This window comes from Molossus molossus, unplaced genomic scaffold (assembly GCF_014108415.1).
Source record: "Molossus molossus isolate mMolMol1 unplaced genomic scaffold, mMolMol1.p scaffold_m16_p_1, whole genome shotgun sequence".
Classification (NCBI taxonomy): domain Eukaryota; kingdom Metazoa; phylum Chordata; class Mammalia; order Chiroptera; family Molossidae; genus Molossus; species Molossus molossus.
Genome location: NW_023425344.1, coordinates 219,144,812 through 219,288,990, shown reverse-complemented (window position 1 = coordinate 219,288,990; position 144,179 = coordinate 219,144,812). Strand labels below are relative to the sequence as shown.

Sequence of the window (144,179 nt, the reverse complement as noted above, 5' to 3'; positions counted from 1 at the left end):
CTCCTTGGAAGTCCTCCAGAAGATTTTTAATATATGTTGGTGCTCCTATATTGGGTGCATATATGTTTACCAAGGTTATATCTTCTGGTTGCATAGATCCTTTCAATATTATGTAGTGGCCTTCTTTGTCTCTAGTTATGGCCTTCATTTTGAAATCTATTTTATTAGATATGAGTATTGCTACCCCAGCTTTTTTTTTTTTTTTTTGCTTTCCATTTGCTTGGAAAATTTTTTTCCATCCCTTCACTTTCAACCTATGTGAGTCTTTTGTTGAGAGGTGGGTCTCTTGTAAACAACATATAGAGGAGTCATGCTTTCTTATCCAATCAGCTACTCTGTGTCTTTTTATGGGAGCATTCAGTCCATTTACGTTTAAGGTGATTATTGATATGTACTTATTTATTGCCATTTTTGTTTAGTGTGGTTCTATTTTTCTTCCCATTTCTACTGCTAATTACAGCAGTCCTTTTAACATTTCTTGCAGTGCTGGTTTGGTGCTAATGTATTCCCTTAGCCTTTTTTTTTGTCTGGGAAGCTCTTTATTTGATCTTCTATTTTGAATGATAGCCTTGCTGGGTAGAGTAGTCTTGGATTCAGATTCTTGTTTTTCATGACTTTGATTACTTCATGCCATTCTTTCTGGCCTGTAGTGTTTCTTGTGAGAAGTCAGCTGAGAGCCTTATGGGGTTCCCTTTGTAGGTAACCTGTTGCTTATCTCTTGCTGCTTTTATTTTTTTTTATTTATTTTTTTTTTTTTATCCTCACCCGAGGATATTTTTCCACTTTTTGTACAGATAGAGTGGGAGGGAGAGAGAGGAAGGGAGAGAGAGAGAGAAACATCGATGTGAAGGGACACATCGAGTGGCCGCCACCCGCACGACCAACCAGGGCCGGGGACAAACTGCAACCGAAGTACATGCCCTTAGCGGGAACCGAACCCGGGTCTCTCCGGACCACAGGCCGACGCTCTAACCGCTGAGCCAAACTGGCCAGGGCTCTCTTGCTGCTTTTAGGATTCTCTCTTTGTCTTTAATTTGTGGCATTTTAATTACTATGTGTCTTGGTGTGGACCTGTTTGGGTTCTTCTTACTTGGGACTCACTGTGCTTCTTGATCTTGAATGCCTTCTTCCTTCACCAAATTAGGGAAGTTTTCTCTCACTATTTTTTTGAATATATTCTCTATCCCTTGCTCATTTTCTTCTTCTTCGGGGACTCCTATGATACGAATATTATGACATTTCCAGTTGTCCCATAGTTCTCTTAAGCTGTCTTCCTGTTTTTTAATAGTTTTTTCATTTTGTTTTTCTGATTGGTTGATTTTTTCTACCCTGTCTTCTAATTCACTGATCTGGTCCTCAGCTTCCTCTACTCTGCCTTTTAAACCTTCCAATGTGCTTTTCATTTCTGATATGTCATTTTTTATCTCTTCTGATGGTTTTTAATTTCCAATTGGCTTATTTTCAGTGTCTCTATGTCCTTACTCATGCTGTTCAGCTTCCTCAAGATCATGGCTCTGAATTCTAGCTCTGTTAACATGCCTAATTGCTCCACATGGATCTCATCTTTGGTGGAGGTCTCTTGCTTTTTCATTTGCCTCTGTTTCTGTGTTTCACCATTTTGGCTATCACTGTGGGCTTTGGAGCCTGTCAAGTGTTCCCTGTGGGTGTTGGTGTTCTGCTGTTTGTGGCTCCCTCTACTGGGTTTGGATGAGCGAGGGAGGACCCACATTAAACACCACTGTCAAGTCTTACTTTCCTGGTTAAAGTTGCCAGCCCAGGAAAGGTACTGTTATCCTCTAGCTTTTTGCCTGGAGGCTAGCAGTCGAGGTTACTTGATGAGTTTTGGGTTGTCAGTTGATTGAAAAGCTCCCTCAGGTGCTTAGCACAAGGGGATTTCCCGAGGGTGGGGCAGATGCTGGTTGTTAGTGAGCCTCAATTAGCACTTCAATGGCCCCAGGGTGGGGTTGTATCTCCGAGGGAGGGGCTGCTGCCTCTCCCCAGAGCCCTGGGAAGGAGCAAGATGGCCACTGTCCTGCGTGGCTGCCACTCAGCAATAGCTCTGAGCGCCCTCCAAATCCCGAGTGTCCCGACACAGTTCCAGTCCAGTCTGCCCTCCCTCTGCCGGAGCCCAAGGTGAGTGGCTGTGGCTGTTTCAGCCTCTGTCCGGCTCTGCGCTGTGGAGCTGCCTGGGAGTGTAACCCGAGGGCGCTGCTCCCAGCTAAGGCCGCTGCTGAGCTGCCGACCGTGGGCTCCCAGCCCCCGTCTCGCGCCTACGCAAGCCTACCGGGATCAAATCAGTGTCCCTGGTTATATGGGCCTCACAAGCTGCTTTTCTGTTGGTTTTTCCCGTCGATTTGTCTGTGTTATAGTTGTAATTCCAGTTTGGTTCTGGGAGACGGTCTGTGTAGCTCCGTTCACTCCGCCGCCATTTTTCCTTCTCCGGTTTGATTTTATTTAAAATGACATTTCCCAATTTATATGTCAACAAAACCCGGTTTTCAGGGGACAGCTACCAACTACCCGGTTACTAACTACTACCTGGCTGCTCTAAGAACGGCCTTAGAGGCGGCGGACTTCAGTGAAGGGCCGAGTGCACATTTTACTGCGAGGGGCACACGGTCTCCGTGCCACTGCTCAGCTCCGCCCCGTGGCTCGGCAGCAACGTGGGCAACACGCAGGTGAGTGACCCTGGCTGTGCGCCAATAAAACCTTATTTATGGACACTGACACTTGAACTTCTTATCATTTTCCCGTTATAAGATTCTCTTCTTTGGATTTTTTTAACCATTTATAAACCATTCTTAGAGGGCATGGCTCAGCCTTGACTTTCTGTCGCAGTGAAGAGAGCATGGCCTCTCCCCTCTCAGTGGAAGCTCATCCATCCAGTGAATGGTTGAACATCCATTCTTACAACAACCTGCTTATCTCTTAGTTCAAGTTATAAAACAAAATAACTTAAGTTGTGTTTTTTTAAAATATATGTATATATATATATATATATATATTTTTTTTTTTCTTAGAAAAAGGAATCATAGCCCTGGCCAGTTTGGTTCAGCGGTTAGCGCACCGGCCCACAGACCAGAGTCGTGGGTTTGATTCCAATCAAGGGCATGTACCTCAGTTGCGGTTCGTCCCCAGCCCTGGTCAGGGTCATGAGAGAGGCAACCAGTCGACGTGTCTCTCTCACATTGATGTTTCTCTTTCTCTCTCTGTCTCTTCCTCCCACTCTATCTGAACATAAATGGAAAAATATCCTTGGGTGAGGATTAAAAAAAAGAAAGAAAAGAAAAAGAAATCACATGCACCAGGTGAAGAAGGTGATGTTTAATGTGGGCAGTCTCCCACTTGAACATGAATATGAATAACAGACATAGGATGGGCCTAAGAGTCTGTGTTTTTAAGAAGCGCTAAGGTGATGTTGCTGTTGGTATTCTGGGGTCACAGTTTGAGTGGCAAAACCCTAGGTGGGGCCATATGTTCTTTTGTCCTCAAATCACAACTAATGATTGGCTTTGTCTGGTTATTATGTTTATCTTAATTTCTTTTCCAGTTTCCAGATGTTATAAAAATTTCAGACATTGCAGAAAATGTAGGAGGCAAAAATAAAATTAAAACCAATGTTAGTTCAAGGGCCAAACAAACACGGGCAATGGGGCGGCTCTTGTCCAGCAGGCAGTGGGTTGCCTTTCCCTGACTTAGATGACCAAGAAAACAAGTTACTGGTAACAAGACACACATTGGATATTGTTTCTCTACCTCAATGGTTATCGGTTCTGAATTTGTTTCTAATTGATCATTTCCTATTTGGTTATTTTTAAAAAGACATTATTACCTCTCATGGTTCAGATGGTTTCAGGTCCTGATACTTCAGCTCTTGGTGGTAAATAATTATCTCATGTCTACTCTTATTCTCAGCACAAACCCTCATGGTTCGAGCAAGTTGACTATCTAGGATGCCTGCCTTCTGCCTTGTATACTCCCTCTTCATTCTCCATATTGGAGTCATTCTGTTATTTGTAAGGAATAGAATCTGGACACAGCAGCACTAAGTCTTTGATCTCTTCCCACTTGTACATTTTAAGATAGATACACTCCCCTAGAGCCCAACACCAGAGCCCAGGAACCGAACCACAAAGCAGACACCCACATGCTTTACAGAGTAACTCACTCATTTCCAGTCTTTTCATAATTACACCCCCAGACACATGTCCTTGACGTTATAACACATCTCATTCTCCTCTTAGAAACACATGGGTGCATCTATTTTTTTTTAACTAAAATGAATTAAAAATAATTTTCTGAGATGTTCATAATTAAGATTATCCCTAAGAGAGCTGGACATATCCTCAGAGTTACAAAAATTCATTTTGAAATTTAATTGCATTACATACAATTTAAAATCTTAAGTATGTTTATGTTTTGTCTCTTTTTTTTGGCACGTGCCCTTAGCGGAAACCGAACCCAGAACTCTCCAGTCTGCAGGCCAATGCTCCAACCACTGAGCCAAACCGGCCAGGGCTGTTTTGTCACTTTTTTAAAATTCCCTTAGGGTATGTGATAGGAATAGAATCAAACAAAGGGGAAATTATAAGGCAGCATCTGCAGACAGTGATGAAAAGGGAAGACACATGTGATCACGTTAGTGTTCGTGTGACCACTATCTCTATCAGTTTTAGAAACAAACAAATTGAATGACGGAAAGTCACCTCTGAGTTGAAGATACTCCATCAATTCCTGGAGGACAAGGAACAAAGCCTTCTGTTCCAAATGAGGGACATTGATGAAACCATTTTAAGAAACCAACATGAAAAAGTAAATATAGTCTTAAATAAGAGTGAGATCTTTCCTCAACCAACCACACTCACTCAATAAAGCCTTAAAGGTGGATGTTTTGGGGGACTGAGAATCAGGATGGTAGCAGTGGGTGGGTGGTGGGTACTGGGTGGCTGGTGACACTCGTCTTTCGGCAACTCTTAAGTATGCGGTTTTGCTGATCTGTGGGAAGCCATCAAAGCAATACTCCAGGAGGGAAACCAATAGTGTTGTTCACGTCTGAAAGCTTCTTAAAGACCTCAGACCTCATTCTGAGGAAAGGGAGGTGATTACCTGGCTTCTAGATTACTTTTGACGTAACACTCTTAGCAATAATCACACTGCAGCATGGCCAGCGCCAGGGCCTGGGTGGCAAGTCAGAAGACTCAGATTGTTGCCTTGGTGGTGACACTGACTTGCTGGGTAGCTTACATTTCCCTCTCCAAGCTCTACCTCAGCCATCACCATTACCAGATGCTTATTAGCATACCAAGGCCTTGTGGTTTAGTGGTTGAGAACATGGGCCCTGATGCCAGGCTGCATACAAATGCTGTCTTTCACCTGCGAGCTGGGGGACCTTCCTCCTGATACTTAACACCTCTCTGTGTGTTCGGTTTCCTCTTCTGTAAGTGCTTGACAAATGTTTGTTATTATTGTGAAGATTAAGAAATGCCCAAATCTGGGGACTTCCGGTCAAGATGGCGGCGTAGGTAAATGCGATATTGCGTCCTCCCACAACCACATCAAAGTTACAACTACAAAGTTACAACTAAACAAAGTTAGATCATTCAAAACCGCCTGAAATCAAGCTGAATGGAAGTCCTACAGCTACGGAATTAAAGCAGCAGCCACATCCAGACTGGTAGGAGGGGCGGAGGCGCGAGGGGCGGAGGCGCGAGGGGCGGAGGCGCGAGGGGCGGAGGCGCGAGGGGCGGAGGCGCGAGGGGCGGAGGCGCGAGGGGCGGAGGCGCGAGGGGCGGAGGCGCGAGGGGCGGAGGCGCGAGGGGCGGAGGCGCGAGGGGCGGAGGCGCGAGGGGCTGGTCCCACACCCACGTGTGGCGGATAAAAATCAGGAGGATACCTCGGCCAGGAAGGTCTTTCCTGAGGACTGAGGGGTCCCCGTCCCACACTAGGTGCCTCGCTCGGGTTCCAGTTCCAGGAAGAGAATCCCATAACTTCTGGCTGGGAAAACCAGTGGGAACTGAGGCTCAGGGAAGCTGATGCGCCTGGAGCCCCAGGCAGCTCCTTAAAGGGCCCGCGCACGGACTTATCAGACTTGCTCCCTCTGAGCTTGGAGGGGAGGCAGCTTGAGAGGCACCAGAGACATACAGGGAAGAACTGAGCTGTTTGGCACTGGAGCGAGGGCTGGAGAGGAGGCTTTCTCAGGGACAAACATGCTGTCACAGGCCTTTGTTCCTTTGGTGAGCCCTTCCCTGGTGCAGCAGACAGTTGCCATATCTGGGACTCCAGCAACCTGGCTCACACTGGTAGCCCCACCCTGGTGATTCCCTGAGGCCCCGCCCCACCCAACTTTCAGGCCCACCCAAGCTGTTGCCAGTTGCTTAACCATAGGATTGGCCTGTCTTGGATCCTGCTTCAGGTTTTTCCTAAATTCTTTCAAACGAGCAGCATCTGGTCTCAGCTAGCCCCATACCTCTCGTTAAGTAATACACTGAAACAAACACAGGGAGGCAGCCAAAATGAGGAGACAAAGAAACAGGTCCCAAATGAAACAACAGAACAAAACCCCAAGAAAAGAACTAAGCGAAATGGAGATAAGCAACCTAACAGATGCTGAGTTCAAAATACTGCTTATAAGGATACTCAATGAACTTAGTGAGAACCTCAGTGAACTTAGTGAGGGCCTCAAGAGCATAAAAAAGGACCAGTCACAAATCATAGATGCACAGTTAGAATTGAAGGAGGCATTAACTGAAATAAAGAATAATTTACACAGCTTCAATAATAGAGTACATAAATCCAAGGAGCAAACCATCGATTTGGAATATAAGAAAGCAAAAAATGCTCAATCAGAACAGCAAAAAGAAAAAAGAATAAAAAAAATGAGGATAGTGTAAGGAGCCTCTGGGACAACTTCAAGCATGCCAACATTCGCATCTTGGGGGTGCCAGGAGAAGAGCGAGAACAAGAAATTGAAAACCTGTTTGAAACAATATTGGCAGAAAACTTTCCTAACTTGGTGAAGGAAAGAGACATACAAGTCCAGGAAGCACAGAGAGTCCCAAACAAGATGAACCCCAAGAGGCCCACACCAAGACACATCATCATCAAAATGCAAAAGGTTCAAGACAAAGAGAGAATCTTAAAAGCAGCAAGAGAAAGGCAGCTAGTTACCTACCAGGGAGTTCCCATAAGGCTGTCAGCTGATTTCTCAAAAGAAACTTTGCAGGCCAGAAGGGAGTGGCAAGAAATATTCAGAGTGATGAAAAGCAAGAACCTACAACCAAGATTACTCTATCCTGCAAAGCTGTCATTTAGAATCGGTGGCCATGTAAAGACTTTCCCAGACAAGAAAAAGTTAAAGGAGTTCATCACCACCAAACCATTATTATATGAAATGATGAAGGGTCTTTTTGAAGAAAAAGATAAAATAGCCCTGGCCAGTTTGGCTCAGCGGTTAGAGCGTCGGCCTGCGGTCCGGAGAGACCCGGGTTCGGTTCCCGCTAAGGGCACGTACTTCGGTTGCAGTTTGTCCCCGGCCCTGGTTGGTCGTGCAGGTGGCAGCCACTTGATGTGTCCCTTCACGTCGATGTTTCTCTCTCTCTCTCCCTTCCTCTCTCTCCCTCCCACTCTATCTGTACAAAAAAAATGGAAAAATATCCTTGGGTGAGGATAAAGAAAAAAAAAAGAAAAAGATAAAATATATGAACAAACAAAATGGCAATGAATACATATCTATCGACAATGGAATCTACAAACAAAATGAACAGGCAGAACAGAAACATTCTCATAGATACAGAGAACATTTTGTTGGTTGCCAGTTGGGAGGGGGGTTGGGGGAATGGGTGAAAAAGGTGAAGAGATTAAGAAGTACAAATTCATTGCTAGACTGACTAACCTCAAAGGTAAAGGGGCTAGGGGGGTGGGAAGAAATAAACCAAAGAACTTATATGCATAACCAATGGACACAGACAATAGTGTGGGAAAAGGCGGGAGGGGGGCGGGAGTAGGGAGGAGGGGGTCAATGGGAGAAAAATGTGGAATATCTGTAATACATTTTACATTCAACAATAAAGATTTAAAAAAAAGAAAAACAAAAAGAAAGAAAGAAAGAAAGAAAGAAAGAAAGAAAGAAAGAAAGAAAGAAAAGAAAGAAAGAAAGAAAGAAAGAAAGAAAGAAAGAAAGAAAGAAAGAAAGAAAAGAAAGAAAGAAAGGCCCAAATCTGCCCAGCTGGTGTGGCTGAGTGGATTGAGCATCGTCCCATGGACTGAGAGGTCCTGGTTCGATTCCTAATCAGGACACATGCCTGGGTTTCAGGTTTGATCCCCAGTAGGGGGCATGCAGGAGGCAGCCCATAGATGTTTCTCTCTCACATGGATGTTTCTATCTCTCCTTTCTTCTCTCTCTGAAAGAATCAGTAAAACATATTTAAAAAGAAATGCCCAGCCCTGGCTGGTTTGGCTCAGCGGTTAGAGCGTTGACCTGTGGTCCCGAGAAACCCGGGTTCGGTTCCTGCTAAGGGCGTGTACCTCAGTTTCAGTTTGTCCCCGGCCCTGGTTGGTCGTGCAGGTGGCAGCCACTCGATGTGTCCCTTTCACGTCGATGTTTCTCTCTCTCTCTCTCTCTCTCTGTTCCTCTCTCTCCCTCCCACTCTACCTGAACAAAAAAAAAAAAATGGAAAAATGTCCTCGAGTGAGGATAATTTAAAAATAAATAAATAAATTAATTAATTAATTAATTTAAAAAAAGAAATGCCCAAATCCCCTTCAGGCCCAGCTAAAGGGCTGGAGAGGGAACCAGTTCTAGCCCAGGTGACAGTGAAGATCTAGGGATTTGGGGGATGAGAGCAGAGAACCCTGATGCAATGAGACACTGACACCAAGAAGAGACAGAGTTCCTTTGCGTGAGGTGTTATATGCACTAACTCTATGAAAGCTGTTATTCTGATTCTTATTAGCTCCATTTTGCAGATGAGTAAACCAAGACTTAAAGAGATCAGGCAGTTTTCAATGTCCCAGAGCTAGGAAAAGGTAGAGCCAATGCTGCAACTCAGGTTCCCTGGCTCTGAAGTTCATTCACTGAAACACCGCACAAGCTAAGGATCAAAATGCCTGGAGATGGGAAATTGTTGCCTAATGGGGACTGGGTTTCTGATGCGGTGATAAAAAAAACGCTGGAAATAGTGATGATGGTTACACGACACTGTGAAGGTATTTAGGGCCACTGGATTGTACTTAAAAATGCTTAATTGTACTTAAAATTGTGCCCTGGCTGGATGGCTTGATTGGTGGGAGTGTCGTCATGTACACCGAAAGGTTTCAGGTTTGATTCCCGGTCAGGGCACATACCTAGGTTTCAGATTCAGTCCCTGATCAGGGCATGTACAGCGGGCAACCAACTGATGTTTCTCTCTCATATGAATGTTTCTCTGTCTCTAAAAATCAAGAAAACATATCCTAGGAGGAAGATTTTTTTTTTAAATGCTTAAAATGGTAAGTTATATGTTGTGTATATTTTACACTCACAAATTACAACAAGTGCCAAGAGAAAGGTTGAAAGGGTCCTTCCACTCCTGGGATCAAAGGCAGATGTGAAAGTTAGAGACCAACCTAAGAGGTAGCGACTGAGAACAATTAGAATGTACTTTTGTCCCTCCCTTGCACAGAAGATAATTTGTAAAACTCTGGAGCAATTAAAGTCAGATTATTGTTTGAAAAAAGCATTTTGCACCCTTGGAAGCCCACAGGCTCAAACACACTCCTCTTATGAAGCAATTCCAGGACTTCATAGAGAAAGCATATTTTAAAAGCCAAAGATCTACCAAGGGGAAGAAACCCTACCTTTTTTTTTTTTTTTTTTTAATATGTTTTTATAAAATTTTTTAGAGAGAAAGGAAGGGGGAGAGAGAGAGAAAAACATCCATGTGAGAGAGAAACATCGATTAGCTGCCTCCTGCATGCCCCTCACTGGGGATCAAGCCCACAACCTGGACATGTGCCCTGACTGGGAATCAAACCAGGACCTCTCAGACCATGGGACAACGCTCAATCCACTGAGCCACACCAGCTGGGCAAGAAACCCCACCATTTATGTATTGATTGATTGACTGACTGACTGATTGATTGATTGATTGATTGATTGAAAGAGTGGAAGGGAGGGAGGAAGAGAGAGAGAAGCATCGATGTGAGAGAGACACATCAATTGGTTGGCTCCCGCACGACCCCGACCAGGCTGGGCATCGAACCTACAATCCAGGTATGTGCCCTTAACCGAAAAAAACCCACCTTTTAAATTAAGTAAACCTTAATCAGCACAGTAAGGGCTGCGTCTGTGGGGCAATATTTCTTTCTTGCTACATAATTACAACTTAGAATTCAAAATGTTCTTACTGAGTGACGAATAAAGTTAAATAAATGTGAAAGAGCCAGGAAAATAGAACAGACAACACCTCTGTAAATCCCACAGGAGAGATTTACGATAAGCAAGTTATTTCCAGTCATAAAACAGCCTATAAAACAAAGGCGCTGGATGAATGCTGGTCTGCTTTGTGCAGGAGGCTGAAGATTATCTAGGAAAAGTCAGGAAGTCTCATGTAGGACAGGCTGGAGTTGGCATTCAGAAAGTACCTGAACATTCTTTGTTTTCTTTACAGACTGTCAGGAGCATCTCAAACAGGTAGCTGAGGGAGATGGGCCAAGGGGAAAGGACGGTGATATCATCGAGATGTCTTGCTTTTGCCCTGGCTGCTTTGGCTCAACAGTTAGAGCGTCAGCCTGCAGACCTAAAGGTTGTGGGTTCAATTCTCAATCAAGGGCATGTACCTGGGTTGCAGGTTCAATCCCAGCCTTGGTCGAGGTTGTTCAGGAAGCTATCAATCAATGTGTCTCTCTTATGTCGATGTTTCTCTCTCTCTCCCCAATTCCTTCCTCTCTATCTAAAAAGTAATGGGAAAATATCCTTGGGAGAGGACTAACAAAAATAAAAATAAAATAAAAAACGGAAATGTCTTGCTTTTGCCTCCCTATCGAGAGAGTGAAATGGTCTGAAGATGAACAATTAGCATAGCAGGTCCAGACATGATTGACAACATTCCCTCTGCCTTCGTTCCATACAAGACATCTGGCTGGGTCCCACAGAAGCTGGGAATGGCCATGTTTCCAGTGGGCTACTGGCTCCAACCCAATGCACTGGTAACTAGCAATTACTGGAGACCTGGGAGCTGATATGAAGTTGGGTTACTGAATTCCTTGTGGACTTGTGTCCATGTGGTACTGAACTCGGTGCTAGTGCCTCCCTGCTGGCCTCTTCCCTGGTGGACGGAGCACATGTGAGGACAAGGACTTGGAGAAGACTGTGTCTTCGTAGGAGAAGAAGGTCCTGGAAGGGGAGCTCTTTATTTCTAGCACTACTGACCTTAAACCTGGGCAAGAGGCACTCCTGCCCTGTACCCCATGCACTAAAAGTCCTTCCCTGGCCCTCCACTGGCTGCTGACCCCTCTCAGGGCCAGAGCGATATGCTCACCACACTCCCAAGTCCCAGCCCCCTCTTCTAGATAATACTCCCAGAATTTCCTGTTCAAACAGCCCTAAGCCCACTTCCAGGGCCTGCAGCGTCCCCTTCTCTGGGTCTGTCCTCCTAAGCAAAGACCTCTGCATAAGCAGATGTTCCCAAAACCCAAGGGGTGGCCAAGGGGTGACATATGGCTAGAGCCTGGACATGTGGGCTGGGGTGTCTGCACTCCTGTGCACAGGCCCCTCACGACACACAGGAGAGCTGGGAGCCGGGAGAAGGGGTGGTTAGGGCTGGGCAAGTGTTCCCTAGGCTGCTGTGCCTGTGCAGGACCCTAAGAAGTCCAAGAGCCCTTCATCTGAACCTGACCTCCTAAGCAGTTATGAAAGAACATGTGTCGCCCTGGCCAGTTTGGCCCAGCAGTTAGAGCGTCGGCTTGCAGACCAGAGAGTCCTGGGTTCTATTCCCGCTGGGGGCATGTACCTTGGTTGCAGTTTGTCCCGGCCCAGTCGGGGTCATGTGGGTGGCAGCCAGTTGATGTGTCTCTCTCACATCGATGTTTCTCTCTCTCTCTTCCCCCCTCTCTCCCGCCTGCTCTATCTGAAGATAAATGTAAAAAATGTCCTCTGGTGAGGATAAAAAAAAAATATGTGTCACGGTAGGAGGATACAACTTATTTTATTAAGCAGTTAGCTGGCTTGATGTGTAACTTTTATTTTTATTTTTTTCTTAATATGTTGAACATCTTTTATTTTTTTTATTTTTTTTCCTTTATTGATTTTAGAGAGAGAGGAAGTGAGAGGGAAAGAGAGATAGAAACATCAATGAGAGAGAAAATCGACTGCCTCCTGCATACTCCCCACTGGGGATCGGGCCCACAACCTGGGTATGCGCCCTGACTGGGAATCAAACCGGCGACCCCTTGGTGTATGGGTTGACGCTCAACAACTGAGCCACACCAGCCGGACTTGATGTGTAACTTTTAAAGATGTAGACGCATGGTGTTCAGGCCTCCGTTTGTTCTCTTGCCCGGGGCCCTGCCAGTGTGAGAGCCGGGCTAGTTCCTAGGCCGCATCCCTCTCCTCCACGGGCTGCCTCTGGCGGCAGCGTTCAGTTCGCCCCTCTCTCTTATACCAGAGAAGTAAACCAACTCATCTTTGATGTGCAAAAACATGTGTCTACTCCTAGGGGTGAAAACATAACGCTAAACCATTAGTCCCCACGCTGACTGAACCGGTCAAGAGAACCCACGTTTCCTCCAGGAGTAAACAACTCCGTCATCTCCTGTGCGCGCTGAAAGGGAGGGAAAGGCCTGCTCGCTCTCGGGAGGTCGCTGTTGCTCTAGAAACAGGTGGGAGGCCAGGCTTCTCCCTGCAGTTGGGAACCAGCCCTGATGTTGTTTGTGGTGGTGGTGGTGGTCGGGTGTTTGTTTGTTTGTTTGTTTTAGCTCGAGAGGAAGATACATTTGGAAAGCGCCTGTTGGCTGGGAGCTCAAAGCATTTTCCTTTTTCTGTCCCTGGAGAACCTGCTGACCGCCCTGGAGGAAACAGGAGGTAAACTGCTCAGAACAACAAGCCTGATGCAATTTACCTGGGCACCAGCCATGTTACCTCTGGAAGGGAGAGGCTACGAAGGTCTGACAAGCCCCGGAGACCTGGGGACAGCTTGACAGCCACCTGCTGCCATGAGTGCACAGAGAGGACGCCAGGCAGGGCTCCCTCTCGCAGTCCTTGTCGCCCTAAAGCTGTCTCAGAGTCTTCCGGAAAACACCTATGGAAAACACCTCCGAAGGTTGTTGACATTCATGGTGGAGGGAGGATGGAAGGGAACCTGGCCAGGGGGGAGGGAGGAGGCAGCACCAGCTGGCAGGCTGAGTTTGGCCAGTGGCCTCAGGATGGCAGTAAAGCTTAAACCTGAGAAAGGTTCTCCTTCCTGCTCAGCCCAGTGTTGGGAGAGGTACGGAGCTCTGGGAATGGGGGCCTCGCCTGACCCTGAGAGGGAACGCCTCCTTACACTCAGTGCCTGAGGCACCTCGCTCGGCCGCCCTCGTCCTGGCCCTACTGGTCCAGCAGGTAGTTCTGAGGGGCCTATGTTGGCTGCATCCTTGCTGGCGACGAGCCACCCCTGCATGTCCCGGGATTTCCCTCTTGAGAGAGGAAAAGGCCAGTTACAAGTGTTTCTCTAACAGCCGATGGTGCGCCCTGACCCTGGAGCGGGCCTGGCTCCCTTTCTCTGGGAGAACTGGGGAGGGTCACCCAGCCAGCCACAGCCTTGCCAGGACTCAAGGCCACTTTCCCACACTGACCCCTCCCTCTCCTCAGCGATGAGATTCTGGACTCAGAAACTGCCAGTGCCCCAATGCAGAGGCTCTCCTGCGCCTGTGCGCCAGGCCCCGCGTCCCGTCAGGCAGATGCGGGGATGTGGAGGGGGCTGCTGGGGCCTCCGCAGGGTCAGAGAGTCTGTGCATACGAAAGACATCTAGGCTGTAGGGCTCCACCAAAGTTGCTGTCAGACTCTAACCTACCTCTGCACTGACATCTTGACAGACAGACCCAGGAAGATCTGAATGTCTCAACTACAAAGGGGGCAAGTGTCATTCTTCAACATGGAAAATTGGACCCCCCCATCTTCACCTTCTCAGCCACAGTTACTGAGTAAATCTTTCCTTTTTTCCAGTTGTCCTCAAAATAGGTCCCAAAAACCCTCTGCCCCTAATAGGAAGCCCCTTCTGAGCACATCCCTCATAAGAAACTCAGGGTGTGGTCACAAGCACCCAGGAGCTGTGTCTCCAGCCACCGCTGCTGATGCCCAGGCAACGCCGGGCTTCTGTTACTTATGGGACGATCGGTGTGGCTGACTGCACAGCGGAAATAAAACGAACCAGTCTCCCTAAGCACGCACCTGATCCTAGTAGTGGTCAAGCAACACTTCTCAAAGCTCATTCTTTTCTTCTATTTTCATCTTCATCAAAGGCCATTTAAAACTCATTCAAGCCCAAGCTGGTTTGGCTCAGCAGTTAAAGCATTGGCCCGTGGACCAGAGAGTCCCGGGTTCAGTTCCCACTAAGGGCATGTACCTCAGTTGCAGTTTGTCCCCGGCCCTGGTTGGGGTCGTGTGGGTAGCAGCCAGTTAATGTGTCTCTCTCACATTGTTGTTTCTCTCTCTCTTCCTCCCTCTCTTCCTCTCCCTTTATCTGAAGATGAATGCAAAAATGTCCTCGAGTGAAGATAAAAAAATTAATTAATTAATTAAAAACTCATTCAATCTCTCAAATAAAATCCAATCCATCTGCTCTAAAACCTGTCCTTCAAACAGTGACAAGGACAACAGACGAAGATAATTGTGTATCCACAGAGAAACCTTTATAACAAAGGCTTTATCAATAACCATATTTAATATATGTATGTTCTTTCTTAGCAAGATTTGATAGGAGGGCAAAAATGATGACTCTCTATGCTCAAAACAGTATCTCAGATATATTCCAGACAGACCTTGTTACATGAGTATACTATCACATAATCAAGAAATTTTTTTCTAGCCCTGGCTGGTTTGGTTCAGCAGTTAGAGTGTTGGCCTGCGATCCAGAGAGACCCAGGTTTAGTTCCCGCTAAGGGCATGTACCTCGGTTGCAGTTTGTCCCTGGCCCTGGTTGGTTGTGCAGGTGGCAGCCACTCGATGTGTCCCTTTCACATCAATGTGTCTCTCTTTCTCTCTTCCTCTCTCTCCCTCCCACTCTATCTGAACAAAAAATGAAAAAATGTCCTCAGGTCAGGATAAAAAAAAAAGAATTTTTTTTCTAAATTTCAAAACATGTATGTTAAGCTGAGGGAGGCTTTTTGAAGGATTGGAAAAATGCTGGACACTCTCCCTCTGCCTAGATGGCACTCCATTCCCATTTATAGTGACGCGAGAGACATTATCGAGTCTAAGACAAAGACTGACCGGAGGAATTCTACTTTGCCTGTGTTTCCTATACGTGCAGCACCAAGCAATGGTCACACTTCTATCCTTGGCCCACGGGTGAGATGCTTCCATTCTCTGAATGGTCCCTGGCCCCAACACTGGGTGGCTCACTGGGACTGGGTTGAGGACAGGGACAACCCATGCCTATAGTAGGGTCTCTGTCAAGGAGGGGAGGTGGTCTGCTTTCCTTTACTGATTTCCTCAGAGCAGAAATTATCTTCTCATGGTGACACCACATCACAACTCTCATACCACATGGACCTGAGACTCTGTTCTAAAATGTTAAGAGAGCAGGTATGATTTCTACACAAAGTGCTACTTTAACAGGAAATTTGTAGACACTGTTCTCTTCCTTTACTGCAACTATCAGCCTATCTGCGGGGAAGGACATCCAGGTCTCAGAGTTCCATGGATTATGATTACAACAGAGAAGCACCATGACGTGATGTGGAAAGAATACAGTCTCTGAAGCCTGATTGGACTGACTGGATTCAGATCCTGCCTCTGCCACTTATTACCTGTGAGATTTCAGGTACGTCCCTCAAGCTCTCTGTGCTCAGCTACAGGGGACTAATTACTGTCCCACCTCAGGGCTGTTAGAAGGCCTACGTGAGTTACTGCTCACACAATACCAAACACATAGCACTATAAAATAGTTTGTAAAATAAATATATAATTATGAGTCTATCCATCTTATATGCCTCCCACAAGAAGTCATTTCTTGGTTGTGTTGAAGGGTCTCAGGCCCCATAGGGGATTTCCTAAGTGTCTCCCCTAACAGAAGCTCATACAATGTCAAAATCTCAGAGCTGAACAGAGTCACAGAGCCGAGACTACACATGATGTAGACCCTTAGCTTAGAGAAATCTACACAAAAATTACCCTCGAGCCCAGTACAAATTGAGTTACCCCCAGAAACTATTATAAACAGTAATTATTTTAACCAAAGGAGTTTAAATTACTTACTCTTTGAGTCGGGCTTTACAGATATCCCTATGTTGAATTGGACACAGGCCAATTGTGGTGTTTCTTTGTTTTGTTTTGTTTATTTTAAATAATTTGTTAAAGTGATAGCCACATGATTGGTTTTTTTAAGTCTTTAAACCACCTAGTTGAGAGAAGAACTTGAAAGAGCATCTCAAGCCCAGCCGGTGTGGCTCAGTGGTTGAGCGTCAACCCATTCACCAGGAGGTTGCTGGTTCGATTCCCCATCAAGGCACATGCCCAGGTTGTGGGCCTGATTCCCAGTAGGGGGCATGCAGGAGGCGGCCAACTCATGTGCTCTCCCATCAGTGTTTCTATCTCTCTCTCTCCCTTCTTTTCCCTCTAACATCAGTAAATAAAAAAAGAGAGCATCTCAAACTTTCACCTGCTTGCAGACAAAGCTGTTCCCAAGTGTACTCAGCATGTACCCTGCAGGCAAGATTTACCACCTCACAGTCAATGGGATGATCTTCCTCAAAACTATAAAGTACTAATTCACCTATATGAATGGAATGCTTACTATGTGGTTATTATCATGCAATGAAACTATAATAGACAAATTTTTACAAGACCCTTCCTTGTGTGTAGGAACTCATTTCAGTGAATTATCACAGAATCCTTCTAAAGTGAATAGTGCCCAAAACCTAAGTAGGAAGTACTTAAGGATGTCCACCACCGTTACCCAGTGTGGCCTTATACTAACTTCTACTAGAAGAAATTGAGAAGCTTCTAGAGGGTCTAGAAGGTTGAGTTTTAATGGAGCTGCAGTTTGTCCTTACATGAAGCAAGATATATTTGTTGGGCCAGGTTCCCTGGACCAGTAAAGAAGGCAGCACCCAGAGACCTAGCTAAGAGGCAGGCAGAGGAACTGAGAGGTTAACAAGCCACACCTGATGCCTGCAAAGTTATGCTAGGTCTTCAGAAGAGCAAGGAAACTTAGGACTATGTACAGATCTTATTTTCTTTATTTATTTTTGGAGAGAGAGGAAGGAAGAGGGAGAGAGAGATAGAAACATCAATGAGAGAGAACATCGATTGGCAGCCTCCTACATGCTCCTACCTGGGCATGTGCCCTGACCGGGAATTGAACCAGCGACCTCTTGTTGCATGGGTAGACGCTCAACCACTGAGCCACACTGGCCGGGCTTAGATAGTTGCACAGATTTTTAAAAAATAAGAAATCTAGACATGGGTAGCTTCATTTTTATGGTGACTATCTGGCATTATTCTCTTTATATATACCCTTGGTTTTTTTATAAAATAGCTTTTGTTCATGTTAACTCTTTCAGCTCTATTAGTTTTACCCATGCTTTCCCTCGAGTGAATAGGGGTACATTTTACACCCTAGGCTCCTGGACAGTGGGGAAAGAGGAATCAAAATTGAAAGAGGTGTAAGGAAGGACAAAGAGTCAGGGGGGAAATGATCTATTCTGCCAGCTAAGCATCAACCTGGCTCAAATCTCTGAACCAGGGGTTCAATCTGAATCAACTCCCAGAAAATAGCCTTCTCTCTGCCTCCCATGACTCTCCCTTCTTCAAAACCCATCTCATAGGCAGGACCTTCCCAGTTGTGCCCTGTTTGTTCGGTCTCTCCAACGCACCAAGTATTGGTCTTTCTTCCTCCTCGTGTCCTCGTTGTCTTTTTTATAGCTACAGTTTATTCATAAATTTGTGTTTCTTTTATGTTGTTTTTATAAATATTCTATAACATACAAATAATGCTTACATTGTCCTATTAGATTGGAAGTTCTTTGAAAGTGAATAGCCCTGTCCTGGCCGTTTTGGCTCAGTGGTTAGTGTCAGCCTGCAGACCGGAGAGTCCTGGGTTTGGTTCCTGCTAAGGGCATGTACCTCAGTTGCAGTTTGTCCCTGGCCCCAGTTGGGATCGTGTGGGTGGCAGCTACTCAATGTGTCTCTCTCACATCGATGTTTTTCTCTCTCTCTTCCTCCCTCTCTCCTTCCCGCTCTATCTGAAGATAAATGCAAAAGTGTCCTCGGGTGAGGATTAAAAAAAAAAAAAGAAAGTGAATAGCCCTGGCTGGTGTGGTTCAGTTGGTTGGAATGTCATCCCGTACACCAAAAGGTGGCAGTTTCAATTCCTGGTCATGTCACATACCCGTGTTTCAGGTTCAGTCTCCAATCAGGGCATGTGCGGGAGGCAATTAATTAATTTCTCTCTCTCAAATCAATTTTTTTAAATGTTTTATTGATTTTTTAGAGAGAGAGGAAGAGAGAGATAAAAACATTAATCTGCTGCCTTCTGCATGCCCCCTACTGGGGATCAAGTTGGCAACCCCAGCATGTGCCCTGACCCGGAATTGAACCAGGAGCTCTCAGTTTATAAGACGACACTCAGTCCACTGAGCCACACTGGCCAGGCTCTTTAAAATCACTTTAAAAAGTGAATAGCTTTGCCCTGGCCAGTGTGGCTCAGCAGTTAGTGTTAGCCAGCAGACCAAAGAGTTGTGGGTTCAATTCCAGTCAAGGGCACATACCTCGGTTGTGGTTAGGTCCCCGGCCCTGGTCGGGGTCATGCGGGAGGCAGCCAATAATGTGTCTCTCTCACATTGATGTTGCTCTCTCTCACTCTCTCTCTCTCTCCCTCCCTCCCTCCCTCCCACTCTATCTGAAGATAAATGGAAACATGTTCTTGGTGAGGATTAAAAACAAAAGTAAATAGCTTCTATCTCCTCTGTAAAGTCTCTGATGCATCCTCTATATTAAAAGGTTCATCAAAAGTAAAATATCTTTATCATGTTTTTTCAAGTGTATCACTTTTTAAAAGTCCAAACAGTACAGAAAAGAAGAAAGTTTGTAATTCCATCCCAAAGAGATAACATCCATTAACAGTTTGGAATATATCCTTCACCGCACCTTGGTCTACACATGTACAAAAATGAACAAGAAAGGGATCTCACTTCATATTACATTTCACAACTTTCTTTTTTTTATGTTGCTACACAGACCTGCTTTATTTCTGTGGATATCAATATAGTATTCCAAGGCACAGATATTTCATGAAGTTGTTGGTTTATGAATAGATATTTAGCAGGTCTTGGGTGGATAAATTGTTTCTTTTCCCTGATTATTTTCTCTTCCAATAATATAACCATTAAAATCAAGAACCAACATTGATACATTACTGCTATCTAATCAGCATACTCCTTTCCACTTTCACTAATTGTCCCAATATAACTCTTGATAGCAAAAGGGTTCGATCCAGAATCATGCGGAGCATTTGGTGGTCATGTCTCTTCAACTTGCTTCCATCTGAAATAATTCCTTGGTCATTTCTGATCTTGAATGGCCTTGAAACTTTTGAAGATTCCAGTCCAGTTGTTTTTTAGAAAGTTACTCATTTGGGGGTTTGTCATGTTTTCTCGCAATTAGATTTCGTTTATGGGTTTTTGTCAGAATTATCACGGAAGAGATGCTGTGTGCTCCTCACTGCATTCTACCAAGAGGCAGGTGCCCCATTACTTGTAATGTTAACCTTGATCACTTGCTTAGGTGGTGTCCACCAGGCTTCTGCACTGTAAAGTTACCCTTTTTCCCTTTTGTAATCATCAGGTATTTGTTGGGAGGTACTTTGAAGCTATGCAAATATTTATTCCTCATTCAACTTTCACCCATTATGTCTAGTATCCCTTGAGGGTCCTTGGCTAAATTATTATTATTGTTATTTTGGTTGCCATAGAAATTTTGTAATTCCATCATCATTTTATATTCATTAGTTGACATTCTATGGGAAGGAAAGGCCTTCTCCTCTCTCATTTATTATTCATTTATTTCAGCATAGGCTCATTGATTCCCATTCTATCATGTGGGTTATAATCTGTAACTATTCTTATTTATTCGATGCTCAAATTGTCCCAGATTTGGCCGCTGGGAGGCCCCTCAGAGTGGTTTCTGTATTCTCTTGACACGTCTCCAGTACTCTTCTAGCACTTCGTTAATTTCTGACACAGCAGGGTCGTCCAGGCTCATCTGTATTGCCCTGCCCTAGCTCTGCACTCAGCCACTTCTCGCGAAGCCTAGTTTTCCTTCAGTGCAGAATGGTACATAGAAGTGAAAACCTGGCCCTGGCCCAGTGGCTCCATTGGTCGGAGCATCATCCCATATATCAAAAAGGTTGCAGGTTCCGTTCCCAGTCAGGGCACATACCTATGTCTTGGGTTCAATCCCTGGACAGGGTACATGCAAGAGGCAACTGATCAATGTTTCTCTCTCAGATCGATGTTTCTTTCTCTCTCTCTCTCTCTTTTTCCTTTCCGCTCTCTAAAATCAATAAACATATCCTCAGGTGAGGATTAAAAAAAAAACAACCCAAGACCTGGGTACTAAGTGTGCTTATTGTTACTGGGGTGTTGTTCCTGCCAGAGCCTCAGAGGGTAGAGCTGGGAAGATCTATATTCCTAGATCTATATATGTGAAAACCATACATTTACACAGTTACCTTCCACTTTATTTCAAAACCATGGGATTCATTAATTCTAGTAATCTTCTTCTCTATATCTTTAACTTCTGTCTCTGATGAGGAGACACCTGTCTTTTATTATTCTCCAAGTATTTATTCAATCATGGGCCATCACACCCCTGCCCAGATGCCCTCATAATCTGACCTGCTCTGAGCCCACCCTCACCCCCACACTGTCAGCTCAGACCCTGACAGCCCAGTGGGGCCATCGCCACCCTCCATTCATAGGTGCTGCCTCACCCCACTCGGGTTCCTGTATCTGTGACAGGCGACTGAAGCTCCACTCTCCAATCCTTACTGATGGATGCGTCCTTGGTGTGGCCCATGCCAATGGTTTTACACTAACTTTTTCAGAAGGAAGGAAAGAAGGAAATTTTCCATGATTAATTTTTAATTTAAAAAAATTAATGTAGCCCTGGCCCGAGTGGCTCAGTTGGTTGAGCATCGTCCTGTGCACTGAAGGATTGCCAGTTCCATTCCCGGTCAGGGCACATGCCTAGGTTGCAGGTTCGATCCCTGGTCAGAGACTGTCGGGGCACATGCAGAGAGCAGCAGATTGATGTTTCTCTTTCACATCTATGTTGCTCTTTCTGTCCCTTCTTCTAGCTAAGCATGTCCTCAGGTGAGGATTTAAAAAAGAATAGAGAAAAAATAATAATAAGTTAATGTAAATATCATTAAAGATGAAGGAAGACTGAGTAACTTGTTTCTATAATAAAGGAGACTAAGGAAACATGACAGCGAAATGCAGTGTGGAACCCTAGACCAGAAAAAGGTCATTACCGGGAAAGTGGTACAATTTGAGTAAAATCTATGAATTAATTAATAACATCATATCAGTATTAATTTCCTGTTTTTTATGATTGTATTATGATTGTGTAAAATGTTAACATTAGGAAAATGTGGGTGAAAGGTGTATAGAAACTATGTTACCCTATGATACTTCGTTATGCATTGTTTTAGAACCTGCTTCACCGTGTCACTTTTCATTATGGACATCTTCCCATTGTTTATCGGTACGTAAAAGTCTCTCCCGCCTCCCTGTCAGTACATCTTGCTGTAAAGGATAGAGTGGGCTTTCTGTGAATGTTGTTGACCTTATCTGCTTGCCACGAGTCAATTGGCTGGAGAGGGTCGGCCTGACCGACAAGAGGAACAGACTTATTCCAGCAGCTGTCAGCGTCCAGAGGACACTGTGTTCTTTGGACCTGTTACCAAACCAGCCAGGTCAGTTTCGCCTCCTATTTCAAAGCAAATTTCCTCTCATTCTCCTTGAATTGCCACAGCATTTGGCCTGTAATTGTACTACAGAGGTGGGGGGAGAAGGGGTGTCACCTAGAAGAAAACCTTCCTATAAATACAGAACTATTGTTTGTACTTTATCATTCCTACTTATTTATTTTCATTAATATACTTAGAGCTTAAACAGTTCAACTGATCCCTGAGAGACATGCTCAAGGTCTCACACGTCACTGCAGTGACAGGAAGGAAGAGGGTGAGATGGCTGCATTGCCCTTGGCCAGCAGACAGGCTGTCAGGTCTGCCGTCCCTGCCACACCCAGAGGGGAATGCCAGAAGTTCAGGGTTCAGCACTGGCAACTGAAGGGATGGCTGGATCTGGGAAAGTTATATGACCTTCAGCAGTGTTTTCCACCCTTGCCCTTCGAAAGAGCATCTGAGTGCTCTAGACACCTAATGGTCTCCTTTGCAGCCTCAGGGAGCCTGCGCCTCGGACTGCTGCCCTTCCTCACCCTGGTAACCCTTGAACTCCTGTCTCCCTCAAGTACATCCCCAGACCGTGCTGACTACATAAGGGTCTCAATTCACATAAGGAATTCACAAGCCAGGGTTCCCCAATTCACTATTCTACCAATGGAGTAGGCAGGGAGTTTATATAATTTGATAGAGAAAGCAGCAACTATGCTGAGGTTGATTAAAAGGAGTAGTTTGGTGTCATGTGACTAGGTCATGTCCAAGGTTCCTTTCCATTCTAAAGTTCTCTATTATGTTCCTAATCAAGGCAGCAGTGCCATGGTGAAAGGCACCCATTTCGGCATCAGAGAGAGTTGGGCTCAGGTTCTGGTTCTGCCACTCACCAGCTAAGTGATGTGGGGCAAGTTACTTGACCTTGCTCTACTTCTGTTTCTCGATCTTTGTTGGGCTATCGGGAGGTTTCTGTAACATGATGCAGGGCTTAGCACAGCACCTGGCACAGCAAAAATGCTCAGTACCATGGCTATCATTATTACTATTAAGAAATTTACCTTTCTGGCCCAGCTGAGCAATGGTTAGAGCATCGGCATGTAGATCAAAGAGCCATGGGTTTGATTCTAGTCCAGGGCACATACCTCGGTCAGGCTTTGGTCCCCGGCCCCGGTCCGGGCTCTGCAGGAGGCAACCAGTCGATGTGTCTCTCTCACATCACTGTTTCTCTCTCTGTCTCTGTTTCTCTCTCTCTCTCCTTCCCACTCTATCCTTGGGTGAAGATTTTAAAAATAAATAAAATAAAATAAATATTTAAAAAAAAATTTACCTCTGGAAAAACAGAAAGTTTTCCTAACGACAAGGATCCTTCCTTTTAAAACAGTTACTGACTAGAATAAAGGAGAATGTGACACTCTGAAGGGGAGGACTAGTCAGACAGTTCTCTTTATTTTATTAAAAAAAATTTTTTCCCCTTTATAGACTTTAGAGAGAGAGAAAGGGAGAGGGAGAGAGAGATAGAAACATTGATGAGAGAGAACATTGATTGGCTGCCTCCTGCATGCCTCCCACTGGGAATTGGTCCCACAACCTGGGCATGTGCCCTGACCGTGAATTGAACTGGTGACCTCTTGGTGCATGAGTCAATGCTCAACTACTGACTCACACTGGCTGGGCTATTTTATTTCATTTTTTACTTTAAAAAATTGGAGTGGTAACCATAAGAAACAGTTCTCAGAGGCAGTTACTGAAGAAAAGAGAGAGGGGAGGTTGAGTGATTGCTGCAAATCACAGAGCTGATTCATTTGTCAGTCTGTCCTGAACCTCACACTTCTCCTGTGTCCAATCCAGCATCCCATCTGAGGCACCACACTGCCTGACTCTAACTCTGCTCTGAAAAGCACTGGTGTTAGAAGTGTCACTTAACAAATCTGGGTTGTATTCATGTTAAGTTGTCATATATTGAGCACTCACGATTTGCCTGGCACTGTGCTCTGATCCTTGTTCATTCAGTCCTTAAAACACCCTGTGTGTAAGTATCATGTCCCTATTTTATGGGCAGAGAAACTTAATCACAGAGAGGTTAATCAGCTTGCCCAAGGCTGCACAGCAAGTGAGTGCCAGAGTCAGAATTCCAGCAGCGATTCATTTCCGTGGGCCCTAGGGGTCAGATTGTGTGGGCTCCGGGGTCTCTGTAAGCTCTAAATCACTGTTCTATGGATCTTAGGATTCCAAGGCACTCTGAGGAACCCCACATTTGAAGCAGAAGATGATCCCCCTAAAACCTCGCCTCTTTGTGCTTCCATGTGACGGTGGGAGTGGACTCACATCAAAGCAGGAGCTGGAGAGGGAGAACCAGATCCACTCTCGGCAGCAGACTCTCAGCCTGACCTTCTCAAACTGGAAGAGAGTGGTCATTCCATCGGGCTTTCCCACATTCAGTTAGATCAGCAAGAGGACCTCTTCCCAGCAAATTCTCCAAAGACACAATATGTGACTTACAGCATTATTTGGAGGAAGCCAGTAAGCCTGAGTCCAGAGCTGAGCCCTGTGGGTTTGGACTGAACGAGCAGCAGCAGAAAGGCTCAGGGCTACCTGGCAGAAAGCTTGATTTCTGCCCAGTGTTCTTGGCCTGGTGTTTGTGTGCAAGGGAAGGCAGCGAGGACAGTCTGAAGAGTGTTAATAACTAGTAATATTTGTAGCTACAAGGTCAGCATAGGAGAGCAGTTGTGAGGGTACAGTGTCCAGAGTCCAATACACCTGGATTTTATTCCCTGACGGGCCTCTTATGAGCCGGGTTGCCTTTGGCATGTGATTTACCCTCTCTGGGCCTCATGTCCTGACCTGGGTAATAAGAAGGGTCATTGTGAACATCCATGTAAAGCATGAAGCCTAGAGCATGGTAAATGCTCAATAAATGTCTGCCAGTATTAACTGTGATTCTAAATAAAAAATATTTTTGCAGCATTGCTTCCAAGATTCAGTAAACATTCTCAACGGATTCTGTGGCCTCTGTTGGCTAGTTGGACAAACTAAATTGTCTCTAAGTTGATCTTCCCAATGCTGGGAAAACTGCATTCTACCTACCTGTATAAGTGATGTGTGGACATTTTATTTTCTGAAATATTGTCACATCACTCATACATTGCTGGTGGAGATGCAAAAATGGCACAGCTACTTTGGAAAACAGTCTGGCAGTTTCTAATAAAGTTGAATACACACCTACCATATGACCCAGCAATCCCACTCTGAGGTACTTATTCCAAGAGAAAGAAAAACTTACATTCACACAAAAACCTATATGCAAAAACCCATATACCTGCATGCTGTATGTTTACAGCAGCTCTATTCATAATGGTCAACAACTGGAAATAACCCAAATGTCCTTCAGATGATGAATGAATAAACAATTAGTAAGTCTATTAATGCAATACTACCCAGCAATAAAAATAAAATGGACTGGTGACATACATGTGCAGCAGCTCGGCCAAACCCCAAATGCAAAGAAAAGGAAGCCAGACCCAAAGGCTACCTGCTGTATGCTGCCACCTTCGTGATGTTCTGGAACAGGTATGATTACAAACAGAAAACAGATCAGGGCCCTGGCCTGTGGCTCAGGTGGTTGCAGCATTGTCCTATACAGCAAAAGGTTGCGGGTTCGATTCCCAGTCAGGGCACACACCTAGGTTACAGGTTCAAAAACATATCCTTGGGTGAAGATTAAAAAACATAGGTCAGGGGTCATTTTCAGGGGCTGGGAATGGCGCAAGAGGTTTAGTGGAAAAAGACACAGGTAACTTGAGTGGGGGATGAAACTGTTTTGTAACTTGATTGTGTCGCTGGGTTGCATGACTGTGTGTGTTTATCAAAAACTGGCAGAAATGTACGCTTCAATATAAAGGGTGAGTTTTCCTTTATGTAAATTATACCTCAATTAAAAGAAAACCAAAACAAAATATAGGCACATACATAATCATATTATATCTCCGTATCTCCATCACCTGGGGCAAGTTCTCTCAATTTTGGGGAGTTGAGGCTTTAGGGGAAGTTGCACTCCAGGGGAATCAGAAGCACCCCACCCCCACCCCTACCTTGGAGCTACCCTTCACTGATGGCAGACCCTCCCGTCAGTCCTCTCCCGTCTTCCCTTCCCCATGAATGCCTAAGGTATGAGGCCATCAGTTTAAATAACACCAATAGTTATTCCATAAATTTATTAATTAAAAGTTTGGTGGTGGCCCAGTCGGTGTGGCTCAGTGGTAGAGCATCAACCCACGTACCAAGAGGTCACCAGTTTGATTCCTAGTCAGGGCACATGCCCAGGTTGCGGGTTCAGTCTGATCAATGTTGATGTTTCTCTCTCATCAGTGTTTCTATCTCCCTCTCCCTTTCTCTCTCTCAAATAAATAAGAACAAAAAAAAAAAAAACGTTTGGTGATGGCTATCCAAATTTCACAAGTTTCGAAGAGTTATATTCCTTCCAAGGTCCTTAGTTTTGTCCTGGGGAGGAGACAAAGGACACCTCTTTGGATGAACCATGTGCCCTGGTACATGTTCCTCAAATATAAAAGGAACTTGGGGTCTGTAGGCAAAATATTCTTGCTACGGTGAGCAAGCAAGAAGCCAGATCAAACGTGTGGAATCGGTCATGCTTCCCAGCAGTGACTTCAAAACTGCCCTTGGAGTATGCTTTGCCTTTGGAGAGCGTCACAGTGAAAACTGGTTGAATTATTATTGCTTTAAATAAAAGTGATTGTCTCATTCAACCTCAAACATCTCCATTAAAGATCTGTGATTTTTGTTTGTTTGCTCTCTGTAAATTGGACCTTGACTATATGATGGAACATAGAATACGTGCAATCTCATTCCATTATATTGAAATTTCTCCTACATAATATAAAATCCATTGTATAGTAGTCAAAGTGGTCAGTAAAACAACTTCCATCAGCAAACTTCCAATGTCTTTAAGGAAACTAACCCTGGCGCTAACGAACAAAACATCCTCTGCTGGCTCTTTCTTATAAAAACTATTAACAAATGCCTTTGGTTTTCTGACAAAGGAGTCAAATTAGTTCAAGAACTACAAGTAAAGTATAGGCTAAACACAGATTGGCCCTTCACATAATCTCCTCCTCTCCACCCTGACCCCTAAGTCCTCAGAATTGTTAAAACGCATTTTGAGAAGAATTCAGAGCTGAGCATTATTAGAAGGGACGGTCCTGCCAAGCACACTCTGCGGAGCTGGACCAAACAGTCTCTTTGTTTTCCATTGACCCTGGGATGTATATGTAAGGTAAGGAAGGTCTACTCAGCCCCCTGGCAAAGGTAAAACCATCTTTATGACTTTTTCCCCTGGTATTTCTGGAAGTGAATTAACATTTATCAATGCGGGCCCTGGCAGTGTGGTTCAGTTGATTGGGCATCATCCCATGCACTGAGAGGCTGCTGGTTTGATTCCCAGTCAGGGCATCTGCCGAGGTTGCAGGCTCGATCCCCGGCAGAGGGTGTGCAGGAGGCAGCTGATCGGTGCTACATTCTCACATAGATATCTCTCTCTTCTTCCTCCCTCTCTCTCTAAAAATCAATAAACTATTCTTTAAATTAAAAAAATTTTTTTTCAATGTAGACCAAAGTATGATGAGATTGAGATAAAAATTGTGAGGTTCTGTATCACAGTATTTATTGTGTACCAACCACGTACCAGCTACTGTGCTGGGTGTAAGGGATATGACTAGGAGCAACATGGGCACAGCTCCTGACCTCATAGGGCTTCTGTCCTAGTGGAGTGGTTGTCCATAAATAAGTAAACAAATACTAAATAAAAACAGATGTTCATTGGCTTAGTCTGTTTGTGCTGCTTTAACAAAATATCACAGATTTGGGTGGTTTGTAGCAACAGAAATACATTGCTCAGTTTTGGAGGCTGGAATTTCAAGGGATTGGACAGTCCACTCTTCAGGGAGAGAAAAATATGGGAGGGATACTCTGACATATCTGCCTCCCTCCTCTATCCCCCTTGGAGGAAGAGTGACTCATCAGCTTGGCAAATTTGTGAGGAGAAACTGGTTGCCTATGGTCAGCACATTCTCCCTAATCCAGACTTGGAGAATCCAGGAGAGATTCTTGGAGGAGGTGATGGCTATGCCAAAAAGGATGAGAAGAAAGGGGAGGTAAGTGGGAGTAGTTTGAGGAAGATACCACTCAGGTAGACAGAACAGCGTGTGGAAATCCCTGCAGGCAAAAGGAAACATAGTCCTTTAGGCAAAAGCTAAGAAATTCTGCATGTAGAGTGTAGAGGGCAAGAGAGCAGGAGCTGAAAGATGAGACCAGCCAAGGAGCCAGATCATGAAGGGTCTTATGTGCCAAACTCTGGAGTCCGGGCTTCATCCCGAGAACATTGACACAGATGGAAAAGTATAATCAAGAGAGTGAAGATATTTCATTCCAGATAGATCATTCTGGCTGCAGGGTGGACAATAGGCAGGAGGGTTGGCAGTTCCCAACCTTCTCTAAAAATGTGAGGAGGAAAGTTTCCTTTGTTGTGCCTTAGAGATCTTCTTTTTGGTCCTCCAGATCCAATTGCCCTGGGCTCCAGGTCTGAGCTTCTGTCAAAGGGTCATTTTCATACAGCCCTTCTCCCAGCTCCATAACCACTCATTGCCTCTCCCCTAAAGGCAAAGGGATGGGCACAGGGTCCCAGCGGTACTGCACAATCCCTTATAGTTTCCTTTTTACTTTTTAATAGATTTTTCAGAAGAGGAATGGGGGAGAGAGAGAGAGAGAGAGAAACATCAAGATGAAAGAGAAACATCAATTGGTTGTCTCCCGAACACACCCCGACTAGGTATAGAACATGCAACCTGGGTATGTGCCCTGACCAGGAATTGACCCACTACCTTTTGGTGTACAGGATGACTCTCCAACCAACTGAGCCACACCAGCCAGGGCTCCCTTATAGTTTCTTCCTTTCTTTTTAAATCTTCACCCAAGGATATTTTTTTTCCATTACTTTTTAGAGAGAGTGAAAGGGAGGAAGGGAGGAGGAGATACAGAGAGAGAGAAACATCAATGTGAGAGGAACACATCAATTGGTTGTCTCCTGCACACACCCTGACTGGGCCTGGGGATCGAGCCTGCAACCCAGGTATGTGCCCTTGACTGGGAATCAAATCCATGACCCTTCACTCTAGCCAACACTCTAACCACTGAGCCACACTGGCCAGGGCTCCCTTATAGTTTCTTTACACCCTGCTCACATATTTGTAAACAACCTAATTATTTAAAACTCCTTGAATGATCCTAATTTGAGTGTGCCAGCTGGCTCCTTCTGGGATCTGTGAGATAATACCCTCTCCCCACAAAAAGCAAAAAGGAAGCGTAAGTGACATGGGGAAAGCATGGGATTGTCTTCCTAAGAGCTATGGCTTGAGAAGTTTGCTGCTTAGGAAAGATAACGGACTTACTGAGGTAGTGGTTGTCTTTTAATAGACCTACTGTTTTGGAGAGAATGATGTTGCTCAATTAAAAAGAAAAACCATTGGAAATTCCACCTCCCAGAGACAAATGCTATTAACATTTTTGCTGAATATCCTTTTACACATTTCTATACATGTATATACTCGAACAAATATGTTCAGTTTTATATGGATGAATCATATTCCAAATGCTCCCTCCTATTCTATCTAAAATTTAATGGAAAAATATCCTCAGATGAGGATTTTTTTAAAAGTGTTCCTTAAGCTTCAAACTTATGAGGATTTTCTAGTTATCTTTTAATTATTATTTCTAACTTAATTGCATTAGGTACAAGACATTGCTCTCTAAGATCACAGTCCTTTGAAATGTGTTGATATTTGCTTTATGGCTCAGAGCATGATCACTTTGTGTCAATGTTCCATAAGGGCATGAAAAGAACATATTCTACAATTGTTGGGTGAAGTGTTTTATGTCTCTTATGTCAAATTTATTACCTGGGTCGATAGGCCTTCATATTCTATCAATTAATAAAAAGAAATGTGTTACAATCTCCAGGCTCTGTACCTGAGAAACCTTTTCCCCTCACTTCTGCCCACTTGCCCAGGCCTCCATCCACCAACTGGGGATTCATATTCACCAACATCTGACCTGGTCCCTGCAGACCCTGTTCTTGCCCTGATGGAATTGACAACCTAAGAATACTTACCTGGTCACCAACACCTCCCACCACACCTCAGACCTGGAAATATTTCTCCCCACTCTGAGCTTAGAGCATTCACTGCCTATACAGCCAATTCAACTCCTAGTCTGTCTCCACTGCAGTTATTTGTATTCATAACTTACTACTCTATCAGGTTTTAGATTCCGGGTGGTCAAAGATTATCCTATTTTTATATAACTGCTTTATTGTAATATAATTATTGACAAACCATAAAATTCACTCTTGTAAAGTATACGATTCTGTGGAAGACTATCTTATTTACCTTGGATCCTTTCAGCAGTGGTTCTCCATCTTGGTTGCACACTGGAATCACCTGCAGAGCTTTTTAAAAAATACTGCTGCCTGGTTCTCATCCCCAGAGGTTCTGACTTAATTGGTTTGGGGTGCAGCCAGAGCATTGAAATTTTTAATAGCCCTGGTGATTTTGACTTGGAGCCAGGGTTGCCCTTATAGTGCTTTGCACATAACTGGCACCCAATAATTGTTGGTTGTAATCATGAATTAGCCCTAACTTCTAATATCCAGCTAATTAACTCACCCAAGAACTACCTTCCCTGTCTCCCTGATAGTCCATCAGTTCTTATAACATCATGTTCTGCGTATGTCTGACTCCCTCACTTAGTGTGAAAGATGACTAGGAGACCAAAGCATTTAGAAAAGATGACTAACTATTTGTAAAGATGTGCAAACTTCAGTGGGATTGGATCACTGAATAAGAAATATAACAGAACACAAAAGAAATACAAATGTGACATGTTCCAAATTTCTGTATTCAAAAGTCAGGGATGAAATGGTTTTCATTAGGGAATCAGTAATTTATGGGAAAAGCTAGAGATTTCATTAATTTTGGAGACCAGAGGTAAAAGTAGTCCTGCTACTTTGTTTATGTCAGGGCTGAAAGTGTCTTGTTATTGTTTTTCTTCCTGTGGGACTTGATGTTCACTCTTAAAATGGTGGCAGGGCAGTCTAATTTCTGTTTCCACAGCTGTGAGCAGCATGAAGGCTGGGACTGTTCCAGTTTCATACATTATGGCGTCCTCATGCTGGCACATGTTAGGTGTTCAATAACTATTGGTGGAATGGATATGATCACACCTCATGCCACAGTATTTAAATATGATTTTAACTAGATAGGGAGCGGCACAAGTTTCCTTTTGTGGATGGAAGAAAGGCTTCTATGGAAAGTAACCTCACAGGGTGACTTGATCATAAGTTCCTAACTGGGCAGGTCAAGATGGGTAGTCATGCCCCAGGCATACAACTCTTTAGCAAAAGGCTTATCTTTGCCTTAAGCAAGTCCTGTCCATTGTTTCTAGGTTAACACACCTTTGAAAGGCCTCCTTTCAGACTCCTCCTTTTAAACTTTCTACAGCCTGAGTTTAACTATTCGGTAATCCAACCCCTGCCTCCCTTTCTCCCACCTTCATGTAATCTTCTTCCTTCTTCCCTTCATCCCAAATACATAAAAGAAACTGCAAAATTTATTCTCTAGAGCAGGGGTAGGGAACGTCCAACCTGCAGGCCGGGCCATATAAGGCCCAAGAAATCATTTGGTCTGGCCCTGCCAAAGCAACCGCAGGAAGGACTCGAAATTCAATAAATCTAGGAGCTTTTTTCATAGCAATATAAATTTATATTAAGTGAGTCATAATAATAATGTAAATTTTGAGGGACAAGCAAGGAACATTCATTACGGGAGAGACAGGACACATATGAGTACATGACGGGACAGACACAGATGCTTCTAGTAGGCTGCCCATGGCCCATCGGTCTGTACTGCAGTGACTCAGAGGACAGGCAGTGCCAGGCAGGCTGGGAGTGTACGTTGTGAGAGTGTTAACACTGTGGCAGAACTCCGGTGATCTGGTAATGATGAGACAAGATGCGATGATTCCTTGTGATATTGATGACCTTGCTTCTGATGGCTGATGATGATGTTGACTTCTTTTTTTTTTTTTATCCTCACCCAAGGACATTTTTCCATTTTTTGTTCAGATAGAGTGGGAGGGAGAGAGAGAGAGAAACATCGATGTGAAAGGGACACATCGAGTGGCTGCCACCCGCACGACCAACCAGGGCTGGGGACAAACTGCAACCGAGGTACGCACCCTTAGCGGGAACCCAACCCGGGTCTCTCTGGACCGCAGGCCGACGTTCTAACCGCTGAGCCAAACCGGCCAGGGCTGATGATGTTGACTTCTTTGTCAACACAGACAATAACTCCAAATCAAACCTTTATCCACATATCCACAATAAATGATCCTTGAAAAAACTGAATCTCGCCCTGGCCGGTTTGGCTCAGCGGTTAGAGCGTCGGCCTGCGGTCCGGAGAGACCCGGGTTCGGTTCCCGCTAAGGGCATGTACCTTGGTTGCAGTTTGTCCCCGGCCCTGGTTGGGTCGTGTGGGTGGCAGCCACTCGATGTGTAGCTTTCACGTCGATGTTTCTCTCTCCCTCTCTCCCTCTCACTCTATCTGAGCAAAATATCGAAAAATGTCCTCGGGTGAGGATAAAAAAAAAAAAGAAAGAAAAAACTGAATCTCAGATGAAGATTAAGGCAATTATAGCACACAGAAAAGACCTCAAGAGTCGATGATACTAACATTGGATGTGTTCCAAATCCAAGATGCAGGATTAGAACAGCGATCAAAGCAAAATAACCCCTTGCTGGTGAAACACACACTGGATAGTTATTAAAACTTAAGTGGTGTGACATCTTACAAAGAAAAGTTGATGCAGTGTCAATCTTTCCAAGAGAAATGGACAAGTGATTATTTTTTTGTTGTTGTTGAAGTCAAAAGCAAACCTGTGTGTCTAGTTTGTGGCAATTCGTTAACAGTAATGAAAAAAGCCAATCTGGAGCATCATTGCAGCTCAAAACATGCTAAATTTAATGAACTGGGAGGCAAAATGCATCTGGGTAAAATCAATGCTCTTCAGCAGAGTTTGGAATCACAACAAGCCGCTTTTATTAGGCCTCGTTGTGACAAAGACAACGTTATGTAGTGAGCGAGCTAGTCAAAAAGAAGCTGAGGCCTCATGCAGAGGGAGAGTTTGTGAAAGAGGGCATGGTGGCTGCTGCAGAGTTGTTAGCACCAGGCAAAGTAAAATTGTTTCAGAGTTAGTTTGTTTTGAAGAACAGATCAAATTACTGACTTAGCACAAGATATTGAAAAAACACAAGGCTCCTGCAGATTTCCAATTTTTCTCTCTGGCTTGTGATGAGACAACAGTAATAATAAATACTGCCCAACTAGCCATCTTCGTTTGTGGGAAAACTGCAGAATTTGACACGCAAGAGGAACTGCTGTCACTGGAAACCAAGCATGGTACTACAAGAGGTGAGGACTTGTTTGAGAGACTTGTTTTATCAACAAAAAAACTTGAGCTAACATTTGAAAAGTTAAGTGGCCTTACTACAGATGGAGCTCCAGCCATGGTTGGCTCACAAAAAAGGGTTAATTGCATTTGTCAAGAAAGAACTGAATTGTCTCAATCTTGATCCAAGTGATTTAATTATATGCCACTGCATCATACACCAAGAAAGTCTCTGTGCACAGTCGTTGCGGCTCAACAATTTGATGTCGACAATAGTGTTATGCATAAATTTTGTCAAAAGCAGAGGTTTTAACAGCCGCCAGAAAGGAGTTATTGACTCTGAGTGTGATGATCTTATTTATCACTGTGAAGTGCAGTGGCTGAGTCACAAGAACATGCTCAGGAGGTTTTACAAACTGTGGGATGAAGTCAAGCAATTCATAGAAATGAAGGGAAAACTGGTCAGGAAACTCAATGATAGCAAGTAGCTGTTATGATGTAGTGTTCATGATGGACATTAGCAAGTACCTCTCAGAGCTCAGTGTCAAGCTGCAGGGCCCCAACCAGCTTCTCAGCTCCCTCCTTTCAAACATGAAATCATTTGAAGCTAAATTAACGCTGTGGAAAGTGCAACTAGAAAGGAATAACATCACACATTTCCCCACTCTGGAAAGACAAAAGCCTTCTGCAACACTTGAACATGCTGGTGAATGTGCAAAACTAATTGAGGCATTTAATGAAAGATTCAAGGATGTGAAAAGTAAACAAATGGAACTGAACATCTTGGCTACACCGTTCAATGTGGAACCAGCTGATGTGACTGATAACCTACAACACGAAATCATTCAGCTACAAAGTGATGATGAGCTGAAAGCTAAGTAAAACAACCTTCCACTGCTTGAGCTCTATGTTACATAAGCAGTGATGAATTTCCCACTTTGAGGAGACATGCACTGAAATATGCCATCTGTGTTAGGAACTTGCTGCTGCGAGCAATTCTTTTCAAAACTTACAATTACAAAGTGTGGACTGCACTCCACACTGACCAATGCAAACCTGGAAAAGCAGTTGCAAGTAGCAACATTATCAATACCAGCAAACACCACACATCTCACCAAAGAGAAGCGGTTGCAGCCATCACATTAGGGTTGAATTAATTAAATGTTGACCAAATATAGCAGGCCAATTTTTAAGTTGATAATTTCTTATGGCCCACAAATGAGGTTATAAATATCCAAATGGCCCTGGCAGAAAAAAGGTTTCCCATCCCTGCACTAGAGCATTTGAGATCTTGCTCCCTGGCAAATGTTTGGCTCAAATAAATTCTTAGAAAAATTCTCTGTATGTTTAGATGTTTCTTACCTAAACATGGTTTTGATACTTTCTCCAATTCTTTTTTAATATTTTTTCTTTATTGATTTTAGAGAGAGAAGAAGAGACAGAGAGATAGAAACATTCATTGGCCACTTCCTGCATGCGCCACACTGGGGACTGGGCCCACGACCTAGGCTTGTGCCCTGACCAAGAATCGAACCAGCAACCTCTTGGTGCATGGGCCACACCAGCAGGGGAATACTTTCTGCAATTCTTAATTATGGTACCTAAACTGGACCACTCCTTAAAACTGCCTGGGCTACAACAAACTCAGAAGGGGCTTTATTTCCACATAAACAGTTGTTGGGGATTGGGCAGGAGGTGTATATATGTATCAGTGGCATGTTCAGCAGCAAGTTGATCAATCCCGATTAATATGTGCAAGATTCTCCCCTCTGGAAGCCATTCCTCAGCGAGGCGGGTTATCTGGCCTGCCTTGTAACACCACTTAACACTTGCCATTGACACCTCCCCACAGCCAGACCCAAGGGTCCTCGGGTGCACCCCGAGCCGCGCCCCCTAGCCTACAGCAGCAGGATCACCACCACCCCCAGCCCCGCCCCAGCCCCCGCCAGCTGGCGGTTACGCCCCAGGGCGCAATGCAAAGCGACTCAGGGCACCAAAAAAACAAAGTAGAACCAGTCATACCAAGGAGAGGCAGCGTTATTTAGGCAGCCAGCTACACCCCCAAAGTCTCCACCCTGTCCCCTGGGCCCAGCGCCCAGCACTCATACGGTGCCCGGCTTCAGGAGCCTCAGCTCCCTCCACGTGTCCCGTCTTCCCAGCAGCCTCCACTGCTGCCTAGGGAAGAGACCTCCTGACAACTCTCGGTCTACGGACTACGACTCCCAGCAGGCACTGCGGCGCTTTTCTCTCCGCCCTCCCCCTCCACGGAACACGCAGGCGCACTGGGCTCCCTCAACAAGCCGGGCTAGCGTCGGCTAGATGCAGTTCCTTATGGGACTCGTAGTTTTCCTCCCGCTCGCTGGGCCGTCAGTCAAAGGAACAAGAACTACATGTCTCGGTGGCCCCAGCGTGACGAGCCCGGTCACGTGTCAGGGGGCCGACCGGGCGTGCGTGCCGCCGTTGATCCGGTGCTGCAGTGAGGAGGTGGTTCTCGCCCGTGTTGTGTGTGTGTGTGAGTGAGAGAGTGAGTGAGTGAGTGTGTGTGGGGGGGACTTGCTTGTTGTCGGTGACTTCCCCCTCCCCTCCACCCTTACCCCTTCCCTGCCGCTGCTGCAGTGGCCGCTCCCTGGGCCGTAGGAAATGAGCGATAACGATGACATCGAGGTGGAGAGCGACGTGAGTCCCGGGGCTTCTTCCTTCCCTTGTGGGTTGTCAGGCGGGGACAGCGGCCCTGGCGCTCAGCGGGGCCACCGCGGCAGGGGGCCGGGCAGCCACCGCCTCCTTCCTCCCACCCTCGGGCTGGGACCGCCTCCGTTGCCCTCCTGGCTTGCTCTCCTCCCGGCTCCCGGAGCGGCCTTCTGAGACGAGGTGGGGAGGAGACGTGCGGCCTCTGGGATCCCCACCTCTCCCGTGGAGGAGGGTGCTGCGGCCTCCTCCCACCCTATCTCGCTCGGGATACGGGGGACAGGGACGGGTGCGCGCAGGGTCCCATTGTCGGGATTCTGGGGAAGGGGACAACGCTCAGGACCTGCCCCAGGGGTCCGCGATTCTCTCCTCCGTTGACCCGCGGGTCCTGGGGGGCAAGGGTGGACGGAGAGGGGTTGGGAGTGCCCTGGCGCCCTGAGCTGGGTCGGAGGGCAGGAGACAGTGCTCTGGCCCCCTCTGGCTCCCTCTGGCTTGGGTCGGATCCCGGAACAGGGGCGGCGCTCGGGACCCCTCTGTCCTGTCCCGCCACCGGATCCCGCTGGGGATATGGGGGTGCGGGGAAAAGAGGGGGGTTCGGGCTGACTCCCCACCCGCCGCTTCCTCCGCCGCCGGCATTTTCTTTCTTATTATTGAATGTGAAGTGTAAAAATAACTTCTATATTTTCTATTTTTTTTTTCTCTCTTATTCCAGGAAGAGCAACCGAGGTTTCAATCTGCGGTACGTCTCCTACTCTCCATTTCATTTTAATTTCCATTCAGTTCTAGTCCTTTTTGGGGTCAGAGAGAAAAAAGATCATTCTATTACTTTTAGTGTTGTAGTAAACTATCCTGTTAACCGCTAAGGTGAGGTGGGGCCTTGTTCTGGAGTTCTGGATTGGGGGGTTGTAAATCTCATAATTCTAGATTCTCAGGTGATAAGTTCCAGTGACTGTGGGTGAGAGGAGCTGTATGCAAAGAAATGAATCATTCTGTAGTTTTCAGGTGGGGGAATCTAGCTGTCACTATATTTGTTGGAAATGAGATTGCAGCAGTATTTCAGGACAGAGTGGTCACTAGAGTGACTTTGGAACAAGGAGGTTCTAAAGCATATCTACATAGTTGTGTAAAACTGAAGCCACATGCAGAAATCACCTTTAACCGAAAGTCGTGTGACTGCTGTGGACCTGTAGAATGGAGTATAACATGCTATTATTCTAATGCAGAAGTTGGAAAGGTAGAGGAGCCAAAGGTTGAATCTGAAAGTGTTACATACAGCTTATTGTGGTCTGATTCCATGTGAGTTGAAGGAGCAGTCTAAAGAAAATGGAAAAATTGTTGAAGAAAAGTGGCATTGCAGAGATCGTTTTGCTAAAGGCTGATGGTTGAGACTGTACAGTGTTATCAATAATTTCTCAGGGTTTTGATATTGATGTTCTCGGCAGATGGTTTTATGGATATAGATATACACTAATTTCATGTCTTTGGAGACTGAGACAGTACTCTGGGTATTTCATGAATAGATTAGAGAAAGAAAAAATAAGTAAGTCAGAATCAGAGAGGGGAAAAAATAGGTATATCACTGTCTAATATTGGATAGCTGGGAACAAGAAGTGTATAGAATGGGGGTAAAAATTGTAGAAGCCTCTGGAGGACCTGAGCAGTAAAACAGGAATAGACTAGAGAGCAGAGGTGAGGACTGAGGTATTGGAGAACACATGCCTCTTCTAAAAAAGGCAGCCATTAAACTCCAGTGGGTTGTTATGTGGGAAGGAGGGCTCAGTGTTGCCAGGTCTTCCTATTTTTAAAGCAAGATTAGACATCCTTTTTTTCAATGTTATTTTTCTGATTTTTAAAGTGATATGTGGGATAATCCATTTGTTTGGGGGGCTTGTTAGAATTTGTAGGATGTCACTTTGATGCCTCTGGTCATAGAATTTAATTACCACAGGATAAAAGCAAGCCCTCTTACTTGTGTACCTTCATTAGAGCAAGCAAAGATTCTGCTGTTTGGCCCAGCAGAAAGGCATTAAGAAAAATTTTATTTATTGAGAGCTAATATTTCCATAAAATCCAAGGATACAGTTGTTCCAGGGGTCATAAAATTTATCCCTGGCTAATAGTCACTGAAAAAAATTTGTTTTATTTCTCCTTCATGTTTATACATATATTTGAAAATTCAGTTCTTTTTTTTCCCCCAGTTACTGTTAATCTTAATAATGTGAACGTGGAGTTTCATGTTTGGGACCTAGTCTATTTAAAACATTTCTTTCTCCAAGTCTCCAGTTGTAAAGTCTGCCCCACAGCTTGATCAGGTTGGAGAATAGGGACTGATTAGGCATCCTTTGCAGAATCATTATTTGAATTGGAATTATATTGGCTTTGCAGTGAGAGAAAATTTTTCTTTGTGAAATTTTGGCTTGAATTTTTAAAAGCTTTTTTGCTTTTCAAAATATTCATCCTCATGAGTGTTGATGTAAATTGCTTTATTATCTTATTAAAATGTTTCCCCTCTCCTAGAATGCTAATCTCATTGTTTTGTCTGAATATCTTTAGTTTGGTGTGAAGGTGCCTAGGGTTTTTCTCTTTGATTTTGGGGGGGTGGACAAAGGAAATGGGTTTGACTTTTTGTTTTTAATTTGACACATCTGCTTGCTGGGACTTAAAATATTATCTGGCACATGATTACTGCAAGAGCATGGAGAGAAGAAGCAGTAGACAAATTTTATATTATATCAAACAATTATCATAAACATGCAGGGTAAAAAGGATTTCATTATTTTTTTCTGAATACATCTGTTTAGTTCCTGACATTTAGAATAGATAATAAATATATTTTTTAAAACTAGGGGGAACTAATCTTAAGCTTTGCCTAGTTCAGAAGAGGCTGCGAACTGTGAATAACCACATATTTAGGACTACCGAAGAACTTTTAAAAAGTTATTTGGAAAAGGTTCTGCTGACTCCTCATTATGAAAAGAAACATTCATGATTTATAATGTCACTACAATAGCTACGACCTTACTGCGTGAGAAATGTAGCTTACTTCACAAGAAAAGTTAGGAAGTGAAGCTAACTGTAACAGAAAGTGAAACTGATTTGACGAATATTTTTTTCTGTTGTCTCAGTGTAAACAGAAAACAGCTTCTCCAGTGACCAATAGGCTGTGTTAAAGGAAGTAACCCCAAACAATATTTCTATTATTAAATTTAAGACTAAGGATGTTATTTTTATTATATTTTTGCATTTTAAAGATAATTTTCTGTGACAGGTATACTTCATGTGAAGTGATCTTTTCATTTCACTTCTGTTTGGGAAATTTCTTTTGGAAAGAACAAAAGTATACTAAAAATGTAGAGTTAGTGTGTTGGTCAGAAAACCCAAGGCTTTTTTCAACTTGTTCTCCCACTGAACATGTTGCAGTTACAGTATACCTGTCAGAGTTCAAAAACATATTTGTGTGATTTCACTTCTGGACCTCTCTGGTATGAAATATTTTTAACTTCTCAGAGCTCTTTGCTTCTTTAGGAGTTGCTGTGTATCCAAAAGGAAATGAGCTTGGTTGCCTTTGAGATTGGAATTTACTCAGGAAACTACTGTCTGTTTTACCTGGAATTCGTTGCTTGGTGAAGTGCTGTACCATGCATGTACTTTGTGTCTGCTTAGAGTGTTGACAGTGATATAGAAATGCCAGGTTTGTTTCATAAATATGCCCGTTTGTTAGAATAAAGGGTGTTCTTACAGCTGTCTGTTTCCAGTGATGGTGAAATAGTTGATCAAGTAATCCAACTTGGTTTTCAATTAGAATTTCCTGATCAAGCATTCTTACGCTCTTAAATGGCTATAATACGATGGCACATTTGGATAACAGCGTTACCAAGTTCTTTAGGTACCAAATGATTGTTTTAAAAACGTTTTGAAAACACATTTATTTATTGGATGTTAGAAATGTATAACAGGCTTCAAGCAGGAGAGGTGTTGGGAAGCCGAAATTTATAGCTTCCTATTAAGTACCTTAGTGAGTTTTTCATTCTAGCTGCCCCGTTACTTTAGGTTGCATTTTTCATGTTGATTAAAATGAGTTGCTTAGAAATTCAGTTTTATTTATTCTATCAGAAGTAATATTTTCTAATGAGAATTTTGAGCATGTATATTTTTAGTGTTACTGTTTAATAAGAATAGCTTATTAAATAAAATAAGCAACACTGTCTTCCCTCTAAAATGCAACCTTTAAATGTTTTAACGTTAGTAAATGTTCAGTGGGCAACTAATTCTCTATATGCTGAGAATTTTCTAGATTAGAATTGACAAGACTCCCCTTATAGACGGGGTTAGATATGAGGTAGCCCGCAGGATATGGCATTGTTCTAGAGAACCTGTGTATTTTTCAGTAATGGAGTATTTATTTCCCCATGCTATTTGCCTACCTGGAACTTGCAGAAAATAAGGCTGCTGACTGATGTAATGCCTTGGATGAAGATGCACTCTCTATACAATAAGTTGGAAGGAAATAACTTAGAGATTCCCCTCAATTTTGAACAGACCTCCTTAGCTTGAATGATCGACCTTCTGCCAGTTTAGCAACTTCTTGGCTAACAAAATAATGTTTGCTTTCAACATTTAACAACACTTAAGATACACATGCTTGTTAGTGTCAGAGATGGACAAATTGTAGGTGAAGATTTTTATTCTGGCTGCCAGTATGGAAAGTTTGGTGGAAATAAAACTGAGAGGCTGAATAAAAACCTTGGCAGAGATGTCAAAGCTGGAAGCGATTTGGTGCTGGAGTTCCTGTTGAGCATCTGTGGGCCACTCTTCAGTATTGCTCAGCCTTTTAGTATTCCTGCTAGCTTGGGATGCCTTGAAGGAAGAGTTTTCTGGCAGAAACCACAAATCCAGTGTACTTGAAAAGCAGCAGTGTCATAGAGGACATAGAGGAGAGATGTTTGGGGGCTTGCTGTATAGCCCAAGAATACCTGTTGTCTCCTAGAATGTGTTTGGCGCAACCTATTTTCATAATCAAATATCTTTCTCAGTACAGGTGAGCGAGAGCTAGCTCATCAGAGTTGAGCTTTCGAGACATAATTGTTTGACCCTCTTTTTGTTGTTGTGAATCCTCGCTTGAAGATACTTGTTTCCACTGATTTTCTTTAAGAAAGAGTTGAAGGAGGGGGAGGAAGGGGGGCGCCGGGGAGCGACATCGATGTGAAAGAGACACATCAATTGGCACTTGCCCAGATAGGAGCTAACCCGAAACTCAGGTACATGCCCTTGACTGGGAATCAAACCCAAGATCCTTCTGTCCTCAGGCTGACGCTCTAACTATTGAGGCAAATCATCCAGGGCTGGCCCTCTTTTATAATTTAAAAAAAACTAATTTTAAGTTTGTGGGAAGATCTCAGATGCCTTACACTGAAATTCTTCACCCAGTTTTTAATTCTCAACTCTGAAACCTTGGCCCTTTCAAAAAAAAGTTGCCTGGCAACTGGCCCTCCATTTGGATGAATTGGGTGGGGGTTGAGGGGTGGTGTCAGGGGTAGCAGGGTTATCTGGCTGGATGAATCTATAGTTTGAAAATGTTTTCCAAACAGAATTCTCTACCTTGTGTAAAGGTTTTCCATAGCTCTTCTAAGCCGCTAGAGATACCACTTAGTTCAGAGTTGCCTTGAATTAGGCATGTTAATTCTGCATTTTGTAAAAAAAAAAAAAAAAAAAAAAAAAATGTATTGATTGATTTGACAGAAAGAAAGAGAGACATTGATTTGTGGTTCCACTTATGCATCATTAGTTGATTCTTATATGTGCTCTGATTGGGGATCGAACCCACAATATTGGTGTATCAGGACAATAATCAACTGAGCTACCCAGCCAGGGTCAGTTCTGAATATTTTTAACTTGCTCTTTCAGATGAGGTTTGAGGAGGAGAAAAATACATCGTTGCCATTGTCTCTGAGAGCTTTAAAATTGACTCTGGTTAAGTGTAGCAGCTTGGGGATGGATATGGCAGCAGGGATTGGGCTAAGATTCCACTCTTCTGCTAGTTAAATTGGACCTGGAACCACCACAGAAATTCCATCCACTACTTTGAGAACAACAGTCCCCAGCCCAGGCTTTCTACCAGGCAGTGGACTGCTGCCTTTCCTTGTTGAGCCAACTTCTTAAACTTGGCTGGCTCCCCAGATGAGAAGCCAAGATTTCTGCTGATGGTCCTCCGCCAAGTTCACTTACAATCCTCTCCGAAAGACTTGTCCATTTGAGTCCTTTCAGGGCTCAGTGAATGGGAAGGGGTAATGTATTGTAGGGATGAACTTGGTGTTAGATTATACTCAGCTCCACCCCTTTAGTGCAGGCCTGAGTGAAACCAAGTTCACTTGATTCTAGCCTTTTGAGATTTGCAGGGCTCTCCCAGAAAGAAAACAGACAATTAGAATTTTATTTGTATCAACAAGAGGGATTGTGGGTAACTCTGGTGTCACTGCTTCTGTGCACAGCTCTTAAGCTGGGAAGAGGGCCAGGAATCAGGGTGATTTAGTAGACAGGAGTATCTTGGGCTGCTGCTGGAGACCAAAGCTGGGCGATTAATTTGCATGTAAATAAACCAGCTTAGGGAGTATGTAGCAAACACTGGAGAGGCTGATAGATGCCAAATGCCATCCCTCAGCCTTCTAAGCTCTGTGGTATAGTCCAGGTCAGAACTTACCTGTGTAGGTGACTAGAGAGAACAGTAAGTTAGAAAAGGACTAGGCACTTAAATGTATTTAATTCCTTCAAGCTATTTCATACTGCTATTATCGAGGCATCTGCAATTTTCTTGCTCTAAAGTCGTATGATGCAGTGTACTCCCTCTAGCCTCAAGTTATCTGTCTAAGCTTGATTGTTCCCTCAGTTTCCCCATAAATTTCGTATATCACTGAAGTTCAGCAAACATTAAATTACAGTGAACTTAGACTTTAAAAAATTAGGAGGGCTTTAGAAGTGCTCCAGGCATCTGCCCTGAAAATGAGTGCTGTGTTCTGGAGAACCAAGGCTGTGATTGGAACCATGTGTCCAGCTCAGCAGAGCTATAGGTGAGGTGTTGTTCTTGAGACACCAGGAAGTGACTAAAATTGCTACAGCTGCTCTTAGTCTCCTCTTCCTCTGTAATGACTTAGACTTTTAGGATCAGATAATAGGATTTCAAGTCCTTTCATTCCCACAACTCATGTCTTTATAGGTTTTGTCTGTACATCTTGTCTAATACAAGGATTCATTTGTGGCTTTCTTGTACTAAGCCAAGTTATTACTCTTGTTGCTTCATTTGTTAAATTCCTGGTGGTCTGTCTGGGTTGATTAAAGCTACCTGAACATCCCATCTATAGACTTGCTTCTTAGGTTAGCTCAGTACACCCTTATGTATTAAGGGTAAATTCTCAGTGTATTATATTCCATAATTCCCAAGGTGTAGATGTGATGAAGTTCTTGCTTAGCTTGAATAAGCATTTGTGTTTCATTTGGAGGTCATGCCCCTTCAATGAGGACCTGCTGAAGCTCTTTTGCAGTGCTCTCCTGTGCTGTCTCTTCTGCCTAAAGCCAGTGTGTTTTGCCATTCTTGATTTGTTGGCAGTCTCCGCCCCTCCCCAGCTGATTGTTCTTGCTCTTCTTTGTGAGTCCAAGCAAGACAAGATAAAGACTTCGGTTTGTGGTATTTAGATTGTGCCAAATAAGCACGACCTGTCACAGGTGCCCAAGGATGTTTATTCAGAGCCTGTGCATTTCAAAAGGGTTGCCATCTAAGAACTAGCTTTCAGTCACAGCCTGTGTGAGGGGAAGCCCTTGACAGGATGGCACCTTGGATCCACTTTAGAAAGATGGGATCTCAGAATGCAGATGCCATCTTTATCAGCTTTGTCAGAGTGATCTCAGATTCATGCATCCAGGTTTTCCAGAGATTTTAGTTTTAGCTAGCTGGACACCAGAACAGACTCATGGTGATGGGCTTCACATGGAAAGAAACACTGCACCAATGCCCTGACTCCTGTCGTGGGCTCCCACCATGCGTGATCGCTTACTTACAGTAGGGGATGATCACACTTTATGAAGGGGCCCACTGGAACTTTACCCTGGTCAACTTCTCAACCATGGACTGGAAGCTTTTTTAAGTTGTGGGGGAAGACTGATGCAGGAGAGTCACACTGTGTCCCCATGAATAACTTTTATTTTACTTATGCATGAGCTGGATGCATCGAGCTACTTTGGATGTTCCTGTCACAAGGCTTGCTTACTCCTTTCTCCCCCTTTAGCAGAGCCTAATTCTGGAGAATCCTAACTGTCCACCTCGACAAATCCTTCCCAGTCCATTCACCAGGGTCTGCGCTGACAGCATTAACTTCCAGGCTATACCCCACCAACCTGTACCAAGCAAAAGGAATGACTTTGCTAATGTGTTCTTTCTTCTAGGCTGACAAACGGGCTCATCACAATGCACTGGAACGGAAGCGTAGGGACCACATCAAAGACAGCTTTCACAGTTTGCGGGACTCGGTCCCCTCACTCCAAGGAGAGAAGGTGAGTTTATTGAGAAAGCTGGTTGGCCATCACTGGCTTAGAACTTGCTGTGAGGCTTAGCAGCATATTCACCTATCTGGAAAGAAATGGAGTTGAGAATATTTAGGTGATATAGTTTCCTTAATTTTGCATTCTTTGGGGATCATCACACACCTTACCTACCATAGTTTATCCTTAGGAAACAATGTGAGATGCTGGTAAGACACCAGTAGGAATTGTCTCTTAACTTATTATTTGTAATAAATTACTCATTTAAGAAATTATTATAACAATACACTATTGTATAGAAAGAAGCCCATAGTAGTTTGGGATAACACTAAGGATTCCTGAGGTCAGTGATTCCCTAGATCTCCATAAAAATGTGTTTCATATGGCTCAAGTTAATAGTTATCTTAAATGAAACTCCCCAGGAATGTATGTGAACCAACCTGGACACCATGTCTCCCTGTTCCAATGGCTGTTATTTCAAAGGCTTGTAAAGAGCATTTTAAGCTGTGGGACAAAAAACTTAGGTAAAGAGCCATGTTCACATGAAATGGAAAAAAAATATTACTGATTTTCTCTCTTCCCCCTTCCCCGCTACTTACTGGTAGACTTCCAGAGACGAAAGTTTTCCCTGGAGAGGGAGGCACCAGCTGTTTCTACATTTGAAAAAGTGAGAAGCTTTGAGTAAAAAGCCTATGGGTTAGGGTCACTCCTTGGGATTTGGAGGAAACCTCTGTTTGTACAGTTAGTCTATCCTTGACACAGGATGTAGCTGGCACTCTGCTGCAGCTGAGTGGTAGAACTGGCAAACTGGGAAGAGGACCTGTGTTTTTTGGTTCAGTGATCCAAAGTTTAAAAAGCAGTTATTAGAAAAAAACACCGCTTTCAGGTGGCTTTGAATGGGTCTCCTGATTAGGTCTGTGGTAGAGGTTCTGGGTTTGTTCGGTCATCCAGTCAAATATGGAACCATTATACTGCCACTCTGTTAAGTCATACGCTTTATACCTTATCTGAGGTGTGGCTGAAGCATGGGGTAGGTCTGACCTTTATGAAAACAATAAAACAGGCCATGTGAATACCTAGTATTGCAAAACCAGATTTTGCCATGGGTTAGGCCTATTTAGTATAGACATGGTTTAATGGCCTTGGACCAAGATTTTTACCTGGAATAACAACATTCCTGGCCACAACACTGTCTAAAGCACCACAGGAAATCTTTATGATGGGGACAGGGACTCACCCTTTTTAGTCAAAGTACAGTCGTGCAAAGGATTATCTTCGAACTGTTGACAGTTAGTGCTTATTCATATGCCATGGTATCACTTATAATGCTTTGGTGAACTGAATGGATAAGAACTGCCTTCTCCTTTAAGTCTCACATCTAAGCAGGAGTGGTGCCAAGGCAGGATTTCCCAAGACATGGCCTGTAGACCACCCGCATCAGAATCACTACTAAATCTGCCTCTCTGGAGGCAGGCCTGGGATCTCTATTTATAACCAGCAGTCAGGTGATTCCTAGGCGTTCTTAAGTTTGAGAACATTTTGGGAGAAGCAGTTGAGGGAGAAGCTCAACTATGCCTTGTTTCTTTATCCAGCCTATTTTTCATTGATGTAACATTCTTAAATTCTGAAAATCACATTATCCTAAATCCTGTTGTCTCCTTTCTTCAAGGAAGTTGGTGGTTTGAATTTGGTAGCCTTACACACTGAATAATTTTGTCATTCACTGTGGCCTATTTGTTTATTCATTTATTCACTCATTCCATTCAGCAAATATTTGTTAAAGGTCTGCTGCATGCCATGTATTGTTCTAGAATACAGTAGTGAACATAACAGGCAAAAGTAGAAGCTCTTATTCTGGTGAGAAAAAGATAGAAAATGAATTGATAATTAAAAATATATATAGTACGTCAGATAAGTGCTATGGAGAAAGTTGAACAGGGAAGGAAGAGCTGCAGTTTTCATTAGGCAGACAAGAAAACTCACTATCAAGACAGTATTTGAAGGAAGTGATGAAAAAAGAACCATGCATCTGTCTGGTATGAGCATCACAGGCAGAGGGAAGGTGTATCTGATAGCTCAGAGGCAAGAACCTGGGAGCATTCCTGGACCCAGCAGGGAGAACAGAGGCCAGAGAGGCTAGAGTGGAATGACTAAAGGGACGGTGGCAGGAAATGAGGTCAGAGAAGTAGGAGACTGGGAGAGGGGAGTGGTCAAGGGGCCAGGTTTTCGTAGAGCCCATTAACAAAGCCCTACCATGGAAATTTAAAGGTGCCTTTCCAATTTCAGAATCCTGCCCTGTGTTTTGATCCATATATTTCACACAGCATGAGTAAAGGAACTGGCTGTTAGTTTTGGTTAAACCCCAACCCCTTTTCGTCTAAATTCTACAATCTTCATTAATCTCCTGTCTGCCAGCACTGTTTCACAGATCTACAGGGAGTCTTACAGAATACTTTGGTCTCTCCACTTCCGAGTTCTCACTAAATGTTGCAATTTTTTTTAAATGTGGTATTTGACTGAAAGGAAATTAGCTAATTCTTGATTTGGATTACAGTAATTAAGGTTATGACATTGTGTGAATAATCATGAAATGATTATTATACCCTGTTTTAGGGTCTTAGATTCTCGAAGGAAAAGCCTCTAGTCTCCTTTGTGCCTTCTCAGTTAGTATTTGGACTCTCTGTCATACGTGTCCTAGCCTTTTGGATTTTAAAGAGAAACCAATACTGACCTGGCCGGTTTGTCTCAACGGTCAATGGTTAGAGCGTTAGCCCACGGACCAAAGAGTCCCGGGTTCGATTCCAGCCAAGGGCACATACCTCAGTTGTGGTTTGTCCCTGGCCCCAGTTGAGGCCATGTGTTGAGACACACAGTCAATGTGTCTCTTTCACATCAATGTTTCTCTCTCTCTCTCTCCCCCTCCCTCCCACTCTGTCTGAAGATAAATGTAAAAATATCCTCAGGTGAGGATTTTAAAAGAATAAAAAATAAGGAGAAACCAGTACTAATTGAATTGGATCCTAACCAAGAATGGGGGGTACTTTTGTTAAAAAAAATTTTACGTTTGAAACCCAAACTCCATTTATCCTTTGTATCCTGTATTTCTACTATAACATAAACATTATAAAGAATGGTCACCTTTTGCTTAAGTAAAAAAAATCAGTGATAACTAATATCTGTATTGCAATGTAGTTAATCAGCACAGCAGTTCTATGAGGTGAGTATTATACTACTATGGTAATTGGACAGTTGTTTACGTCTGCTTGCTTCTGCCATTATTACTGTATTTGAGGGGAGGAAACTGGGTCAAGATCATGATTCCAGGGCACTAGAACTCAGGACCACCAAATGCCAAGTTTTATCTTTCTACCACTCCATAGGGGAAAACAATGTGAGGATACAGGTGCTTCTCCGCTTATGATAGGGTTTTGTTCTGATTTTTCATAAGTCAGAAATGTATTTAATACCCCTAATCTACCAAATGTCATAAATTAGCCTAGCTTCCCTTAAATGTTCTCAGAACACAGTATCCCCAAAATTCTGGCAACATAGTACACTGTAGAGTATCTGTTGTTTACCCTTGTGATCATGTGCCTGACTGGGAGCTGAGGTTGCCACTACGCCGCAGCATAATGAGAGTGTCGTACTGCATATTGCTAGCCCAGGAAAAAAAGATCAGTGTGTATCATTTTTACAGTATCGCAAAGTAGAAAAATCGTAAGACGGAGACTGTCTGTATTTTAAATAAATTTTGACTAAGTGTTTATATCTTGTTTTCATATCGGGAGCTTCCCCTGGATAAAGCCAATAATAGTCTTGGCAATTTGTCATACCGAGGCTACTTCTAAAATACTCTCCTCTGAATTGGTATATGTAGGTAACACTGAAGTGCAGAGAGTTAGGGGTCATTTAAAGTTTACAAATTTTTCTGAGTCCACAGAGCTTCTCTGAGCAATAGACCATTATAGTTGGCAGTCCATTTGGGTTTTCCCATAGTCCATAGTCACCAGTGTTAGCAAGAACAGTTGTGGCCCCATTTCTTATAGGGCGACATTACTTTTCTTGAACAGAAAATTATTCTTTCTTTTTAGGGTCCTAGGTTGGGTACTAGGGAGTGTTGCCTAAAGACTTGCTGGCACTGAGCTCACCCTGTCTGTGTGTGGGGCAAGACCTGGTGGCCAGCCCATCAGCTTGCCTTTACATAGGGATGTAATTCTGCCCTCCACTCTATAAATTAGCCCCAGCACCTGAACCAGAGTGATTATACCTGAAAAACAGTCTCCTTAGCATGGTTGACTTCAGTGAGAAAAGTTCTGTTTCAACTTTGTTGTTTGTAGCTGTAGAGTGGTTTATAGTAATTTCTTATCTTTCAATTCTTTTGCTAAATGCCTGTTTATCATAGTTAATTGCTCTGCCAGGCAGTTGTGCTCTGGATTTCTCCTTTCTGGATAGAGCTGTGTTAAAAAGAGAGAATACGACCTAAAATGAAAATAAAGAAAATCAGGGTTTTTTCTAGCAAGGATTAAGTTCAGAATTCTTTCATTTTGGGTGAGAATATGAGGGCACTGCCTGGGTCAGCTCCTGTCACAGACCCCGGCACATGGTAGTTCCAGTAGGTAACTGTGGAATAAGCGCCCGAGGAAAGAGCGGGCTTGCTCAGCCCTCTAACAGAAACAGCAGTAGCCAGCATGGTGGTTGTGCTCACCTAACATTCTGAGCGTCAAATAAGAGGTTAAAACAGTGCTCTAATCTGTTTCATCTCCACTAAAGCCTGGTTTCCTTAGCAGGTAGATGTTGGTCAAGTTTCTTCCCTCAGGGCCTGGCACACAGTAGAGCGCAAAGTGGGTGTTTATTAACTGAAGGGAGGAAGCCCCGTCCACCCTGGCCACGTTTCACTGGGAGAGGCTCATTCTGGTGGACACCTGCTAAGGCAGGCAGTTTATTATGCAGCACTGTTCTATATCATGTCTGGGCTGTTAGAGGGATTATCTCGTATTGAAATGTAAACCACAGCCCTGGCCATTTCACCTCATTACTCATTAAGGTTATTACCTGGCCAGGCTCCAAGTTGGGCAATTATTTTCTTCTTAAATTTTCAACCTCTTCAATTGTCCATAGTTGCCCAAGTCTCCCTTAAGCTCTGGGCTCAGCAACTGTAAATGTACTGATTTATTGAATTCTTTGTAAACTGTATTTATGTGCTGCTGAAAACCTCCAAGGGCTTTTCAGTGTCCATCAAGGTAAGGACTGGCATTCCATGTTCTCTAAGTAAGGTACCCAACTTGCCCTCCTGCTTTTTCTCCTTCTCTTATTGTAGAGAGGGTGTACACCCTCCTCTGTGTCCCCAGGAATATCATTCTTAGTTTGTCTGCATTCTTTCCTTTCCTTGATGTCTAACTCCAGCTCACTGCCCAGATGATGTCGGGTTTTTGTGGTGAGGAGACCAACTCACACAGGCTCCCTAGCCTGCACTCTTTCCGCTCGTGTACCTTCACGTGCTTCTCCCTACCACGCAGTGCCCTTGCCCACCTTCGGGGCTCATATCAAACTCTTCCTCATCCTAAGAACCCCATGGTTTCACTCTCCCTTTAATCCCAGTGGCCCTTTGTGAAACCTCTCCTATGTCTTCCTTCTTTCTGAATGATCTTATTCCCAACTAAGGGCAGAAGCCTTGCCCACCCTTCTGGAGGTCTCTGCAGTGCAGAGTGTGGAAGGGCTCACTCCCATGGAGAGGACTAGAGAGCCAGGAAACTCTACCTAATGCCTTTTCCATCTTGGGATTTGGAAGGACAGGGATTGGTTATTAGGCCTTCCCTTTTGCATTCTTCTTTTTTTTCTTCTAACAAAATTGTAAAAACTTTGAGCCACAAATAACATTTTAAATTTAATGTAAATACAATTAACATTTCTAGTTGGCATGGTGAAAAAGTAAAATAACATGAAATTAATTTTAATAATATATTTTATTTAATCGAATATGCAAAAATATGACCTCAATATATAATCAATATATTAAAAATTACTGAGATTTTTTTTTTGCACTGTCTTAAAAACCCAGCATGTATTTTATACTTAACAGCACATCTCAGTTCAGACTAACCACGTTTCAAGTGCTAAGCCACATGTGGCTAATAGCTGTCATGTAGGACATTACAGTTCAAATATATGCTCTCTCCACCTCACACCCCATTTTAATATGACTGAAATTGAGTGCCATCTTAAAATGGTTGTCAAGAAACTTGCCTCTTTTTTTTCTCCCCTCAAAAGCTGCTGTTATTAACTCCATGGATTTATTGATGGAGTCTGAGAAGCAAGGGAATGATGGTGTGTGTGTGTGTATTCCCTCCTGGTCTCCTCGTATGCGTGCTTTACATGGGGAAATGTTATAGCTCACTGTTTTCACATAACATGCTTTCCCCCAGGGATAGAGTGTTCATATTTAGTCATTGATCATCTTTCTGTTGGCCATTTAGTTTTCTTTCAGTTTTTTAATTTTATAAATAATGTAGTGAAGACCATCTTGGTATATAGGGCTGTTCCCATAGAACAGACTTCCAGAAGTTGGGTTGCTGGGTCCAGGGGTAAGAACATTTGGTTACTTACTGTGTTGCCAAAATGTTTTCCAAGAATTTATTTTTATGTCTTCTTTCTTTTATTTCTTTTTCAAGCAAATTAGTCTTTTGGTGTAGTGTCTTTTGAGAGTACCAATTTTACCAATACTGGAAATTTTTTTTGAAGGGGTGACTAATTTAGTAGGCAAAGGTAGTAGCTTGTATTTTGTTATTACCTGTGAAATTAAATTCATTTCCTCATGTTTATTTGCCAGTGGTATTTCCTCTTTGGATAACTGTGTGCTCCTGTCCATCATTAAAGTTTGATGGAGAAGAGTCACACTTTTATTTCAAACTTCCAAGGGCACAAGAAAAAAGAATGCAAGGTTTGAACCATGATTTGTGTTGACTACTAAACAAATGTCTGCCTCCTGGCTTTAACTAGCCCCTTAAAGGTCATGACAGCTCTGCCTTCCTCCAGTAATCAGCAGGAAGCCTTGGAGGGGTCCTTGGCTGTGCTGGCTCTGAGCCCACAGCTTCTCTTGGCACTGATGGAGCTTCCACAGTGGAATAAGTTAATTTTATTCAGACCCAGATTTATTGTGCAAATTCTTTAATTTTTATTTTCAGAAGATGGCTTATTCAAATAGAAATGTATACTAGTTTGTTTTTTTTTTTTTTCTAGTCCTTCTTTTACTTGAGTGTGTGTAAAAGCTTGTGCAGGTTTCAGAAAATGATTATTTTATTTTCTTTAAAATAACTAGTGCAAAATAAAACAGGTGTCAGTTGGTAAGTCAAGAGTAATTCCTTTTTCATTTCCTAGGATATGGCATTTTGTGTCTTAGGGCAACAAGGCAGGTGTTAAACATCATCCCGGTAGGATCTGATTTTGATGGTGAAGAGGAAAAAGTGGTCAATACAACTAAGATCATTGTTTTTTGAGTCAGCATTAGGACTCTAGGGAACGTCAGTGGTGTTCCTAATGTTAACAGTCTAGTTCTTTTCCTTGCCTTTCCCAATCTGTTTTCTAAAACAACTTGTTCTACACAAGTCCAAGTTACTGTAATAAGACTTATACCTCCAGAAATGTGTAGAACGCCTGCCTTATATGAAGTTTTGAGAACCACAACCTTAAATGGGATTTTGTAACATTGAGTGTCATCCTAAGCATCAGTGTTAACTACTTCAAGAATTATTTGGGTCCCTGCCCTGGCTGGTTTGGCTCAGTGGTTAGAGTGTCGGCCTGTGGTCCCAAGAGACCCGGGTTCGGTTCCTGCTAAGGGTACGTACCTCGGTTGCAGTTTGTCCCGGCCCTGGTTGGGTCGTGCGGGTGGCAACCATTCGATGTGTCCCTTTCACGTCGATGTTTCTCTCTCTCTCCCTCCTTCCCACTCTATCTGAACAAAAAAATGGAAAAATGTCCTTGGGTGAGGATTAAAAAAAATAAATAAATAAAAGAATTATTTAGGGCCCTAATTAGAATGAAACTCTTAGGTTTGGAGCCTTTGGTTAAATATGTAGTCAATTCTTGCTGCAACATGTGAGGTGGGTGCACTCTGTTCCCAAGCAGGGGTCTGTCAGACTGGGTGCCTCTGGAGGCTGGATTGACTCTCTTCTGTCTCCTTGTTGCTGTGGGCAGGGGTGCAGATGTGCAAGCAGCTGTAGCACAAGCAGGTGCAAGGACAGGAATCTGTTGGGCCCCTTGGCCACTCTGGGTCTTCTCCATTGTCCATTTAGGTTTTACTCTTCTTGGGTAATGAAGCCACAGCACTATGGGGACTGTCATTTCCCCTTGCCCAGGGCCAGGTTCAGGCAGTTCTCTCAGGCTACCTTGCATCTTCAGGCTCTTCTCTATTGTTGCTTCTCTGCCAGAAGCCTACTTGGTTTTCACATGTCTTTAAAAGAAAAAGGGAGCCCTGGCTGGTTTGGCTGAGCGATTAAAGCACGGGCCTATGGAACGAAGGATCGCGGGTTCAATTCCTGGTCAAAGGCATGTACCTAGGTTGCAGGTTTGAGTCCCAGGCCCCAGTTGGGGTCATGTGGGAGGCAACCAATGGATGTGTCTCTCTGACAACACTGATTCTCTCTTTCCCTCCCTCCCTTCCTCCCACTCTATCTAGAAAATCAATGGAAAAATATCATCAGATGAGGATTAACAAAAGGGATGGGGAACAGCCTTCCTTCAATGCTATTACTCCAAGCTACTTTTTTCCCCCATTTCTTTTTCAACCTTATTCTAAAAACTAGTCTTCATATTTGCTTCAGCTTCAACTCACGTCTGCACCCACAATCTGTGCAGAGATGATTTGCCTAAACCCTCATTCCAAGAAAATCACCTTTACCAGGGTCTTCATTAATATCCTTGTGGATAAATCAGGTGATTCTTTTATAGTGCTGTGCAAACTCCTCTTCATAACAATATTACTCCTGTTTTTATTAGTTCCACAGCCTCCTCTTTGTTCCCAAAATATGGGGTGTTTTGGAAGCCTGGGTCAAATTCTGACTACTACCCAGTAGTTATGTAATGTTAGGTAAGTTACAGCTCTGTGCCTTGGTTTCCTCATTTATAAAAGAGAGGAAGTAATACATCAGCAGGTTGTGTGAGGATGCCTGGCATTTAGTAAGTACTCAGTAAGTGTAAGCCATTGTTATCATCATCATTTGTATCGCATGTGCAACCATGGCTTTGGAACAAGATCTGCAAGGCTGCCCAGTGTCCTTTTGCATGGCTCCCAGAGGTGAAAGAGAGGTCCGGGGAGCCATTCTGCATTAACTCACACTGCTATGTAGGAGGCCCAGGACCTCTTGTGTCCCCTTAGCCACAGTTCTTCCTTTCTCAGGGTTGTGTCAAAACCACTGAAGAGATCTGTTTCTGCTCAGAAAGAATAAGAATTAGTGCCTTCTAATTTTAAAAACTAACAGGAAAAAAATGATTCAGGCCCTTCTGGTTATCCAGAGAGAAGAGTCGATCTGTGGACATGTTGACTTACATATTCTATCTGCTCAGTCACACTCACACAAAGAGTGCTGACTCAGCTAATTGATCCTATTAACAGAAAACAGAAACTGAAAGCCCAGGGCCATTCCATAGTCCATGCCATAAAGCCCAGCGCCCTCGCTGGCCCCGTAGTGCACTGTTCACATAGCATAAAGTTATAAAAACAAGGAAGGGCCTGCCCACACCTTAATCCTATGGCTGGTCACATGATCTTATATTGTTTAGAATGCTGGGTGGTGGGAATTTTGGATGAGTCTAGCCTAATTTTCTGGCCTCAACCTTGTGCTTCTTCTTCCCTGGACTAGATGTACATGTAAATTTTCAGGAGTTTTATATTTTGTGCTTTAAAACTTTTTGTATTGGATTTTACCTCTTGTTGAATACCCTGGGAAGAGCAAAATAAAGTTAATTGAGCCATTCTTTTGCTAAGGAGCCAGGGGCACTGAGAGTGGCCTGGGGTTCTTGTTTTGTCAGGGTATGGAACACAGTCTGTGCTTAGCATTCTGAAGGCCTTGTGCTGGGTTTATACCAATTCAGCTTCTTTGGGGACCTCTTGTTCCCAAAGCATTCTGTGTCATTCATTAAAATTATCACCCCAAACATTTGCAAGTATTCTGTCTTTCAGAGAGTTTGCTTTTTATCCCCTTGTCCCAGATTTGAATGAGTAGTTAAATACGAGCTAATAGCTTGGCCAGTGTGGTTCAGTGGTTGAGGATCGACCCATGCACCAAGAGGTCACCAGTTCAATTCCCAGTCAGAGCACATGCCCAGGTTGTGGGCTCAATCCCCAGTGGGGAGCATGCAGGAGGCAGCCAGTCAATGTTCTCTCTCATTGATGTTTCTATCTCTCCCTCTCCCTTTCTCTCTCTCTAAAAATCAATAAAGAAAAAATTTTTTTAAATAAATAAATAAGCCCGGCCAGTGTGGTTCAGTGGTTGAGCATCGACCCATGCACCAAGAGGTCGCCAGTTCGATTCCTGGTCAGGACACATGCCCAGGTTGTGGGCCAAATCCCCAGTGGGGGGCATGCAGGAGGTGGCCAATCAATGATCTCTCTTATCAATGTTTCTCTCTCTCTCTTCCTCTCTCCCGTCCTCTCTCTCTCTCAAATCAATAAAGAAAAACATTTTTTTAAATAAATAAATAAGAGCTAATGTTGCTTTCTGGGGACTATTAATTGGAAAAAAAAATAGGCAAGTTTAAAGAGCATCTGCATTGTAAATATGCATAGCAATTAGATCAGTGATGGAGTGCATAGAATTTGGAGGGCTAGGTGGGGTCTGAGAGAAATTCCAGTCAGATATATATGAAGAAAAATACTCTGTTTGCCATCACAGGGCCCACAGAGCCTCGCGTGCACTGTCTCCTGGATTCCTAAACTCTTCCCTGTCACTCTGCTACCTGTCCTACAATACTTATTTTTAATTCCCTATCTAGCATCCAGAGAGGCAGAGTATTTTAATGTGTCTCTTCTAATTATGTGCCCCTTTTTTTTCTCATTTAGTCACCTAATAGTTAAACCCTGGTAAGTCCCCTTTGGCAGAAATGGGAAACTGTTTCTGAAGTGGCCTTGGAACCAGAGTGCAAGCCCCCATTGCTGGGTACTCTCCTCCTTCCTGCATACGCTGGCTGACGTGACTAAGTACCACTGGCTTGTCTCCATCCTTATGCCCCAGAGTGACCCTTTTCCACAAATTCCACCTTAGTCTAACCCAGGGCTCACTATTTCAGGTGTGTGTGTGTGTGCACGCGCACACGTGCACGCACACACAGAGCCAAAAGCCAGTGCCTGGCACACAGTAGGTAATTGCCCTAGTCAGAAGCCATCTTGCCTGTGGCCTTCCTAATCTGCTTAATACCTAGTCTGTACTACTCAAGTTATAGTTGTTGGTACTGCCCTGTGATTTGTCTGTGTGTAGATATGTTTATCTCCTCAACTAGATGTAAGTAAGCACCTGGGCAAAAGAAGTCATGACTAATACATTTGGTTCCCCCACAGTGTCTGCTCAGTACCTTGCACATAATTCACACCAGATAAAAATGGTTCAATATGAACAGTTTACTTTTTGAGGAAGTTGCCATAAGGGTGATATAAGCCTGGGAATTCTAGTACTTGTGAGAACTGGTGAATAAACTCAGGCCTTGCAAACCTCTCTGATACCCAGCCCAGCCTGAGGTCTGTAAATTGAGATGGTCAGGATTTTCTGCAAGTGGATTTAGTTTTGCTAGCTGGAGGGTGGATGTTTTCTTTGCCCTTTTCCTCTGCTGTGTTATAGTTACTTAGGACCCACTGGGTTATAATACAGAATTGGTCAAGTGCTGCCCTACTCAGTCATAGGCTTTGCTACTTCTCAGGAACCTGAGTGGCATGAATCCACACTTCAACTATGAGACTGCCCTGCCTTTGGCTCCATTTCTCTTGGGTTTGTACCATTCTACCACTTCAGCTGGTTGGCTACCTGTCCATGAGTAACTGGCCATGTTTGCAACCCGGAGGGGATCTTCCAGGCAAGTGTGACATCCAAGAGCAGAGTAACCTAACATTCATTTTATTGGCTTATTAACTTATTCCTCTGACAGGGCAGGGCCTAGGCTACCCGTGGCCGTGGTATAGGTGTGGTTGCTTCCTGAAATGGCCTAATCTCATGCCCTTCCTGTGTTGACATCGAGCTCTGACACCTTTCACAAAAGTCTTTTTAGCTAGGAAGGCTGAAATAGTGACACAGCAGCGTGGCTTAGTTGGAAATAGTTAACAATGGTCTGAGGGTTTGGCTGAGATCTAGGACCTTGATGAAAAACTTTGTACCCACTCCCATCCTGAGCCAGCTCCGCCTGAGCTGTCCCTCTTATCTTCCTGGAGTGGCTGCTGTAGTCAGGCCCTAGCAGAGAGTGAGTGGCATAAGCTCTCACTTAAGTAGTATTTTCATGTTTTCAGACATAGCCAGGCTGAAGACTTGAAAGCAACGTAAAGAACCAGAGGGGATGGGAGGAGTGCAGTACAAGTTCAGGAGTCAGACGGACGTGAGTTTAAATCCAGGCTCTGCCACTGTCTAGCTGGTGATTTTGAATAAACCAGTAAACTTCTCTGAGCCTCGGGTTCCTGTGGAGCTGCCTCTGAGTGCTAGTGAGGTAAGCCGTTTAAAGCACTTGGCACCTTGACTGGCACCAAGAAGACTCTCAGTAGCAGCTACTTTGTTTCCTCAGCCTTGTCCCACCTCGCCCTCCTGCCTCCCTTCCCCCATGCTGCTGTTGCAGAAGGACATAGTTTCCTCACTGCTTGGACTAGGTCTTTATTTTGTCCCCTTTGCTTTTTCTCGTATTGCAACAGGCATCCCGGGCCCAAATCCTAGACAAAGCCACAGAGTATATCCAGTATATGCGAAGGAAAAACCACACACACCAGCAAGATATTGATGACCTCAAGCGGCAGAATGCTCTTCTGGAGCAGCAAGGTGAGCACCAGAGCTTGTGGGGCAGCTGGCCCGCTGCGCCCTGGCCAGGTCAGGGCTTTGCACCTGGGCCTGCAGGATCAGAACCAGTTACGGAGTGTGCGCTCATAAGCAGCTGCAGCCCTGCTTCTGAGTAGCTGAGTATAGAGGCATCATGAGGAAAGACCGGAGCCGCCATTGAAGGAACAGTATAGTCTAGGGGTTGGGCATTTGGAGACTTTCTTCTGAGCTGATCTCTCCCCTTCTTGGGGCTTAGGTACTCTGCCTATAGTAGGAGTCTCGCCTGGCATCAGGGGTCTCAAAAGAGCTAAGGTCCTTGGATTGGAGTGTGCTGTGTAAGTACCAGAAATCCAGGTGTTCAGGGGCAGTGAGCTCTCCCCATTGTCACTGGTAGTCCGATCAGGGCAGCCTATGGGCCAGGCCCATGCTGTTCTCCAATGCTCACATCCGCCTTTTCCTACAACCACAGGGGAAAGCGAGAGCTGCTCAAGTTCTTTGTTCCTGGGGAATTCACTTCTCTTCCTCCCTCATGGAAGATGCAAGTAAAAAGAAATGCAAGTAACCACCTGGGTTAGAACACCTCAAATAAAATAAAAGAAAATAATATAAAAATAAAATAAAATAAAACAAATGGGTTGACCTTGCAGGCTCAAGATGAGCTGAACAGGGATGGGCAGGGGGAGGCAGAAACGGGTTGGTTCCCGGGCCGAGCAGCCTGCATGTAGGGGCTATGTGTCAGAAGGTCCAGGTACTCTGTGTGTATTGGTGACTTGCTTCCAAGTGTCCAGCTTGTCTTTCCAAGTAGATCTTGTACATGAGAGCTAAGCCAAATCTTTCTTTGGCTGATACATCTTAACGTCATCCTTTCCTGCTGTTGTGTGGCCTTCACACCCTTATGGATCCTAGCATTGCTGGGCCAGCCTCTCCTCTGTCACTGTACTATCGGGTCCCACAGGGAGCTCATGCTCCTGTCTCTACACTGGTCTTGCAAGACAGGACGGTGACATTACAAGCCTTCTCTTTGGGGTTGAGTGGCATTGCAGAGTAGCTGGCCATGTCCACTGGGCTCCAGATCTGGCTGGGAATGGAGTAGGGAAATGAAGTGTGCTGGTGGAACAGCCACCAGAAGGGAGTATTTCTGAGCCACCCTGAGCCTCAGGGGCCAGCAAGCCCTTCGGAAGAACAGGCTGGACCCTGACCTGAGACTCAGTTCCTCCCCGTCTCCAGAAGGCTATAACCTGCTTGCTTGGTTGCTTTTCAGTCCGTGCACTGGAGAAGGCAAGGTCGAGTGCCCAGCTGCAGACCAACTACCCCTCCTCAGACAACAGCCTCTACACCAACGCCAAGGGCAGCACCATCTCTGCCTTCGATGGGGGCTCGGACTCTAGCTCAGAGTCGGAGCCCGAAGAGCCCCAAAGCAGGAAGAAACTCCGGATGGAGACCAGCTAAGCTCCGCGGGGCAGGCCAGCAATAAAAACTGTCTGTCTCCTCCGTCGTCTCATCCTCCTTTCAGTTCATCCTTAGACCCCTCAGAACCATTTAAGAGACTCTATTTTTTTCCTTTCTCCTTTTTTTTAAATATTATTTTTATGTAGAAGCTCTTGGACAACAGCTCTCGTTCTCCTTCCCCATTTCCACTGTTTGTTTTTTAATGTGTCCCTTCAGGGATTCCTTGTCCCCACCAGGAATTTTTAAACCAAAACACCCTAACTTGGCAGCTTTTTCTGTGGAGGACAGACGGACGGCCGGACCTCTGAGCACATGGTGTCCTGACCACCCACCAGCTCCTCCAGCCCAGCGGGGCACAGGCCCGGAGGACTCCTGCCCCTCCTGGGCCTCTCCTCCCGGGCCTCCTCACCTCTGTTCGCTAGACTTTGTGAATCTGTGGACTGCTCTACTCTGAGAAGATGACTGGTTTAAGAAGTAATCAGAATAAAAAAGCTATTTATCGCTTCTGTTGAAAGACCAGATCCTTGAAGAAGTTTGTGGTGTGAAAGGAAGTGGGGACAGATGTGCAGCACAGAGTTTCGGGCCTGTTTCACTCCTGCCTCAGCCAGCCTTAGGGAGGGCCACGTGACACTCGTGTGGTATGTGTGGGGGACATCAGCAGTGAAGTGGTATCTGCCAGAGGGTGCTAGGGGGTGGGACAAGGAGGGAGGACCGGGTGGGTTAGAGGTTTTGTATTGAGGGCCAGTGATGATGTTTTGATATTTATTTCCTGCTACTGAAATTTGAATCTGAGTGAATTGTCCCTATTTCTGATGATGTCGGTATTGCAAAGCGACAGATTCATAAAGTAATGATCAAATCTTCCTTTCTTTCCGTGTGTATTTCTAAGAAATAGAGCCAACTGATTTTGTATGTAAATACCAAGAGCAATTTACCTGGTACTAAACCCGCACCCCAGTGCGGTCCCTTCCCATCCTCACCCCACTCCCTTTCCGACCGTTCTGGAGCCCATCCCCACTGTGTGACCCAGCCCTGGTTCTGGCTGCGGTCAGCAGATCCCAGTGAAGGGTTTTGTGTGTTTAGGCCTCATTTCTTTGTCTTTTTCCTACTCCGTCCCTGGCATTTGCTGATTTCTAGTGTATACTCTGTAGTCTCAGTCTGTGTTTGATTCCATTCCATGGAAATAAAAAGTATGTTGTACATACTGCCGAAGAATTGTCTTGCAAGTTAAGGCTTCCCCTTTACTATAAGACTATAAATAAAAACTTATTTTATCCTTCTTGGTGGTGGTGTCTTCTTGTCCTTGCAAAGGCCAAGATGGTTAAGAGAAGAGCCCTGTGGAGGTCACTGGGCCTACGTGGAAGCCCGAGAGAGGAGCAGAGGTCACTTACGTGGCCTTGCAGATCTGAGAGCAACCAGAAGCCAGAGCGGTTCCCTTTTTGTTCTAAAGGCTCAGCTTAGCCTGGGCAGGGCAGCGGGTGGATAAACGGGTATTGGTGACTTGCTCACTGGATAGAAATTTTTTTTCTTAATTTTTTTTTTCTTTATTCATTTTGGAGAGAGAGGAAGGGAGAGGGAGAAAGAGATAGAAATATTGATGAGGGAGAACATCAATTGGCCACCTCCTGCATGCCCCCCACTGGGGACTGGGCCCACAACCTGGGCATGTGCCCTGACCGGAATCGAACCGGCGACCTCTTGGTGCATGGGTTGACACTCAACCACTGAGCCACACCGGCCAGACGCTGGATAGAAACTTAAAGCTCCAACAGGGATGGGGTTATCCAGGGCAACATTTTAGATCCAGTTCTTGCTAAATAAATAACCCTTAGGGAATTGGTAGCCAAAGCTGTGGGTTTGGGTTTCTCCTGGTAACGAATGCCCAGTTCAAAGGTGACTGGTGTTCTCTAGAACCTTTCATTTCTAGAGAGTTCCACTGCAGCTAGAGGAGGCAGCAGAGCTGGCAAGGGCTGGAAGCAAGGGAGGCTTCACCAGCGTCAAGCTAGGGACCAGCACCAGCCCCAACACATTTGACCTTGAAGGGAAGAGGATTTATGTCCAGAACACAGCTCAGCTTTGTTTTTCCTGTCTGGCTGATGGGAAATATTGCTGTACCTAAACAAGGGGAGAGAGTGGAGTCAAATCAGTTCTTTGCTTTTTACTCTCTTTGGAATCGTAGTGCCGGGAGCCCTGTCAATAAGACATCAAATCCATAGTATCTCTTTTTAGTTAATGGGAGTTGACAGGTGGGTCATGCTTCTTCTACAAGAGGCGGTTGGTAACATGATCAAACCAACCCTCCCTGCAAAACCACGATTGCAGCAAGGGAAACAAGGATGCTGGGGGAGCGCCGCCCCACTGATTAGAGGCACGCCGTTTCAAGACAAGAAACAGGAATAAGAAAAATCGAAATGAGAAGCAGGCTGATTTCTGAAGCCCTCAAAGTTAGCATGCTTTTCTCTTCTTCATTGCTTTTTACTATATCTCTTTGTATGTCTGGCCTTAATAAACCCCAGGTCACACAAGCTGACTTGGTCAGAGTAGGCATCAGAACTGGGCTGCAGGTTCTAAGTGCGGAGGTGAGCTGGGCACCCGGTAGGCAGGGAGCAAACAAAAATGGGCAGTTGGGCCCACACGGGGATAGGCGATGTCTGAGAGTCAGTTCCTGGCTCCAGTATATTGGCTGGACAGGGGATTCAGTTTTAGGCTTCTCAAATTTTCAGTAAACCAGTGGGAAGAAAAGAGCCACAACACAGAGCTGATTCGCCTGGGAGATCCGAGGCACTTGACTTACTGAACAGATTGTTAAGTGGTGGGGGAAAGACCGTACCACGGGGAGCAGCTACCGGGAAAGGAAAACAAGGTAAGAGACTCGAGCTAGAGATTGCTTTCTAAGGGGACACATGAAAGTCACAGGCAAGTTTCTGCTGGTATGTGCGTCTAGGAAGCCAGTGTCTGTACCACCAGGACACTGAAGTTTGACCATGGCTTACTCTCAGCAATGTCCTTGTCTGGTCTGCTCTCGCCATTGCGCTCTGGACAGCCCCGCACAAAGCCAGAGAACCCAGTGATGTGCTTGGGTACTGCAGCAGGTGGCTTCACTGAGGTCCTGTTCAAAGCTGTCTCTTTCTCTATGCAGCAGTGAACTTGGTGTTTTCTACCTTTACAGTTGCCCCAAGTGTAAGAGTATTTTAAATGGCCCAGGTTTTTACATTCTTGACATGCTCATCCAACATGTAGAGGAGCTACAACCTGAGCAAAGAAGTACCTCAGCTACAGAGCTATCTTAGCTGGGAAAGGTGTAAAACACAGGATGAGGGGATGATAGAGGAGAGTAGTGGTTTGTGCGTGGCCTCCGGAGTCAGACTCCCTGAGTTCCAAACCCTGGCTCTGTCCACAGCTGGGTGATCTTGGGCGGGTTACTTCTCTCGGCCTTGGTGGCCTCATCTATAAAATGGTCATGATAGTGCTACCCTCATAAAGTGGTTGTGAGGATTAAATGAAATAGGCTTATAATGTACTTGACCCCAGGACCAAGAGAGCACTCCGGCGGGTGCCAGCTGTCATTATCGACACAAAGCGTGTGACCAGGGCTGACAGCGAGATGGGACAGTCCAGCTCCTAAAGCCCTCCCTGGAGTGTGTGAAGGTGGGCATCTCAGTGTCTCACAAATGTGTCCCGCCCCTGAGGTGTGCCTGTTCTTACATGACAGAGTGAATAAAGAGACAACAAGAGAACCCCACGCCTGGACTGATGCACCCTTCAAGACCAAGAGCTCCCCAGGGCTGACTTAGATCTGGTGCCAGCCCGGCAAGGTTCTGCCGTCCCTCCTGTCGCTCAGCGGCATCCCTGAATGTATGATCTTCGACATTTTCCCAGGAAGACTTGTTCAGAAACCCCCACGGTGGTGTGACTCACGTGAGGTCCTTGAGCCACGCCCAGGGGTGCTTGTCGAAAGGATTCCCGGGCTCCTGCCCCCTGGCCTAACGCATCCGGTGGCCGACAGAAGACTGTTGGACAAGCTCTCCAGTGGTTCCCGTGCGCTCGGGTCTGACTCCCGAAAGTGACACGGCCCCGGGAACAAAAGGGAGCTGCTGGGGAAAGTGAGGCATGGATGAGCCGCCCTGGCCAAGGGCGGCTGAGCCGAGGCTCTGCAAAGCTGAGGACAAGGGGGGCTCCCCAGAAGTACGTCTGATAGGACGGCCCCAACAGCGTTCCCTTCTCCCAGAGGGGCACCAACACGGCTGGCTGACAGCCACCCAGCACCTGCTTTCGAAGCCCACTGCCCCCGAGAGAGGGTGACGCCATGAGGAGACACCCGTTCTTATACCATGGACTGGCTGTCCTCTGGTCCCCAGGCAGGTTGATGAGCCAGCCAGAGCAAGGTTATCGCTTAGGCCCGTTCCCCAGGCTCCATTCTGGACAGCCTCCGGAACGTGAGACCAGAGCCCTTTTTTTGTTCGAAATGGTTTCTCCAGCGTGTGTAGGAAACCCAGGCAGGGGACAGGAGTTTCCCGGCGCTTCCCATTGGAAAACCACGGACGCACCAGGACCTTCTGAAGCGCCGCTAGGTCTGAGTAGGCAGGCGACTGCCCTCCGTGTCTGGGGCTCACTGAGGCATCGGGCTAACCAATACTAACAGCCCGGGACTCTCCCTGGGAAGGAGATGAACAAACATAGTTGCTAGTTAATTGCTCAGGTAGAAAATCAAATTGACCAAATACCACGTTCCTGGACCAGTTTGAAGAAGCAGGCTTACCTGTGCGCAGGACTGGAGTGACGACATCGTGAGGCCCCACCTGGGTTCTGGAAGCTCCCAGCAAGCCGGCATCAGCTGGCGGTGGACGTGTGGTCACCGCCTGTCGCGCAGGGGGTGGCAAGCAGCCCCAGGAGCTTCAAAACCTGCCTGAGGGGTTAGGTCACGGGCCCTGAGCCCACCTGTCTGAATTGGCTCCGAGACACTGCCCTGGTTTCCTGTGGCATAACCTGAAGAAACAGCACAAAGCCATGAGGCGTAAGTTGTAAGCCCTTGAACTGTGCCTGGCACCCAGTAAGTACTCACAGGCCCCGGCAGTGCGACCATTTCTGTTTGAGTTATGTTAAAATGTGAATAAACCCCATCCTCCATTAAAATCCTTAAAGGAGGAGTAAATATATGTTGAATACCAAAGGGTGGTAACCAATAGGCTTGGCTTGATTTCTGAAGGAATTCATGAAAGATCTCAAATCTGTTTGAAAGAAATCTGGACTTTGGAATGAAATACACCTTTGCTGCCTGGCCGGTGTGGCTCAGTGGTTGAGCATCGACCCAGGCACCCAGAGGCCGCCGGTTCCATTCCCGGTCAGGGCACAGCCCAGGTTGTGGGCCCGATCCCCATTGGGGGCATGCAGGAGGCAGCCAATCAGTGTTCTCTCTCATCGATGTTTCTATCTCTCTCTCCCTTCCTCTGTCTCCAAAAATCAATAAAGAGAAAAGAATGATTAAAAAAAGAAAAGGAATATACCCATGCTGGCAGGATCAGGACCATTAGCCACCACCGTACTGCTTGCTTTGCACGGTTCTCCATCCTGGTTTCAGTTCCTAATCCTGCGGGGCCTGGTGGTCTGCACCATCTAGACACAGGGATACTGCGAACCCGTCGTGGGCCTGCCCAGTGGTTCCCACCACACCTGGTTAAGATAGTTTCCGGCCTGAAGTGGGGACAGACTACCCTGCTAGCTCTGTCTGGTCTGAGTGGTCCACATGCTCTGGCTCACCGTGTGTGTGTGCCCAGCGACACCCAGGAGGATGTGTGTGTGCCCAGCGACACCCAGGAGGATGTGTGTGTGCCCAGCGACACCCAGGAGGATGTATGTGTGCCCAACAACACCCAGGAGGATGGGCATGTGCCCAATGACACTCAGTAGGATGTGTGTGTGCCCAATGACCCCAGGAGGATGTGTATGTGCCCAACGACACCCAGGAGGATGTGTGTGCCCAGTGACACCCAGGAGGATGTGTGTGTGCCCAATGACCCCAAGAGGATGTGTGTGTGCCCAACAACACCCAGGAGGATGGGCATGTGCCCAATGACACTCAGTAGGATGTGTGTGTGCCCAATGACCCCAAGAGGATGTGTGTGTGCCCAACAACACCCAGGAGGATGGGCATGTGCCCAATGACACTCAGTAGGATGTGTGTGTGCCCAATGACCCCAGGAGGATGTGTATGTGCCCAACGACACCCAGGAGGATGTGTGTGCCCAGTGACACCCAGGAGGATGTGTGTGTGCCCAGTGACACCCAGGAGGATGTGTGTGTGCCCAGTGACACCCAGGAGGATGTGTGTGTGCCCAATGACACTCAGTAGGATGTGTGTGTGCCCAATGACCCCAGGAGGATGTGTGTGTGCCCAACAACACCCAGGAGGATGGGCATGTGCCCAATGACACTCAGTAGGATGTGTGTGTGCCCAATGACCCCAGGAGGATGTGTGTGTGCCCAATGACACCCAGGAGGATGTGTGTGTGCCCAGTGACACCCAGGAGGATGTGTGTGTGCCCAGTGACACCCAGGAGGATGTGTGTGTGCCCAGTGACACCCAGGAGGATGTGTGTGTGCCCAGTGACACCCAGGAGGATGTGTGTGTGCCCAATGACCCCAGGAGGATGTGTGTGTGCCCAACAACACCCAGGAGGATGGGCATGTGCCCAATGACACTCAGTAGGATGTGTGTGTGCCCAATGACCCCAGGAGGATGTGTATGTGCCCAGTGACACCCAGGAGTATGTGTATGTGCCCAGTGACACCCAGGAGGATGTGTGTGCCCAGTGACACCCAGGAGGATGTGTGTGCCCAATGACACTCAGTAGGATGTGTGTGTGCCCAACAACACCCAGGAGGATGTGTATGTGCCCAACGACACCCAGGAGGATGTGTGTGCCCAGTGACACCCAGGAGGATGTGTGTGTGCCCAGTGACACCCAGGAGGATGTGTGTGTGCCCAGTGACACCCAGGAGGATGTGTGTGCCCAACGACACCCAGGAGGATGTGTGTGTGCCCAGTGACACCCAGGAGGATGTGTGTGCCCAGTGACACCCAGGAGGATGTGTGTGCCCAGTGACACCCAGGAGGATGTGTGTGTGCCCAGTGACACCCAGGAGGATGTATGTGCCCAGTGACACTCAGGAGGATGTGTGTGTGCCCAGTGACACTCAGGAGGATGTGTGTGTGCCCAGTGACACCAGGAGAATGTGTGTGTGCCCAACGACACCCAGTAGGGTGGGTGTGTCTAGAGAAGAGCCAAACAGGTGGCCCTGGACAATTCACAACCAGCCAAACAGGTTCCCTCCTGCGTCCTGTGCTGGATGCCAGCTGCACCAGCAGGCCCGTCTGACTGCCAGGCCTCATTTCGGATTGTTTTTCTCTGGTGTCCATTGCGGGGGTGGGGCCCTCGCACACCTACAGCCTTCTCTGGGCAGAATTATGTAGCCACAGTCTCTGCTATTGATTTTAAACGACAGAGGAATGAAGGATCCAATGTTAAATCGGTGCCAGAACCTTCCACTCCAGTGCTGAACATGGTGAAGGTTTGAGCCTCCTGCCAAGAAAAACAGAAACCTGGCGGCTAGCATGGCAGGCCTGCGGGGAGAGGTACACACGCCACACGCCAGCTCCTGCAAGGGCCCGGGGAGCCATGCAGAGTCCAACGTGATTGCACTTATGTGTGGAATCTGGAGAACAATATAAACAAGCAACACAGAAACAGACTCAAAGATACAGAGAACAGACTGATAGTTGTAGGAGGGGAGAAGTACAGATTGGTAGTTACACAATCGTCAGCATAGGAAATATAATCAATAATGTAGTAACTATGTATGGTGCCAGGTGGGTACTGGGAATATTGGCCGAACACTGTGAATTATTTGATTGTCTAACCTCTATGCTGTACACCTGAAGCGAATACAACATAATATTGAATGTAAAAAATATAAATATGCTTTTGATTTTAAAAAAAGACCAAAATGGGGGTGTAGCGCTGCCATCCACGCCCTGGTCACTCGTCACCAGTGGCCGTGAGGCTCCTGCACGCATGAGAACTTACTGTTTCACATCTCCCAGTGCCATCAACAGCTTGGAGGTGGCAGGAGCAGATCTGAGGCTAAAGGACAGTGGCCATTGGCTTTGGGCCAAAGGCCACAGCAAGGCCAGCCGGCTGATAGAAGGAATGTCAGGTCCGCAGCCTATCCCTACTGCAAGGCTGGTGGTAGACTGTGTAGGGGGCTCTGGTTCAAACAATCTGTTTCTCATTCAGGACCAGTCCAGGCCCCCTCCTCTGCAGAATGCTGCCATGAACATGCTGGCAGGCACTCCAGCTGGGCGCGCCCATGAGGCCAGGACTGGTCTTCGCGCCTGTTGCTGCACCCTTAGCGTGGGTGCCCGACAAATACGCAGGTGTGTGTGGGCCGGTGGACTGCAGCTCCCCAGTGTACGTTCAGCTCTGCACCTTTAGGTCCGCCTCTGCGTGAGTTCAGCCCAAGCTGTTAGAGCGGCACAAATTAGCCAAGCTCTCTGCCAGGCACCCGGGAGATTCAGGGCAGCTAATGAAGCCAGGGCCCTGCCTTCAAGAAGCTTAGAGTAGTCCTGGGCAGTTTGGCTTAGCGGTTAGAGTTTTGGCCCACAGACAGAAGGGTCTCAGGCTTGATTCTAGTCCAGAGCACATACCTAGGTTGTAGGTTGGTTTGATCCTTGACCCCAGTCGGGGTCGCCCAGGAGGCAACAAATCAATGCGTTTCTCTCACATCCATGTTTCTCTCTCTCTCTCACTCTGTCTCCCTCTCTTCCACTCCCCTTTCACTCTATCAAAAAATCAATGGAAAAATATCCTCAAGTGAAGATTAACAACAACTTCGAAGAAGCTTAGAGTAGGCGGAGACCCAATTTTCACACATGGCACAAAAGTACATGTCAGGGCTGTTGCCAGAGCTCAGAGGTTGGGGTCCTCAAGGAGAGGCGCTGGCCTATGGGAGGGACAACGAACAGGGCTAAGGCACTGCTTCTCGAGCTCTTGGTGTGCTCCCTCCCTCCCTCCCTGCCAGAGCCCAGACGGGCTCCCTGTGCAGCTGGCAGAGAAGGTGGGTGGGCCAGAGCCTTCACTCTGCGTGGGCTGACTCACCCTTCACATTCCAACATATTCACTGGCACCCTGGTACCTAGGCTCACGCAGCCACTAATCCTGAGAGGGGAGATGCTGGAGGGGTGGAGACCTGCAAATAGTCAGCCTTCCTCGGGAGCACAGTGTCGATCTCCCAGGTACTCATTTCATCATCACCATCGTCATCCCCTGCACAGAGGTGCTACTGGCAGGGCACTCACCACTGTCCTGCCAGGGACTGGCCAGCACACCTGGGGAACAGAGCCGAGGGTCCACCCAGCCTTCCCCTTGAGGAGCTTGACACGGCCTCTCTGAGCCTGGTAGCTGAAGTCCCAGGGCCCATCAGCTCAGGTACGACAGATGGAACATGAAGTCTCACATCCAAGATAACCAACATGCAATACTTTTTATTATGAAAGAATTGTAATGTGGCCAAAGATTGAGAGAATAGTGTACTGAACCCTGATGTCCTCACTGTCCAGTGTCAATGATTACCAACATGCAATACTTCTAGAAAGAAAAGGGATTTAAAAATGCATTATTATTATTATTAAGAAATATTATTATTATTAAGAGGGACACAGAAGCCAACTAAAAGTGCTCCCAATGGCCAAAACTGGGACAATTTGAGCAACAAAATAAACAACATAGGCCTGGCTGGTGTGTCTCAGTGGTTAAGCCTCAACCCATACACCAAGGGGTCGCCAGTTTGATTCCCAGTCAGGACACATGTCCAGGTTATGGGCTTGATCCCCAGTGGGGGGCATGCAGGAGGCAGCCAATCGCTCATCGATGTTTCTATCTCTCCCTCTTCCTTCCTCTCTCTCTCAAATCAAAAAAGAAAAAAAAATTTAGATGACGGCATTCTTATACACCAATGATGAACTCACAGAAAGAGAAACTGAAAAAACAATCCCACTTACCATCGTGGCAAAAAAAATTAAGATACCTAGGAATAAACTTAATCAAAGAAGTAAAGGACCTATTTGCAGAAAACTACAGGGCATTGAAAAAAGACATAGAGGAAGATATAAAAAAGTGGAAGCATATACCTTGTTCATGGATTGGAAGAATTAACATCATTAAAATGTCCATATTACCCAAATCAATCTATAGATTCAATGCAATCCCCATCAAAATACCAATGACATATTTTACAGAACTAGAACAAATACTTCAAAAGTTCATATGGAACCAAAAAAGACCCCACATAGCCACAGCAATTTTGAAAAAGAAGGACAAAGTAGGTGGTATTTCACAATACCAGAAATCAGGTTATACTACAAAGCAACTGTAATCAAAACAGCCTGGTACTGGCACAAGAACAGGCATATAGACCAGTGGAACAGAATAGAGAATCCAGAAATGGACCCAAGGCAATATGCTCAATTAATATTTGACAAAGGTGGCAAGAGCATACAGTGGAGTAAAGACAGCCTCTTTAATAAATGGTGTTGGGAAAATTGGACAGCTACATGCAAAAAAATAAAACTAGACCATCAATTTACACCATACACAAGAATAAACTCAAAATGGATAAAAGACTTAAATGTGACTCATGAATCCATAAAAATTCTAGAAGAAAATGTAGGCAACAAAATTTCAGACATCATACAGAGCAGAATTTTCACTGATACATCACCTAAGGCAACAGAAACAATGGAAAAAATAAACACATGGGACTACATCAAACTAAAAAGCTTCTGCACAGCAAAAGAAACAACCATCAAAATGGAAAGGCAACCCACTGTATGGAAGAACATCATTGCCAATAATACATCAGATAAGGGGTTAATTTCCAAAATATATAGAGTACTCACACAACTCAAGAAAAGGAAGACAAAGAACCCAATTAAAAAATGGGCAGAGGAGCTGAATAGACACCTCTCCAAACAGGACATACAAATGGCCAAGAGACATATGAAGAAATGCTCAACATCACTAATCATCAGAGAGATGCAAATTAAAACAAAATTAGGTATCACCTCACACCTGTCAGAATGGCCGCCATCAACAAAATCATCAAACAAGTGTTGGCGAGGGTGTGGAGAAAAGAGGACTCTAGTGCACTGCTGGTGGGAATGCAGACTGGTGCAGCCACTATGGAAAAAAATATGGTGTTATCTCAAAAATTAAAAATTGAACTTCCACTTGACCCAGTGATCCTGCTTCTAGGAATATACCCTAAGAAGCCTGAAACACCAATCAGAAAGAATATATGTACCCCCATGTTCATAGCAGCACTATTTACAATAGCTAAGATCTGGAAACAGCCCAAGTATCCATCAGTAGATGAACAGATAAAAAAGCAGTGGTACATATACACAATGGAGTACTATGCAGCTGTAACAAAGAAAGATCTCTTATCCTTTGAGACGACATGGAGGGTCCTAGAAAGTATTATCCTAAGTGAAACAAGCCAATCAGAAAAAGACAAATACCACATGATCTCACTTATATATGGAATATAATGAACATAACAGTCTGAGGAATAGGGTAGACCCAGAAACACGGAAGTAGGGCACAGACTGACAACCCTCAGAAGAGGGGGTGGTGGGGGGTGGAAAGAGATAAACCACAGAACTTATATGCATGTATGCATAACCAATGGACATGGACAACAAAGCCGGGGACGGGGAGGGGTGGGTGGGAAGGAGGGTGTCAATGGGGTAAAAAAGGAGAAACATCTGTAACAAAATTAAAATTTAAAAAAAATAAGAAGAACAAAACACACACACACAAAAAGAAAAAAAATCAGAAATAAAATAAACATAGTATTGGAACATAACCCATAATATTGGAACATAAATATTCATGAGTCCATACTAATATAAATAAATGATCGAATAACCAAATAAATGGAAAATAGACAAAACTCCCACACAGAAGAAGTCCAAATAATGTATATAGGTACTTCACCGTCAAGAACATGGGGCATAACTCCCCATCCCCTAAGTATGGGCCGTGCACAGGGACCTCCTTCTCCAGGGTCCCTGGAAAGGGGCAGACAGAGGAGCCTCGTGGTGGGAAACCTGACCAACACGAGCTCAGCAGGAGAGCAGGTTAACAGCGTCAGGGGTGAGCCATGCGACAGCATGTGCCCTTGAAAGGATATGATGAGAGGGCACTCACCTCTGTGGTCGTCTCCCTAAATCCCAGAGCCCCAGTCTAATCATGAGAAAAACTTCACACAAATTCCAACTGAGCGACATTCTACAAAATACCTGACCAGTGCGCCTGAGAACTGTCAAGGTCACCCCAAACAAAAAAGTGAGAACTGTCACAGCGGAAGGCATCCCAAGGAGACGTGACCATGAAACGTGATGAGGTATCTTGGATGGGACCCTGGGAAAGAGAAAGGGCGTTAGGTAAAAACAGGAATCTGAAGTATGGACTTTAGTTAATAAAAACGTATCAGTGTGGCTCAGTGGTTGAACATTATCCTGTGCACCAAAAGGTCACCAGTTCGATTCCTGGTTGGGGCATGTGGGAAGCAGCTGATCAATGTTTCTCTCTCTTTCCCTCTCCCTTCTTCTCTCTCTAAAATCAATAAAAACATTTTACAATTAGTTGACTAGAATATATATATATGTCACCAGTTGTGACAAATGTATCATAGTCATGTAAGGTGATAATGGGGGAAACTGGATAAGGAATGTAGATTGACCAAAAAAAAAAAAGTTTATTTTTAAAAACGCATTATCGTTCTTACTATTTCGTAAGAGCTGTGTTTCTGCAGGGGGAGCAGAGGGAGGGAAAGTTTTCTGTTCAGCTGGGTTGGTGATGAGCACTCTGCCCCCACCTGCCTGACTTGTTCTTGGATGTACCGGAGGACTGGGAGGGAGGGGCACCGCTGCCAGGCCCCGGCTCTGGGCCGCCTGCGCCAGCTGGTGGAAAGCAGAGGTGAGGGGGTTACTGCAGGGAAATGAAAGAGGGTGTCCAGGAAATGGTGAGGAGTGCCGGGCCAGCCTGGGGAAGCTGGCTGCCACTGGGGCTGCAGTCAGCTCCCAGAAAGACTGATTCACCACGGCCTTGCTGTGAGTCATGTAGGGTCACACTCTGCAGTGGAGTGGCATGCATTTAGTGCAGGGAGTGTCCCTCTGAGCCAGCGTTAGAAGGGTGAGGTGAGCCTGCCCCTGATGTTGGCTGTGACCATCTTCATCCAGGTAAAAGATGGGGCAGGCGTTCGAGGCCTCAGTCGCCCAGTCCTGGAGGTAACCCATGATGTTTAGCTATGGACCCCACACCCCCTGAGACCACCCTTTAGAGACCCGGGTTATGGAAGGGCATGGCCTTGGAGGCAGCAGATCTGGGTGCAGGTTCAGACTCTACTACTTGACACCTAGGAAACCTTGGGTGATTCACCTAAGCTCTCTGACCTGTTTCTCTAGTTGTAAAATAGAGATAATACACCTGCCTCGCCCACCTCATGAGTTTGAGTCAAGGATCAAATGAGAAGAGGCAATAGACCAGGAAGCGTTCTCCTAAGTATATTGTCTGGGTGGGTGTGACGAGGATGGTCAGTGTTTTTCAGTCCTCAAGTAAGGACCTTCATGGCCCTGGGGCTAACCTGGGATAGAATTTTGCATGATTTAGGATGTTTTAGGTTGCAAGTAAAATTGGCTTAATGTTATTGGCTAATGGTTGAAAAACGCAGAGGCAGAGTAGGCCGCAGGAGCAGTGTGATCAGGGTTCTGGTCGTGGTTCCCAGTCTCTCAGGGAATCCTTGTGTGCTAGCTTCTAAGGCTAGCTTCCTTGTAGGAATGGTTTTGTAGGAGTTCCAGGTCACACATTCCACCATCCCTAATAGGGACGGCTGCTTTTTCTCTTATCATAACACGTCTAGGGCTTCTCTCTTTGGTCTATTTTAGGCCACATGCTTGGCCCTGAATCAATCACTGAGGCTAGGACAAGTCATGTTGATTGGCTTAGACCTGGGTTATTACCAAACCTTAACAAATGACTGAAGCAAAGAGAGTCAATTAAAATGATTGGGTTAGGCCAGTCAGGGCTTGGCCCTGGAGTAGGAGGGGGTCAAATCCATGCAAGTCTTTTTTTTCTTTATCCTCACGCGAGGACATTTTTTGATATTTTGTTCAAATAGAGTGGGAGGGAGGGAGGGGGGGGAGAGAGAGAGAGAGAGAGAGAGAGAGGGAGAGAGAGAGAAACATCAATGTGAAAGGGACACATCGAGTGGTCACCACCCACATGACCCAACCAGGGGCAGGGACAAACTGCAACTGAGGTATGTGCCCTTTGTGGGAACCGAACCCGGGTCTCTCCAGACCGCAGGCCGGCGCTCTAACTGCTGAGTCAAACTGGCCAGGGTTCTATGCAAGTCTTATCTGCCACAGTTGAGAAGGGGGAAAATGATGCCAACAATGACCACAACAGGTTTTTATCACAGTGAGAATCCACTGTAGTAGAGAACAATGGTGATCGGCCTCTCTAGCATCCATTTCCCCCTTTTGGCTACAACCTTAACTGGCATTTTGGGCTTCATTCCTTCCCCATCCTCAGACTACGTGCTTCTGTTGGAGCTCCACTTCCCACTCATGGGAGAAGCATGTGATCAAGACTTAGGCCAATCAGTACACTGCAGTCTGGCCACTGGATCGCTTCTCAGTCTGATCAAAGCCGGTGACACACAATGATGTTCACTGGGAAGGAAGGCTGGGGCTGTGCCCACTGCTCTTATCTGCTGCACTTGACCCTAAGAGGATATAAGGTCTGGAGATATTGCTTCTGTCATTTTATAACCACACCGAAAGAGCCTGAAGTTGGAGCTAGCACAGACGGAGAGAGGCGAAGAAACCTACTGAAGTCACTCACACAGCCGAGCTAATTCCTGGACACTTCAGTTTATGACCAACACATTCCCTCGTTGCTTGAAGCCAGTTTGGGTTAAATTTTCTGAGTTGCAACAATGTCTTAAATCGTACAACCCTCCTTCCTGTTCAGAGGCAATGACTACCCTGAGCAGTGCATGTGGGTGGCTAGAATGTTTATCAAAACTTCACCATTTGTCATTTGACACTAATATTACAGGGAAAGCATCCCAGCCATGAAAGATGTGGCAGAATGCCGAATGAATACGGATGAGATTTAGTCTAGATCAGGGGCAGGTAAACTACCAAATCTGGCCCACCACCTGTTTTCATAAAGTTTTATTGGAACACATCCACACTGTTCATGGCTGTTTTGTACCACAGTGGCAGAGCAGACTTGAGTAGTTGCTTGCAAAGCCTAAAATATTTAGTATTTGGCTCTTTACAGAGGAAGTTTGTTTCCCCCTGGTGTAGATGGTGAAAGAATAAAATATTAGCAAATTACTTTACTCCAAATGAATACCTTTGTTCCCAGATGGAAGCAACACTGAGCGGCCCTCCATCATGGACCTCTGTATCCTATTAACATCAGGTTCAATGATCAGCATTAGGAAAACTTTCAGAGAACTGAACTTATCCCAGACAGTGAATGAGAGACATTCCATGTCTTTATGATTTGGTTTACGCAGTACCTGGATCTTACTAGCTCTGGTCAGTGTCTCGGAAGCCTACAGGCATAGGAACATTCTTTTCCCATCCTGGGCCATGACCCTCCCTCTGAGTGGGGATGCTAAAGCTACTGGTGAATTCCAGGGTAGCCCAGTGACCCACTTCCGTACGGAAGTGGGATCAGTGTAAACATGGTGGAAATAATTTCTTCAGTTTTCATAACAGCGTTATTCTCTGTCCATCTGACCCCTGCAGCTGACAGCGTCTACTTCTGCCCACAGCGGGGTTCACCTGGGGCAACTGGGGAGCTCCGTTGTTCATTCCCAGCCATCAAGCTCCTGCCGGCAGTGCAGCCGACACAGTTAATATTGGCGAAAGAGCCAAAGTCACTTAAGTAACCACCCCCTTGGGTTTTTTAACTTAATCTCTCTGTTAAGTTAAATCACCAGGGAGCAAGATCGAAGGCGCCCCCAGTGGAAGGCCATCACGGAGCAGTTACTTAACAGGGCCTCTACTCTCGTGTGAGGTCTTCCTGAGAAGCGGCTTCCTCGAGAACACTGCTGCATTGTCCGCAGCGCAGTGGCCAGAACCCAACTCCTGGCTTCTGACTTAGAGATGCTACCATGAAGAGGAGGCAGTTTAGGAATACTGTTCACCGGTCTCAGGGGTTTGCACTGGCTTATCCATGAGGCTCCCCTTGTGTTCCCCGTAGGATCTGGCGGACTTCCCAACTTACAGCACTCAACGTGGGTCTGAGATGGATCCAAGGGGGGATTTGGGGCTCATCTGGATGGAGAGATCTGTAATCGTTTTATATTTCTTTATTGATGGGGGAAATATTTATTTGGGGTAACCTTGAGTGCTATGTAAATGCCTTCTACTTAAGGATCCACATGAGAAATCTGAGGATTTACCTCAAGGACCCACTTTGAATGCTGTTCACCCTCCAGCAACCGGGAGCAGAAAGGACGTCCCACGGATTGGCCAGTAGGGTTCTTATTCTGTGATAAGAACACTAGCAAACAGCTCTCTTCTCTCCTTGGCCAAACTTCACCTACCCTTTGGGACCTCGGTATAAAACCAGCTCAGATTGAGCAATCCCTTCTGTCTCTTCACCCCACTACTTATTACTGCAATTAATCTCAGAATACCTTGGGGCTGTTGATTGTAAACAAAGCCAGCGGATATTTCTCCAGTAAAATGGGTTTATTCGGGACAACGAGGAATTGCAATCCTGTTGTGTGACCATGGCAAGCCACCTGCAAGTCAAGTGGACTAAAACAAAGAAGGGGAAGCTCTTTCATAGAGGGGAAGGAAGTTGGGAAGGGCTGTTAGCAGCTCCCCCTTGGGCTTTGTGCTCCACACAGGGCATGAGAGCTCCCCCTTCTGGTCACCCTACTGCACTTTAAATGAGGTTTCTGTTTATTCATTTTTTACTGGTATAATGAATGCATGGACAGTCGTTAGGACTGGAGTTTTAGAATCTCTAGTAGGCTTCGGTGTTTTTGTTGTAGTAATGGGGGCGATGCATTTCAATATGTTGCTTTGTAGCCCAAACCTCTTTTAGCAGGGCAAAAATAACATGTGGGCAGGAGTTACATTCCAGGATGTGGATTTGGTTTATGTTCTACCTCTGAGAACACCCTCTTCTCATCCATCAAGGAGGGTCAGGCTACAGCGCACCCACCTTCTTGGACTCCCTTGGGAAAGGGTCTTTCACCAGATGAGGAAGAAAGCCGGGTGACCACAGGATTCTGACCTGTTCCTGTGACAGCTCCCCTGCCTCTGGCCAGGACATGCACCACTCATGGCTTTAGGACTCAGGAGCACCTGCTTACAGTCAGGTGGAGGAGACAGACACCCAGATGGACCTCGAAACGCAGTGAGCAGAGTGCTGGGACAAGGGTAACTGAACTGCTCCAGGGAACTTGGGAAATAGCTTTTCCTACTGCTTGTGAGGCCCACCGTGCCCTCAGCTGGAGAAGGGGAGTGAGGGCAGAACCCAAATGAGACCTCTGTGTAATCACTAACACGCCCGTGGAGTCTCGCTCCCAGGAGGAGACTAGCCCTCGTGAACAACCTTCATCAACTCCTACCACTGGGTATTCTGAAGGAATTTTCTTGCTACCAGTCACAAATGAGAGACATCATAGAAAATGTTATTCTTTTATTATTTCAAGGAGGTAATACATAGTCTAATACACCAAAGCAATAGGGAATTAGAGGCAGCAAATGGCCAGTCGTTGAGAAGAGCCCCATGCCACAGCTCAGCTCGCTCGGCCCACAGCCCTCGACCGCCTACAGGACAGCCCAGCCCGCGCCATGGAGCCTGCTGTGACCACATGCCACATGGACAGACGACTCAACTCAACACCCTGCTGACCAAGAAAGGGTCCTGTGCGAGCGGCAGGAGCTGAGCACGCAGGCAGCGCCCAGCCCTGCCACGGCCAGGTCCACGCGGCCACGGCCTCAGCAGCAGCCAGCTTGTCCCACGCTGGATTTTACGTCTCCGAGCCTGGGGTGGGCAGGATGTGAAGAAATCCTGAGATCCTGAGTCAGAAGTTACGGCGAAGGACTTAGTAGTGTTAACACTCTGGGTGAGAGAAGACAACGCTGTCTTTGAGGAGTGTAGGCTGGGACTCTGGTGGAAGAAAGATGGAAACATGGAGAATGGCCGTGGGCTGCAGGCACCGCCGCGAGGCCGTCGGAGGGACTGTTCACAGTACATGATGGGCTGGGGTGAGGGCGGGGCCCTGGGGCTGCCTCCTCTGGCATAGAGTTGAATTAGAGGTTCATTTTCCACTCATAATTGGTTTCCCACACCAGAGCGTGCACCTTCGAGAGATGTGTGGCTCAGCTCTCCAGTGTGGAGGAGGAGGGACCCAGCTCTTTTCCATTGCAAATGACCAGGGAGGGAGGCGAGAGCCTTGGGCACCTTCTAGTGAAGCCCCACCACAGTTTTTCTGGAAAATTCATTTGGGTGGGGTCCAAAACCCCTCCCTTGGCATAGAGTAGACTTATTCACCCATGGGAGGGCACCTTCTTGGCGACTTCATGGTGGCGCGCAAGTGGGAATCGCAGCAACAGCTGCTGTAATACTCATGGACGTCATTCATTTCAACAGAACTCTCCGGGCTGGAGAGCTGGTGGGGCGGGGCTGCTTCTTCCCAGCATGCTCTGTTCCCCTGCCAACCCTGGCCAGGCCCAAATTGGTTTAGATGCTGCACGTGCTGATAGATTTTTGGTTTGTCAGGAGTGGAAATATATTTTTTTTTAACCATGCCCCTGCGTTCTCCAAACCCAGAGCCATTGGTTTTGTTCTATTTGAGAAGAAAGGGCCATCACAGCTCCACAGTGGCCAAGGCTTGTGCAGCATAGAATACAGTATTATCGAAATGTATAAACCTTGTCTGAACAGGTGAACACTGAGCTGCAGTGAGCACAGAGACTTGGGATGTTGTGTCCTCTAGTTGGTAGAAGGTTCTGCTGTTGCCTCATCCTCATGCTCCTCAAAGCCTGGGACCGGCTTCTGCAAAAAGTGCATGGTGGCCTGGATCACCTTATCGGGTCCAATGTTGTACACAGGGTGAGTGGGCTGCTGCAGAGAGAAACGGATGCCGATTAATCGCCCTGACAGTCCTTAGAAATTTGACCCAGTAACTGCACTTGTAAGAATTTAGCAAGGCCCTGGCCAGTATGGCTGAGTTGGTTGAGCATTGTCCCGTGCATTGAAGGGTCACCAGTCTGATCCCTGGTCAGGGCACATGCCAGGTGCATGCAGGAGGCAACCGATCAATGTTTCTCTCTCATGTCCATGTTCCTCTCTCTCTCTCACATCCATGTTCCTCTTTCTCTCTCTCCTTCTCTCTAGAAATCAATAAAAAACATATTAAAAATATGGTTGGGCACTGACCGGTTTGGCTCAGCGGTGAGAGCATCGGCCTGCAGTCCTGGGTTTGGTTCCCACTAAGGGCACGTACCTCAGTTGCAGTTTGTCCCCAGCCCTGGTTGGGGTTGTGTGGGTGGCAACCACTTGATGTGTCTCTCTCACATCGATGTTTCTCTCTCTCTCTCTCTTCCTCCCCTCACCCCCACTCTATCTGAAGATAAATGGGGAAAAAAAATATCCTTGGATGAAGAATTTAGCATAAGGAATCATCAGAGATGCACACAGAGCTTTATAACACAAGGCTGATGTTCAACAACAGGGTACTGGTAAAAAACATTTCATGGTTACGTGGGACACTAGGAAAGATGATATAGCCTGAAAGAAGCATGCTTTCAAATATTGGATGATACAGGCAAATGATTATAACATATTAAGTGGGGGAAAATAGTATCCACAATATTATTCCAAACTTACTTTAAAAAATTTTTTGTTTTTAATTCTAAGTTACAGCATGTGCAATTCAGGGTAAGGATATTTTAGGTACACCACTTGAAAAAATGCCATTTTTATGAAAATGTTTTGTCAGACTCTTACGTTTATATTTTAATTTAAAAGATGCAGTTTAAAAAGTAAAACTATATAAACATAAATGTGTTTGTAGATGTGATGTATACAGATAGGCAAAAATTGGACATACACCAAAAAAGGAATAGTGACATACTGATGTTTTTAGTTTTCTTATTTAAACTTTTATATATTCTAATTATTAAAATAGTGAATATGTATTTACATTTATAATAAAGAAAAAGACCCACAACCCTATTTCACAGTAAAGGTGTCAGGCCATATTGAAGTTCTTTCGTATTATTCTACTACATCACAGAAACTCAGAGCAAACTAGGTCTGAGAGGGTACAAGCCTAGGCCAGTATTTAGGACTCTCTTCCTTGGAGAGAATGAATAAGGGGACATACTTGCAGGAGAGATTTTAAAATTTTAAGAGAATACTATGAGCAAGTTTGCCAAACATATAAAACTTCAGACAAACTGAATAATTTTTTTTTTTTTTTTTTATCCTCACCCGAGGACATTTTTCCATTTTTTGTTCAGGTAGAGTGGGAGGGAGAGAGAGGAACAGAGAGAGAGAGAGAAACATCGATGTGAAAGGAACACATCGAGTGGCTGCCACCCGCACAACCGAACAGGGCCGGGGACAAACTGCAACCGAGGTACGTGCCCTTAGCGGGAACCGAACCTGGGTCTCTCAGGACCGCACGCCGACGCTCTAACCGCTGAGCCAAACCGGCCAGGGCCAAACTGAATAACTTTATAGAATATAAATTTTCAAAATTGACTCAAGAAGAATGTCTTTAAAACCTACATGAATAAATTAAATCAATAACAATTGCTTATTCTGCTATCATCATGCTCCATCCCACCCCTCAAAACAAAATACTAAGCCCAGTGTTATCAAACCTACAAGAAACAGATCATCTCTAACTTACACAAACTTTTTCAAAGACTGAAGGGGGTGGGGTGGGGGAAAATACCCATCTAATTGTATGAGGCTATAATAGTATCTTGAAACAGCTTTGGCTGGTGTGGCTCAGTGGATTGAGTGTTGTCCATGGACTGAGAGGTTCTGGTTTGACTCCCAGTCAGGGCACATGCCGGGGCTGCCAGCTCGACTCCCAGTAGGGGGCGTGCAGGAGGCAGCCGATCAGTGTTTCTCTCTCACATTGATGTTTCTCTCTCTCTCTGTCCTCCCTTCCTCTCTCTCTAAAAAACAATAGAAATATTATATATATATATATATATATATATATATATATATATGATCCTGAAACAAACTGTAAAAGAACAAAAAAAATTTAGATCAATTTTATTAACATACATGCAAAAAAATCCTAAGTAAAAATACAAGCCGAAAATATTAGCAAACTGAAACCAGCAATGTATTAAACATACACACACACTCACACACTATGACCAAGAAGGTCTTATCCCGAGAATGTAAGGTTAACATCAGAATATTTATTAATTAAACATACCATATTAGATTAAAGGAGAAAAACCAGATGCTGCAGAAAAGGCATCCAATAAAATTTAACACTAGATTGTGATAGAAACAAATGAACAAAAACAACCTCGCAAAGTAGAAATAAAGAAAAACATCCTTAACCTGATATGAAGGATTTATCAAAACCCCACAGTAAGCACCCTACTTACTGGTGAAATTATAGAAGCCTTCCCGTCACAGTCGGAAGCAAGACAGGAACGGCCTCTATTACTACCTCCAGTCAACACCCTAGAGGAGTCTTAGCCAACATCAGAGGGCAAGAACAAGAAATAAAATTCTTTTTTTTATTTTTTATCCTCACCTGAGGGCACTTTTCCATTTTTTTTGTTCAGATGGAGTGGGAGGGAGAGAAAGGAAGAGAGAGAGAGAGAAACATCGACGTTAAGGGACACATCGAGTGGCTGCCACCCGCACGACCACACCAGGGCTGGGGACAAACTACAACTGAGGTACATGCCCTTAGCGGGAACCGCACCCAGCTCTCTCTGGACCGCAGGCCGATGCTCTAATAGCTGAGCCAAACTGGCCAGGGCAAGAAATAAAATTCTTAAGTCTCAGAAAGGAAAAGGCAAAACTGTCCTTATTTGAAAGTGAGATTAATTTCTAAATAGGAAATCCAAGAGATTCTACAGGCAAAAACTATTATAACCATTAAGAAAGGTCAGCAAGGTTGCTGGATATAAAATTAAAATATCAATATCAATAGCATTTCTATATATTAGTAATAACCGGTTACAAAATATAATGGGGAAAAAATATTCCAGTCACAATAGATATAAAAACTATAAATTTCTTAGACATATATCTAACAAAAGATGTGCTAGTTCTTTATGGAGAAAATGATAAAAAACCATTGAAGGACATGGTTATGTTCACAAACAAGAAGCCTTAATCTTGAGAAGTCAGTTCTCTCCCATTAATCTTAAATTCAATGCAATTTCAATAAAAATTCCAGTGTAGATAGACAAACAGACCAAAGGAACAGAACAGTGTTCTGAAACAGTCACCTTATATATAGAATCTGAGCACGTGACACATGTAATACACATCAGTAGGAAAGGTTGTGAACTTCATTAAATGGTACTGGTCAATTGGTTATCCATATGGAAAAAAAGGTAAAATTATATCCAACCCTCAACACAGACAGAGATCAATTCCAAGAGAATAAAAAATCTAGATGAGAAAAGCAAAAGTTTAAACTGTCTAGAAGGAAATATATTTACGACTTCAGCATAGGAAAAATTTTCTTAGGAAGCCACCCACCCCCAAAAAAATGAAACCTCAAAAACCAAAAACGCAAATAAAACTGTTCCCTTTAAAATTAAAATCTTCTATCCAACAAAAAAACACTAAGAACAGAGAGAAAAGACAAGTCACACACTGGAAGAGATTCACCGCACACACACCACTGACAAAAGATTAGTATCAAGAACATAAGAGAACTCCTACAGATACATAAGAAAGGGCAAAGAATTACAATTACACATCGGGAAGACAATGAGCAAAGGACAGGAGCCGGCAGGCAATTCACAGAAGACATAACACAAAAAGACGTAACATTTGAAAAGATGCTCAGCCTCACTGGTAACCAGGGAAATGCAAAACAAAACTGAGATACCATTTCACATCTATCAAACTGGCAGAAAGGAGAAGCCTGCCGCGGGGCCACTCCGTGCTCGGTGAGTATAAAACAACCCGGCCACGCTGGGAGGCTGTGCCATCTAGTGAAGGTGGAGGGGGGGATTTTCTGCCACCCAGCAGGCCCCTCCTGAGAAACTCATCAGAATGTTCACTGCGGCACTGTCACAGCAAAAACGGAACCCAGCTCAATGTTAACCAGCAGGAGACTAGAAAAATAGGTTGGGATGCATGTGAACAAGGGAAGACCATACAGGAGTTGAAATGCATAAACTGGAGCAACACACAGGAATACAGTTAAACCTCAACAGTACAATGGTCAGTGATAAACGCGATGCGGAGTAAGTGGCACAGTAGATACTGTTATAAAAGTTAGAAAACATACAAAACAAATCTCTCTACTGTTTATGGAATCATGCATTTGAAGTAATAGCACAAAAACACCCGCAGGCATGATAAATGTCAAATTTAGGGCAGGGTTACCTGGGAAGGAGGGAGGGAGAATGGAAGAGGATTCTGCACAGGCGGCAAATATGGAAAAATGTTAAACCTTGAAAAAGCTAGTGGCTGTTACTCTGATTTTCATACACCTACTGGCCACTTGTGCTTCTTCTGCTGGAACTATTTCGTGACAGTGGGCACAGGCCCCATCACCTGATGGCTGCGGACGGCCTTAGTTGGCTCCTGTCCTAGGCTCAGGAGCGTCTCCTGTGGCCAGGCTGCTCCAGGGCTGGATGCGGGGCGGACGTCCTGCCTGCCAGTGTTTGAGGGCAGCGGACAAAAACAAGCAGCACACACTGTGATGAGCGCGATGAAGGGCACAGACAAGGAAGGCGCCGAGCAGAGCCTGGGGGCGACCTCAGTTACGGAGGGTGGTCTGAGCCACTTCTCTGGGGAGATGGCAGCACGGACAGCTCCAGAAACGGCCGGCCACACAGTGAGAGCCACAGGCTTCCGGGCAGAAACTCTGCCTCCCAGGAAGCTCCTCGGGGAGGAGACTAACGATAAATGGCCCAGGTCCTAGACTCTGGGATAAAGGCACAGAACCTGGCACAGATCGGAACGCCCACCTAGGACCTTGAGTTTGCCTCCAGGTGTGCTTCCCCCACAGTCACATCCTCACAAACGGGCTGTAAACCGAGGGGGGTGGGGACCCCCAGCCGGTCCACACAGGAGACGCAGAGCCAGTTCTGCAGGGCCAGAGCGGCTGCTCTGCTCGCTTGGTAGGCCATCGGGGGGACCTGGGGAGAAGGGGTGCTAAGCGCCCGTATCCGGCCTTACCAGAGCGTTTTCAGGCACACCCAGGACCACGTCGTGCAGCATGGCTCCACTGCCAAAGTGCTGAGCTATGGACAGGCCGCTCAGGCAGTAGCAGGTGTGGTAGAAGTCCCGCGACCTGCAAGGACAGGGCAGCTCTGAGCAGGTGCTCCTCGCCCCCCCCTCCCCCAGCCCAGCCTCCCACAACAAGGCGACCACACAGCCTCAGAGGCCACGCACTCAGTCCCACCCTGCCCTCCCCACGCAGCTCCAGGAAGCCGTTTCCCCAGCTGTGTTTTCAAAGCCCCATCCTTCAGCCCTACCAGAGGGCAGAAACTGTCATTTAGAGTCAGTCCCTCCAGCTGTCTTCCAGAAAGGGCTCCCTTGGGTAGTGCTAGTGCTAAATTAATATATTTCTCAAAAACAAAAACAAAGAACACCAAACTATCTAGAAATGGGCCAAATCCTTCCTGATAAATTGCTGGGGACCAGCCTTCAGATGGGCCTCCTCTTGGATGCTGATAGCAAAGGGAACAGAACAGAATCGGGGTGCTTCTTCCCACACCACACCAGCAGCTGGATGGAAAGGGACACCCCAGCTTTTAAAGCTCGGCACCTGCTGCTGTCTGGCTCTGCGTAGACCTGAGGCACACACCTCTGTCCCTTTCCTTCCGCCCTCCCTAGAGGGCAGGCACTCACTTGCCAGGTTTATCCAGAAGCCCCCCCGCGGGGCACTGGCAGCACATGAGAATGTACTCCTGCAGCGCCTGCTGATGGAACATCCAGTGGCTCATGCTGAGGGCAGGGTCACCTGCAGAAAGGCAAAGGGTCAGTGTGGGCCCAGGCCTGGCAGAAGTCCAGCACAGAACCAAGGACTTCTTTGAATTTTCTTACCCGATGGGAACAGTCAAGGTTTCCCTCAATTCTTGGACTACTGTTGAAAAGTACAATCTTGGGACACTTGTTATCATCACCCAAGTCCCATGACATGTCCCTTGTCCTGAACCTTGACATGAGTCAAAGAGCAGCAGTGCAGAGTGGCTTTTGCTTTACCTGAAGTGCACCCGCTACCTTCAACCACATCTGTGGCAGGCACGGACCAGCTGGGTAGCTGGGCTTTCCAGACTGACCCATTACTGCTCCTGCCTCCGTCCACAACTCCTCGCTCTGGGCTTCTAAGACATTTCCTCTAGTCGTTTCTGAAACTTGTTAACCAGACTCTAATTAGCTAAGAGAACTCTCAACAGCAGTGATAATGTCCCTTTATTCTACTTTTCTAAGCCTGAATTTAATCTATTTCCAAAGGAAATTCTTCAACTGTTCTCCTGGCTCAGAATGTTCCTGAGATGCCCTGCCTGGTTTGGCTCAGCAGTTAGGGTCCCTTAGACCAAAAAATTGTGAGTTGAATTCCCAGTCAAGGGCACCTACCTGGCTTGCAGGTCCCACTTGGGGAGGCAACCAATCAATGTGTCTCTCACATCAATGTCTCTCTCTCTCTCTCTCTCTCTCTCTCTCTCTCTCTCTCGCCTCCCTCTCGCCTCCCTCCCTCCCTTTCTCCCTCCCTTCCACACTATCTAAAAATCAATGGAAAAATACCCTCAGATAAGGATTAACAAAAAAAAAAAGTTCCTGGGAAGCTGTTGCTAGGAATTGCCCTCCTGCTTCATATAACATTAGGTCAAGTAGAAATGGTCAATTCTGCATGCATTTCACCAGAGAAGGATGTGTGCAGAAACACTTACATGGGTATTGATTTTTTTAAATACACATATAGGATGTGCATGAAGTCCTCGGTCAATTCGGTACATTGATACCCGGGCTACAAAGATAGCAACAATCTGTAAATGGCCATTGAAAGCTATTTTTTCTTTCTTCCAGTCTTTTTGTTTGTTTATTTCTAAGCAATTTTCTATAGTCATTACGCTTTTGTATCTTGTGTTTCATTTAACACTATGGAAATAAACTTTCCCGTTCTACTGCATAATCGTCCTGCCATCCTTCTGAGGACCTCACAGCATTCCATCGAGTGGTCGCACAAGGGAACTGCATTAATACAGGCGCTGGGCCAAAACGCCCATCCACGCGAGGGCAGAATCTTCTCTGTAAAAAACTGTCAGTGTTTCCAGTGAACATAGCACGTAGAGTGAGTAGGCAAACTTTTTAATTATGGGATACTTAGAGAGAGAGAATATAATGAAAAAGTAGTTTTCAGATTTCTTAAATGAGAGGGGAAGAGATGGGGCACTTGGAAAGCGATCGATCGCTACGTCCTGGGGCAACGGACCTTTGGGGTCACTACCAAAGCCGCGCCCCTGGACGCTCGCTCTGGAGGCGCGCACAGGAACCGCGCAAGGAGAGCATCCCCGCTCAGCCTCACTCCGGGGCCAGCTCAGGGCAGCGCTCGCACTATTTGAATACCCTCTTTCTTCTTCCTCTTCTGCGAGCACAGCTGACTTTGTGGAAGATACATACACCTAAGAAGGGACTTCACCCCACCTCCTTTTCCTTATTTCTAAGGCAGTTTCCAGTTCCTTGCAATTATTAACAAATGCTGCAATACACCTATGTGTGAGTCTTCCGTATGTCAGGATTATTTTCTTCCAATAGATTCACAGGAGTGGAATTATTCAGTTAAAGGGGATAACATTTTTAAGACTTTTAATAGATACCGATAAACTGCTTTAAAAATGTACATAGCTGCCAGCAAAATGTAAGATGTTCCTGTACTACCACCAGCATTGATTACTTAAAAAAAAAAGTCTCAGCATTTAAATTGTTTAAAAAAAAATAGTACCTGATTGTTTGTTTTGATTTACATGCCTTTGATGTTTACTAGTTGTATTTCTTTTTTGGGGGTGTCTGTTGGTCCTTTGTCTTCTGAGATCCAAGAATCAATTTTACTAATCTAGCTTTTTATTCTATTTACCCTTTGTACCATATGCTACACATATTTTCCCCTTTTGTTTGGTTATATGGGCTTAAAGAAATTATGTATATGTGTGCATATATATAACACATGCTGTAATCACACTATTTATTTTGCCTTTGTAATTTCTTCTTTAAAGAAGTATATTTAATGGGTACAGGGATTCTTGGGGGGGGGTTGATGAAAACTCTAAAACTCTAACATTGATTATGGTGATGGTTGCACTGTGTATCCACTAAAAACCATTAAATTGTACACTTTAAATGGGTGAATTGTATGGTATGTGGATTACGTCTCAAGAAAGCTGTTATTTTAAAAAGCATATTTATTAAAATTTAGGGTACTAGCATAAAACGGTTGTACAAAATATACCTTTCTTTCATATCCTATAAGAAATAAAAGACTGTTATTATAAGGTAAATGATAACCTATAGCAAAAATTGGGATCTGAAAAGAAAATGCTGTGTTTACTAGTGAATAGATTATAGAGTGCTTCGGTTACCTCCTGCATTACTGCGTCTGAAAGCTCAAAGTTCATAACCTCAACTCCCAGAGATCTTGAATTTGCACACCAGCACACAGAATCATAGTGAGATGAAGGGAGATATGATTACAGGGTGATAACTGTGCACTGGAGTCAGTTTTTAAATCCTTCATACCTCTCCCTGAAATTACAGATCCTCCTTATAATGTCATTTCGCATTTCAACAGTTCCTTTTATCTAAGAAATGAAAAGTTCATCTAAACAATGACAGGTGTGGCCACATGTAGCTCAGTTTCATAGAATGACAAATACAGCCTGGGGTGTGTCCCAAAGAATAAACAAACAACTAGTAACTACCAATCGGATAGAAACTCACAGGCCTGCTGCTTCCTTATTCCTCCACCAATACAAAATAATGCACTAATTTAGTCAGCATTTGATACATATATATTTTTTTAATACTCACCCAAAAACATTTTTCCATTTTTTATTCAGACAGAGCGGGAGGGAGAGAAAGGAAGTGAGGGAGAGAGAGAGAGAGAGAGAGAGAGAGACACATAGACTGGCCGCCACCCACACGACCCAATCAGGGCCAGGGACAAACTGCAACAGAAGTACATGCCCTTAGCAGGAACCGAACCCGGGTCTCTCTGGACCGCAGGTGGACACTCTAACCGCTGAGCCAAACCGGTCAGGGCTGCATTTGATATTTTTAAGATACTAATAATAACTCATGCTTCTACTCAACTGCTGCCTTCTACACGCACTAACGCATCCACCCACGGGGACTACTGGCAGCCACTTGCAGAGTCAGGGTCCGGCCTGGTTTCATGTGCTGACGTGTGTCAGTCCCTGCTTATCTTTTTTAGTTAGCAATAGGATCATTGCCTTTTAAAAATGCATTTGTGTTTACTAAAATAAAAATAGTAATGCACATGGCAAAAAAAAGAGGGGGGGCAGGGTATAGTACCAAGAGAAATTTTAAGAAGGAAGTCCCTTCCCTCCATTTCCTCCCCTCTCCCAGAGGCACCCACTGTTAAAGGGGCTTTGTCCGCGCTTCCAGGAAAAGCTGTGTGGATGCCAGCCTGTGTGCACGCAGACTGCTCTAGGCCTGGCCGTTCACACTTTGGGTTGTGTCCTAGAAAGCGTTCCACATCAGCCCATTGTATGCAGCCACTGTATGGAGAGATCATAATTTATTTAACTGCTGACCTTTTGTAGGCAGTGGGGTTGTTTTCTATTAAAACTCCACTGCAGTACACGTCCTTTGCTAATATCTCTGCAGGTAAATTTCTGACAGTGTCCTTGCAGGGTTCAAATAATTTAGATAGATGTCTCTAAACTACCCTCCAAAAAATGATGCACCTATTTCCACCCCTACTAACAGTACAAAGTGCCTGTTTTCCACAGTCTCCCCAACACAGGGCATCAAGGTTTCTAATCTGTCAATCTGGTAGCAAAAACAACAGTGTCCCACTGTTTCTATTTGCATTTCTTCTTCTTCTTTTTTTTTTTTTAATTTTTTTTAATCCTCACCTGAGGACATTTTTCTATTTTTTGTTCAGGTAGAGTGGGAGAGAGAGAGAGGAACAGAGAGAGAGAGAGAAACATCGATGTGAAAGGAACACATCGAGTGGCTGCCACCCACACGACCGACCAGGGCCAGGGACAAACTGCAACCGAGGTACATGCCCTTAGCGGGAACCGAACCCGGGTCTCTCCGGACCGCAGGCTGACGCTCTAACCGCTGAGCCAAACTGGCCAGGGCTCTTCTTCTTTTTTTAAAATCCTCACCCAAGGATATTTTTCTATTGCTTTTTAGAAAGAGTGGAAGGGAGGGAGGGGAAAATAGAGAGGGAAAAACATATAATTCAGAGAGACACATTGATTGGTTGTCTCCCAAAAGACCAGGGATCGAACCTGCAACCCAGGTACCTGCCTTTGACCAAGAATTGAACCCGTGACCCTTTGGTCATTCTAATCCCTGAGCCAACCCGGCCAGGACTCTATTTGCATTTCTTTAACTATCATCTTTTTGTTTGATTAATGGCTGGCTGTGGTTACAAGCAGGGCTCTGATACTGTGGTAGGGGACAATCAGGTATTTATAAAGGAAGTCACTTACCCTCAATGTACTGTTTCCTCATCTGTAAAATGGGAATAACAAAGTACCTATTCCAAAAGGTTGTTCTGAGGGTCAAGTGAGAAAATATCTGTGAGACAGTTCATGCCCTGGCTTACGGTGAGCGCGTGGGGAGTCTCAGCTGCCAACAGCAGCAGCTGTAGAGTAAGAATGACGGTGGTTCTTCTTCTGTCTGTCTGGACCTGTCTGTTCAGATCCTCTGCCTGTTCTTCAGCTGGGCTGTTGACCTGTTTCTTACTGATTTAGGTGACTTTCTCAAATTAAACAAATGAGCCCTTCGTCATGTGTCCCAAATATTTTCCCCTCCTGGCTACTTGTTTTGTTTATGTAATTTCCTTTCTTTTGTAAAATAACTTGTGTTGTTTTTCTTTGTATAAGGAATACAAAGTAATTGTAGAAAAATTAGAAAATACAAATAAAAAAGAAAGAAAACAAACGTCACCAGTCACTGCACAACCCAGATATACTGTCTATTAATTTTCTGGAGTCGACTCTTCACTAAAACTGGAATTAGATACATACTGCTTTGAAACCTAACTTTGATCACAATACATCCTAAATGCCTTTCTACACAGCATCTCCTTTTGACTCCCAACATCACTACTTTGCCCGCTGTGTAGACCATGTGCCTCCTCCCAGACCCGGCGGGTCCACGCCCGGGTTTCTGAGAACGGTGAGCATCGGCCCTGCAGGGCCCTCTCCCAGGCAGTGGGACAAGCTGGAAGCACTAAGATTCACAGGCGACCTTTCCCACAGACAAAGCTTTGAATGTGACTAGTCCTCCAGAGCCTGTGCTTCAATAACAAAATGTCAACCAGGCCCCCTGGAAGACTGGCTCGCGGGACTCCCGTCACAGCACTCTGCGTTTTCCTGGCAGCTGCAGAAGACGGCACCTCGCCGCGGCCAGGGCCGGGCTTGCGAAAGGCTGACGGTTTCACCAGGGGCTCAATCTCACCCAGTCCAATAAAAAGGTCACTAAAACCCCTTGTTATTTCTGTTTCAAGAACGTTGGACTCTAGGAGAATTCCGGACTCCCCCACTACAGTGGTCAACCCAGAGGCTGTGCAGGCTCCGGAGTCAGGGGACTGATAGTTCTTAATGTCCTGAGACCAAAAGCCCAGGGGCCCAGGCCAAGGACTCTCAGGAGAGACTGAGACGGGGAGGCTGGGAGGACAGGGCAGAGGCTCTTACTTCAATTCAGTCTCAAAAGTGCCACAACTCAAATGAAAGTAAGAGACTAAAGAAAGGGGCTCAGAAAACACAGTCAAACAAGGAGGAAAAAGCATGTGTGTGTGTGTGTGTGTGTGTGTGTGTGTATGTGTGTGTGTGTGTGTGTGTGTGTGTGTGTGTGGTGGGGTGGGGTGGGCAGAAGAGAATCTCATCCTACATTTGAGCAATTGATTGCCCAACTACAAAGCCCGAAGAAAAGTTTTCCCCTGGGCCAGGGACCTCACTCCAAGAACAGCTCGGCACCCAGCAGAACAGCCATGCCTCCCCTCTCCCACTGCTTCCTCAGAGACATCCTGTTCTCACACAAAATAAGAGAGAAAGACAATTCAGGAGTCAGCAGGCGGCCGGAGACTTTGAGAGGTAGTGAGGGGAGGGTCCCGGACTCCTGGCTTGCTAGCTAGCTGCTTTGGTTCGGCTGTCCCATCAGAGACGCCACGGAAAAGAACATGGGTCTCTCCACTCCAGTAGTGCAGGGGGAACACACTTGTATTTCGGATTCTTCAGCAGTTTAAAACACATTTCTGAGGGTGGCAATTATGCAGCCAGAAGACATGGGGGGTCTTTTCCCAGTGGGTTCTGCTTCGCTGCCCCTTTATGCAGTTGCCTGTTCTGTTTCTACTGAGACCATGTGCACACGGCGTGGGTTTTCAGCTCTGATAGGACCAGGACGGAGCACTGCACTGGAAACTGTGGCTTCACATCCAGCTGAGGTGACAGTCACCGGTGGGGCCCAGGACAGGCACCTGCCTCCTCCTAGCCACAGCCAGTCTGAAGCAGCCATGGCCCCCTAAATCATTGGAACTAATTCCTACCCGAGTCTGCACGTGCATGCCTGAGACGAGGTTCCAGACCGGGAACTCAAAATCCAGGACAGACAGAGCTATTTCAACCCCTCTGGAAATGCAGTCTGGCTCCCTGACTTGGTTAGCAGCCCAGGGACCTCATCGGCCCGGCCAACAGCTCCCCACAGCTCCCGGCTCACCTTGAGCGTGCAGCGCACGGTGGAGGAGGGGCAGGAGCCCCGCCTGCCAAAAGGAGTAGCAGCCATCCACCAGCTTGTTGCAGCGGCCCTGAAATCCTCCTTCAAACCGCATCTGCCGGCTTGTCACCCATTGCTGAGAATGACACAAAGAGGGAGAGGCAGTTGTCGGCTAAAAGAGACACAAAGTCCATCCAGCAAGACAGGCTCTCCAGAGGTTGATCTGGGGAGGGAGGGCTCCCTGGTGTTCACAATTCTGGTGCTTTGGCTTCTTACCTCTTTCCCCGCAGACCTCAGACCTCGACTGGAGTGTCTAAGCTGACCCTTTTGAGGCAACTAGCATGAACCTCTGCTCAGAGCCTAACACAATCAACCACTTTCCCCAGGTTCCAAATGAGTTCCGGTGCTGAGAGAATCAAGAGGCCAAGTTGGCTTGTAGGCAGACCTGTAAACATCTCTTACGAAACAGGGCTTCAGTAGGAGATTTAAGGCAAGACCACCAGAAGCTCATTTCTAATCACTTTCCCTGCTCAGGGAAGTTTATTAAAAGCCGATAAATGGAATTTTGTGTTACATCTCATCAGGTGATGTCAAACTGTTCCTGGCTTTTACTTGGCTCCTGAGGAAACGCATCCCATGTCTCTAAGCAAGTCACTCGCAAGGCTGGAAGCAGAGGCAGCAGTCCCGATGACCAACGATGGCTCTGTTCTCTCCAGCCTCTCTCCAGGGAACCTCGTTGGCTGATAGAAGAAAATCTTTTACTTTCTACCTGTAAAATGGCTCTTGAGATCACTAAGTGGTCACATGATATTACCATTCCTCGCTTATCTCCAATTTTTCTAAACACACTCTACTACTAAGATCAGGAGAGTCACGGGTTGGGCCCCTAACAACAGCAGAACCAACTGGCTGAGCAGATAAAGGCATTTCCATTTCCCTCCCAGCCCTGCAAGGCAGCTGCAGCCACCAGCCATGGACTTCCAGAGCTGCCTTAGTAACTGACCGGTACAGAGTAGAGTATTTCCTCTGTACCTAGATTCTTACTAGACCGAGTTCCTGCAAGTAGCCACAAAGGACTCTTGCAGAAAAGGATGCTTGCAGAAGGCGAGACAAAATAAATCATACTGTAGATGTAGGCACTGGTATATCCCCAGTCGGTCTTAAAGGAACCTGTACTTTAGGAATGATGCCATTTAAGTAAGCTGCGTATTACTCATGAAGAGATAACAGGACTTCATGGGAAGTCCATTCTTCATTTTACTTACCCCACTGATTAAATGTTTTTAAGCCAGACTAATTAATTTTTTTCAATGTCAAAGCCCAAGGGTTCATGCTATAAAATCCTTCAGATATGGGCCCTAGTTCTCCCAAAGCAAATGGAGGAGAGGGAGGAGTTTGGGTAAGAAGGATGCTAACATTTTTTGATCAACTACCATTTGCCAGGCTGTTTATATGTGTTCTCTCCTTTAACCTTCAAGGAACTATTATCTCTACCTTACAGAAAAAAGAAAAGTTGAAGCTAAAACAGATTAGACAATTTTCCCAAGGTCACACAGCTAGACAGTGGTAGAGACAGGGCTCAAATCTAGAGTATTGTCTTTGTAAGTGAGGCATTTGATAATTATATTCTTTTTTTTTTTTTCTTTCTTGATTTTAGAGAGAGAGGAAGGGAGAGGGAGAGAGAGAGAAACATCAATGAGAGAGAACATCAATTGGCCGCCTCCTGCATGCCCCCAGTGGGGATCGGGCCCATAACCTGGGTATGTGCCTTGACTGGGAATCAAACCGGCAACCTCTTGGTGCATGGGTTGACACTCAACCACTGAGCCACACCAGCCAGGCGGTAATTATATTCTTTATCTCTGCCTGGGAGATGAAACTTCTGTGTTCATGCCTTGTTAGTGACCAGATGTTAGTGGATTCCAGAGTCCACTGCACAAAGTTGGCCCTTTCAGTATGAACCTTCAAGCTTTTAACAAACTTCAAAAAGAGTATGCTACAGCCTTCCTAAGGATGAAGACAAAATGCTGCTGGTCACATCTCTACAGAGTATAAGAGAAGCTCTCTAGGAAGCCCACGATGGGTCTCCTGACAATTCCTATGAAGAAGCCTAACATATGAACTTGGGGAGAAAAGATGAATATCAATTGCAGCTGGTCTGCTTTAAGGTCATGATCAGGGAATAAATGCTTCCCAAAGACATCTGGGTGGTTGTGGGCGTGTGTATGTTTGTGCACTGGGTCTCTAATGATAATTTAACTATAATCTAGTGACTCTTTGAAGCTGACAGTTTTCTGAGTTCATTCTGAATATTGGTCAGGAGCTTGGAGTCCAGACATAAATAAATGTTTGGATTGCCTGCTCAATGCAATTATGCAGCTCTGCCCAGCAAATTTAAATTTGGTTACTAAATGTTCACATCGTGTGGTAGGTAATAAAAGCTTGGCCTCAAGATGCCTCAAAGCTCTTCTCATAACTTTTTCTCTTAGGATATTCTAAGACACATGATAACCCCTAATTTTAAGAGCCTGAAGTGACATTTTTCTTGGAAGTCTGGGGAAGGTACCCTGGCTCATACCAGATGTCTGAGGGACTCAAGGAAACTCTGGAGCTGGCTAACACACTAGGTAGAAAGTTCAGAGCAGGAAGATGGAAAGGGAGGCAGAAGGGAGCTGAAACTTATGTCCACTCTGTCCACTTTCTCAGGGTGTGAGCGCTCTAGCAACTCTATCTAAAGCGCCATTACAGAACTTCTGGTTCACGCGCTTAAGGCAGGAACTCTGTGAGCCCCTCCCACAGCCGAAGCCTGTCTGAGTAGTCACATCACCAGGGGGATCTGGGGCCTGGGAGGAAGATGGATCAACAGACACTTACCAATAAGTTCTTCAGGTTTACGGAACGCTCCCTCTTGAGGATGACCAGTGCAGCCAGGCCACAGAAAGTATAGCCCCCGTGGGCTTCCATCCCTGGAACTCCGCCAATTCCACCTTCCCAGTTCTGACACCTTCGAGAGAAGGAGATTAAGGGGTCAGTGTCTACCAATGAGAAGCCGGGCTGAGTGGATGGGCACACATGTAGAATCCTGGATGGCAAAGAATGTGTTCGCTCACATTAAGGCATAAACCATCACAACTATCAATAGAAAGATGCTACCTAATTAACTTTTGGAAATGCCTTTCCTCAAAATGAAAAAATAAAAAAGGGAAACTCAGAAATAGTCTACTTACGTAACAAACATAGTACCTCAAATCATTACTTTTTGAAAAACTGAATGTTTACTATATTCCCATTCGTAACAGTAAAATATTAGAAACAACAGAGGCTCCACAGTGAGGGAGTAGTTACGTAAATCATGGCGTGTCCGTACAACAGAACACTACGGTCGTTTCTATGGCTATCGAAGTATATTTAAGGGTGTTCCAGATATACTACATGAAAAACTTATGAGAATGTACTGTATAATTATTCTGGAATTCTGGAAAGATATACACCCAAAGAGTTGTTGATAGTGTATTACAAGTGATTTAGATTTTCTTCTTTTTGTGTTACCATACCAAACATGTTGTATCTGTAAAATAAAGAAATTTTATTTTCAGTATATTTTCACGTGACAATGGAAAACTTTCTTCCAATGATCTCAAGTATGTACATAGAGTCACACTCCCTACAGGTGTGTCTGCCTCAGTCCCGGCTGCAGTACAGGTGCACAGGTGAATGAGCACTTAATCCAAGAGTTGGGAGAACTTCTGGATGGGAGAGAAAGGAAGTGGTAATGCCTCCTGTCTTCCAGGCACCTCTCCCTGAGGCCAGGCATCTGAGGGCTCACAGACCTTTTTCAGAGAAGCTGCAGGACCAGGGAGATCACAGTGCAGACGGAGTGCAGAGTCAATCCCCAGCTACATTCCCTGTGCAGATTCCTGAACATCCTCCATCCCCTGAGTCCGCTGCCACCCACACACACACTCCAAGTTTTCTTACCAGTACATCTGGCTAAGTGAAGCATGGAAACAGCTCAAGTTTGAGAGTTCTAATGAGTAAAGAATACACATGCAAGGGACCTCTTAAAATTGTTCTTTATCTTAACTTACCTTTAAATTTTTTGAATTAAAAAAATTCAAACAGTTTACAAATAAACAATGAAAAGTACGTCTCCTGCCCACCCTGGCCTCCTAGACCCTCTCGCCAGCAGGGACCCCCATCAGTTTCTGTCTCAGTCTCTCTCTGCACACACATAATATGCATATACATATATATATGAATAAATATATTCCACTTTCCTTCCCTTTGTTTGTACATGCATGGAAGCAACTTAGTAAAATTATTTGGGAATATCCTCTGGCTAAACATAATGGATTGAACACAAGAGCCTAGCAAAATGAAAGTAAAGAAATTTAAAAATGGATAAACCCACAAGGGTCAAGAGAACAGGAGGAAATTTGAATACAGAGAGGAGATAACTTCTGAAAGCTAGAAAAGGAGAGAGAGACGAAGTAATCGACTTATCAAATCAGAGAAACCTAAACAGCCCGGGGAGTGGGGAGGAGGAAGCAGAAAGCAGGGGGACTGGCTCCACTGCAAGGCTCAGGGGCTGGGCCCGGCTGCTCTGAAAGTGGGATGAATTTGAACCAAGCTGACTGGTTGCAAATTTATATAAGAATCAGTTAGACCTCAGGCATCCAGCAAAAATACTGAAATCCAGCAGAAGGGTGGCCTCGGCGGACCTGAACTCCAGGACAGCTGAGAGCAGGAAGGAGACCGCACTGAGCAGAGAGGTCAGTGAGTCCACAGTCTGAACGTAAACACGCCCAACCCCTCCCTGCTGGTATTTCATAAAGCTGGCTGCCGACTTCAGACCTAACCAGGAGCCTGCGAGATTCTTCTCTAGGGAAACTCATATGCCCAAGGAAGAACCCCTACAGATATTAACATATGAGAATTCCCCAATTAATGGCTGGACCCTAGCCCACCCTGGCACACACAGCTCCCCATCAGATCTCAGCACTTGACTCCTAAATATGAACACCAGACATCTGAGCAGAGTCTTCAATCTGAAAGAGAGATCTGATCAAAAAATACATTGAAGAAATAATGTAGGAAGCAGAAATAAACTTTTCAATATTGTCTCTTTAGATAAAACATAACAAAATAAAAACACTGTAGGTATAAAATATTCCTAAAACAAGAACAAGAGAGAATATAAGAAAGAAGCGTTCTTTGCTATATATGAAGATAAAATAAGCTCTGGAAAATTTTAAATAGAATTGCAAAAATAAAAGCAACAGAAGACAAAAGGTAAGGAAATCTCTCAGAAAGTACATAAGATTAAGAAATGAAAAATTGGCCCTGGCCGGTTTGGCTCAGCGGTTAGAGCATCGGCCTGCGGTCCGGAGAGACCCCGGGTTCGGTTCCCGCTAAAGGGCATGTACCTCAGTTGCAGTTTGTCCCCGGCCCTGGTTGGTCGTGCGGGTGGCAGCCACTCGATGTGTCCCTTTCACATCGATGTTTCTTTCTCTCTCTCCCTCCTGCTCTATCTGAACAAAGACTGAAAAAGTGTCCTCGGGTGAGGATAAAAAAAAAAAAAGAAATGAAAAATTGGCAAAAAAAAGGTTTGAAAAATTAGAAGACCAACCCTACTTATAGAATGTTATAAAAAGAACAAACACAGGAGCCCGGCCGGTGTGGCTGGGTTGGTTGGGTGTTGTTCATGCACCGAAAGGCTGCCGATTCAATTCCGGGTCCATGCCTGGGCTGTGGACTCAGTCCCTGGCGGGGGGCGTACAGGAGACAGCCGATCAGTGTTTCACTCTGGCATCAATGTTTCTCTCTCTCCCTTCCTCTCCCTTCCTCTCTAAAAAACAATTTTAAAAATCTTAAAAGAAAAGAAAACCAAACAGAAAATAGAGGGGAATTATCAAAAACATTATATAATGAAGTTTCTCAGAACTAAAGTATATGCAATTCTATATCAAAAATATCTGCTGAGTGCCCAACACAATGAATTAAAAAAAAAAAAAATCCATATCATAGTTCATCAGCATAAAGTTTCCAAAGAGCAAAAATAAAGATTCCAAAAACTTCTGGGGATGGTCTGGGGTGGGACAGAGAAAAAGAGAAACAAAACACAACACAATAGATTGGGAATACAATGGCATTAGGAGGCAGGGAAGCACAGTGGTTGCCACAAAATGTTTCAGTCACTTAATTTCTTTGTATTTCAGCTCTTTAGAGCAATCTAATGGAATCCAGTCTCTACAACAGAACATCACAATGTCTGAGGTACAAGCCAAAAATTACTTGACATATGCAGGAAAATGTGAAATACTAACTCCAAAATAATCACATGTTAAAATGACCAGACAAAAATTTTAAAGCAGATATTATAATTATAAATTTCTTCACTTCACTGAGTGAAGTGAAGAAAAATATACTTTTAATGAATAAAAAGATAGAAATTTTGCCCTGGCTCGTTTGGCTCAGAGGTTAGAGTGTCGGCCCTCGGACCAGAGAGTCCTGAGTTCGGTTCCCACTAAGGGCACGTACCTCGGTTGCAGTTTGTCCCCGGCCCTGGTTGGAGTGGTGTGGGTGGCAGCCACTCGATGTGCCTCTCTCGTGTCGATGTTTCTCTCCCTCTCTCTTTCTCCCTCTCTCCCTCCCGCTCTATCTGAAGATAAATGCAAAAATGTCCTCAGGTGAGGAAAACAAAAATCAAAAAACAGATAGGAAATTTCAACTGAGCAACAGAAAGCATAAAAAAATAACCAGCCCTAACCAGCCCTGGCCAGTTTGGCTCAGCGGTTAGAGCGTCGGCCTGCGGTCTGGAGAGACCCGGGTTCGGTTCCTGCTAAGGGCACGTACTTCGGTTGCAGTTTGTCCCCGGCCCCGGTTCGTCGTGCAGGAGGCAGCCACTTGATGTGTCCCTTCACGTCGATGTTTCTCTCTCTCTCTCTCCCTCCCACTCTATCTGTACAAAAAATGGAAAAATATCCTCGGGTGAGGATAAAAAAAATAAAAAAAATTAACCAAACCCAGATAGTCTAGCTCAAAAGCCTATCCTCTCAATCCCTAAACTTTAGCTATCCCACTATTGAGTATTACATACCAAGTCCTCAGTAAATGTTGGTTATTATTATTATCAGCCTTTTTACAATGACACTGGGAGCCAGAAGATAATGGAACAATGTTTAAAAATTCTGAAGTAGCCCTGGCCAGTTTGACTCAGTGGTTAGAGCGTTGGCCTGTGGACCAAAGAGACACAGGTTTGATTCCAGCCAACGGCATGTACTTTGGTTGCAGTTTGATCCCCAGCCCCGGTTGGGGTTATGTGGGTGGCAACCAGTCAATGTGTCTCTCTCACATCAATGTTTCTCTCTCTCTCTTCCTCTCACTCTGTCTGAAGATAAATGTAAAAATATCCTCAGGTGAGGATTAAAAAAAAAATTCTAAAGGAGCCCAGCTGGTGTAGCTCAGTGGTTGAGCATCGACCCATGCACCCAAGATGTCTGTCACTGGTTCAGTTCCCAGTCAGGGCACATGCCCAGCTTGTGGGCCAAATCTCTGGTGGGGGACATGCAGGAGGCAGCTAATCAATGTTCTTTTTCATCGATGTTTCCATCTCTCTCTCCCTCTCCCTTCCCCTCTCTCTCTAAAATCAACAAAGAAGAAAAATTTAAAAACAAAATTCTGAAGGAATACAAGTTACACAGTTTCCAATTTAGAAATCTCTAACCAAATAAACTATCAAACGTGAGGCTAGAACAAAGATATATGTCAAATCTTCAAAAAATATATCACCATAACCAATGTCACCCCAATAAATTTACTTAAAAAAATGTGTTAATGTGTCACCCAACTGCTCTTGTGGAAGATGTTTTGGAGCACGTGCTTCATTAAAATGAGTTAGTAAACCAAGAGAGAGGACAGGCCTTGGGAGGCAAGCAGGGCGGTGAATTTCACGCAGAGAGGAAGCTTCTGGACGCCTGCTGTGCTACAAGCCAAGAGCAGTCTGTCCAGAGAGAAGCAGGCGGCAGAGGATCCAGGTGGGATAACTCACAACACACACACGCACGTACACGTGCACAAATACACACACACGAGAATGGATACATTACTTGAAGGGTTTGATTGTACTGAGAGTAATTTTATAGTTTTGGCAAAAAATCCAGGAATGAATTCATGATACATACATTTTTTTTTTTAATCCTCACCTGAGGATATTTTTCTATTTATCTTCAGATAGAGTGGGAAGGAGAGAGAGAGAAAAAAATATCAATGTGAGAGGGACACACTGACTGGTTGCCTTCTGCACGACCCCAACCAGGGCCAGGGACGAACTGCAACCGAGGTACGTGCCCTTGACCGGAATCGAACCTGTGACTCATTGGTCCGAGGGCTGAGGCTCTAACCGCTGAGCCAAACTGGCCAGGGCTGTCTTTTTTTTTTTAATGATAAAATATTTGAAGCATTCAAGAAAGTATAGGAAATAATATATAAAACATACATGTATCTAATACCTGCCTTTAATTTAACATGTACATTTGAGGGTTTTAAAAAAATATTTTAAAGAAACAAACAATTACAGATACAGTTGAAGTCTTCCCTGGAGATGCACAGACCTCCTCGACCTCATTTCCTATGCCCACATGGAACCACCGTCCTGAATTTGGTATTTGTCTTTCCCGTGCATGTTTTTATATTCTTCCCATAAACAATATAGAATTGTTTTGCATACTTTAAAGTTTTAAGTAAATATCCTGACTGGAATGTTTTAACATCCCACCTTTTTTTTTTTTTTTTTTACCTAACATTGGTTCTGAGATTTGTTCATATCGATACCTGCAACTCTCATTCATTTTAACGGCTGTATTATATCCCAATGTGCCTACACCAACACTTATTTATCCATCTCGTGCATATGAACATTTAACCTGTTTCCAGCTTTTTGCTATTATAAACAAGTCCTATGTTTTTCTCTTTCACGCATCTGTGAGTTTCTGCAGACGTGGAATGACTGGGTCATCAGCAAGGGCTCCTCTGACACATTACCAGATTGCTCTGCAAACTGGATAAATCCTTTTAGACCCCCACCATTACCAAGTTTTTGATCTTTGTCAGTCTAAACCAGAATACATTAAAGAAAGTGTGGGAAAAACAAAACTTTTAAAGTAATTTTGAAACGCACAATGCTACAACCCCAATGCATCTCTTGTCATTTTATTTTTCCTTCCGGTCTTTTTTATTTACTGTATTTTCAGAAGTCTTTGAGCACCTTCTAAGAGGCTGGGGCAAATCCCAGCTCCTCTCACCTTGCTATCCATTCGGCAGTGCCCTCAAAGAGGTCTGGAGTGATGATGTTGGTCAGAGAAGCTACCGAGGCGGCACAGTACGCACTTCTGGAAGGACAGAAATAGAGGGGAAAGTGTGAAGCTTTAAGGAAGAGCCAAAATAAGGCTCACTGAAGTTCCTGGGCACACTGCTCCCTTTGCGTAGTAAGCTGTAATCACCTCCTGTCCTCACTCTTGGCACAGGGTCAGTCCTCCCGGGTCTCCGACTGAGAGGTTTGACATTCTATTTGGATAGAGTTGCTCACAGCGTGGCTTCAGTGAAAGAACATGACATTCTATTCTCCCTACCTCCACATGGTCAATTCTACATCAGAGGAAATAACAGCCATATCAATTCATGTCAAAAGTGAATTTAGCTCCAAAATTCTCCGGTGCCATTCAGGCATTTCTGATACTCTTACTCATTCAGATGTCAGTACTGTTTTAGATCCAGGATTACCATCTGTTTATGGCATGGACACATTAAAGCTTAACTGGATTTTTCTGCAACAAATACATTGTAAAGCAGGCCACCAGACCTTAATGGCTGCTTAGATCAGAGAGGAATAGATGAGCCCACTCAGATACATTCCTTAGGCCTCTAGAGGGAGAACAAAACTCTGACTTCAAGCATCCCACCAGTACATACACACACACTTTTAAAAAAGAAAGAGCAAGCCTTTTTATTTTTTAGTGTTTTTCTACTCTATTTGGAATAATTCTGCCCTAATTCTTCTCAGGACACATCTATCTCAGCTTCACCCTCGATTATAAAACATGTCTACAAACTGTCTTTTCTTCCCTTCTACAGTCTTTTCAAATAGCCAGTATCTCAGCTCCATTTTATGTTGAAGACAAAAATTCGAATTCTGCTTACAAATCCTTTTTCTAAGGCCTCCTACAGAAGGGAGGAACAAGAAGGGTCTAGTCTCCACATTATTCGTGATACTAAGTCACACTTACTGAAATTTCTGCAGAGAAATCTCTGCAGAAGCTGCAAGCATTATTACCCTACAAGCATTTTTATCAACCTGCTCATGCTGGCCAAAGACACAGAGAGGCCGAGTTATGCCAGCGGCATCAGAAAGCACGCAAGAGTCTTATGTGCCAAATGTTATAGTCTACCAAGCACTAACTTCGAAGGTCTGATCTAATTTCCTTCAGGTCCTGAGCCTCTCAAAGGAGTTCAGAAGTATCTGCTCTTGAATCCTAATGTAACCTCTGAGGCAGGGAGGAAGCCAAAGACATAGTTTGCCTCCCCTCAATGGAAGAACTGAGAGGTGATGCCAGAAGCCACTAACTAGTCCTAGAGTTCACATTCAGACGGGGAGGGAACAAAGTACATCTTTTTGGTACAGTTTCTTCCTCTCCCCCCGCCAGTCATCACATCTCTCAAATGTGTCCACTGCTCTTTATCCATGTTGCTATCACCCAAATCCAAGTCTATTACCTGGATCAACTTCCTGTCCAGTCTTCCTCCCTCCAGCCCTGAAACCAGAAGACTTTTACTAAAACACTACAACGTATTCATTACACCTGGAAAACTAATCATATACAGATCACATCATATACTGTTAGATCACATCACTCCCTACTTAAAACGTGTCAGTGGCTTTCCACTGCCCTTAAACTCCTGGCTTCTTAAGATTTCAGGGCCCCTCATCTGTTCCCCGCTGGTCCTTCCAGCCCCCACCCTCCCACTGACCCCCAGACCCCTACATTCCAGTACCACGGAACTTGTTTCTTGAACACACTCTGCTTTCTCGCCTAGCTACGTGATAAAATCTTGCCAGGGTTTGTTTGTTTTTGCCTAATAATCTCAGGAAGTTTTAAAAAACTAAATTTCAAGTCTGCATATCTGGTGGGAATATCTCCAGAACAGGAATGAAAATGTAATGACCTTGTAGGAAAAAAAGTATCTTTTAACTTTTCCTTAAGAAGCATCAACACAATACCGTATTGCTTTTCCCCGATAGTTGTATCGGCTTTGTTGGCCTATGCAGTGTTAGAAACAAGGAAAGAGGCCCCAAAATGGAGTCGTTTATGCTAAACCAATACTTAGTTACAGTTCCGGCTCTCCCAGAAATGGCATCTTACACCAGTCCACCAGGACTGCTATCAGCACTGGTTGGGTCAGCCGCCTGATAAACCCTGCCATGCTCGAAAGGAGGGTGACCTTGCAGCAACCAACCTGCCGTTTGCCTAGGGTACCCTCCTGGCCCCCGTTCCCTTCTGCCTATAAAAGTCTCTCACTTTGTACAGCTCCTTGGAGCTCCTTTCTATCTGCTAGACTGGGCACTACCCAAAGCAAATGATTTTGGCTCAAATAAACTCTTAAACTTTTCGATGTGCCTCAGTTTATCTTTTAACATCAGATACTGAGATAGGGTGATATAATAAACAGACATTTGGTCTTCTCCCCAGTTCCCGGCACAGAGCTCCTAAATCCTTGGAACATTCTGAGTTATAGGCGTGATGGGACAGCCTTTTGTTATTTCTAACAGGCCCCATTCAACCACAGCTGGTCCCCTCTCCGGAAGAAAGGGGCTGGAGATTGGGTTCATCACCAACGGCCAATGATTTCATCAATCTTGCTACATAATGGAACCCCCGTAAAAAAAACCTAAATGAAGGGATTCGGGAGCTAATGGGTTGATAAACACATCATGTGCTTGTCAGGGAATGGCACATCCCAGCGTCATGAGGACAAAAGTTCCTGCTCTCTAGAACTTTCTAGATTTTTCCCTATATACTTCTTCATCTGGAGGTTACTTTGTATCCTTTATAATATCCTTTAGAATGAACCAGCAAGTAAAGTTTTCCCTGAGTTCTGAGAGCCATTCTAGCAAATTATTGAACCCGAGGAAGGCATCATGGGAACCCCCAATTTGTAGTCAAGTCAGGCAGGAGTGTGGGCAACCTAGGGACACCCTACTTTTGATTGGCATTTGAAGTAGGGGCAGTCTTGTGGGACTGAGCCCGTAACCTATGGTGTATGTCCTAACTCTGGGTCGTTTGTGTCGGAATTGTTTAACATGAGGAGAAAACACACACCCAGTGTCAGAAATGTCACGAGCAGAGAAACAGTTTTTCTGGTAGATACCTACTTTTTTTATTTGAATAGACAGGTCACAGATAGAAGAAAATCCTTTACTAAAGGCCTCGGCAGCTGGGCTGCCTACTTTTATCTGCAGTGTAGTTAACGCTCCACAGTTGTCATGTTTTTTCCTTCCCTTATACTTTCAAACCAAGGGTTAAGCCAGAATATTAGTCAATTTGTGTAGAAGCGAACACATTTACAAATAGGCAATATGATGGCTTTGATATAGCAACCTCATAAACATGTATTTCTCAGACTAAGTAATAAGTATTTGGTATATAATCTCAATGATCCACTGCCATTGAGAAATGACTTATTCAGTGAGTTCTGTATATGCTTCATAAGCAACCATCTGCCAGGTGAGTAAGCCACTTGCTAGGTACATCCGACAATTCTTGAGTTAAATCATAGTTTTGCACCAACTGGTTCCAATCAGTTAATGCAAGTCGACTTCGCTGCCCTCTACTGGCCCGTAGGGTTTCTGCGCCTCCCAAAGCAGTTCTCAGGCTGGTGCTCCACACTGTCCTGATTTCATCAAATCCATTCCGAAAATATTTACTGCGCCCCTACTGCGCTTTCTTTCCTTCCCTATCCCAGGGAGGTGAAAGATTATATGGCACTATATGGTAATTATATATTACGCTATACCATTTTATACCAAATAAATGTACTCTTAACTTTTAAAACAAGAGCAGTTGATTTTGTTTCTCTCTCACTTATATTTTGATATTTACATAAGTCGGGTGACTGTCACACTGAGGACATCTGTATCATCTCTGCAATGCCTATAATACGTTGTCACCAACACATCATTCCACGCGTCATTCTGCGACAAAACAGCAGCTTCATCATTCACTCCTTGGGTTTGGCATCTCTAATGGCAGGTGAGCTCTTCAACCTCCTGATAGAAAACCCCCACTCACCTCACATCCACCTCACCTCCCACGTGCATGAGGAAAGAACCATCAGGCTGCTTCAGAGAATACAGGTACTGCAGAAGCTTCTCTCTGAGGAGCGGAGGGAGAGAGGCAGGAGACGGCAATGGTCAGGGCAGTGTCAACAGGCGGGAGCCCTTCTGGCTTCCTCACTGCGGGCTTTGTGTGTACCTGTTAATGACGTCATAGGCCTCCTCGGTGCCAATGATGCACAGTGCATTGACTGCTGCATACGTGGGTGCGAGGTGTGGGTACTGGCCAGGGCCCCCTCCGAAGCCACCGTCTGGGCTCTGACACAGCTCCAGGAAGTGACACACACTAGGTACACAGCCAAAGGGAAAAGCAAAGTCAAACAGCATTAATTTCAAAACTCCAAATTCCACCAGACTCCATGCCTTTCCAAATGTCCCCTACTCCCTCAAAAGGGAAAAAAGCTCTCTTCCCACCTATTAAATATATACTAATAATAGTTAACCCCTGCCCAGCCAGAGTGGCTTAGTTGGTTGAGCATCATCCTGTGCACCGCAAGGCTGCAGATTTGATTCCTGGTTAGCGCACATACCTAAGTTGCAGGTTTGGTCCCCGGTCAGGGCACGTACAGAGGGCAACCTATCAATGTTTCTCTCTCACATCAATGTCTCTCTCTCTTTCTCCCTCCCTCCCTCCCTATCTCTTAGCATGTCCTCAGGTGAGGATTAAAAAAACAAAAAACGGTTAACCCCTGCAAAAGGCCTCTCTACCCTATCATTAGTATTGTGTGCCTTCCCATCTGTGTTTTACATTTAAGCATTTGCCTGGTCATGAAGCAAGAACATAAGGCCGAGCCGAGACAAACAGCCTTTCACAGAGCTGGGGGAACCATCATGCTTCTTGACCAAATCCTTCCCGTACTTTTCATTCTGGTGCTCAACGGCGTCTTTCCACAAAGCACGCAGGTCCAGATCCACCGCCCAGGCCTCCCAGGACTATTTCAAGGGATGCCTCCTCATGCCCACTGCCACGTAAGCCCCAGTGGGCTACTGGTTTTCATCCCTTTAACCAACAGAACACAAGCTTTTATGGAGTGTGCCGCCAGGGTGAGGAGAGCCGTGCTCGCCCCAGCGGTGGAAACCCACTGTGTGCTGCTGACTCCGCTCACCGAAGGCACCCATCTGTGGGTTCAGAGAGTTTTCACACTAATCACAGAGGCTCCCGTTCCCTCACTGAGGGAAGCTGGTCAGTGAGGGCGAGACTTTAAGCCCCTGCCTCCAAACCGGGCGTTAGTTTGCCCAGAAGTTACATTCTTGCTTCAGGTGAAACCAAGAAAGCCTCTATTCCACCAAGGTCCTCTGAGGGTCACCAGGAAGGAATGCCCAGGAAAGACCTGCTTATCAGGTTGTCTCCCTGCAACTCAGCTGGGATCACAGGCTTCCTAAGAGCATGGGCCTCTATTTAAGAGAACAAACTGCAAATCCATGTCCTTCTAGTGCGCAGCCTTCTTCTCCTGGGCTCTTTCACCCCATTCTTTCTTATCTACGCTGCCAGAGAGACCACAGAGAGTCTGGTTAATCTGCTCTCAGGTTCAGTGATTACTGCTTTTCTACAAATGTTTGACTTCAGATCTTCCACTATCTGGGCTGGGACAGCCATAGAAAATGCTGTGGACTTGCTATTGGAGTCCTAACATCATCAAAGGTAAAAACAATACATATTAAATTCTCTTTGCACCTAAAGTTTTATTCTAAGAAACACAAGGATTGAAACTGAAGGTAATAATCAGAAAAGGAAAACAGTTTTGTGGCATATTTGCGGGGGTGGAGGGCTGTACAAATTTTTATTGGAACCTATACAACTTGGAATGGATTTGAGGCAAACTGTGCCATAAGATTTTCTTTAAGTGGCATTAAACATTTTTTTTAAATATGTTATTATTGACTTTTTTTTTTTTTTGAGAGAGGGAGAAAGGGAGAGAGAGAGAGAAGCATCAAGCATTGATGCCAGAGAAAACATCGACTGGCTGCCTCCTGCATGCCCCCTACTGGGGATCAAGCCCAAAACCTAGGTATGTGCCCTGACTGGAATTGAACTAGGACCTCTCAGTCCATGGGATGATGCTCAATCCAGAGCCACACCGGCTTAGCTAAGTGGTATATTTTTAATAGCAATTACTTTTCATAGAGAAAATGAGTTTGTTTCTAACATAGCTTCCACATCATCCTTAATTTTTATCACATTTCCCAGAAACAAATAGCTAAGAAACATGTCCTAACAAAGGCTGCCTGCACTGGCATATAGTGTTGTATGTCACAAAAAGGTTTTAGCTGATAGAAAAGTTAGCACTTTAAAGAGAACAAAAAGAGTCAACTAGTTATCCATTCTCTTCCCCAGCTCCCAAGATAGAATCACGCCAAATGCAACCCTCCTGACCCTGAAGCCTCAAGTCTGGAATGAGCTGGGATCGGAATGTACCAGACACCTCTACACCATCCCTCCACGCCAACCCCCATCAGCTGACAGGCTGCATCTGACTATCCATGGGGCAAGGCTGGGGCAGGAGGGTTGGGCTTCTCTGGACTCTCAGACACTTCCACATTGTGGAACATTCTGATCCAGAGGCTTGCACCTTAAGGAACTGGCAAACTGACCGTGAAGCTACCAGCTGTCATCAGCAGAATTCTTAGCAATTCTGAACACCAAAATGTGAATGACACTTCTATCTATCAAAAGGGGGAGAAAAACTTATCTTAGAGATCAAAAATTCACTAACTAACACTGTATGAAAAACAAGGATTCATAAAGCATTCATTTAGTCATATGACTAACTGACCTCGTGGATCAATTTGCTCCCACATGCGGAAGGCATTTCATTCCAGATTACATGATCATTACCAAAAAAGCGGCAACTATCTTCCAGATCAGGGATTTTCAAACCCACAATGTGGGTATCAGAACCATCGGAGAACTAGTAAAGAAAACACAGACGCAGGCTTGCTGAAGAGGAAAGAGCCTGGGCCTCTCTAGTTTTATCCGATTCCCAGGTGATTTGGATAGGCACCACATAACCACCACAGATTTTTGCTGGGCAATTAGAATCACTTGGGGGATGCTTTTAACAAATCCCAATGCCCAGGCCACATGTAATACCAATTAAATCAGAACCACTGTGATCCAGACCCAGGAGCAATATATTTTTTTAATTTTATTTTTGTTACAGCTGTTTCTCCTTTTTTTCCCCATCGACACCCTCCTCCCCATCCCCTCCACCCCATCCCCGGCTTTGTTGTCCGTATCCATTGGTTATGCGTACATGCATATAAGTTCTGTGGTTTATCTCTTCCTTCCCCCAACACCCCCTTTTCTGAGGGTTGTCAGTCTGTACCCTACTTCCACGTCTCTGGGTCTACCCTATTCCTCAGACTTTTATGTTCATTATATTCCACAAATAAGTGAGATCATGTAGTATTTGTCTTTTTCTGCTTGGCTTGTTGCGCTTAGGATCAGGAGCAGGAGCAATATTTTTAAAAGCTCCCCTTTTGACTCCAGTGCACAGCCAAGCTGTAGTGCTCCTCAAACGTGAGTGTCCATAGACTCACCTGGACATCTTGTTAAAATGCAGCTCTAATTCAGTAGTGCTGGATGGGCCTGAGTTTCTGCACTTCTAGCAAGCTCCCGTGTGACGGCAATGCTGCTGGTCTGGGGACCACATTTTTTATAGCAATGCGACAGATCTGCACTGTCCAATAGGCAGACACTAGGCACATGAGGCTATTTAAATTTTAATTTAAATAAAACGTGAAATTTAGCTCCTTGGTCACACAAGCCAAATTGCAACTGCTCAAGAGCTACATGTCACCAGCGGCTACCACAAACTACAGAACATTTCCAGTACTGTAGAAAGTCCTATTGGACATCACTATTCTATCATTCAACTGTTAAAAAGTATGTCAAACATATAAGAGAATCAACTTCAAAGCAAGAATATCAAAAATTTACTGTCAGCCTCTTAAGGAGGTTGCTCAGACTTTGAAGTGATAGTTGAGGACTGACCTAGTGTGGTAGATTCTGGACATCCCTGTCACCAACTTGAATGAAGAACTCAAAAGCATGTTCAGTGAATAATACAGTAATACAAACGATCAGGGAAATACCTCTATGGTGAGAATTAGAGTAGAATAATATAAAACAAATCAGAAGCCAATAAGAATACAACAAATAGAATACGTACAAGTAATAACATGGGTACTCGGGGCGCAGGAGTGGGGGATGAGTGAGGTGTATACATTTTAGACAGGAAAGGACTAGGAATAGAGCAGAAAAAGGGCCAGAGGTTAGGGTCCATGAGTTGTGAACAATGACAAAAATGCCTGTTAAAAGCATTATTAACAGCCTGGCTGGTGTGGCTCAGTGGACGGAGCATTGCCCCATGGACTGAGAGGTCCCGGTTTAACTCCTGGTCAGGGCACATGCCTGGGATGCAGGCTTGATCCCCAATAGGGAGCGTGCAGGAGGCAGCTGATCGATGTATCTCTCTCACATCAATGTTTTTATCTCTCTCTCCCTTCCTCTCTCTTAAAAAAAATCAATAAAAGCCCTGGCCGGTTTGGCTCAGCGGTTAGAGCGTCGGCCTGCGGTCCGGAGAGACCCAGGTTCGGTTCCCGCTAAGGGCATGTACCTCAGTTGCAGTTTGTCCCCGGCCCTGGTTGGTCGTGCGGGTGGCAGCACTCGATGTGTCCCTTCACATCGATGTTTCTCTCTCTCTCTCTTCCTCTCTCTCCCTCTCGCTCTATCTGTACAAAATATGGAAAAATATCCTCAGGTGAGGATAAAAAAAAAAAAAAAAATCAATAAAAACATTTTTTAAAAAGCATTATAAACACAGTATTGGTCAGAACTGTACCTGGCTCAAGCCTCCATCTTCCAACTCAAAGGAAGTTCAGAAGAGAGTTGGGAAAAAAATGGTTAAATATAAAAATTGTTAAAAGGCTTAACATTATAAGCAGCCACAGTAGAAAGCTACTCAGCAACATACCTCAAAAATACAAAGGGTAATTATACAAACTTTCTGGTAAATAAACAAAAATTGAAGCTAATTTGCAGCAAGATTTTAGGTTAGATGTAAGAAAAACTTCAGCACCAGAATAGGTTACCACAAACAGACTTAAGGTCTAGAATAAGTTACAAAGATTATAGCTTTGGAAATAGGAACTGTTACCCTTGAGCGGAATGGCCCAGGAGCAGATGCAAATGCAAGATCAGTGACTCGACATCGAGTTTCTTCTAGTACTAGGTCTTTCAAATGCCATCTGTGAGACAGCCTCTGCTCCACACTACAAGGAAGAGAACTCCTTTCCTAGGAAGAGAACTCCTTTCCTAGGAAGAGAACTCCTTTCCTAGGAAGAGAACTCCTTTCCTAGGAAGAGAACTCCTTTCCTAGGCAGGAGCAGTGAAGAACAGGTGCAGGCCAGGCAGGCTCTCCTGTGATTCCAGGGGCCAGGGCTGCCTGTGGAGTGTGACAGGTTCTCTGACTGCACCAGGTGCCGGCAACCTTCTGGACGCTGCTGTTTGGATGTGTGGTCAAGTCTGAAGGTGGTTATTTTATTTTATTTTATTTATTTATTTTTATCCTCACCCGAGGACACTTTTCCATTTTTTGTACAGATAGAGTAGGAGGGAGAGAGAGGAAGGAGAGAGAGAAACATCGACGTGAAGGGACACATCGAGTGGCTGCCACCCGCACGACCAACCAGGGCCGGGGACAAACTGCAACCGAGGTACATGCCCTTAGCGGGAACCGAACCCGGGTCTCTCCGGACCGCAGGCCGACGCTCTAACCGCTGAGCCAAACTGGCCAGGGCTGAAGGTGGTTATTTTATAGCAGGGTTTCTCCACCTTGGCACTATTGACATCTTGGGCGGGATAATTCTTGGTTGTGGGGACTGTCCCGTGGAGCGTATTTAGCAGCATCCCTGGCCTCTACCCACTAGATGCCAGGTGCTTCTGGCCAACAACAACAACAACAAGAAGCTTAGAAGACAAATGAGGTATCCTCACTAAAAGGTAAAGAAACACAACAGACTTAAATTTAAAAATTAAAAGGAAAATATATTTAGGGAGTTATTCAGGGGAGAAGCTACTAATAACCTTTTGAAAGGGAAATAATAAAACATGGACACATGAAAATTCAAATACAATTTTTGGAAAAACTTTATAAGCAGAAAAGTCCTAAAATGACTTGTAAGTTAAAGACAATTTTTAGATCTTAGAGAAGCTCAAAACCTAACTCAACAGTGCAGTTTTCATCTTATTCTTGCATTTAATTAAAGTGACTTTCAATAACAAAGCATGGGATGCTCTTTAAAGGACACTTCCTTCAGTGCTAAAATCATGAACAAAGCAAATGTACTTAGTCTGGTTCCAAAATATTAATTTATTTTAGGTAAACATCTATACATTTGTGGATACAATCTCTTAAGAGAGGCAGGCTACACTCCTACCTATGAATATATAGTTCTTGAAAGGTTGGACACCAGCAGCAAAAACCTGCCTTGCTGGCTTCCATCAGCAGTTACATACAGTCGCTGACAAAAGTGATTTTGTCCACTAGAGGGAACTCAGCTTGGCATTTTGTTCCCTAAACAAATAGAAGCACAACAGTGAACAAAATAGGAAAGAGAGAAGAGAGTGTGTGTGTGACACTCCAGGTGAGGGAGTGGGGAGAAAAGAGGACAGGAAATAATAAAATTCCAGAGCTAAACTCAGCCTCTAGGTCACCTTAATATTTGTATGAAGAAGAAAAAAAAAATCTGTCCACATTTTCAAAACATTTCTTTTCCCTATGCAAAACAAATAAAAAGGCAGTATCTGTATTAGGTAGCTTAAAAAAACAAATCCTCATAGTTTTATAGAAGTCATTAAGCTTTCTCTGTATCTTACTAAAAACGGCTTTCCCTATAGATACTAGGCTCTGTTGGTAACAAATATTATCAGCACCTAGAATTAACTGCCTGCTGGGAAAGTCTAAGTAAATTTTTTTTAATCCTCACCCAAGGACATGTTTTTATTGCTTTTTAGAGAGAGGGGTTGGGGGAGAGAGAGAAAAACATCGATGTGAGAGAGAAACATCTATTGGGTGCCTCCTGTACACACCCAAACCGGGGACAGAACCTGAAACCTAGCTACGTGTCCTGATTGGGAATCAAACCCACCATCTTTTGGTATACAGACAATGCTCCAACCAACTGAGCCACCTGGCCAGGGCTCTCAGGACTTCTTTAGAAGTGTGTTAGGTCAAAGCTCTGCAGAACCACAGGTAAGCTAGGAGCCATGAAGCAGAACTTCTCAGTCATTCATTGTTCTTGAAATCAGTTTTTCAGTTTCAAAACATTATTTATAAAATGATGAAGGCTCATTGTCAAATTTTTAGAAAATGCAAATATGTTTAGAAAGAAAAGGGGGAAAAAATCACCTTTAACCCCACTATCCAGAAATAATGACTATGATGTGTGTGTGTGTGTGTGTGTATCCTTCTGGTTTTTCTATGCATATAACTACCTATATTTTTAATCTATAAAAATAATCTTTTCAACTATATTTTGGACTTAAATCATGAACATCTCTATAAAAATATATTCATTTTTATATGCAAATATACATATTTATATATGTAATTTTTATTGAGGTATAATCAATGTATAACATTAGTTTCAGGTGTACAACATAACACTTTGATATCTGTATATATTGCAAAACGATCGCCACAATAAGTCCAGTTAGCATCCATTAGCTTTTCAGTTTTTAAATGGCTGCACAGCCCTGGCCAGTTTGGCTCAGCGGTTAGAGCGTCCACCTGTGGTCCGGAGAGACCCGGGTTTGGTTCCCGCTAAGGGCATGTACCTCGGTTGCAGTTTGTCCCAGGCCCTGGTTGGTCGTGCGGGTGGCAGCTACTCGATATGTCCCTTTCACATCGATGTTTCCCTCTCTCTCTCTTCCTCTCTCTCCCTCCCACTCTGTCTGTACAAAAAATGGAAAAATGTCCTCGGGTGAGGATAAAAAAAATAGTAAATAAAAATAAATAAATAAATGGCTGCACAGCATTTCATTGTATGCATAAACTTAAATACGCTTTAAAGCATCCCTACTGTGACTACTTAGTTTGTCTCCAATTGGTCAGTATGAAAGCCCTTGAAAGGGGTCCTTTCTTCCTATTAGATGCCGCAAAAGCTGTTCTGACACATATTTCCTCAGAAAAGCCTTACCTATAAACAACCTAGAATAAACTCAAAACCAATGCTGACCCAGGAAGCCGCTTATCACTATCCTCCCGCTCAGACCGGTCCTCGCCGTCCTCTAGGGGGCGTCTGTACTTCACTCTTGCAAGGCCCTCTTCCCCTTCTCTCCTGTAGGGCTTTCTCATTCCCCCACCGAACATCCTGATTGTGAATGTGTGGGGGAGAAACTTCCCAAACAAGCCACAACCCCCAACTGGTATTTCAAAAACACACGGGCCTTTATTTTGACAATTAAATTCCTGTTACTGCAGGAACTGCATCCAGCTGGACGGGCTAGAAGCACCGAGGCTCACAGCAGCTCCGAGGAGATGACAGTGCATATTTTCCCCTCCCGCGGAGAGCATCGGACATATCACAGGGTTAATGGCCTAATTCTTTATTATCTTCCCAGTCCACATTCATCACAAGACACCCTACCCAGGAAGGCAAGAATGAGAGGTTATTGTTAAGACAGAATGAATGAGACAATGTGCGGTTCTGTTCTTCTGACCTGACAGTATGACCCACACCAGGCACCGTGACAGGGAGGGGCACGGGCTAGCCTCCACCCATTCTGGTACAGCCCCCCCTGTGTGCTGTGGGAAAACAAACCTGGCTGAGGCCTCCCCTGCCAGACACCTCTCCCTCGGGAGCCCCAGGGGGAGGGGAGGAACTCAGGTTGCTGCTGAGGCGACATGCGCTCTCTCACTGAGAACTGGGACACTGGATCCAACTCCTGGCTGCCCTTTCCTCCCCCAGGTATCCCTAAGACTGGGGTGATGATTAGTTTCTTCTTCTTTAAAATATAGATTGTGATGAGCTTCTCAGGATGAGGTACCACATTGAGAACACCATCTGCACCAGCAGTTTGGGAAGAATTTTAGTTGTTTGGATCGCGAATCAGAAGAAAATTGTGAGTCATGGCATCTGCAGAGCAGGACGGTGTCGCATCCAGTGCCATCAAGGGCCACACTGTGCCCCAGGCACTGGTGGGGAGGGGTTTCTGTGGAGGTGTTTAGGGAAGGCAAAGGCATTTTTGTTCATGGGGTTGGCACTGCTTCCGCACAGAAGCTATTCAAATGCATACTGTACTTTCTGGCAAAATCACGTCTCCCAAAGTTGATGATGAAGACTTTTCTCAAAGACCAGAACAAGAGCCAAAAGAAAAGCCCATAGAAGAAATCAGCATCCTTCTCTTGGGAGTTCAAAGTCTTTTTCTACCCACAAGCTTACAATCGGCTTCTAAACTGGAGGAGTTTCAGGAAGTGACAGGAGGTCAAGAAAATCATGGGTTTCTTTGAAGCACTCTGCATTTTTCATTTAAAATAAATAAAAGAGAAACAAAACAAAGCATCTCAAACTCAAAATACAATTCCAGAGAACACCCTGGATTGCCCGCAGCCAGACTCACTCTGTTGCCACCGTCTGGGGGATGGGTTCGTCCAGCAGTTCCAAGCTGTGCAGGACCCAATAGCAGAGCCATGGGCGGCTGGCATCCAGACACTGTGACAGGGACAGGGAGAAATCACACCCCTTAGTCAGAGTCATTCCAAGAGACTGCTGACAAGGAAATGTCTGTCTCACTGCTGGCAGCCTGGCAAGGGGGAGGAGGGCACCCCATAAACCATCAGTGAATGAAGGAGACTTTACTTTGCAGTCTTAGCCAGCAGCTGAAATAACCATACGTGAGAAAGGACAATGGGACAGAGAAGTTTACCCTGGGTCCTCCCCTGACAGGCACCTAAGGAAGGCTGAGCGGAGCACTTCTCATGGGCTAGGAACTTCAGTGCTGCTGTGTTCTCCGTGTAGACCCAAGGAGGGGGATACTCCCAGAAAGGCTCGTCCGGATTAACTCATTGCTCATTAAACACATATTTAGTAACTATCCACTGTGTGCCAGGCCCTGTATTAGATACTGGGGCACAAGAATGCGTACAATTCTGTTCCTACGCTTGAGATACTTGAAATGGAGAACGTGTGCAGAAAGGGAACAGAACTTGGTCCTAATTCAAGCCATAAACATGTACTGAGCACTCAAGGCCAGGCAGGCAGGTAGTATCACTGCCCCCGACTTACAGATTCAAAGTATATAAATGAGGTCCAGAGAGATGAACTTGTCCTAATACAGAGACAGTAAATGTCAGAGAGATACGAGAACCAGGTTTCTAGACTCCCAAGCCAGTGCCCCTCCCACTGGCCCACGCTGCCCTCTTCATAAATGTGCTATGACTGGCTTGCCACCTGGGTGGGGGACAGTTGGTATGGTGACCAGACACTGCTGTGGATCGGGCCTGCGGCAGTACTCTGGGACTGAGATACTGATCCTTTGGCCAGCCTAGGAGTTAGATCAGCTTAGAGGGCAAAGGGTTAGGGATGAGGAGGTAACCACTGCCTTTCAGCCGGCTGTCAAGGGGTGTCTAGAAGAAAGCGCGTGACCCCTTCCACCGTGATCTCCGAGGAAGAAGGCCCACCCCACCTAGGGCGCCGCACAAGCTCTGAGGGCGGACAGGACAGGAAGAGCTGGGGCTCCACCCTTTCAGAAGTGGGAGCCCCAGCTCTGCAGAGCCTGGGCTCCTGTGTACCTGCTTCCTGCCAGAGCCATGTGTACAATAAGTGAAACTGCAACAGGCCTCACTCATATGTCTTTTCTGTTCAAATAGAAAAAAGGAAGAAATATCTGGCTGATAATTTGATAGAAAATGCTCCTTAACTCACCCTGGCTGGTTTTGCTCAGCGGTTAGAGCGTCCGCCTGCAGACCACTGAGATCCGGGTTCGGTTCCCACTAAGGGCAGTACCTCGGTTGCAGTTTGTCCCCAGCCCTGGTTGGGGTCGTGTGGGTGGCAGCCAGTCAATGTGTCCCTTTCACGTCGATGTTTCTCTCTCTCCCTCCCTCTCTCCCTCCTGCTAATAAAAAAATAAATGCACTTACCTCATAGGCATCTGTCAGCTGTCGAAGGCCTCTTTTCAGGTAATGGAAGTGCTTCTCCCTCTGCAAAACCAGCCTGGAAAGACAGAGAGCTCGTAAACTTATTCTGGTAGCTGAGGCTTCCACCCCACTGCAGAACACACAGGCACACACGGGCACACACAGGCACACACAGGCACACACACTCCCTCTCAGCTTCAGGACGTCCCCACCCGTCAATGAATGGGCAACCAGCAACTTCTTTGGCTCCAAGGGCAGCTAAATCAGAGAAGAGTCCAGCATCTGAATGTCCCTACACTGTCTGAAACTGTGCTGGCAAATGTTTTGGATGCGATCCTCTTCCTCATGCTAGGTGACTTTGCTAAGTGAAAAGTGACAATGAACACACACAGCGAGGCAGTGACAAACCCCCCAGAAAGTTGCTCGGGGATCTAAGTGTGGCTCCCCATCCTGGAAGCGATTTAAATCTGAGCCTCGCCACTCCCTGACTTGGTTAGCCTCCACCATTCCAGTCGTTTCTTCTGGGGTCACTTCTCCGAGGTTTCTGGCTTGCACTCTGCCTGCCCCTCAGTTTCCCATCTATTATTCCCTCCCCAGATTCCACATCCTACGTGCTGACCCACAGCCCTGGCCGGAGGACGCGTATCCTGCAGCCAGCTGCTCTCCTTGGCTCTGGTGTCAGCAGTGCTGGCTGAGATGAAGGTGCCGCCCATGGCCACCTGCACAGGCAGGCAAAGGACGGGGCCACACTTCCTGCCTGGTCTCCCAGAAGCGGCCTGTGTGATTACAGAGAAAAGGGGGGGAATGGAATGGCAAGACATTTCACTGTGCTTGCTGATTTCAGAAATAAAAGAAGAACCACTCTCTTTTCTAGGTATTCAATTCAGCAATTGTTGATTGAGCTCCCACTACAATGTGCACAAAATGAGATCCTTAATGTAGTCTTGACCTCAAAAAGTCTTCCAAGTCAGTACTGGAAATGAATGGCTACAATATGAGGAAAAATGGGTAGGTTTCATAAAGGAAACACAGATCAAACCCTACCAAGGCTCCAAAGGGAGGGGGAAGTTCATGAAGAAAGGAATGAGCCCGGCCAGTGTGGCTCAGGGGATTGAATGTCATCCCATGGACTGAGAGGTCCCTCTGTTCAATCACCACTCAGGGCACGTGCCCTGGTTGCGGGCTTGATCCCCAGCAGGGGGCGTGCAGGAGGGAGCTGATGGATGTTTTTCTCTTACATTGATATTTCTCTCTCTTCCTTCCTCTCTCTCTAAAAACACAATGAAAACATACTAAAAAAAAAACAAACAACAAAGAAAGAAAGGACTGATCAGGAAAGGATGTGTGGAGGAGGAGGAATATGAGGTGGGTGACCCCGGTAAAGGGAGACATTTTACAGGAAGAGAAGCAAGAGGGGAGGAGATGGCGGGAGGACAGTTTAGTCAGAAGAATGGAGACAAAAGGGTACAGACCAGGGCCGTCCAAAGAACTTTCAGTGAGGACGGGGATGTCTCCTGGGCTGTCCACGAGGCAGCCACCAGCCACATGTGGTTATCGAGCACTTGAAATGTGCTGGTGTGACCGAGCAACTGAACTGTACATTTTGTTTAATTTGAATTTAAGTTTAAACCGCTGCAGGTGGCTAATGGCTACTTGTGCAGCACAGGTGTAGTGGGCAGGAGGAGTGACCGGTAGGACACGTGGCCTGAGAATCTGGAATGAAACAGGACTGGTCACAAGGCAGCTGAGGCCCTTTTTACAGCGGTCTGGGCTCCCGCTGAGGAACTGTGCCTTTGGTTGACAGGGAGAGGACAGGAATTCAGTCCACCCTTGGCTCCTGGGAGGGTTTTCAGCCCACTAAAGCCACGGGCAGCTCCAGCCAGAAAGTAAGCCTCGGCATGGAAGTAGTAAGTCACTTGAGGGAGGGTGGGAGGGCGATGGACTTGTTTGTAAGAAAATCCTTGGAAAGAGCAGTATGAAGGACTACATCTCCTAAGCAGTCAGGATGGGGGAGTTCGAAGGCAGCGTCGCGCAGAGAAATGGCAGACAGGCCTGAGCATGGCAGGCTCCTGCGTGAGAGCGGCTCTGAGAGCTTTGGCTCGTGTTCTGGCTTCAGGCCACTGCCAGCACTCCCCTCCCGTGCTCGCCGGCACCGGGCCATGCCAGCAGGTCCCACTTCCGGGGCACCGGGCCACTTGTTCCCAAGAGAAACACCATTTTAAAATTGTATCTCAGCCTGGGCAGTGTGGCTCAGTGGTTGAGTGTCAACCCATCCACCAACAGGTCACCGGGTCGATTCCGGGGCAGGGGACATGCCAGGTTGTGGGCCTGACCCCCAGTGGGGGGCATGCAGGAGGCAGCTAATCAATGATCTCTTTCATTGATGTTTCTATCTCTCTCTCCTTCTCCCTCTCTCTCTAAAATCAATAAAGAAAAATAAATAAATAAATAAATAAATAAATAAATAAAATTATATCTGAGTATGAGGGAAGAAAGGGGGTAGAAAAAGAGAGAGAGGTCCAGCTGGTGTGGCTCAGTGGTTGAGCACTGACCCAAGCACCAAGAGGTCACTGGTTCAATTCCTGGTCAGGGCACATGCCCAGGTTATGGGCCAGATCTCCAGTGGGGGGCATGCAGGAGGCGGCCAATCAATGATCTCTCTCATCGATGTTTCTCTCTCTCTCTCCTTCTCACTTCCTCTCTCTCTAAAAGCAATAAAGAAAAAGAAAAAAAAAAACTTTAAAAAAAAGAAAGAAAAAGAGAGAATGTGTGTGTTTGGTTTAGGCGTTTCAGATTTCTTACCACAGGTGATGTACTAAATGGAAAAGAGTAAATGCGTAAGTGTGTGAAGCAGTGAGAATAACTAACTATGGGGAAGGAAAATTTAATTTTCAGGGAAAGCAGGAGGCTGCTAAACAAAACTGTTAAAAGCTCCCCGGGTCAGCCCACCTGGGGACGGGATGCACGGTTCAGTCTTACGGAGAGGACAGCATTTCTGGGATGGGGGACAGTTGTAGAATGTACTGACACCAGCTTCAGCCTTGAATGTCAGCCAGAGCTGCCTTTTGGCTATGGCTCTGGAAGGCTGAAGGGGCAAACGCCTCCCCTGGCATCACTCCTGTCACCTCGGTGCTGTGCGTGGTCAGCGGTCCTGGGAGCGTGTGTGATTCTCTCACATCTGATCAGCATCGTGACCTCGGAGAAACAAACAGGCCATGGCATCTGAACTCACTGCTAGTACCTACTGTTCACTTTAGCTAACAATAAAGGTTTGTTCCTACAATATAATGTCAGACTACTAATATCTGATTACTAAAATGTTAAATACCAAAACTGTGTTTATAATTTAAAATTCTGATAAATTTTCAGATTTATTTTATATTCTATAAGTTCATTCTGTGATGCTGATGTTTGGCTTCAGCCTTATATTGCTATGCTGATGTATATACTCAGACATTCAGCCAAAATGTGTAATATCTCTACTATGAATTATCATGTGTGACATAATAAGATGCTTATTAACATCATTTACAACACTCATTTTCATAGGCAACAATGATAAAATGGGAAATGTCAGATTCCTGAAATAAACCCAGAGCCCTGATATAGTCTATGTCCACAAAGGATCCCAACCCAAGAGGAACATTTTTGTTTCCCTCCCACATCTGACCTAAGACCTATCAATCAGGGGATTTTTCTCCTCTATTGTCCTCTACCACCACTCCCATAAAACAACTTCTTTCTCCCAGACCACAACCTCCCCTTCTCCCTCCCAGCTCAGTAAGAATAAAAGTCCAAGGGCCTACTCTGATGGTGGGTGAACAAGGAACGCCAGACGTCAAAGGCCCTTTGGAAGCACAGAAGGCATGTGCAGAGGTGAAGACAGCAGACAGAGACTCAGCACCCAGCCAGGGGAGTCCCCGGGATGTGATGTCCAACCACCCACAAAGCCCCTCCTGTAGCAACCTTGCCCCTGACCATCCCCAAGTCCCACCACCTCCGAGAAACAGCCTGTGTTGGGCAGAGTTCATTCTCCCCAGGGTATCTACACAAGCGGTGTCATTTGCTCGTCTCTGGCTGTGGCGCATGACAAGAACAATAATTCATTTAAGGCTTTGGGTCAATGCAGGGATTCAGTGTAGCGATTTGGGGAAAGGCTCCTCTTGTTAGGTGGTATTTCCCTTCTTTCCTTCTCCAGGGAAGGAAGATGAAGACACTCCCAACTATCTTGCCTTTTTTCTAATTTGCCTTTTCTGATTATTTTCTGCCTTGGCTAATTTTCTCATAGAAAAAATTTTTTTTCAAGAAAACAGTGGCAAATAGACTGGAGGCAAGAAAGAACAAAGTTCACTCTGGCTAGAACCATGCGTAATGTCCCAGCAGGTAGCAGTACCCAGAGAGTGGCCTGCCAGGGGTCTATTAGGAGGCCTCAGGAAGCTGGGATGTGATAAAGGTGGTCGGGCCGGGCAGACACAGCTTCCCATCCGGAGTGAATCAGCCAGCAGCCGAACTGCACTTTGCTCAGAGGTTTTCCAGGAAAAGTGCTATATCGTTTAGATAAAACGATGTCCACGCACAGTTTTGGACAACTAATCCGTCCTGATGGCTGGAAAACTGACACAGGATGGTTTCGGAGAATTTATGTCTAGAAGAGAAAGGCTAATAAAGGAACGAAACAACCTTATGCAATTCTAGTGTGATCCATTACAAAACTAGAAAAAGAGAAAATGAAGGTTCAAATTAAATAATGAGTTTCTGAGTATAATCCCCTTTTTGAAATTTCTGACATCAAAGAGCTTAGGAAACTTCAGCCTGCTTAGTGCCAAGAAAAACAAAAGGCCTCATATTCCTCACTTGAAATTTCATCTGTGCGTCTGCTGCACCACTACCACCAAGGGCCAGGCTGGGAGGAACTCAAACTTCTCACATTTTCCCAGCCAAATAATAACATACATCAAAAGAATCCAACGTGTGCCATCCCTCTGGACCCTCCATGTGTTTCAAAGTGTAATATGAAAAAGAAACACTTGAGAGCTCTCATCTGAACAGCAGCTCACGACTAAGCAACTGAAACATGAACTTCTCTCTCCATCTTCAGACCTCGGAGTTCAGGCCTCGAGGGGCGACCTCGCTGTAACACCTCACAGCTCAGTTCAAGTGGGACATCAGCTCTAAACAGCCTTCTAATGGAGGAAGGTATGCCAGTGGCCCAAAGGTCAAGAAACACCAGTCTTGCAGCAGACTCATCCCCCGAGGTTGGATAAGCTCAGGGAGCAAAGAAAGCTCCCACAGCAGGTGGTGTCTCCCAGATCCCCTCAGACTCCTAACCACAGCTTACCTTGGTACAAAGTGGTTGAACTTGTACGTATTGAAGACTTCTTGGATCTTTTCTTCTACTTTTGCCTGGGAAGGGTGCAGGAGATGAGAGAGAGAAAACAAATACAGATGAGACATCTATCAGCTTTTTGTTCCTATTGCCACAAATGCCCACTAGCTAGAGAGCAGTTCTGTACTTCACAGTTCTATAAGGCTGCTTCTGGGGCTCCTCGGGATGACAGGCTCTGACGAAGAGAGAGCAAGAGAGAATGCCCTCCTGTACCAAGCTGGCATCACAACGGACTTCTCCAGTAAACTAATCCATAGCATCCAAACGAATGGCAGTCTGGCTCCCTGGTACCAGTTACTCAGGGAGCAGGTGAAGACAGATACATTTTGCTTGGAAGATTTATTCTCACTGCCTCTATGAAGCTGTTTAAGTGTTCGTTTTACTGGCCATTCTCAAATATACAAATAATTCCTGCCAAGAGTCCTATTTCTTATTATTTAAATACAGATTTGAATACATACTGAACAGTATTAAAATCCCCTAAGGGATTTACAAGGACATCAATCATAGAAACACCAAAGGAACAACATATCTCCTCATTGGTTCTCCATCACACACCTGACTGAGATGAAGGATCTCAGAGAGTCAGGTCACAAAAGAAACCAGATCACTTGTGTCCTCTGAAGACCAGAGCACAATGTGGTCACACGGTACCACTTCTGTGAGAAGCGGGTACAGTCACATGGGCGGGGGGCTAACAGGATGTAGGGTTTCCCCTTCATCAGCATCCCTGCTCTGTGTGCTGAGGCATGTCCTCGTTTAGATTTCAAGATATATACTAATGTCCTCTCTGGAAAAAATTTTAAATGTATTATTTATTTCTGAAACACCCACTGAGCCAGAACTTCTTGTCCCTTTGACAGGTATGCAGGAATGATCTGTGATGATAAGGGGAGCCGTGATGTGAATCATCTAAAATGACAGCCAATCGGAAATTCATTTATATGTGGTTTGGGGGATATGCTTTGGTAGTTGCCTTTGAACATGAGTTTGAGGGATGATCTGGCTAAGAATGTACAATCCTTCAAAAAACAGACTGAGGTCACTGTGAGAACCTGACTCAAGAGGAATAAGAAAGTTGTCCCAGATTCCTCATCATTCTTTCTCCATTCCAGACCCCCACATGGGACTAATATGAAGCGCCAGCCTAAATGGAAAGCAGACTACATTTCTCAGCCGTGCCTTCCTTAACTGTAAGCTGAAATGGATAGAAAAATATACTGTACAAGAAACATATGTCAGTAAGATCATTAAATAAAGATTTGCCTACCATGTACTGTTATAGCCAAGTGAATTGATGAATTCTGAATGAAACAAAAGCAAATGGGAAGAAAACTCACTTCCTTTACCTAATACAAGCTGATTCAAATCCATATGACTGCATATTCAAAGGCTAATGGATGAACCCACCTCCTTATTAGCATTTGACACTTAGACCCCAAGGAGAAAAGCTTCCAGCCAAGAATTCCTTAAAGAAAAATGGCACCTTCAACTCCCACTCAGGCAATATCAGAAGCCAAGTACTAGATGAGGAAAATGGAGGTTTTGTTTTTTTTTAATCCTCACACGAGGATACTTTATATTTATCTTCAGACAGAGTGGGAGGGAGGGAGAGAGAGAAAGAGAAACATCAATGTGAGAGAGACACATCAACTGGCATGACCCCAACCGGGGCCGGGGTTGAATCGCAACTGAGGTACATGCCCTTGGCTGGAATCGAACCCGGGACTCCCTGGTCCGCAGGCTGATGCTCTAACCACTAAGCAAAACTGGCCAGGGTGAAAATGGAGGTTTATTTCTAAACTAAGACACCTGACAGAAACACAGAGGTATGTCATACAGCAAAGTAGAAAATGCTTAAAATATTCCCAGCACAGTGTCGTTTCTCTTTGAATTTTCCTAATCACATTCTTCAGAAGGAATAAGTACTATTCCAATGCAATTAGTAACTGACTCATGTCTGAAAAATCTAAGTTATGAATGCTAATAAATACCTGAGTATTATAGGTCAGCTTTTCATAACAGCAGACAAATAAGACTTCACTTTATTTTCTCTTAAGCACTGGTATATTTTTCTAATAGCTTTACTAAGATATAATTCATGCACTATTCAATCCACCCATCTAAAGTGTATATGTCAGTGGCTTCTAGAATTTTCAGAGCTGTGCATTGATCACCCCAATCAATTTTAGGACATTTTCACTACCCCAAAAAGAAACCCTTCACCCCTTAGTAGTCACCCCCTAACCTCCATCCTCCCAGCTCCTGTCAACTACTAACCTACTTTCTATCTCTAAAGATTTGCCTATTCTGGCTATGTCACATAAATGGAATCACACAATACATGGTCCTTTGCGACTGGCTTCTTCCAGCGTGTGCCAGTACTTCATTTCTTTTCATTGCCAAGTAGTATTCCATTTCATTTATCCATCCATGCTGATAGGCATTTGGGTTGTTTCCACTTTGGGACTATGATGAATACTACTACTATAAACATTCCTACATGAGTTTTTTGATAGACATGTGTTTTCATTTCTTTTGGGTATATACCTAGAAATGGAATTGCTAGATCGTATAGCAACTCTGTTTAACGCTTTGAGGAACTGCCAGACAATGTTCCAAAGCAGTTGCACCATTTTACATTCCCACCAGCAGTGCATGGAAGTTCCAACTTCTTCACATCCTCGCCAACACTTGTTATTATCTGTGTCTTTGATTATAGCCATCCTAGTGGGTGTGAAGCAGTATCTCATTATAGTTTTGATTACATGTTCCTGATGGCTAATGATATTGAACATGTTCTGGGGGCTTATTGGCCATTTGTATATCTTCTGTGGAGAAATGTCTATTCAGATACTTTGTTCCTCTTTAAAATTGGGTTATTTGTCTTTTATTATTGAAGTGTAATTATACCTTATAAATTCTAGATTCAAGTCCCTTATTGGATAACATAATTTGCAAAAAGCTGCTCCCATTCTATGTATATTTTAGGAACTGGTGTATTTTTTAATAGAAGAAGATCACCTAAGAATATACCGTATGGTTTTTAAATTACAACTTTAAAAACAATATTTAGCAATAAGCCTGAAATGTTTGACAAATAGTAATGGGTTAATACAGAAATTAATATAGTAATGCCCAGCTGGAATGGCTCAGTTGGTTGAGCATCTTCCATGCACTTAAAGGTTGCTGGTTCAATTCCCAGTCAGGGCACATACCTGGATTAAGGGTTCAATCCCCAGTCGGGTGGCGTACGAAAGGCAACAGATTGATGTTTCTCCCTCTCTGCCTTGCTCTCCCTACACATGTCCTTGGTGAGATTTGAAATAAAAGTACTCACCCGGGGACGAAAAAGTCAAAGTAACCACCAAAACATGCAACATCCTGTTTTTGCCTCCACCTCTTCCCATGCAGCCTGCCAATGTTATATAAAATCTGAATAAATTTGTGACTGAGAAGATGCAGATATTCTTTAAATATTCTGATTTGCATAGCAGAAGGAAAAGAAAAAAACAAGTTGAATATAAAAAAGTTAACATAATAGGCCTGAGACTGTGATGCTCAGAAAGACCTGTTCGAAAGGCTGACCCTTGGCTGGTGTCTGGGAACCTGGATTTCAGGAGAGTTCCCTCCAGTTCCCAAGCTGATAAGAGTGGTTCACTGAGCCTAAACTGCATAAACAATGTGGTTTATGCTGAACAGCTGCTTTCCTTCTGGAAGTCTGGAATTTTGAGACGTGCTAGGCAAAGGGTACCTATGTGACCAACCCCAGTAAAACTGTGAGCACCAGGCCTCTAACAGGCCTCCCTGGTAGACAACACTTCATGTGTGTTGTCCCAACTCACAGGTCAATGCTGGAGGAAGCCCTCCTGTGTGATTCCAGGGAGAGGACTTGGAAGTGTAAGCCTGGTTTTTCCCAGGCTTCACCCATGAGCCCTTTCCCTTTGCTGACTTTGCTTTGCAGCTTTTTGCTGTGATAAATCGTAACTGTGAGTATGACTAAATGCTGAGTTCTCTAATCTTTGTATTGAATAACCAAACCTAGGGGTGGCCTTGGGGACCTTCAACACTTTAGTAAATTTAGAAATTTAGCCTTTGGGACAGAATTAAGGAAAGTAGTCCTATCAACTACATAATATCTATAAGCAAGATCTATAATTAAATTCCTTTAAAAATGTTATCAAAATCCTCACTTTAAGGAGAACTGAGAGCTAACTATTAAAAAACAGAGCTAAGTCATGAAGAACTCTAAACACCATGCAGCTCTCAAATCGAAACTCAAAAAACAAAAAGCGGCTTCAATACTGGGATGCTAAAGCACATTCACTCCCTGGCCTCAGTTTTTTTTTTGTTTTGTTTTGTTTTTTGTTAATTCTCGCCCAAGAATATTTTTTCCATTGATTTTCAGAGAAAGTAGAAGAGGGAGGGGGTGAAGAGAAAGACACATCAACTGGAATCAAACCCACAATCCAAGGGCCGACACTCCAACTGCTGAGCCAAACCAGCCAGGGCTCCCTGGCCTCCCATTTTATCTTGAATTTCCATGTTTCCTTTTCATCCCAAAGGACCGATTCTATTCTAGTTCATTTCTCCTTTCTGCATGAGAACCCCCACAGGCAAGGCAGTTACTAACAGGGTACAACACAAAGGCTGATTAACAGCCCTGTAGCAACAATTTTCTTTTGCATAAATAGCAAAGGTCCCATAGGTTCATTTCCATTGGGCACAGGGCACAGTTCATGACCATGTTTATAAAAGTGATGCAGTTGATTCTCTAGGGAGGAAGATGACAGCCTAAAGCATCTGATCCATTTCAGAAACAGTGCTACGTGTAATGTTACAAGAAAGGTCTCCAGGATTAGTCACCAAAAGATTTAATCCCAAGGGATTCTCTCTTCAAATTTTTAAATAGCCTGAAATAAAAAAATTTTGGTTACACACACACACACACACACACACACACACACACACACAAAGTACCTTAAAACAATTCGGGAAATTTAAAAATACACTGTATATTAGATAATATTATAGAACTATTTTTTATTTTCTTAGGTATGATGTTATTGTCCTTGTGTAGAAGAATGCCATTCTTAGGAGATGCAGGCTTTATTATTTAGGGGTAAAGTGTCATAATGTCTTCGTCTTACTTTCAAACATTCAGAAAAAAATTAGTCATCTACATATACGTATTCACATGTAGACACACACACACACATGCACACAAAATGAAAAATTGTGTCCTGCTGGATGATCCACTGCATTATCTCTACCTTTGTCCTTGACTAGGCTACTTCACAACTCTGTAGAGGTAGAAGTTAACTTGTAGATATGCAAACTTTATCTAATAAAGTGTTATTAATTATCACCCTATAGTTATTAAGCAGCTTTGCATTCATTTCAGCTTCCTTATCTTACTGTAAATGTGTGGTACTTAAGAGTTCTCTTCTGAGCTAGTTGTAATATTTTACTGGCTCCATGAGTTAAATAAAATCTTGGACATGGCCCGGCCGGTGTGGCTCACTGGTTGAGCATCAACCCATGCACCAGGAAGTTGCCAGTTCAATTCCTGGTCAGGGCACATGCCTGGATTGTGGGCCCGATCCTCAGTAGGGTAGTGTGGCAGGGCAGCCGATCGATTTTCTCTCTCATCGATGTTTCTATCTCCCTTTCCCTCTCCCTTCTTCTCTCTTTAAAGTTAATAAAAGAAAAGATCTTTGACCTGTGTTCATTTTATATTTGTATGAATCAAGACTTTATCCTCTTTTAAAATTTATCCTTTAACATTTTATATGAAGAAGTGAGGTTAAGTGAAGGATAAACAGATGCTTTCAATTTTTCTGTATATTTGAAATTGTTTTAATAATTAAAAGTCAAAGGAAATTACTAAGAATAAAAACAAACAACTTAATACCCAGATTCCATCATGACTATTTTATCCAGGTATAAGAAATCTTTGAAAAGTTAAATATGCATGCACACACATATACAATGCATTTTTATATTTAGTACACAAATAAATGTTTAAACTGAGGCAGATTGGTAAAATGCCAGAACTCCTTGACAAGTGGAAACTGAGACAGATAACTAAACAAGGCAGAACTATTTACAGCCAGCTATTAAATTGCAAGATCTTATCTTCCTTAACAAAGGACACTTAGGAGCAAATAGTTTACACTTTCCAGACATTGCTGGGACAGACCTGCCTTGGTCCCTTTCCTATGACATTCTTGGAAGGTGAAGCTGACCAGAGAATGACCCTGACCCCTCATTTTGATTCATCAGCATATCAAAGGACACATCTGGAAAGCTGATGAATATTCTGATTGAGACTTCTCCTAAAATTCCCATCTTTATAAAACAGATAAAAACCCTAAGACAAAGGACCCAGCGCATGCCCTTCATTGAGCTCACCCAATCCCTCCCTTCTTTTCTCAGGCATGCATCTTTGCTTTCTTTCTCCTAAGCTCCAAGGGTCCAGATGAGACTTGCAGCCAGAAGAGCAGTGGGCAGCTGCAACTAGTCCCAGGCTAACCCCCTGAACCTGTCTCAAAGGGCCCCTCTTTTGCCTCTGTAACTTGTTTCCTGAGTCCAGCTGGCTCACTTCTTCTGCCTCCATGACTTTCTTTCTAAAGGGCCAAGGCAGCTCTGCTTAGGCTCACTCCTGTTGCTGTGACCTTGCTTCTTCCATCCTCAGCCCTTTCTTTGTTGCACTGTCCCACCTTTAATAAACATACTGTCAAAATCACCTGAATTCATAACGTGAAATCTTTCCTGCATGAAGTTAAGAATCCACTCATTTTAGACCATGCCAGAGCAGACCCACCTCGGTCCTGGTCCATTCCTGTGACAAAACCAGTTAGAAAGTGTTTCTGGAAATTTAAAGGCAAATACTCTACAATGAGACACGGACAAAGTCTCTTGTTGACCAAAGTTTAGTCAGGTTCCTTTGAATCCTCTTCCCAACTAGGCCTTGACTTTTATACTTTCATGTCCATCTTTTGTATCACCCAATTTTAGCAAGAATCTTCCTAAGTTGGTTTAGTCAGAATCCTTTATTCTCAATATCTGATCATCTTCAATATCTGGTTGGGTTACTCACCTTCCACCATCCCCAGTGACATGTGATCACCCCGGCTTGCCTTCATGAGGAATCCTGTTAGGTCAGTGTAGCCAGAATCCTCCTTATCCCTAATGATTCCTCTTAGTGATTTCCATCTATCACTCCCCCAACCTTGCTCCTTGGATATAAATTCCCACTATTCCTTGTTGTATTCAGAGTTGAGCCCAATCTGTTTTCCCTACTGCAAAACATTATTGTGGTAGTCCTCCTTGAATAAAGTCTTCCTTTAACAAGTGTCATGAGTAATTTTTTATTTAACAATAATACTTCACGCCCACCATCAGAATGACTAAAGTTGAAAGGACAGACAACACTAAATGTTGACAAGTATGTAGAGCAACCAGAGGTCTTATACATTGCTGGTGAGAATGTAAAAGGTACAACCACTCTGGAAAAGGCCAATGGCTTGTTATAAAACTCAACATACACCCTGGCCAGTTTTGTTCAGCGGTAGAGCTTCGGCCCCTGGACAGAGTCTCGGGTTTGATTCCGGCCAAGGGCATGTACCTCAGTTGCAGTTCATCCCTGGCCCTGGTCAGGGTCGTGCAGGAGGCAACCAGTTGATGTGTCCCTCTCACTCACGTCGATGTTTCTCTCTCCCTATCTCTCTCTCTCTCTCCCCCTCCCATTTTATCTGAGAATGAATAGAAAAATACTCTTGGATGAGGATTAAAAAGAAAAACTCAACATATACTTACCCTATGATCTAATAATTCCAATTCTAGGTTGTTACCCAAGAAAAATGAAAACGCATTATCATAACAAGATTTTTACAAAAATTTTTATAGTAGCATTATTCATGCTATCCAAAATCTGAAAAAAAAACTCAGTTGTCTATCAATAGAAAAATGTATTTTAAAACACCAACAACATGCCAGCCAATGTGGCTCACTGGTTGAGCGTCGACCCATGCACCAAGAGGTCACAGATTCAATCCCCAGTCAGGGCACATGCCCAAGTTGTGGGTCCGATCCCCAGTGGGGGGCATGCAGGAGGCGGCCAATCGATGTTCTCTCTCATCGATGTTTCTCTCTCACTCCCTCTCCCTCTTCCTTCCTCTTTCTCTAAAATCAATAAAGAAAAAAAAAGAATCTGGAGAACTCATGCATATATGAAAACCCAGAATACAACAGGGTTGGTAAAACCCATATCAAAGGAAAAACATGGACTACTGAGTAAATGTTGTTGGTAAAAAAATTACCTTCCTACTTCATACCCTAAAAAATAAATAAATTCAAGGTTGGTTAAATATCAACATGAAAATTTGAGTCAAATAACTTAAAAAGCATATAGGAGAATATCTTTATATTCTTGGGATAAAGAAAGATTTCTTCAAAAAGCCCAGACTATAAGTAAAGAGACAAATAAGAACATAAATATAAGCAAGGTTAAAGACAAACAAGAGGCCAGGAGAAGATATTTGGAACATATGCAAAAGATACTATTTTTCCCATATTAAGACCTCTGTCAATATTACGTCTTGGAGAGGGTGTGGGCAAAACAGAACTCCAGTATATCACTAGTTAGTGCTTACATTGCAAAAGCCACTTTGGAAGACAATAAGGTAGCAGGTAATAACACTAGAAGGGCACAGACCCTACAACACAGCCATTCTACCTCTCAGGTAGAGATAGACCTAGAGAAACTCTTATACATGTGCACAAGAAGGTACATATAAAGATGCTCACTGCAGTATTGTAAATAACCTAACACTTAGATGTAACCCAAATGTCCATCAACAGGGAAAAAATGGATAAAATATACTATATGTTACTATACTATATTGTACTACACTACACATTTAGGTCATCTGTCTAACTACTATAAACTAAATAGTATATGCTATGATATACTACATATACTATTGAAGCAGAGCATAATATGCCACCTCAAAATGTGTCACTTTGGCATGCATATTATTTTGAGCTGAAGGCAATCAAGACCCAGCAAGCACAAGAAATACTTTTAACCCTCCCTTCACTACCTAAAAGAATTCAGATAGGGTCCTGGCCAGTTTGGCTCAGCGGTTGGAGCATCGGCCTGTGGACCAGAGAGTCCCAGGTTCGGTTCCCGTTAGAGGTACGTACCAAAATAAAATAATTCAGATAGGGAACCTGGCCCAGAAAGAGAGCTATTATCAGGAATAACTTTTTATATGAATGACCTATCTGTATGGCAGGGCAAACATTCAATTACCAAAATACGCTCTTCTTATCCTGTGAATTACCCTCCTCCTCCTTGAGGCCCCAGGCCCCATCCCATTCCTTAGCTCAGGATGGCATATGAGCCTCAACTACCCTATTTGCCCTTGAGCCTCATAGTCTTTGTAGGACTCCAGTATGTACAAAATTAAATTTGTTTTTCTCCAGTTAATCTGTTTTATGTCAATTATTAGACCAGCCAAAAGAACCTAGATAATTTAAAACAACGATTCTTCCCCAACTATATACTTTTCTTCCCTAACACTATTTAGCAATGTCGGAAAAATTCTATACTTCAGTGGAAAACTATGCATTGTCTATAGTCCACCCTTTTAGGCTGTCTGGTTCTAGCCTTGTCCATTGTCTCTGAACTATTTTAGACCTCTACGTAAACTGCAGGTGATTGATAAGATGTGCAAACTCTACCTTGTCCCTTCAGTTTTCATTTGATTGACTTTCCTCCCAACTGGAGAAAAGTTTTGTAACCACTTGCAAGTCAATTTCTTTACTCCACATAAATTTGTGCCTTTTGACTTTTTCTTTGAACTGGTCATAACATCTGCTTGGTTTCCTCATCTGTGAGTAAAATAAAAAATTTAACACATGTTCATTTTTATCTGTATAAGTTATGATTTTAAATTTTTCTGAAAATTATCTTTATCAGTACTTGAATAGGATGAACTAAATGTACAAACATCAATTTGAATAGAGATGAAAAACATTAATTAAAAAAGGCAAGATGGCAGAGTGTGACAATTTATATAAAATTTTTAAAACAGCACATAATACAGAGCTTATGAATGCATAAAAGGATTAAAAATAAACAACTGGAAGTATATACACTCAACTCAGGATAGAAGTTGCTTCCAAAGAGGGTCAGAGGCAAACTGGACTTCGGATGGGGTTAAAGTAGACTAACTATAATTGTAATTGTTTTCCTTCAAACAAATAAATGAAAGGCAAAAAAAAAAATAGCAACTTCTAATTCTGGGTTATAGAAAATGGCTGTTAATTATGTTATTATTTGTATTATTTTTGTTAACTACAAACTTCTTTTTTTTTTTATCCTCACCTGAGGACATTTTTCCATTTTTTGTACAGACAGAGTGGGAGGGAGAGAGAGGAAGAGAGAGAGAGGGAAACATCGATGTGAAAGGGACACATCGAGTGGCTGCCACCCGCACGACCAACCAGGGCCGGGACAAACTGCAACCAAGGTACATGCCCTTAGCGGGAACCGAACCCGGGTCTCTCCGGACCGCAGGCGGATGCTCCAACCGCTGAGCCAAACCGGCCAGGGCCAAACTTCTTATTTTTAAAAAAAGATTTGAGCCTGGCCAGTGTGGCTCAGTGGATTGAGTGTCATCCCATGGACTGAGAGATCCTGGTTCAATGCCTGGTTCAATTCCCAGTCAGGGCACATGCCTGGGTTGCAGACTTGATCCACAGTAGGGGGAGTGCAGGAGGCAGCCAATTTATGTTTCTCTTTCACATCAATGTTTCTATCTCTCTCTCCCTTCCTCTCTCTCAAAAAAGAAAATGAATAAAAACATATTTTTAAAAATAAATAAATAATTTCAAAAGTGCTTAGTTTTGTGATGCCTTATCACCTCATCTTTCCCACATCCTACATAGATCAGCAGGCCACAACATACAAAGAAACTGTGTTCTGAAAGTTCACTGGTAAGTCAGTTACTTAGACCTTGTTTGTTTTCCCGTCCAAACAGTGTTATACCTAACAAGTTCCCAGGCCAGTCCTCTCAAACCTATTTAATGTATAGCATAACTGTTATACTAATAGCACAGCTCTCATTTTCTCCAGTTGTGAGGCACATGGCAAAAAGAGAACACGATGGCTCAGAGTTCAAGTCTGCTCTGACAGGGAGCAGGCAAGGCCTTTCTAGGTGGAGAAAGTGTTTAAGTTTGCTAATATCAGATTCTACATATTGAGGGGTACTAGAATGCCTTCCCAAAGAACACCATTTTGGCATATGAATTATTTTGAAGTAAAGGCCATTGAAAACCAAGAGACACAGGAAAAGCTCTATAAACAGGGCATACATTTTCCTTTTGTAAAGGAAATTTCCTTTTGTAACAATGTGTCCCTCTCTGTACCAGGAAGGAAAGAACTCTTAACTCTAATCAAGGTAGAAGACTGAACTTAAATCTGCATAACAAACCTTACTGAACAACTCTTATTGCTCGTACTTTTCCGGTTCCCTTCCCATAACTTACCTCCCCTACCCAGAAGCCCAAACCCCTTTCCTTTGTTTGCGTCTAAGGTAGTGTAAAAAGCCAAGTTCTAACCACCCTTTGGATTATTCATGGATGGATGCAGCCATGTGTACTTAAGTAAGGCACATGTTAATGAATTTCTGTTTGTTTTTCTCTCATTAACCTTCCTTGGCCAGTCTCATTTACAGGGCCCCAGATGGAGAACCGAAGATGGGTAGAAAAAAAGGTTTTTTCCCGCTCTACTATATATTTATATTTATATATGTATACATGTACATATATCTTTAAAATACACAATATAAACTAATAAATGTATATATCAGTATGTGTGTATATCATCTATACACATGATAGAAACTAGTATGTAGAGTAGTTTGTGTTTTTTGGTGATGGACTGCGTTAGAATCTAGGGTCCAGAGATAAAGTGACTGTACCAAGTCCTGAAGACTTAAGTGGCACAGCAATAAATGCAGATGTCTTCATTCTCAACAGCTCTATTTACAAGTTATCTAATGGGCCCTGGCTAGTTTGGCTCAGCACGGACCAAAGAGTTTCGGGTTCGATTCCGGCCAAGGGCACATACCTCTAGGTTGCAGTTCATCCCCAACCCTGGTCAGGTTGTGCGGGAGGCAACCAGTCGGTGTGGCTCTATAACATCGATGTTTCTCTCTGTCTCTTTCTCTCTCCCTCCCTCCCACTCTATCTGATGATAAACAGAAAAGTATCCTCGGGTGAGGAATAAATAAATAAATAAATAACATAAAATAAAAGTTATCTCATGAAATTTTCTAGAAATCCAAGGAATAGAATCACAAAATAATTTCCATTCATAGGTGAGTTATAAAAACCAACTAATGCATTTGGTACCTTTCTCTTTCACAGATTCTATCTAAAGCAATCTCATGATGAAACAACTTTCATATCATAGACCATCACTTCCCTTCTTCCTATGTCTACCCCTCTCTCCCAGAGAAGGACCCTTACAGAAAGCAAATTTGCTGCCTGAGACTCATGCTAATTCTGAAGATTCAGTAAAAGAATCATTAATAGGTGAAATATAAGGCAAGGATTCTTCCTTTAAAAAAATGATCTCACCAGAGGGAGGGGGGCAGGAGCTGGGTGAAGGTGGGTAAAGGAGGAGAAATAGGGGACATCTCTAATAGTGTCAACAATAAATTTTTTTAAAAAGAAGAAAGAAAAAAACACCTCTCAGAAAAAAGAAAAAGAACAGTCACTCTACAAGCAATCTTTACAAAGTAACTCTTGCTGTGGTGAGTTCTTTCAATTCTTTATTTTAAATACAAAGTACCAGTTGGGGTTGACACATCAGCCTAAAATAAGGTCTGGTTTGGGCAGTTTATAGAGCTAATCTGACCGTATCGGCAAAAGAAGACAAATTAAACACAGGTTTAGTAATCATTCCTGGGCCTATGAACTCACACTTCCACATGTAAGTTGCCAATGTAAAACATTAAAAAGATCACTTTAAAAAGTAATAATATGGTTAAGTTGTGGCGATCAAAGATATACACAGACTGCACATATTGTAAAAGAATTCTAATTGTAACTTGAAGGAAAAGTCAGTAACAATATCTTACCCACACTCACAAGGGATGAATCTCAAAAAACTAAAGTATGGTCTGGAAAAACATATTGGCTGATCCAAAATGTGGCTTCAATAACAATAAAAATACTAAGATCAAATATGGATGTGAATAGTTTGAAGAAAAATATTTTATGAATAAGAGAAGGAAAGACAATATTTCTAAATTAGTGTGATTTTATAAAGTATGTGATTGTGTGTGTGTGTGAGAAAGAGAGAGAGAGAGAGAGAGAGAGTCTCGATTGTTGATCCAGGATAGAACCAGCACCTAAATATGTGCCCTGACCAGGTATCAAACCCACAACCTTTTGGTGTACAGGATAGTGCTCCAACCAACTGAGCCACACGCCAGGGCTAGAGTATGTGGTTTCAAATAGGTTTATGTACCTGATTTTGAAATGTAAATTTTGTAAGTTAGGCATTTGATTTGTTTGTCTACATACCTAAAAGTACATGTATTTTCAACTTGACCAAAAAACACCTTGTGGGACTTTTTGATAGGAAAAATGGAGAAATTTTTATATTTGAAATTGTCTTACAATTGGGCAATATGGTATATGTTGAATTTAATAAAATAAAATTGATTCACATAGCTAACCTGACTACTTAACCAAGCAAAGACCTCTTCCCTTCTATCAGACGCATAAAAAACTGGTAAGCCCTGGCCGGTCTGGCTCAGCGGATGAAGCATTGGCCTGCAGACCAGAGAGTCCCGGGTTCAGTTCCCGCTAGGGACACATACCAAAAGAGAAAACAAAAAATAACAAAAAACTGGTAAGCTTGATCATATTTAGTGGTTTGCCCCACCTCCATTTAATAACCTTTTGGAGACTATAACTTGCAACAGGTCAACAGCAGGAGTTCAGGCCCCATTCCTGGATCTCCCTGTTCCCTCCTTCAGGAACTGCAGTGGTGAAGTGCCCATCACTTCAGCCTGGCTTTCCCTCCTGCCTCACCCCCATCAGCCCCACCCCTCCAGCTGACCTAATTTCCTACCACAGCCAACTTGCACCCTCCATTCATTCCTGGTAATTCTTCCTTCACAAGAGTTCCTTCCACTGGAACCGCTCCCCCACCCCCAAATCCATTCTTTACAACCGAACCCCAGTCCCATGAAAGGAAGTTGTCCTGATGGTCTCGGCCCACAGCAGACTGGCCTCCACTCCCTGAAGTCCTCATGCAATGCAGCCATAATTTGGCACTGAACTGCATGCTTATATAAGTTATTCTGTGATTACTTCAGGCATAGTTTTGTTTCCCTCTAAGAGAGAAGAATTCTGAGGGCAAAGACTAAAACTAATAATTCTTCTAGATTCCCCTCAGAGTTGATTGTCACTTCACTGAATGTGGTCTAATGACATCATGCCATTTCAGGTGGCAGATGCTTTTGCCCCTGTTCAAGGGCAAACTACAAGAAAAACCAGGAGTAGTAGCTTTAGCAAGCAGTTTTAGAAAACCTGCTACTTCTGAGACTGCGCCGGTATTAACCTACTGACCGGAATCACGGAGCATCTGCAGTGGGCTGACTGCAGATGCCACAGAAAGGGAAGACAACCACTAACAACACAACCCCAGCTTGCTTTCTGGAGTTATAAATGGTCCTCCAAGCACCAAATCCATCAGTAAAACAGCCTGTCAAGTACAGACCTTCAAAAAGTACTCAGAACCTGACCTAAGACACTCTATAATACTCATGTGCCACCACCAGAGCCCTGAGTTAAGCAGCCATCATCTGTCACCTGCAGTATTGCAATACCCTCCTAACTAGTTTCCCTGTACCCTCTCCTCCTCACAATCTATTTCTCAACAGTGACCTAAATGAGCCTTATGAAATGCTAGTCAAAGTGTGTCAAAACCCTCCAATCATGGATCAGTCTGGTAGGAAACAGATGGCACATTCAAAATGAGTGTTTTGAAGACAGTCTCTAAGGAGAGGAGTTACTAAGGCATGGGCAGGTGTAGGGAAACCACAAAGGAGAGTGCAGGACTCTGGGGCTGGCAACACAGGGGTGCTTGATCCCCTCCTAGTCCAGAAGGTGTGAAGAGAAGGAGATGGGCACAGAGAGCTCACATGGAGAAGGCACTGTTAGGAGATGTGACCTCAAGTCTAGAGACATGCCAGCCCATGCAATCCTTTAGTAAGGGAATAAATATGCTGATCTCATCCTTCTCCCTTTCTTTCATCCCCATCTGTACTCCCACGGCAAAATACAACCAGAAGCCGTAAGGTAAGGGAGCCTGTCAATGCAGGTCCACTTCCTGGGGCACATCTACAGAGCAGGGTGGAAAAGGGCAGAGTGAACCTGGGGAAGTAAACGGCAACTATCCAGTCAAATGGCTTCCGATCTCAATCAGGGTATTTGAAAGTACTTACGTTAACCTGTGAGGCCCTACATGATCCGAACCCTTCTATTCCCGTTTGTTAAATTCTCCACTCACGGTGGCTTTCCACTCATCAGGCACACTCTTGTCTCAGGTCCTTTGTACTTGCCACCTTCTCTGCCCAGAATGCTTTATCCCCAGATACTCGAATGGCTTGTTCCCTCACTTACTTCAGGTCTCAGCTAAAATGTCACATCATCATCAGATGCTTTCTCTTACCACCGTATATAAAGACCACCCCTGCTCTCACCCCACCCATTCCTGGCACACTCTGTCTCCCCTCTCCTGCTTTAGTTTTCTCCACACAAAGTTGGGCCTACACAGCATTTCTCTCTAATTAACATATCTAATAAATGGTAGGTGACAAAGGGATGGATGGATGGATAGATGGATGGATGGATGGATGGATGGATGGATAGTGAGAGAGAGAGAGACAGACAGACAGACAGTTTTCCCTTTTTTAATTGACTGCATCCTGGCCTAGAACAAAAGTTTCATAAAGCCATCAACTTGGCCTCTTTTGTTCACTGCTTAATGTCCACTGCCTTACACATAGAAGACACTCAAGTATTTGTTGAATAAATTAAAATGAATTAATAAAACAGAAGGAATCATAATTAGAGGCTCTTTCCACTATTTATAGGTTTAACCCCTATTATCAAATTGTTGTTTAACACATAAAGTCTCCTGATCATCACACAGAAAGCAGGTAACAAGCATTTAGTGTGTTTTTTCTTAAGCATTTGTTTTTATTGGCAATGGCACAAAATTGAGCTCTGACAAAATCCCTATGAATAAATGGCTCAAGCAGAACCAAAAGAATAATAGTAGTATATTCTGTAAACAATGCCTCCTAGTAAGGTTGGTATTTTTTATTAATATATCATTATTAGTCTACCAACCTAGTACTTCTCTAAGCCTCAGTCTTCTCATCTGTAAAATGTGTAAGGACTGAATGATACAATGTGTGGACAGCCTTTAGCACTGTGCTGGGACCCAATGAATGGACACTATGATTATTAAAACATTGAGTCAGCCATGAAAATGAGATACTATATTATCTTCCCACTATCTGGAACTGTTTATCCTAGACTTTTAAAATGTGAGCTGGAATAAGAAAGACATGGAAATAAAATCAAAAATTTATTTTCTATCTACCCGAAAGTTGGGCCTACATTTGAAAGACGCCCTATATCAGAACCTAGTTTCTTGGCCCAGGCCTTCGCCCAGCCCACCCTTTTGCAGGCCAGAGCCTTGTTGTATTCATTTTTGCATCACTCATTTATGCCTAGATACTTCGAATATAAGTGCTGGTGTTTTCCAGGTAGGAACTAAGCAGGGGCACTCTACTGAAAAAAAGTATAGGAAAAAAAAGAGAAAGAGCAGATTAGTAAGGCTCCTGATAATGTTTCTTTTTTTTTTTTTTAATTTTTACTTATCCCTCTAACCATGGAAGTCTCTATTCCCTTTTCTCTACTAGCATTCTCTCCATAGCCTTATGTGCTGGGTCAATTCAGTTAACTACATAAACGGTGACCCAATAGTCTTAGGTCAGATACAAAGAAAAAGTCTTGATCTGAATCAACTAAAAAATTCATCACTTAGGAATACTGCAAAGATCCTGTAGGTTTTTCAATGATGGGAGATTTCTTTTGCAAAAGATTTCTGTAAAAGGACACATTGGTGGTCCAACTGACCTGGGGAGCTAGAGTCAAAGATAAGGGTTTCCTTTTCCACCCTAAAATCCATAAAGTATAAAGTCTAGTTATAATAATCTCTCTGATACTATGTATAGTCAAGCCTTTTTGTTTTTATGAACTTATAATTGTATTTATAGCCATAATATACAATATGATAATTATCACTACTAATTTTGTCTTAATGGAGGCTTCCAACTTCAGATATGAAAGTCAAAGCAGGTCCCTCCAAGGTTAAGCCTGGAGACTGATCTTACTAAGAGATCTTCTTTAGTAAGCAGCCTGATGCTTATTTGTATGTACTAAAAAAAATAAGTCTGACCACTTTTCCTAGTGACAGATGGGTAAACGTTTCCACAGTTACTCGAGAACAGCTGGGGAATGAAAAGAAAAACAAACTATAGTTAACTACTTATTCCTTAAACACTTTTCAAAGTGATCCTACTTCGAGGACTCAGTGAATGACAAGTAGTCCACAATTTATACTTTTATTGTAAACACTTTCCAAACTATATTGTTTTCCTGTCTGTCTTCCCCAACCAGGCTGTGACAAGCTCATGGTCGGGCGATTTATTTCTTTTTATTCCCAGCGTTTAACATTGTGTCCAACAACACACTAGTGATGCTCAAATGATTGAATGACTACTAAAATGTCCACCCACGAGGCGGGCCCCAAATCTGGCACTGAAGGTCAGAAATTAAACAGATCGTGAAATGGCATGGCCTCAGCCTGGCCGCTTCTCTTCCCCTCTGTGTCTAAAGCACATGTAGGGTGGGGAAAGTGCATTATCCATCCAAGAACCTCCCGAAGTCCCGGCAGAATGGAGGGGGCTGTCTGACCCACCTGGGCTGCTTCTGACCTCCAAGCACAGAACACGATTCTCTCCGTTTCCTAAGGCAGAGGGGACCCAGGTACTGTCCTTTCCTCCAAGCCCAACCCTGACAACGACCCCTCCCCACAAACGCTCCACTCCCCAAACCAAGTCCCGGCGCCTGAAGCTTCCCAGAAGGGAGGCCCCGCGCTGCACTCTGGGAATTGTAGTTTCGCGATAAGTTCCGCACACCGGCAGCCTAGCAGATGGGACTCCCACTCCCAGAAGACCCCGCGCGGGCGCCTCGTCTAGTCCTGTCATCTCACCTGTTCTATGGACGTGACTGTTTCCACCGAGTCGTCCTGCAACCGCTCCCTCGCGTGCTCGGGCCTCAGACTGTACAGCGGCTCTGACCAGACAGGGGAGGAAGATGGAGAGCAGTAGTAGGTGAAGGAACTCGGAGAAGCCATGATCAGGAGGAGCAGCGGGCGGTGTATAGGGCTCAGCTTCGTCCAACAACAACGCGCATTGAAACTCGAGCGGGTTAAGGCGCTACGGCAAGCGAATAGAGTCAAAAAGATTGTGAACGCGAATCTCTCTTACCTACAAGTCTGGGAGTGAGTCACTGTGACGCTGACGCCCCACCCTGGTCAGAATTGTTGCTGCAAGAGGTTCAGCTTCCTGGAACGCAAGGAAGGATGTGTACATCTGAATTTCCTTTCAGAGAGATGGTGTATTACGCAAAATACACTTGGTTCATTATGCAAAAAATAAAAAAAACCCACACACTTCTTTTCAACATTCTGCCAATTTTCACTTAATTGCAATGACAGTAGTTTCTAGTCTCAAATGCCCAAGAACCCAATGATTGTGACTTTGGAAGCATTTCTGACAGCTCTCCTGATTGCCTCATAGAATTATTGTGCTCCTTTGGATACGTGACAGCCACCCAGCCAGCAGCTTTCTCAACAAAGGACCTGCCATCTCAGTACTCAGTGATAAAGGGGAAGGGCATTGTAAATTTCTCCTATTCCCTTGGATGTTGCAGTGCAGTAGAATTAAAATGCGATAGAAGGAACAAGTATAAGTGAAACAACCAAGGCAATATTCATTCACTTATTTATCAGGTTTTTTGTAGAGCACCTACTATATGTCAGGCCCTAGCAATACAAAAGTGAACAAAACAGCTTGGTCGGTGTAGCTCAGTGGATAGAGCATCATCCCATGGACTGAGAGGTCCAGGTCCCAGTCAGGGCACATGCCTGGGTTACAGGCTGGATCCCCGGTAGGGGGAATGCAGGAGGCAGTCCATCAATGTTTCTCTCTCACCGATGTTTCTCTCTCTCTCTAAAAAAATCAATAAAAACATATTATTCTTTTAAAAAAATCCAAAAGTAAACAAAACAAACAAGGTCTCTGCCCTTGGAAACCTTACAGTTTAGTAGAATAGACAGAATTAAGTGAATGAACACAATAAATATATGAAGACTTGTGATACATGGTATTAAGGACAACAGGGTCTATGAGAGAAATTAAAGTACAAGGTGCCTAGATTGGGTGGTCAGGCCAAGCGTCCTCAAGTAAATGACATGTAAGCTGAGACATGAAGGATGACAAGAAGCCACCCATGTGAACAATATGGAGAAGAGCTCAAGAGGAAGGAACAGCAAGTTTGAGAGAATGTGCCATAAATATACATATGTATGTTTATATTGATTCTGATATTTAATCTAAAGGTATTCAGAATTTTTAAAAAACCTACTGAATGGGGTTAATCATATACACCTCCATAGAAATAACTTGGAGTTCTGATATTAGAAAACCCCTGCTACCTTTGGTCCAACCATAGAAAAGAATCTTTCAGGGCCTACATCAAAAGGACTACACCAAAGTTATAATACCAAAAAGTTAAACTATTCAGAGCACATGGGGTTTATTGAGGGTGGGGGGTGTGGGAAAAGGTAAGTGATAATAGACTTTCTATGTTCCACATAGACTTAGATACAAGCTCAACTTGTATTTTACTCTGAGCATTTTACTCTGTCCCCACTCATTTCCAAGTCACATGTCTAGGACCCAGGGAATGGGGATGTGATATTTCACAACTAGCCATTCCCCCGTTCTCAGTCTCTGGTGTGCAATAAAAGCACTGATAAAGTTTCTAAGAATGAGGCAGAGATGGCTTAAAGGCCTTGGGCAGACAAACACTACCACCATATCTATTGTGGGGGAGGAAGAAACTTTTATCATGGTTTTTTTTCAGCTGGTCTAATAATTAAATTGAGACACATTAACAAGAGAAAATGACCAAATTTAATTACACATGTACACATGGGAACCCCACATACATAAGAGATTCAGAGACAGTTAAAATAAGTCACGTGTAACATTCTGAACTAAGCATGAGGTTAGGTGCTTTGGAGCTTCAAAGGGTCATTGCAGGACGACAATAAGAAGAGCAGATGTTCAGTAATTCATAGTCTTCCCTGCCATATAGATAAGTTTTTTTTAAAAGGTCACCTCTGATAATCTCTCATTATGAGCAAGGCCCCTACTTCAAATTCTTCTAGGTAGTTAAGGGAGTGAGGGGCAGAATTTCCTCTTGAGCCCACAAGCTCTCAGTTGACCTTAGCTCAAAATAACCTCCATAAAACATAGGCATCTTTTGAGGTGACTCCTTCTGAACCCTTATACCACTTCATCGATACTGTTGCCAAGTTAAGTCCTGGAGGTGGCAGAATGTTACTAAATCTGAGAATAAGTGAGACAGTGTGGGTTAGGATCACAAATATAGTTACACTATACTTCCCTCTGTACCGACAACTTAACTGTCTTTCCCTTAGTTCTGTTTTAGAAAGAAACTGTCTGACAAAAAGGTCTGGGTCATATCTAAGGATTAGCCTTCTTTGTCAAGAGTTGCTTTGCTGGCTAGAAATTTAAATTGAGCGATTGAAAGAGTAGTTGGAAGCACTTTGTAACAAAATGTTACATCTATCACAGGTTTACCTAAAGCAATTGCAAATTGTATTCAAGAAATATAAATCCATTAACGAAATGCACTCTCTTCTGCAGTGGGGTCTGACAGATGCTAATAGGGGCAGGGCAAGAGTCACCTGCAGTACAATGTCTGTCCATTCAGTAAATATTTGTTGAGTACCCATTATGTACTGGGCACTGAACTAAGTGCTGAGGAGACAGTGGTGAACAAGCCAGACATAGTCTCGGCTCTTATGGGTCTCATGATTAACCAGAAAAAAACAGACATTAAACAATTGTTGCAGAACCTTTTCATTGGAAATAGCAGGAAGGAGAAAGAAGCACAGGGTGTAGTGAGATTGCATAACAGAGGAGACTAGAGGTTATATGGAAGATCAGTAAAAACTGGCATGAGGGAATGAGTTAACTAACCCAGGGTGACAGGTCATCCCAGGCAGAGATAACCCAGTGACAACCAAAAATTGGGTGAAACAAGGAATGAAAAATATGAGCAATTTGCACTCTGTGTAACATCAAGAAGATTGTTCAGCCCTGGCTCAACAGTGGCCCACCAGTTTAATAAAACCATTCATTCAAGAAGCAGAATGAACAGCCCTGACCCGGTGGCTCAGTTGGTTGGAGCATTGTCCCACACACCAACAGGCTGTGGGTTTGATACCAGGTTGGGGCGCGTATGGGAGGCGACTGATCAGTGTTTCTTTCTCACATCGATGTTTTTCTCTCTTTCTCTCTCTCCCCCTTTCTCTGTAAAATCAATAAACATGACCGACTGGTGTGGCTCAGTGGCTGAGCATCGACCCATGCACCAAGAGCTCACCGGTTCGATTCCCAGTTGGGGCACATGCCCAGTTGTGGGCCTGATCCCCAGTGGGAGGCATGCAGGAGGTGGCCATTTGATGTTCTCTTTCATCGATGTTTCCATCTCTCTCCTTCTCCTTTCCTCTCTCTAAAATCAATAAATAAAAAAATGTTTAAAAAATAAAATCAATAAACATATCCTCAGGCGAGGATTAAACAAAACAGAATGAACATAAATATTGGCAATATGGTAGTGAATAATGTACTTATAGGAGAAAGTCTCTGTAATAATTCATAGAAACTCTGGCTTGGACTATAGATGATTTGGGTTTATTTTGCTCAAATTCCTGATATTTTTCTAAAATAAACTGTGAATTATAATGGTTCCTTTAAAAATAATGCAAATTTATATAGATAGTGTTATTTTGTACTTCCATAAAGAACAAGAAAACAACACCCTGGCCAGTTTGGCTCAGCGGTTAGAGCGTCGGCCTGCGGTCCAGAGAGACCTGGGTTCGGTTCCCACTAAGGGCATGTACCTCGGTCGCAATTTGTCCCCGGCCCTGGTTGGTCGTGTGGGTAGCAGCCACTCGATGTGTCCCTTTCATGTCGATGTTTCTCTCTCTCTCTCTTCCTCTCTCTCCCTCCCAGTCTATCTGAACAAAAAATGGAAAAATGTCCTCGGGTGAGGATAAAAAAAAAAAAAAACAAAACACAAGAAAAAAATTAATAAACTAAGTGAACCACTAGAGGTCCTTCTGACCCTAGAGTAGGCCTATAAAGTAGGCTCTAAACTGCTCTGCCATTTACTCACAGAAGCCCATATGTCCATGAATTGTTTCTTTTAATATCTTGT

The 144,179-nt window shown here is 44.5% G+C and overlaps 2 protein-coding genes across 8 annotated transcripts; one reads left to right on the top strand and one right to left on the bottom strand.

The window, feature by feature from the left end:
• Positions 1–36,120: 36,120 nt before the first annotated feature.
• Positions 36,121–60,552, top strand: MAX (MYC associated factor X). 5 transcript variants are annotated; one of them, XM_036260351.1, is made up of 5 exons: positions 36,121–36,321; positions 37,043–37,069; positions 44,764–44,871; positions 57,731–57,860; positions 59,119–60,548. In XM_036260351.1, the coding sequence occupies exons 1-5, from the start codon at positions 36,286–36,288 to the stop codon at positions 59,304–59,306; spliced, it is 489 nt and encodes a 162-aa protein (XP_036116244.1). In that variant the 5' UTR covers positions 36,121–36,285; the 3' UTR covers positions 59,307–60,548. The 5 variants fall into 5 exon arrangements, with proteins under 5 accessions (XP_036116244.1, XP_036116246.1, XP_036116247.1 ...); XM_036260353.1 differs by having other exon boundaries at positions 57,737–57,860; positions 59,119–60,545; XM_036260354.1 differs by lacking the exon at positions 37,043–37,069 and having other exon boundaries at positions 59,119–60,547.
• Positions 60,553–77,144: 16,592 nt separating this feature from the next.
• Positions 77,145–140,222, bottom strand: FNTB (farnesyltransferase, CAAX box, beta). Of its 3 annotated transcripts, XM_036254932.1 has the most exons (13): positions 139,855–140,063; positions 122,310–122,387; positions 121,428–121,492; positions 116,093–116,165; positions 114,574–114,665; positions 105,088–105,234; positions 104,905–104,988; positions 100,864–100,950; positions 94,436–94,565; positions 91,565–91,697; positions 84,500–84,611; positions 83,825–83,939; positions 77,145–78,535 (listed from the first exon to the last, which is right to left on the bottom strand). In XM_036254932.1, the coding sequence occupies exons 1-13, from the start codon at positions 139,996–139,998 to the stop codon at positions 78,404–78,406; spliced, it is 1,392 nt and encodes a 463-aa protein (XP_036110825.1). In that variant the 5' UTR covers positions 139,999–140,063; the 3' UTR covers positions 77,145–78,403. The 3 variants fall into 3 exon arrangements, with proteins under 3 accessions (XP_036110825.1, XP_036110836.1, XP_036110843.1); XM_036254943.1 differs by lacking the exon at positions 122,310–122,387 and having other exon boundaries at positions 139,855–140,222; XM_036254950.1 differs by lacking the exons at positions 116,093–116,165; positions 121,428–121,492; positions 122,310–122,387; positions 139,855–140,063 and adding an exon at positions 115,745–115,917.
• Between the last annotated feature and the right edge of the window lie 3,957 nt (positions 140,223–144,179).

Coding starts and splice junctions, on each gene's coding strand:
- FNTB (XM_036254932.1), bottom strand. CDS start 139,998: ATGGCTTCTCCGAGTTCCTTCACCTACTACTGCTCTCCATCTTCCTCC. Junction 114,666..116,092: donor AGCTGACAGATGCCTATGAG/GTAAGTGCATTT, acceptor TCCCTGTCACAG/TGTCTGGATGCCAGCCGCCC. Junction 105,235..114,573: donor CCCCAGACGGTGGCAACAGA/GTGAGTCTGGCT, acceptor CTGTGTACCTAG/TGTGTGTCACTTCCTGGAGC.
- MAX (XM_036260351.1), top strand. CDS start 36,286: ATGAGCGATAACGATGACATCGAGGTGGAGAGCGAC. Junction 36,322..37,042: donor ACATCGAGGTGGAGAGCGAC/GTGAGTCCCGGG, acceptor CTCTTATTCCAG/GAAGAGCAACCGAGGTTTCA. Junction 44,872..57,730: donor CCTCACTCCAAGGAGAGAAG/GTGAGTTTATTG, acceptor TTTCTCGTATTG/CAACAGGCATCCCGGGCCCA.